Source organism: Amyelois transitella, chromosome 3, assembly GCF_032362555.1.
Source record: "Amyelois transitella isolate CPQ chromosome 3, ilAmyTran1.1, whole genome shotgun sequence".
Lineage (NCBI taxonomy): Eukaryota > Metazoa > Arthropoda > Insecta > Lepidoptera > Pyralidae > Amyelois > Amyelois transitella.
This window is the reverse complement of record NC_083506.1, coordinates 11,665,773-11,809,951: the sequence shown is the minus strand read 5'-3', so window position 1 is coordinate 11,809,951 and position 144,179 is coordinate 11,665,773. Positions and strand designations below refer to the sequence as shown.

Genomic DNA, 144,179 nt, shown 5'->3' with positions numbered 1-144,179 from the left:
GCCAAATGGCCATTCAGTCTTTTCAAGACTATTGGCTCTGTCTACCCCGCAAGGGATATAGACGTGACCATAAGTATGTATAGCACTCTAAGAGTCCAATTTCGGCTATATTGACTTCAATATTTTGTGCCGTGTGGTTCCCAGCACTAAAACAAAAAAGAATAGGACTCCATCTCTTTCTCTTTTCGGTTTTAGGCGACTGGCTAGCATTTTGTCACTATTTGAATCTGAATTTTATCATTAAGCCAAACAAATAGCCTATCCTTTTTTCAAGTCTGTTGGCTCTGTTTACCCCGTAAGGGGTATAATCGTGATTCTATGTATGTATGTTCATTAGTTTGAATACTAACCGATGCTCTTAAGGTGAGGGAAAAGATAGTGAGGAAACCTGCACATTCAGGCAACTGGATGTGTAACAAAGTTGTGTACAAAGATTCCGGAGGTCAGACGGGAGTCGCTTCGTGTAAAAACCTGTCTCACCCAATCCAGAATCCATGGTCAAAGGCACACCCCGGGCTCCACTCCAGGTTTTTTGTGAGAATGCTACCGGAACTAAAGCCAGGAGGGAGATGGCATCAATGGGAAATAAAACATACATATATACATATGGTCACGTCTATATCCATTGCGGGGTAGACAGAGCCGACAGTCTTGAAAAGACTGAATGGCCACGTTCGGCTATTTGGCTCAATGATAGAATTGAGATTCAAATAGTGACAGGTTGCTAGCCCATCGCCTAAAAAAAGAATCCCAAGTTAGTAAGCCTATCCCTTAGTCGCCTTTTACGACATCCATGGGAAAGAGATGTAGTGGTCCTATTCTTTTTTGTATTGGTGCCGGGAACCACACGGGGAGATTAAATACAGATATAATTATATTTCATTCGTGCTATGATTCAGCATTACCTACGTATAATTACTCGTTCATAAGTACCCAGTCGGCATGTTATTCTCGGGCTGATGGAATCTGGACACGCTATGTTGCCAGGATATTAGATCAGGTCCGCATCACGCTATCAAAGTTTCTATTTGTTATATAAGTTTGGTAAATGTTACATTTGCTTTACCTATTCAGCTTTTACGTTTCATATACATATGTAGATTACTATTTATGAAATATTTATATCACTAAATACCACACGACACCGGATGGCCCGAGTTCCAATCCCGGTCAGGGAATGATGAGAAACGAACTTTCTATGATTGGTCTGTGTCTTGGATGTTCATCCATATCTATATAAAAAAATCTGCAGTGTAGTTTGTTCCGCCGCTTCTTCTTTGATGCCAATAAGTGATGCCTCGTATCCAATTTTGAAAATAAATCTATTGTATTATATTCTATACTAGCTTTCCCCCGCGACTCCGTCCGCGCGGATGTCGGTCTTCGCGTAGATGGTTTATTTCTCCATTTTATTTTCAGTCCGGTCAATTTAGACCAAAAAATAGGAATGAAGCTACATTAATTCCCATCAAGCTGAAAATGAGTAGTAATTTAATATATAATATAGTATCGTTGAGTTAGTATCTCGTTACACAAGTTGCGAACAGTAGACAGAGCCAACAGTCTTGAAAAGACTGTTGGCTCTGTCTATTATATAGGCACATGTATATATATATAGGCCACCTCAAGTATTCGGCTTTAAGATATAATAGATTAAAATTATTAGAAGTGATTTATTATTTTTAAAGTCACGACAAATAAAAAAAAAACAAAATCATTGGAACAGATTTATTAAATAGAAATCGCTGTAAATTAAAACAAAATTAATAAACTCGTGACCGACCAAGGGTAAGGCTGTCCACATACTTTAAAACAATAGGGTAATTAAGGGGACCGCAGCCGACACATGGGACAAGTTAATAGTTCCACAACTAGACCTCAACTAACCAACAGCGGTGGAATTAACTTTTTTATGTTTAAACCCTTACTGAACAACAAGGCTTTAGTCCCGCGGGAATTACGTGCGGATAGTTCAAATCAATCATGGAATATGATCAATAATTTGGGATTTTTCTATTAGGCGATAAGATATCAAAACGTCATTATATCAAATCTCACTTTCATCGATTTGTAACTATTTGGCTCTGTCTAACCTTGAGAAATAAAGACGTGATGTGTATATGAGGATTTTGCAAAATAAAGTACCTAACCTACCATGAAATTTCCCTGTGGCAAATTTCATCAAAATATGTGTGTTGCTTTCCAGTTAAATAAAAAAATATACTGAAACATGCCTACATTATATGTATGATTTCTGAACTATAAACATATGAATGTTGTTAAAACTTACAAATCGATGTACCTACAATATGCACAAATTAATTAGTTTTCTATAAGGTCAGTACGTTGAAAAGTCGTATAAAAGTCTGAGCGAAATTAAAAGTCGTTTCTCTTAGTACGATTTTTAAAACCTCGTTCTGTCTAGTGTTTCATTATTTCAAAGTCGCAGAGAGGAATTGGAGCTAGTTGATCCAACCTTTTTATCTGAATCGATCGGGAAATGCATTAAATTAAATGAATTTAAGTCGACTGTGCGAAGTTCAATGGAGCGGAGTGGACCTGAATAAATATTTGGTACAGTGCATTGTATAGGTGCATACATACATATAGTCATATCTTTATCGTTTGCGGGGTAGACAGAGCCAACTGCCTTGAAGAGACTGATATAGGCCACGTTCAGCTGTTTGGCTTTATGATAGAATTGAGATTCAAGTAGTAACAGGTTGCTAGCTAATCGCCTAAAAAAAATATCCCTAAGTTTTAAGCCTATCGAATAGACCCTTTTAAGACATCCATGGGAAAGATTTGGTTTGCCCTTTTCATTTTTTTTATTGGTGCCTGAAATCCCTCTAAAATCACATTGATTACTATTTCATACAAGCGGGTTACGTCCCCAATTTGATTATTATTTATTTATTTATCAAGTTGATTAAAAATTCAGAATACCTGCTTCTTGCAATACATCTTTACTCATTACATGCGGCTGGTGGATATGCATTCAACAATGCCAGTCAGTGTGATTTACAGTTACGTATTCGGCGCTGAAAGTCAGTGTGGAAAACCAATCCGATTTATTTTAGAGATTTCCTGCGCAGGAGGTGTATTGTATTAGATTTTATTTAAGGTAACAGCTATTATATAAGATCCTAACTTTTACCCGCGGCTACGCCCGCGCTAATTTTAACACCACGTACAAAAGAATACGGGTCGCCCGCGCAAATTTAGCGCCACCTACTTTAGCTAGAACTTTAGTATTTACCGGGATAAAAAGAAACATATGTCCTTCTCCAGACTCAATTATATATAAATACTTAGAAAATAAAGAATGTTGATTCAGTAGAAAACACCTAAAGAGGTTACTAACAAACAAACTTACTTTCACACTTAAGGAAAATCGAGGATGTTCCATAGAGAAACGATATTTCAATAGAACTTACGAGCTTGCATCAAAATAATGATGAATTTGGATGAAGCGACAGCAGTATGCAGTGGCAATTGGAAGAATGCTGAAATGTAGTAAGACGTTTAGAACAAAAATGAGTAAATTTTTCATACATTCGATAACATAACAGTGATATACCTTTTTTAAATAAAACATGCCTGTATTTTATTTCGTTTTAAAGGAGTGGAACTCCGGGCGCAAACTAGTTTTGTATATTAACAAACTATAGTTATAGTTAGTTATCTGCACATAGTCAACTAACCGAAAAGTCGCCTCCCCTCTCACTGTTATGTTCCATATTAATTTTACAGTAAAGTTCCTGTTTATAATGCCTTCCTAGACGTTCTCCTGATTTCTCCGGGGACTGTAGGTACTTTGTATTTTACAAAACGCGAAACGAAGCACGCTATGAAGTTAATACACGTCCCGCTGGGTAAAGTTCTTTGTAAGGGCTTTACATAGAAAAATTACATAAACTTTCAACCCCTAGTTTAACGACTTTTGCAGACTTCTTGTCCGTCTATACTGTTACATACATACATATAATCACGTCTATATCCCTTGCGGGGTAGACAGAGCCAACAGTCCCGAAAATACTGATAGGCCATGTTCAGCTGTTTGGCTTACTGATAGAATTGAGATTCATATAAAGTGACAGGTTGCTAGCCCGTCACCTAAAAGTAGAATCTCAAATTTAAAAGACTATCCCTTAGTCGCCTTTAACGACAGACACGCCTGTTAAATGATTGAATTAGTGACAAATTTAACATACGTATAATCACGTCTATGTAGACTATAAGGGATGTCCCTTGCGGGGTTAACAGAGCTAACAGTCTTGAAAAGACTGAAAGGTGACAGGTGGCTAGCCGATTCGTCTGTATTATATTATAATTGAAAAAGAAATACACAAGCGTTACTGTTGGCAACAGTTAGTAATACAAGTATACAGAACATCTTACGGGAAGTCCCGCCTTCAAAACTGTTGAGTCCTGTGTCAATAACCCGATGAGTGAGAAGGGTCCACTTCTGACAGTCGACGACACACGATGGACGGGTTAATTTACGTACACATTTTAATCTAGAAACGACTTTAACACACCGATTCTAAGTTTGGATGATTGTGAAGTTGTTGGAGAAAATGCTGCTGTGCAGTTTGTTACCGCTTCTTCTGCACTGATATTTTGGAAGCGGCACTGAACGAAGTTTTACGTATGTAATTTATTCGATGCCAACCAATGTTGTGAAACCAGAAGATATGACAATAATTAAGTAACCTATGTTCGAAATGTCCCATATAACAATGATCAAACAATTTGAATTTTAATAAAAAACTTTAAATTACGCTATTTTCTGTAGAGGTTAAGCAGAGCCATTTGCCGTGTGGTTCCCGGCACCAATACAAAAAAGGGTAGGACCACTCCCTCTCTTTCTCATGGATGTCGTAAGGGGCGACTAAGGCATGGACTTACAAACTTGGGAATCTATTTTAGGCGATGGGCTAGCAACCTGTCACTGTTTGAATCTCAATTCTATCATTAAGCCAAGTAGCTGAACTTGGCCATTCAGTCTTTTCAAGTCTGTTGGCTCTGTCTACCCCGCAAGGGATATAGACGTGGCCATATGTATGTAATGTAAACAAGACATTATTCACGCTACTTTCTGTAGGGGTTAAGCAGAGATTACAACTTTCCACTTGCCACGATCCTTGCACACTTCTTTCGCTTCATCCACATGACCCGACCTTTCGCCTGGACATTCCTAATTCGATCCAGCCTTTGTGTCTTACGGCATAGACAGAGTCAGCAATAAAAAAACCAAAGTAAAATTTAGCTGAAAAGCCTAACGATGAGAACCCAATTTCCCGATATGCCCACGCTAATGGGAATGAAATAGGTTTTTGAGTAACGTTAGTGAAGTTACAAGTATTCCAGTTTAATGCAAAATGCTTTCATTTTTGTGTGACTCACATACACATACATATGTACATATGGTCACGTCTATATCCCTTGTGGGGTAGACAGAGCCAACAGTCTTGAAAAGACTGATGGGCCACGGTCAGCTATTTGGCTTAATGATAGAATTGAGATTCAAATAGTGACAGGTTGCTAGCCCATCGCCTAAAAAAAGAATCCCAAGTTTGTAAGCCTATCCCTTAGTCGCCTTTAACGGCATCCACGGGAAAGAGATGGAGTGGTCCTATTCTTTTTTGTAGGTACTGGTGCCGGGAACCACACGGCACTGTGTGACTCACTGACAGACAAAATACACCTTAAGAGTACCTAAAGATCATTAAAAAAAAAAAACTACAAGATTTACAGTTCGAGTGGGGGGCGGGCTACAATTTTCCAGTGATATCTCATAGAGAGAGAGAGAGATATATAAACTCACGACCGACCTAGGTCACGCAAACAAGACCACTAGACCTAGACCCTGAAGTCTTCAATTACTATCTCACAAGTTAGCGAGACCTCGGTGCATAGGTAATTAATTCATCAGGTCCCACCCCGTAATTAGGGGCACATTTGTCTTCATTAGTGGTCGGTACTTGCAATTTCATTAGTTCAGATACATCGAACCGAGGGGTAAGTACAGTGGGCCACATGAAAGTTATGCTATCTTGTTGCGAATAGATTAAACAACTGTACCTTTACCTGTACATTTTGTGTTACCTGTAGTTTTTCTAGGAAGCTCTTTTTGTAATGAGGGGGCTTTTATTAAGGTGCCACGTCGTTCCTGGACCACTACGTTATTTTCCCGTGGATGACGTAAAAGGCGGCTAAGGGAATAAGGTGCATTAATCATACGTGCTAATAAACTTGGGTTCTTTTTTTAGGTGATGGGTTAGCAACCAGTCACTATCTGAATCTTAATTCAATTACTAAGCCGTTCTGTTGAAGGTTTCTTTTCAGTTTTTCCCAGACTGTTAACTCTGCCAAAACATCAAAAAACAACCATAAATCAATAGTTCATAACAAAGACTATCTGGGAATCGTACCCGGAGACTCCGACTTAAAAACCTATCGCTTTTACCACTACACCAACAGTAAAGCGGGCCCCTGTAAGGGATAAAATGCGCGGAACATGTGATATTATTTATGTGGCCGACTGTACAAGATGTATTTCTAATATATCTTATAAAGACGCGTTAGATATGAGTTTCTCATTATAGTATATTCCAACTGCATTACCGAGCTTTGAGCTTGCTAATAATTTCGATGACATAAAAGAGAACATTAAGCTGGTATCAAAAAGCTTTACGAGGATATGGGGAGTTATACAATGATTATTGTTAATTATATTTAATGCCGTGCGGTTCCCGGCAATAGGAGCACTACATCTCTTTCCCATAGATGTCGGCAAAGGCGACTCAACTATAGGTTTACAATCTTGGAATTCTCCTTGTAGGCGATGGGCTAACAACCTGTCACTTTTTTAATCTCAATTCTATCATTAAGCTAAAACAGCCGGACGTGGCCTATCGTTATTGAAAAAACTGATAGGCCACGTTCGGCTGTGACTAACTCGACTCCACAAAAGCTCTGTCTACCTCGCAAGAGACATAGACGTGATTAAAAGTATTTCATTCATTCATTTGTATGTATATTCGATGACATTAATTGTATTGCAAAAAACCTAGATGCTAATAACCCCTTTTAAACCTAGATTAATCAGGACAAGATACAAAAGGCATTGTCTTAAACCTGCTTCAATAAGCAACAGTCTCGCAAAGACATTTCAGTTTTTTAAGAGCAAAAGAAACGAAGCCCGCTGAACGAGGCGTATCTTATTTGAATAACTCGCGGTACGAGCGCCGGGGCCAGATTCAGCTGGCTATTCTTTTGATGAACTGAAAATCCTTATTTTTAATTATTATTTGGATATAATTTGTTATTTTCTTATCATAGGTAATCTAAATTTGATATTTTATGTATGTAAATGTATTTTATGTGTCTTGTATGTATTTATGTACACACATATGGTCACGTCTATATCCCTTGCGGGGTAGACAGAACCAACAGTCTTAATGATAGAATTGAATTGATTCAAATAGTAACAGGTTGCTAGCGCATCGCCTAAAGAAGAATCCCAAATTTGTAAGCCTATCCCTTAGTCGTCTATTAGTTTATATATACGAGTATAGTATATAGATATATATATATATATAGTATTATGAGTATTTGTGTTTTTTGTTTATAATGTATGTATTTTTCAGTATGCATGTGCACTTTATCGCACCACCAACTTTAAGTTCGCTCATTTTGTGCAATAAAATCCTACTACTATTATAAAGGCGAAAGTTTGTATGGATGTTTGTTACTCTTTCACGCAAAAACTACTGAACCGATTACCATGAAATTTGGTATGTAGGTAGCTGAAGACACAGAATAACACATAGGCTACTTTTTATCCCAGAGTTCCCGCGGGATTGATAGGGTTTCCATGCGGACGAAGTCGCGGGCGGCCTCTAGTTATAAATAAATAAATAACTATGTAAATAGTCCTATATTGAAAATAAATTAAACACTTTACATAAAAACAGCCAATTATGAGAAACATGCTTCGTGAAATGTCAGCACACACACACACATCTCGTCGCAACACGGTTCGTCAAGAAAGAGACAGTATATATTATTAGGTACATGCTTCATTTAATTATTACTAGCGACCCGCTTTCGCTTCGCACTGGTAATATGTATATTAATACTAACACAACGATACGGTATTTTATAATAAATACTTATGTAGATAAACATCCAAGACCCAGGTTAATCAGAGAAAGTTCGTTTCTCATCATGCCCTGGCCGGGATTCGAACCCTGGAACTTCTGTGTCACAGACAAGCACACTACCGCTGCGCCATAGAAGCAGAGATGTTATTAAATACAAGAAGTATGACAATGATTTATTTGATCCTTAAAAAAAATCCAACCATAAATTAATGAATGCCCCGCTTTAGGAACTGGGAAGAGCCCAGTTATTATGAATTTCGTTTCACACTGACCAGTTTGCGGCTCATGCTTTAAATTGAAGTTGAAATTGCACTTACACAGAACTCTGATGTAATCCCACGGAATGTTAGGTGGAAATGAAAATACCAGGAATCCGGAGCGAAAGGTTTTCAAAATTTTCTTTTGATGTTCACTTTTCAAATTTAGAAAAAAGAAAAGGAACAAAATTACCGCTTTTTAGTGCTGTCTGAGATCGTTCCTGAAGTTGTTGCTTGCTTACTAAATCAGCTGATTATGCACACCTTGGTGTCAAATTATTACAACGTACATTGAGTAGATATTGGTATTAATAAAATGCTGCAGTGCAGTTTGTTACCGCTTCTTCTGCACTGACGCCTTTGAAGTGGCAGTAAACTTAGTTTTAAGTAATTTTTTTGACGTCAATCAATGTTGTGAAACCAAAAGATTTGACAATTATTAAGCGATATGAAGTATCCTATTATAATGAAAAAAAAAATTAAATTTTGAATTAAGTGTAGCATCCCAAAGCAACTATATTTCTCCCAGACCATCTTTATTCAAGCCCACTCAGTTGGTATCACATAAAGCAAATCTGTTCATATTTAGCTGATTATTTTAGTCTAAATGCTTATACCACTAAAGACGAAGATAAGTAAGTCATCTCCATACGAGTATCACTTACATATTTACGTTACCCTACAATTTACCCTATTATGAGAATCCGGTGTAAAATTAAACACGTACAGAATAATAAGCCCACTAATGGCAAGCCCTAGTTCACAATGGATGTGGTTATTTGCATTTTAAGGTTAGTTTCTTGGAAGCCTTATTTATTGTTCGTTACATAGATCACTTATGAAGTAGAGAACCGGCTTAATTGTTTATAATTAGTCGTTTGCGGCAACCGTAGACCTCGCAAGTATTTTAGGAGTCGAATTGATGAAATTTCATCACGTAAATTTTTTATTTATACTTTAAAATCAGTTATTTCTAATTGATTTTGATGCTCGACGGACTTGAAAATTGTATAAACATTTCTTACATGTTAAAGAAAAGTGGGATAACGCAGCGTAGTATCTTATTATTTTTTAAATCATAGTTGGATTCGAAAAAAAAGAACACACTAATCAAAAATTGTATGAGTTAATTTCACCTTGAATATCATCACTGAGCTTTACAGCCAAGCGTCACCTTTTAGTATTTGTGAGACTGTTAGCACTGTCTATCCCGTAAGGGATAAAGACGTGATCATACGTAGATACGTATATAGCAGTGCCGTGCCGTGTGGTTCCCGGCACCAATAAAAAAAAGAATGGGACCTCTCCATCTCTTTCCCATGGATGTTGTAAAAGGCGACTAAGGGATAAGCTTATAAAGTTGGGATTCTTCTTTTAGGTGATGGGCTAGCAAACTGTCACTTTGTGACTCTCAATTCTATCATCAAGCCAAACAGCTGAGCGTGGCCTATCAGTCTTTTCCAGACTGTTGGCTCTCTCTACTAATACTTCGCAAGGGAAATAAAGTTGTATGTTTGTATGTATTTGGTAGTTATATTTATTTGTCTACTTACTTTAAGCTCTATGGGTTGTTATATTTGAGCTCAGGTTTCGACCAAGTCCAGCATTACCATAATAATTTGCACTCGCCAAATAAATTGTGGTTTAAGACCCGCTCGTTTCAGTTTTTGCCGCTATTTAGCGGTGGACAATGTCTTTTTACTTTATATTTCTTTAGGAAAAATTGCAGTTCCCTCTCTGATCCTGCGGGATTAGTTGATTAACCGCGATGGAATGTACGACAGAGAAAATTGCTTTACGGCTATGCAGTTAAAGAAGAAATTATAAGGTAATAACGAGAGATTATATTTTCAAAAATTGATGGGCAAATGGAGTTGCACAAGCGAGCGAAACGCGCTATGTCAACTTTATCAACTTTGGAGTAAATATATTTTTGTATGTAAGTATGTTTGTTTATTTTGGTAACGCGATAACTTTCGAACCGCTGGTCTGATTTTGATGAAATTTTTAATGTTCCAGCATGACATAGAGTATACCATTCGCGGTAAGAAAATCAAAATTTAACCTTTATTTGTCATTAAAAGTAGGAACTGTTCCACTAAAGTCGAAGGATGTACGTGAAAGCTGCAATAAATCAGCAGCTTTATCGTGAAAAAAACTTTAAAGCATCGAATAATATACTAACCATAATTAAATTTTGTAGGTAGTACTAACTTTACCAAACTCGTTTTAAAATTATCCTACATAGAGTGCATAAACGAAGCGACAGCACAGTTCGTTAACATCACAGCTCTGAGAAGGCTGAACAATAATAAAATCTAGCAAAAACACGGCTAACGTGCAGATAACTAAATCTTGTTAGCATGCGCCCTGACACTCCATTACCTTCTCGAATTTATGGGTTTTGGCCCGATGAATAGACGAAAAGCGTTTCGTGATATACTCTTTGTTATTTAATTTATACTTATAAGACATTTCGTAGTTTTTTTTTAATATCATTGAGGGTGTACATCGTCATAAATTCAGCTGAAAATCGTTACAGTACCTGAACTTACCTATACCACATACAAACATATACATATACATACATATGGTCATATCTATATCCCTTGTGGGGTAGATAGAGCTAACAGTCTTAAAAAGACTGATTGGCGACGTTCAGCTATTTGGCTTTAAGATTGAATCGAGATTCAAATAGTGACAGGTTGCCAGCCCATCCCCTAAATTAATTTATTATAAATTTAATCCAATATTAGGCATTTGTCTCCCATCTCACCTAATGGTAAGTGACGATGAAGATGAAGATGTTACATACCTATCCAAAAGATACCCATTGCTTTATGGGCGACCAGAAAGTTTCAAAACCAGTTTTATCAGGATCTATGTAGCACCCTTTCGATTGCATTTGTATTTAAAAAAGAAAACTTTTTATTATTTAATTAATTACATTATTTTATTAACACTTATACCACGTTTTATTGAAAATTATTTTCTATCCTTTGTTTAAAATTAGGTTTTTTAATTTATACTTATAATGTCAATGATGAAAAATTAAGTTAACTAATCACTTATTATTATACCTATGCTTAAGTCCATAACTTGGACCAAACATGAGCTTTTCAGAGCATAATAGAATAGTACACGTAACATAATTCATGGCTACTGGCTGTCGAGCAAGTAATAAAACAATAATACGATTCAAATTGTAAAACTATCTACAGGATATTGCGGTCTATATAAGAATCTCTGCGTTATTCACTTATAGAGAACTCTTCGTGTACTTAGTTCGCTGCTCGTGTTACAGTATCTTTGCGTTATTTACTTATAGAGAACTCTTCGTGTACTTATCTGACTGCGTCAATCAGTTCGTAGTTACTCGTACAGGCAGACCCTGGTCTCCGCTCCAAAGAGGGGGTGACGAGGGCTGACATCAGGAGTTACTCTATGTCGCTCTCTGCAGAGAATTATGACATAATATTCGTATTGAAATCATTAATTTTATTCATAACTTCTTAGGGGTTGAAATTTAAATAATAATATTTTTAGTCTGTAATTTAGAATAGTATTTTTGTATTATTAATTAATTAATTAATATAAGTTTTTTTTTCCACAACTTCTATTATCGTCGGGATTTCTTAGTGTACACTTAGACATATATTTACACTGAAAATATGCGCAGTTTTATTTATAGATATTCCGATATATTTTACAACAGAACGTGTATCGGGTGTAGTGATGTAGGTACCTACATAAGTATATTGAACAACTAACCGAGTAGTGTTGTGACAATTTGTAAAGTTAGATTTTTTAGTACAACAAGAATCTATGGCCTAAGGCTAACCCCGGGCGCCTCTCCAGAGTGATGAGGATGCAACCGGGACTAAAGCCAGGAGGAAGAAGAATAAAAATAGAGCCGCACTTACAAGAATCAAATAAAGATGGTGGGAGCGATGATTCGGCTCGACCGCCACCAAAGGGAAGATCTTCCGCCAGGCTAAGTGTTATGCCTGGGGAACCGCGGCTCCGACGATGTTGTGTCGGAGGTTGTATATATAGCTCCAATCCGTGAAATCTTTGCTTGCGCGATTTCGGTTTTTCGCTGTTTATGACTGATAGCGTCGCGTGATTATATTTTTTATTTTTGTGACTTGTGGCGTATAGATTTCGCCACAAATATTATTATTATTAAGAATCAGCTTTCGTTCGCTCTTCTAGATAATCAAATCTATGGTTACTCTATGGGGCGGCCATATATTTTGGCTTTACGCTTCGTGCTTTATAACTCAGACAAATATTTTATTGTGCCAATAAATATCATTTAGACAAATGGTAGCTGGATACCGTCGTTGAAAATAGTTTAAATTGTTTGTGAGACTCAGAATATAACTAGGATTTCTAAATTTATTGGTGTGGTTCCCGGCACGAATATGAAAAAGAATAGGACCATTCCACGTCTTCCCAATGGATGTTGTAAAAGGCGACTAAGGGATGGGTTTATAAACTTGGGATTCCTCTTTAAGGCGATGTGTTAGCAACTTGTCACTATTTGAATCTCAAGCCTAACCTAAGCCTAAGGCCTGAGTTTTATATTACTTTTTGCCAAGCGAACTTTTTGTTTGTTTGTTTGTAATATTTTTATTTTACATACGAAAAAACACAAGAATACAGTTAATTTGTAAGACAAAATATACATAGGCTGACTTATCCCATTTAGGAATCTCTTTCAGTCAACCATTGTTGACTATTCAAATAGTTTAAGCCAGTCAACTATTTTTGTATAAAATAATATAATAAGCCAGTTTTTCTATGGTAGGTAACTTTCATTTCGTACCCAATTAAAATTCCATGTTTTACGTTATCTTCCTCCTGCCTAAAGTTCCGATTGCATCCTCACCACTCTGGAGAGGTACCCCGGGGTGAGCTCTTGACCATGGATCCTGGATTGGGTGAGTCAGGTTTTACACGAAACTACTCCCATCTGACCTACGCAAACATTGCAGGGGAACCTAACCCGTATTGGATCTATCATGGTTACACACCCAGTTGCCTGAATGTGCAGGTTTCCTCAAGATCTTTTCCGTCACTGTAAGAGCATCGGTTAGTATTCAAACTAATGTACTTACATAACTTTGAAAATAGTCATTGGCCGCGGTAGGATTTGAACCTGTGCCTTAATGCGCAACACGGGTTTTAACCGGGCACATAACCGATTCGACCTACACCGCTCCATTATACGGTATAATCAATATTTTAAAATTATAAAATTATAATTGTATTAATTAATAATGCCGTGTGGTTCCCGGCACCAATAAAAAAAAAGGGTGGGACCACTCCATCTCGTTCACATGGATGTCGTAAAAGGCGACTAAAGGATAAGCTTATAAACTTGGGATTCTTCTTTTAGGCGATGGGCTAGCAACCTGTCACTATTTGAATCTCAATTCCATCATATTCCAAATAGCTGAACGTGGCCTATCAGTCTTTTCGAGACTGTTGGCTCTGTCTACCCCGCAAGGGATATAGACGTGATTATATGTATGTTTTTAAATTAAAATCTATAAAACAAACTCATTAAAAGCGGTAACACTGGAAAAATCTCGTCTCGGTGGGAAGGGAAAATTCCACGAAGTGTAAATGAGGTTTCGTTGTTTGAATCTTAAATGTGACATTAGAATAGAATCTTTTCGTACATTGAAAACATAAGTATTGCTACGGCTTATGTACATATATTTTGAATACTCCACTATAAGTAAAATCCTAATCCTACTACTATTATAAAGGCGAAAGTTTGTATGGATGTATGGATGTTTGTTACTCTTTCACGCAAAAACTACTGAACGGATTACCATGAAATTTGGTATGTAGGTAGCTGAAGACCCAGAATAACACATAGGCTACTTTTTATCCCAGAGTTCCCGCGGGATTGATAGGGTTTCCATGCGGACGAAGTCGCGGGCGGCCTCTAGTAATATTATAAATGCGAAAATTTGTAAGTATTTCAGTATGGATGTTTGTTACTCTTTCACGTAAAAACTACTGAACCGATTACTATGAAATTTGGTATGTAGATAGCTGAAGACCCAGAATAACATATAGGCTTTTTCCTTTGGTTCCATGCGGACGAAGTCGCGGGCTGCCTCTAGTAATATTATAATCCTAAATTCTACTAAATAAAAATAATCCGTTTAGACATAAAAAATGCTACATACGTATGTATGTAGCATTTTTAAACGGTTTTATTTAGCTCACCCCGTTTGTTTTATTCTTGGGTCAAATTTAGTAATTCAAATTTCACCCTCTTCCTGTCAACCGATTAATCTGAAATTTTGTATACACTTTGGATTTTGGTGACAATATAATTATGTTTATTCATTATCATTATAAATTCAAGATGGCCGCCGTTACAAAATGGCGGATAATTTAGGTTTCATTAATCCCATCAATATGGGTATCAAATGAAAGGGCTCAACAAGCAGAATACAATATACTATAAAAAATTGAAATCCAAGATGGCGGCCTCTACAAAATGGCGGATAACTTAGGTTTTATCAATCCCATCAACATGGGTATCAAATGAAAGGTCTCAACAAGTAGAATACAATTTACTATTCAAAATTAAAATCTAAGCAGTGGGATAAAATGTGAATTAAACAGAATGCGAAATAAAAACTAAAAACTAGAAAATAAAAATAGGTAAAAAAACTTTTTAAGTTAAACGGTTTTATGTTAAACATACATTGCAATGTTTAATATAAATGTACTAAAAACCAAAAAATAATAAAATAGATACAGTCGTGGGAATTATAAACATATGCATAGACTAGACTAAAATAAAACCGTGGGGCACGTCAATTGTCTACAAATTATAGACTTAATGTGCGATAGAAGAATCGTTTAATTCGTCGTTAGGCAGTTGGCCCGCAGACGGTGCGCAAATTACTTACTATTTTGCTGGCTAGCGAGGAATCGTTTCACTGCTCGTAGTTTGTCTTTAATCGACAAAACTTATGATAAAAGTACTACTCGCTCAACATTATGAAACCCTAAAACTCGCTTAATCGAGCTTGCTAACTTGTTTCCACATTCTAGCCCTACTTATCACACGTCCATCGTTGTCGGTTGAACAACTGCCTAATTTTAGTGTAACATTACAAAACAAACATTTTAATCAACGATTGTAGACAATTGACGTGCCCCACGGTTTTATTTTAGTCTAGTCTATGCATATGTTTATAATTCCCACGACTGTATCTATTTTATTATTTTCTATATAATCACGTCTATATTCCTTGCGGGGTAGGACAGAGCCAACAGCCTTGAAAAGACTGAAAGACCACGTGCAGCTATTTGAATCTCAATTCTATCATTAAGCCGTTTAGCTTAATGATAGAATTGAGATTCAAATAGTAACATGTTGCTAGCCTGACGCCTAAAAGACGAATCCCAAGTTAAATACACAAAGACTACTTACATAGTTACACACACAAAACATATTTCTCTTAACGAGTAACAGGTTGCAAGGTACTTTCTAACAAAAAAGGAATAATTTAAGCAAGATTATTTTTCAACCTAAACCCTTAAGGTTGTGGACAAGATCGTTCAGTGAACGTCTAATGGAGGTCTTTGTTCGCTGGGAATAAAAACAAAAATGGAAGACGTCCAGTCTCATAAAACGATCGATTAATTCAACACGGCACTTTAAGTTTTTTTTTTTTATTTGAAAGGTTATCTTGTAACTTGTGTTTAAAGTGCCGTGTGGGTCCCGGCACCTACAAAAAAGAATAGGACCACTCCATCTCTTTCCCATGGATGTCGTAAAAGGCTACTAAGGGATAGGCTTATAAACTTGGGATTCTTCTTTTAGGCGATGGGCTAGCAACCTGTCCATGTATGTATGTTATCTTGTAAGTGAAAATACTCTTCTTTTTTTCGTGAAGTTCATCATTAGTGATTAAGTTATGTATGTATTTCATCGCGTCTATATCCCGTGCGGGGTAGAGAGAGCAAACAGTCTCGAAAAGACTTAAGCTCAGCGTAGCCTGAGCTATGAAATTGAGATTCAACTAGTGACAGGTTGCTAGCCCGTGCCTACAAGAAGAATCCCAAGTTAATAAGCCTTTCTCCCAGTCGCCTTTCACGACATCCATGAGAAAGATAAAAGGGATAGAAGAGCTAGCATGCTTTATATGAATATCAATTCTATCAGTAAGCCAAACAGCTGAACGTGGCTTATCAGTATTGCCTAGACTGTTGACTCTATCTACCCCGCAATAGATACAGACGTAATTATAAGTATGTATGTTTGTATCAGCTTTGTAAAATGCAGAATGTTTTTAGTGAAATAAATTTATGTTTTTATTGAATAAGCTTTGTAATGTTGTGGTTTTCTAGCAAATGAGATTTTTCCAAGAAATTGTAAAACCTGTTTTGTGTTGCTCAAAATAAATAAAATAGTTGGTAATAATATGCAACTGTGGTTGAAAGTAACTGTAAATAAACATACAATGAAAACTGTAAAGATTCTATTTTCTTCTTGACATTATGATTTTTCATTGTAAGTGTGGTTCCCGGCACCATTACAAAAAAGAATAGGACCACACCATCTCTTTCCCACGGATGTCGTAAAAGGCAACTACGGGATAGGCTTATAAACTTGGGATTCCTCTTTTAGGCGGTGGGCTAGCAACCTGTCACTATTTGAATCTCAATTCTATCACAAAGCCAAACAGCTGAGCGTGGCCTATCAGTCTTTTCAAGACTGGTGGCTCTGTCTACCCCGCTAGACGTTACATATGTATGTATGTATGTTAATTTATTTCAATTTCAATTTCAAATTCTTTATTGCATATCATAAAGTACATCAGTTAAATTACAATTCTGCTTATAAATAGGTACAATATGAACCCTGTTGGGCATCGCAATTACAAAATAATATGGAACGGCGGGCAGGTTTATGTCGACTAATGTGTTGAATATATATATGAAGATTTGCTACCATTTACTTTTATTTTCTTTTTCTTTTAACTTAATAAAACGTTTATAAAGTTAAATGGTTGACTGGTAGATAATACTTCTAGCATTAAGTCCCCGAATTTTGAAATTCATAATTGTATTTTGTTCAATTAAATTGAAAAAATAGATGGATTGATCCTATTCTTTATTCCATTGGTTCCGGGAACCACACGACACGTTTTACTACATGTACTCTATTCACCAATGAACCCCTCGCTCACCCGATACAAAATCCACTTTGCAAACAATACTTAGTCACCGTTTCTGGTACAGCAAAACGTCTAAAACTAAACCGCTCGGACGATTCCATTGTACGGGGCGTCACGTGAATAGAAATAAAAAAAAATATGTACGCCGAAAACGCTTGTCAAAAAGCGAGGAATGAGTGTGGCAGCCCTGTGGTCACAGAGCGCAGTCAGGGTTGACATTTGGCAAATATGTTCTACGTACGTAAATACCTATTTGTATGTTAAAAACGACAAGCTATTCAATAAAATAGTGATTTGAGCAAGGATTTTAACAGAACGCCGAATGTCATGTTAACGATGTGGTTGTAGTTTGTGGATTCTTTTTTTTAATACATGCATACATACAAATGGTCACGTCTATATCCCTTGTGGGGTAGACAGAGCCAACAGTCTTGAAAAAAATGATAGGCGACGTTCAGCTGTTTGGCTTAGTGATATAATTGAGATTCAAATAGTGACAGATTGCTAACCCATCGCCTAAAAGAAGAATCCCAAGTTTATAAGCCTATCCCTTAGTCGCCTTTTATGACATCCATGGGAACAAGATGGAGTGGTCCTATTCTTTTTTTTATTGGTGCCGGGAACTACACGGCAATTATTAGTACTGGGAACCACATGGCACTAAGAAAAATCGAAAAATTTCGGCAACAATAAACATTGCCGTCCAAAAATAACTATCACACTATCCAATACAAACTGTGTCTTCTGTTTACAGCCCTATCTCATCAACAGGGTTGTCACAAATAAACAAGCGATGCCACCCACGTGTGTTGATTTAGCAAAGTTTGTGTGTGTGTGTGTGTAAACGGACGAGGGACGATTATGTGTGTGTATTGGAAAATTTAGTGCAATCCCAAACGGCTGATTGAAACTTGTCTCTCTCAATGCACAAGTAAATTATGGTAACAGTTGCGCCCGTGTCAACTAAAAACCTATTACGCTTGTTATTTGATTATTCGTTAAATGCATTAATTATGTGTGTAACAGTAAGAATAAACTTATCTTTATCAATAAGAATATGCCTGAAACTGTATTATTTAAGTCGCTTTTTCTTCTTCATATGCATACATACATACATATGGTCACGTCTATACCTATCTCTAGCGGGGTAGACAGAGCCAACAGGCTTGAAAAGACCGAAAGGCCACGTTCAGCTATTTGGCTTAATGATAGAATTGAGATACTACAAATAGTGATAGGTTGCCAGCCCGTCGCCTAAAAAAGAATCCCAAGTTTGTAAGCCTATCCCTTAGTCGCCTTTTACGACATCCACGGGAAAGAGATGGAGTGGTCCTATTCTTTTTTGTATTGGTGCCGGGAACCACACGGTTCTTCATATTGTCACGGCAATTACCTCGCGGACTTTCCAACTTCTTAGTAAGTGGAATATTGCAGTGATTTACCTGGAGCAAACCATTCAGGCCGCAAAAATATAAACAGTTAAGTAAATTGTGTGTAGAAAATAGAATTGATGAATTATCTATCTATCTAAATATACAGCGACTAATTGTGTAAGAGCAGAGGGTTTGATTAACATTCTGCCTTGTGGTTCCCAGCGCTTTAGAATAAATAGGACCTCTTCATCTCCTTGCCATAAATTCTCATACCTTGCGGGGTAGACAGAACCAACAGTCTTGAAAAGACTGATAGGCCACGTTCAGTTGTTTGGCTTAATGATAGAATTGAGATAAAAATAATAAATATTAATAATTATAAAGTTTATTAATTGGGATAGCATAAATGATCACGGTATTTCACATCATCCCGATATAGCATAAATGATTAAGGTTTTCTCTCTAGGTATCCGACAAGGATCGCTCAGTCATACATCCACTGGCAAACTAGGTTTCACTGCCAAACCACATTTCTGTGCTGCAAGATCAAATATTTGAATTTAGAACTCAATAGTGGCTCCTTAAGGGGAATAACTGACGCAATATCGAAATACACGGAGTATAATATCTAATATAATCTTATATAATATATCGAATATCTAACGCAATATCGAAATACACGGAGGAATATCGAAATACACTTAATAGATTTGTGCAAAAAAATACGTCTAGTTTATTTCGTTTGCTGTGGTGAAAATTCGTTCAAATTCGTCAGTTTTAATTGGTTTTCATTTTTATTTTACAGCTGTGATTTTTTTTTTTAACGGTGCAAGTTTTACTTGCTGGAATAAATTCCAATAAAGTACTTTTCTCTGTGCATTGCTATCTAATTAATTACTATTCGTTTCATCTACAATGATCGTAGCGAGAAAAATCCATAGACACTGCCTACCCCATGTTAGGTAACCACGCATGATCACATTAGGATTTATGTATTAACGAACACAAAAGTTTCTGCCGGAAAAATAGTAAACCTTATTTTTCTGTATTACTTCAACTAAATAATAAATATATAGGTACATAATATATCACACCTTAAGTTAGCCTCGAAGTAAGTTCGAAACTTGTGTTAAGAGATACTAACTCAACGATACTTTATTTTATAATAAATACTTATAAACGAGTAGATAAACATCCAAGACTCAAGCTAAGTATTAAAAGTTTTTTTTCTCATCATGCCCTGGCCGGGATTCGAACCACACAGTTACAGACAAACGCACTACCGCTGCACCACAAATACCGTCTGACAGGTAGAACGATCTAAATAAAGGTACAAATCCGAATAATTGAGAGACACTTGACAGTAACAGCTTCCCCTTAACGTGCTTCGTTACTAATTGAAACCTACTCACTATAATAGTACTCAATAATTCTGCTCGATATCCTTCTCGAATTTCAATCGGGCGCCTCTAAACGATTGATTTCTTACGATGTAGAAGGTAGGTACCACGATGGTGTAGTAAAGTTTTTTTCCACGTGTGTTTGTGTTACTATTGCTATGATTTAGTTTAAATTTTATTCATTATTATAGAATACTTCGTATCACCTAATAATTGTCATATCTTTTGGTTTCACAACATTGGTTGACGGCAAATAAATTACTCAAAACTAAGTTTACTGCCGCTTCCCAAGCGTCAGTGCAGAAGAAGCGGTAACAAACTGCACTGCAGTATTTTTTTTTTAACAACTTCAACATTACAACTTTCTAAACTTAGAATAGAAATGTGGACGAGAGAATACATTGTTCAGATTAATTGACATAAATTTAATAATAAAAAAATATAAATGTGTACGGTAGTAGAAAATTTTAAATGTATGAACTCACACTTAAGATGTTTATTACTAAACTAGCTGTTGCCCGCGACTTCGTACGCGTGGAAGAGTCTGTCGTGGTTATTCTCCATTGTATGCTGTACAAAGTGTTATCATAAATGTATTTTTGTACAAACTTATTTTTGACGTACTGTTTTTTTTATCCAAAATTATAAAACACCCAATCAAATCTTTTCCACATCTGTTGTTGTTAAATACATAAGCAATTTAAATTTCCCTATGCTTATAAGGTCATTATTTTTTATTGGTATCTCAGATAGTTAAATAAATAGATGGGTAACATAACGCATGGTAAAAATAACGCTGATCATAATACACTGATATCCACATAAATACCAAATATACCAATTATCCAATAGGGAAAGGCAGAAACAGTATTCCTCCTTGCGAAGAACCTTTTTAAAACTACATTCATGGTTGTAGCATCACGTGAAAATCCCGCTGTAACTAATTCGCGTAGTCAGTGACCAAGACTGGAACTCATACCTATATATTGTCTGTTCTACATGCTTTTGCCGTAATTTCGCGTAATTAAAAATTATGAGAATTCCTGAAACCCATATTTTAAAAAAGCGCCACCTATTGAGAAAAAGCCGTTTAGCCCGCGCAATTTTATCGCCACCTACAAAAGACCATGGGTCTTTCGCAAATCCCACAGGAATTATAGTCCTCGCGGCATTCAGTAGAATAACTGTAACGTAAAATATAAAATATCTGAGCCGCGCGGCGTGGTAGGTACCTCGCAAGCCACACCTGTCTTCCTTGCAGCGTCATGTTTTGCACATCATGCGGTGCGGGTGAATTTTGTGTTATTTTTATATTGTTATATCTTCTAAGATGTTCATTGAAATTAAGTGATGTCAAAGACAATTTTGTTCACAATTAAGTACTCTTAATCAACAACACATTTATTTGGATAAAGATTAATATTATTACTACGTTGATACAACTCTTAACAAATACATACATAAAATCACGCCTCTTTCTTCTTTCTTAACAAATAATGCATTAATTTCGACCAAATTTGATTACCATAAAAACGGTTCTAGTGAGTTATCTTAAAAGATGGACATATACTGTCGCAGACATTTTTTTAGATTATTTCAAGAGGAATAATTCTTTCTTACATATATTTTTGGTATCTTGAACCGTTTTCGCAGCGCACGCAACGAAAGCCCTCAAGGATGAATAATTATCCCCGTTTTTTTTTCACATTTTCCATTATTTCTTCGCTCCTTATAGTTGCAGCGTGATGTTTTATAGCCTATAGCCTTACTCGATAAATGGTTGACTTGCAACGAATTTCACCATTGTGAAACAATTTTTAAAATTCCTTTCTTAGCAGACGTCTCCAAGTCATAATCTATCATTCTGCCATCTTGTATCTCCATCGATTCATAATTCACTCCGCGCATTTAGCGCCATCTATGTAAGAGAGCACAGATTTTCACAAATCCCACGGGAACGATAGGTTTTTCCAGCACGAAAGGCATAATATGTCCTTCTCCATACTCTGAACTATATATATGCAAAATTTCAAGAAGATTGATTCTAAATTCACTCCGCGCATTTAGCGCCATCTACGTAATTAGCGCCATCTACGTAAGAGTGCACAGGTTTTTCACTAATCCCACGGGAACGATAGTTGTTTTCGGAATGAAAGGTACCCTATGTCCTTCTCTATACTCTGAACTATATATATGCGAAATTTCAAGAAGATTGGTTGTGTAGATATCGCGTGAAAAGAAAACAAACAAACAAACAAACAAACTTACTTTCGCATTTATAATATTAATATATAAATATATATATATATATATTATATTATATTATATATATATATATAATAGTTAGGATATATGCATCTCATTATACTATAACCCATCATAAAAAAAACCAAAGAGGTTTTGTCTATGACGGTCTATGACGTCACCTCTGTAAAGTCATTAAAAAAAGAAGAAATAAATCTTCTCCTTAAATTTCAGAGCTTGTTTTATCGGTGGAGTTAAATTGAGCGTCCTCCATTGATGTCTTTTCTCCGTATTGTTTTTTTATATTGTTGGTATGTTATAACGTTTACTTTTTGCTTTGAGCAAAATATTTTATTCTTGGTCTTCCTCTCTCTCCATTATTTCTTCCTTCTACTATAGTTTTTAAAATTAGACTTGTCATTCATTCCTTTTTTTTCATCTCCTTTTTCGTGTTGAAAATGGTTCATGTTTCTCAATCTCTGAATGACATAATATAAAGAAATACATACCCACTTAATTTTTTTCACCTTATCTTGTTTTTACCTCTATAACCATTCGCCATTGCCTTGCGCTACTTTCTTATTTTGCCTTCATTTCATCAGGTTTATCACCAATAGCATAATGATCACATATTTTTCTGATGATCTTTCAATATTAGGTAATGCTTTCAAATTTTTTGCTTCACCTACAAGAAATGGGAAATATCTATCTGATTTATTGTGCCGACCGCTTAGAGCGTTGTTTTCTCAAATGTAGGACACATTCACTTGTGTTTATAACAACTTTTGCATTATTAGCGTTTGCCCGAGGTTTTGTCTCTGTGGGAAATTACAAACGAAGCTTTATACGAGTATCTATTTACTCCTGGGAGTTTAAGTTTAGGTGATCTCTTTATCAAACTACGTCAGTAAAAGGTGACACCTGTAACATTAAATGAATTTGTCACATTGCTAAATTATAGTCTGTCTAATCATTTAGTGCGTCAATTTAAAAGGATCACAGGAATCGAAATTATACATTATTTCTTCTCTCTGTGTGTACGACTTTTAAGTGATGTTCAATACTCTAATCTTTTTTGCCTTAAAACACGCACGCGATATATATTCAGACCAGGCTATTCATTTTATGAGGTTGGTTAGTTCCATTATGGAGTAAGAGCAGTTATATATACGCTACTACTCTACTTATTATTCCAACATATTCCTCGCAGGTCCAAACTGCTCAGTCAGGATACGAAATCTGAAATGAACAGTTAAAATTCAAGCCAAGGTTTGTATATTAAAAAGCGTATTCCCCTGAGATTCACACGTTCCTCGCAGGCGGCAGTGAGACGCCACAACGACGCTTTACAAAATTAGCCGACATTCGCCAAGGCGGATAGAGTCTGGGAGCTAGGTGGATTGTTCAAATTTTGTAAAAAAAAATTAAAGCGAAAATATTCTTATTAAAATACCACAAAAATTCAGAAACATCACATCTTAAATCAATATTAATTTCGTTATTGAGTTATATACAAATATACATACATATAATCACGTTCATATCCCTTGTAGGGAAGACAGAGCTAACAGTCTTGAAAAGACTTGATGCTGTTCGGCTTGATGACAGAATTGAGATTCAAATAGTGCTAGTTGCTAGCACATAATCTAAAACAAGAATCCCAAGTTTATAAGCCTATCCTTTAATCGCCTTTAACGACATCCATGAAAAGATGGAGTGCTCCAATTCTTTTACTATTAGTGCCGGGAACCACACAGCACTATTGTTTTTATTTGTATTTTATCTTCATAATCAAATAATTGCTGCAATGGGTTATAATACAAACAAAGAACAAGAGCAAACAAAAACGAAACATAAATAAAACAGTAACTCCAAATAAACAAAAAAATACTATCTCGTAAGGTGTAATAATACAAACTTAGAACAAGAACAAACAAAAACAAAACAAAAACTAAAATAAAAAAAAATAAAAAAAATACTAGCTCCTGTACTACTTCGTCCGTGACTATTGCGCCGAATAGGGGACTTCCAGAAGTTCCCCGTTCAACAGTTTTGTACCAGCTGTGCCCATATTGCCAGAGTGTTACATGCAGCGGTTACTTTATTTTCCTTCTTTTTTCCTCTCTTAAACTTCTTATATAACTCTCTCGTTTTAGCAAAATACATCTAATGCTACAAATTATTTATTAATTATTGATTATTTTTTTGGTAATATTTTTTAAAATGTGTATCTATTTAAAAGATCAAAATGTTTTGATGGAAAATTGAAAAAAAAAAAACTGAAGGAAGTCTAAACTTCCAAAATTGTTGATTATTTTGAATTCATACAACAAAATTAATATATGTGCACATAACTCGCTAATTTTAGTAAAACTACTCCAACACTTAGCTACAATTTGTCGTACAGACTCTTCTATTAAGTAATTAATGTGCATAGAAGTATTAAAAAAGTTGGGATTAACTTGAGAAACTGCAGATGTGGCCAGCTAATAAATTATGAGATACTTTGTACACGCGAAACACGTTTCATTATTACTGAACACTAGCTTTCGTGTCCGTTTTTGCTTGCTTCAATAAAAGACAATATAAATGTAAGATTTATATTTATATATATTTATATAGGGATAGGCTTAAAAACTTGGTATTCTTTTTTAGGCGATGGGCTAGCAACATGTCACTAGTTGAATCTCAATTCTATCGTTAATCCAAATAGCTGAACGTGGCCATTCAGTCTTTTCAAGACTTTTGGCTCTGTCTACCCACAAAAGGATAAAGACGTGACCATATGTATGTATGTATTTATATTTACTTAGCAGTTACACCTGTTTCTAAAAATAATTAAATATTATTCCATCATTCAGCTATCCATCCAGCCAAGTGTTGCCTTTAAGTATTTTATCTATCGGCTGTCTACCCCGAAAGAAGTATTTTGGTGAGTGTCTGATTAAACAATGTTAAAATTTCAGAGATAAGTAATGGCAGCTTCAAAATGTCTTTCGCTTTAAAATAAGAATCCGTACTAATATTATAAATGCGAACGTCTGTCTGTCTGTCTATCTGTCTGTCTGTCTGTTCCTCTTTCACGGCCGAACCACTGAACCGATTTTGATGAAATTTGGTATGTATATAGTTTAAGACCCGCGTTCAAACATAGGCTATTTTTTTTTTCAAAAAACGACCCCCAAAATAGTCAAATGGGGGGTTGAAAGTTTGTATGAAAATCATCGTTCCGCTTTCACGCCTGACCCGCTGAACCGATTTTGATGAAATTTGGTATGTATATAATTTAAGACCCGCGTTCAAACATAGGCTACTTATTTTTGCAAAAATCGACCCCCAGAATAGTCAAATGAGGGGGTGAAAGTTTGTATGAAAATCATCGTTCCGCTTTCACGCCTGAACCGCTGAACCGATTTTGTTGAAATTTGGTAAGTATATAGTTTAACACCCGCGTTCAAACATAGGTTACGTTTTTTTCAAACTTCGACCCCCGAAATGGTCAAATGGGAGGGTGAAAGTTTGTATGAAAATCGTCGTTCCAATTTCACGCCTGACCCGCTGAACCGATTTTGATGAAATTTGGTATGTATATAGTTTAAGACACGCGTTCAAATATAGGTAATTTTTTTTTCAAAAATCGACCCCCAAAGTAATCAAATGGGGGGTGAAAGTTTGTATGAAAATCATCTTTCCGCTTTCACGCCTGAACCGCTGAACCGATTTTAATAAAATTTGGTATGTATATAGTTTGTCTGTCTGTCTGTCTGTCTGTCTGTTCCTCTTTCACGGCCGAACCACTGAACCGATTTTGATGAAATTTGGTATGTATATAGTTTAAGACACGCGTTCAAATATAGGTAATTTTTTTTTTCAAAAATCGACCCCCAAAGTAATCAAATGGGGGTGAAAGTTTGTATGAAAATCATCTTTCTGCTTTCACGCCTGAACCGCTGAACCGATTTTGATGTAATTTGGTATGTATATAGTTTGTCTGTCTGTCTGTCTGTCTGTCTGTTCCTCTTTCACGGCCGAACCACTGAACCGATTTTGATGAAATTTGGTATGTATATAGTTTAAGACCCGCGTTCAAACATAGGCAATTTTTTTTTTCAAAAATCGACCCCCAAAATAGTCAAATGGGGGGGTGAAAGTTTGTATGAAAATCATCTTTCCGCTTTCACGCCTGAACCGCTGAACCGATTTTGATGAAATTTGGTATGTATATAATTTAAGACCCGCGTTCAAACATAGGCTACTTATTTTTTCAAAAATCGACCCCCAGAATAGTCAAATTGGGGGGTGAAAGTTTGTATGAAAATCATCGTTCCGCTTTCACGCCTGAACCGCTGAACCGATTTTGTTGAAATTTGGTATGTATATAGTTTAACACCCGCGTTCAAACATAGGTTACGTTTTTTTTCAAAATTCGACCCCCAAAATGGTCAAATGGGAGGGTGAAAGTTTGTATGAAAATCGTCGTTCCAATTTCATCCTGACCCGCTGAACCGATTTTGATGAAATTTGGTATGTATGTAGTTTAAGACACGCGTTCAAATATAGGTAATTTTTTTTTCAAAAATCGACCCCCAAAGTAATCAAATGGGGGGGTGAAAGTTTGTATAAAAATCATCTTTCCACTTTCACGCCTGAACCGCTGAACCGATTTTAATAAAATTTGGTATGTATATAGTTTAAGACCCGCGTTCAAACATAGGCTACGTTTTTTTAAAAAATCGACCCCCAAAATAATCAAATGGGTTGAAAGTTTGTATGAAAATCATCGTTCCGCTTTCACGCCTGAACCGCTGAACCGATTTTGATGTAATTTGGTATGTATATAGTTTGTCTGTCTGTCTGTCTGTCTGTCTGTTCCTCTTTCACGGCCGAACCACTGAACCGATTTTGATGAAATTTGGTATGTATATAGTTTAAGACCCGCGTTCAAACATAGGCAATTTTTTTTTTCAAAAATCGACCCCCAAAATAGTCAAATGGGGGGGTGAAAGTTTGTATGAAAATCATCTTTCCGCTTTCACGCCTGAACCGCTGAACCGATTTTGATGAAATTTGGTATGTATATAGTTTAAGACCCGCGTTCAAACATAGGCTACTTATTTTTTCAAAAATCGACCCCCAGAATAGTCAAATGGGGGGGTGAAAGTTTGTATGAAAATCATCGTTCCGCTTTCACGCCTGAACCGCTGAACCGATTTTGTTGAAATTTGGTATGTATATAGTTTAACACCCGCGTTCAAACATAGGTTACGTTTTTTTTCAAAATTCGACCCCCAAAATGGTCAAATGGGAGGGTGAAAGTTTGTATGAAAATCATCGTTCCGCTTTCACGCCTGACCCGCTGAACCGATTTTGATGAAATTTGGTATGTATATAGTTTAAGACACGCGTTCAAATATAGGTAATTTTTTTTTCAAAAATCAACCCCCAAAGTAGTCAAATGGGGGGGTGAAAGTTTGTATGAAAATCATCTTTCCGCTTTCACGCCTGAACCGATGAACCGATTTTAATAAAATTTGGTATGTATATAATTTAAGACCCGCGTTCAAACATAGCCTGCGTTTTTTTTTTCAAAAATCGACCCCCAAAATACTCAAATGGTCATCGTTCCGCTTTTACGCCTGAACCGCTGAACCGATTTTAATGAAATTTGGTATGTATATAATTTAAGACCCGCGTTCAAACATAGGCTGCGTTTTTTTTTTTCAAAAATCGACCCCCATAATACTCAAATGGTCATCGTTCCGCTTTCATGCCTGACCCGCTGAACCGATTTTGATGTAATTTGGTATGTATATAGTTTAAGACCCGCGTTCAAACATAGAAATCAAATATAAACTTAAAACAGTCCCGCACGATACGGGATTAAAAAATGGGTGTTTTATGTCGTATCCTTATAATCTAAAATACATTTGCGCGGGCGAAGCCGCGGGCAAAAGCTAGTAATACATATAAAGTCTACTTTGATTTCTATGGTCTTACCTCAAAAAAGCAAACTGTTACTGTCTAAATTTTAATTCTCATCTAAGCGTGTCCTTCCGGACCTGAAACCGTTGGTTCTAAATGTAACATTTGAACTCTTTATAAATGAATCAGTAAACGATTGTCCGGAGTGAGTAATTCAAAGAGAGAATTTTCAACGACGAATGTACCTTAATCAAATCGAGCCCGTTCCAGGTCAGGTCAAGAGTACCCAAACTCGAAGAGCATATATGAAAAGACTTTTGAATGTGGATGAAGCGACAGAAGTATGCAAGGAACGGGTCAAGTGGATAGATGTAGTCTCTGCCTACCCCTCCGGAGAAGAGCAATGTTTTTATGTATGTATAATTGGATCATAGCCTCAAGCCTATAGGATACGGTTAAATTATCATTGAGCTGTCATTTAATACCCCAATATTCAACTGAAATAACTTAACCAAGCCACATATTCCGCGTCACGCACGATCAGATAAATGCTTTACGTGTTTGCAAAACGATAAATAAATACTGTGTGATACTTTACGTTTTTTGGAACGATAAAAATAGTGAGATTGCGATAAATAAACAAACAGTGCTTTAAATGTAATCTCAATTGATATGATAAAAGTTTGTTTTTGTTACTTTTTATTTAAATCTCAGATCCAACTCTCAGGCTCTGTCTACCCCGCAACGGATAAAGACGTGATTATATGTGTTATGTATTTGAATCTTAATACCACCATTAAGCCGTACAACTTGAATGTGGCCTTTCAGTCTTTTGCGAGACTGTTGGCACTGTCTACCCCGTAATGGGGTATAGACATGACGATATAGGCGCGATTATACATATGTGTGTGTATGAGTATAAGTAAGAAAATTTCTCAGTCGAACTAAAATAATCAACTGAGTACCAGGAGTGCAGAAACATAACAGAGGTTTCTGATTGATGTTGTGCTATAAGCCGCGCCCATAACCGCTCCAAGTTACGCCATTCAACAAAACTCGACTTTTGTTTTTCTTATGAATAACCCGCCTTTGTAGACTGAGAGCCAGTATGAAGATTTTTAGATAAACTGAATCTCGTATATAAACTGTTGTTCTGTTCACCCTTGCCTCAATTTTGTATGCGATCCTCTTATTGTCAGGTTGGCTGGAAAAGATCCAAAAGATCCTACTAAGGGATAAGCCCGCATTTGTACAGTACTACTGTTTTGTATTTGTAATGTACTCCTGTGAACAATAAAGCATTTACTTACTTACTTACTAGTTTATCATTTACTTACTAACTTACTTGTTTATCATTGTACGCAGATCTACCTGCATATATAGTAGTTGTTTAACGCATATCCTGTGTGAACGATTCTTTATTTTTTGTTTGGAAATGAAATTAAACTAAGTCCATTTGAGCAATTCCTGTATGTGTGCGAAATTTCAGGGATATTACTTAGAAAAAGCAAGCAAGAATAGGTTATCTTTAAAATATACATAAATATTTTGATTTAATATTGTTTTTTTTTGTTTCAATTTGCCATGTTGGTACTCTCTAAGAGAGTACGTTCTGATCTTTTATCTATACATATAATAAAACGGTAAAAATATTTTGTCTGTACACTTAATATTTTGACTGAAACGGATAGAGATTTTATTTTATATTTTTTGTGTCTGTCTGTATCTGACTGTATGATCAAGATTTAATTCGAAATTTACGCGGACGAAGTCGCGGGCAACAGCTAGTTCGAAATAAAATTTAAGTTAATTTTCATTTTACACCAATGGAAACAGTGTACTCTAGTATTAACATAAAAAACATCAAAATGTTATTAATATTTTTTTTTAATTTAATATTTATTTAAGAAGCGGCATTTGTTCAAGCTCCCGGACTAGCGATTACCCGCAAGTATATTACTCGGTTCTTAGCACATTTTTCTTTGATGGAAATTGAAAAGTTTCGTGCTCGCAAAGAAAGTAATTTGTAGGTGGTAAGCACGTGGGAATGATATAATACCATACGTCTTGAAAAGGTTTAGTTATGTGTATAATAATATTGTTTCCGTTATTTAGATTCATACTGTTATTGAGAAAATTTAACATCTATTCTTTTATGGATTAGCAGGAGGTCATGCTTAAAACGATGGGCTAGCGACCTGTCACTATTTGAATCTCAATTCTATCATTAAGCCAAACAGATGAAAATGAACTATTGGTCTTTTCAAAAGTGTTGGCTCTGTCTACCCCACAAGGGATATAGAGGTAACTATATGTATGTATGCTAAAGGAACACATATAATATCTGTATCCCTTACGAGGTAGACAGAGCTATAGTTCCAAAACGTTAAACCCATATTTAGCTGGAAATCAAATTGAAACTGAATAGTGGCAGGTTGCGTGCCCATATTCTACATACATAAAGAAAGCCTCTTTCCCGGAGGGGTAGGTAGAAAAAGTATATTTCCACTTGCCACCATTCCCTGCATACTTCTTTCGCTTTATCCACTTTCATAACACCCTTAATTAAAGCGGGTGCTCTTGTCCCGACCTTTTGCCAGAACGTCTCCAATATTTTACGATATTATATTCTACGATATGATACGAGTATAAAAAATTTAAAGTTTATATTATAAGCATTCCCCTTGACTGCCGTGCATGAAGAGAGTTATGAATGTGGATGAAGCGAAGGAAGTATGCAGAGATCGTGGCAAGTGGAAAGATGTAGTCTCTGCATACATCTCCGGAAAAATGGCGTGATTTTATGTATTTATGTTTGTATGAAGCGGAAGAAGTACGCCTCTGCCTACCCCTCCGAGAAAGAGATGGACTTAGGTGACAATTTATCCACTAAATATCGCATCTGAAGATGAATTTCCACTGAGAGATTTTGTGTGTACTACTTACAATTTAAGATGAATCTTGATAAAGGCTCTATCTAAAACCTTCTCCAATTTACACGAGACAAGAGTACTGCATACATTGCAAGAATCGTGATAATTAACGAATATTGTTTTGATTCGCATAGTATAATCACAAATTAAAGTAACTCACAGATGTGTTTGTATTGATCAATAATACATTACAATGAAATAAAAAAAATAAAAAATACAGAAAGAATTAACTAATATTAAATCATTATTAATACATAAATTATTTATTTATTTTAAAATTCTCTTGTAGGCGATTGGCAAGCAACCTGTCACTATTTGAATATCAATTCCATCATAAGGCCATACAGCTGAACGTGGCTTTTTGTTCTTTCCAAAGTTGTTGGTTCTGTCTAACCCCAAAGGTATAGACGTGACTATATGTATGTGTGTATGTATGTAATTTTTAAATTGTTATTTTTTTCAAATAAACAGTAACACTAACATTTTAATAGTGCGTAAATTAATTTTAACATCATAAGTATTTACTTACATAAAAAGCTTATTCTTCAATATATGTATTAATACTTTATCTGTGTTATCAAAATTAGTGGCAATATTTATTCAATTAAACCCATATCTTGTTCAATAAAATTAAACTTGATTAATGATACTTAAATTATATTCCAATGCTTTTTAAATATACGGTGGGATATTTCTGTGATCTCAGTATTTTGTATTCTATCACAAATTGATAATTTATCACAATGACAATAAATTAAATACTCCAAGATTTATATAAGCGATTATAATATTATTAATCTTTCATTAAGAAATTTATTATACTACAATAAATTTTTGACTTACGTTATTTATCTTCTCTTGTAAATTATTGATAATTTTAAGGTTAATATGGAATTTTTTAAAGGGTCTTTGTACCTTAATCTCCATATTCATTAATATTAGTTTCCGCGGGACTTTCTCCTGGCGTTAGTCCAGGAATCTAGGCTCGTCTCCAGAAAGGTGAGAGACCGAGATTCCTGGATTGGAGAAGTCAGGTTTTTATACGAAGCGACTCTCATCTGACCTATGCGACTTTTACAGGGGAACCTAACTCGTATTGGATGATAGTAACATGTGCCTAAATGTGCATGTCCAGGTTTCCTCACAATGTTTTTCCACACTATAAGAGCTGCCTTAGGAAATAACGGGCCATTTATGGACTAATTACATACATTACTACATTATTCATAATTTTGTTTTATGCCAGGCATTTCGGCAATGTACAAATTGCAAAGTCTTACACATATAAATAAAATCACGTCTATATGCCTTGCGGGGTAGACAGAGCCAACAGTCTCGAAAAGACCAATAGGCCACGTTCAGGTTTGATGATTTATGAATGCTTAATGATAGATTATTCTCTTCATTTCACAAGAATGGATTCCATATTAGGTATTAATCAACATTAGGTTTGTATATTATCGTAAAATCGGGTTTAAATTAAGATTAACAATGCTATCTACTACTGGTATTAACAGCAATAAAGCGTTATCTAAACATACTAATTACAGACAGGAACAAAGATAAAATTCATATAAAAAGGTAAACAAAATCATCGAAAAACATAGTTTGTTGAACATCAAACAAACAGAGGTATGTATTTTTAATTAATTAATTTATGATGATTAATTAATTGACGGCCTTTGTGGCTCTGCGGTAGTACGCTTGTCTGTGACACCGGAGGTCCCGGGTTCGAATCCCGGCCAGGGCATGATGAGAAAAGAACTTTTTCTGATTGTCCTGGGTCTTGGATGTTTATCTATATAAGTATTTATTATAAAATATAGTATCGTTGAGTTAGTATCTCGTAACACAAGTTTCGAACTTACTTCGAGGCTAACTCAATCTGTGTAATTTGTCCCGTATATATTTATTTATTTATATTTTATTTATGCATACAATCATGTCTATACGGGTACAAACCTTAGCGGGGTAGACAGAGCCAAAAAAAATTTAACTCTCCTAATCCTCCTGGATCCTATATGGTCAAAGGCATACCCCTGCAGAGTGTTGAGGGTGCAACCGGGACTAAAGCCAGGAGGAAGAAGATTAATACTTATCTTCTATCAACTAAATATTTCCTCCATTTTCTTCCAGCAAAATGAAATCCCTGCTCATAACCGCTGTCTTAGTCGCCGTGGCCCTGGCCGGGCCCACCAACCGCGTCCTCATCGCCAGTCACCTCTTCGAGTCACCAATCGCCGTTGGCCCCGCTATAGTGGACTCGGCGCCCATCGCCGTTGGCCCCGCTATCGTGGAGTCACCTGTCGCTGTCAGCCCCGTTATTGTAGCTGAGCCTTCCCCTATTGCCGTTGGCCCCGCTATCGTCGAGAGCCCCGCTCCCATCGCTGTCGGCCCCGCTATCGTCGAGAGCCCCGCTCCCATCGCTGTCGGCCCCGCTATCGTAGAGAGCCCCGCTCCCATCGCTGTCGGCCCCGCTATCGTCGAGAGCCCCGCTCCCATCGCTGTCGGCCCCGCTATCGTCGAGAGCCCCGCTCCCATCGCTGTTGGCCCCGCTATTGTGGAGTCACCTGTCGCTGTAAGCCCCGTTATTGTAGCTGAGCCTTCCCCTATTGCCGTTGGCCCCGCTATCGTCGAGAGCCCCGCTCCCATCGCTGTCGGCCCCGCTATCGTCGAGAGCCCCGCTCCCATCGCTGTCGGCCCCGCTATCGTCGAGAGCCCCGCTCCCATCGCTGTTGGCCCCGCTATTGTGGAGTCACCTGTCGCTGTAAGCCCCGTTATTGTAGCTGAGCCTTCCCCTATTGCCGTTGGCCCCGCTATCGTCGAGAGCCCCGCTCCCATCGCTGTCGGCCCCGCTATCGTCGAGAGCCCCGCTCCCATCGCTGTTGGCCCCGCTATTGTGGAGTCACCTGTCGCTGTAAGCCCCGTTATTGTAGCTGAGCCTTCCCCTATTGCCGTTGGCCCCGCTATCGTCGAGAGCCCCGCTCCCATCGCTGTCGGCCCCGCTATCGTCGAGAGCCCCGCTCCCATCGCCGTTGGCCCCGCTATCGTCGAGAGCCCCGCTCCCATCGCCGTTGGCCCTGCTATCGTCGAATCACCTGTCGCTGTAAGCCCCGTTATCGTGGCTGAGCCTTCTCCCATCGCTGTTGGCCCCGCCATTGTGGAGTCCCCTGCTGCAGTCAGCCCCGTCATCGTTGCTGAGCCTTCCCCCATCGCCGTTGGCCCCGCTATCGTCGAATCACCTGTTGCAGTCAGCCCCGTTATCGTGGCTGAGCCTTCTCCCATCGCTGTCGGCCCCGCTATCGTCGAGAGCCCCGCTCCCATCGCCGTCGGCCCCGCTATTGTCGAATCACCTGTTGCCGTCAGCCCCGTTATCGTGGCTGAGCCTTCTCCCATCGCTGTAGGCCCCGCTATCGTCGAGACACCTGTCGCCGTCAGCCCCGTCATCGTAGCCGAGCCTTCTCCCATCGCCGTTGGCCCCGCTATCGTTGAGAGCCCCGCTCCCATTGCCGTTGGCCCCGCTATCGTGGAGTCACCTGTTGCCGTCAGCCCCGTTATCGTAGCTGAGCCTTCTCCCATCGCTGTTGGCCCCGCCATTGTGGAGTCCCCTGCTGCAGTCAGCCCCGTCATCGTTGCTGAGCCTTCCCCCATCGCCGTTGGCCCCGCTATCGTGGAGTCACCTGTTGCTGTCAGCCCCGTTATCGTAGCTGAGCCTTCTCCCATCGCCGTTGGCCCCGCTATCGTCGAGACACCTGTCGCCGTCAGCCCCGTCATCGTAGCTGAGCCATCCCCCATCGCCGTTGGCCCCGCTATCGTGGAGTCACCTGTCGCCGTCAGCCCCGTTATTGTGGCTGAGCCTTCCCCCATCGCCGTTGGCCCCGCTATCGTGGAGTCACCTGTCGCTGTAAGCCCCGTTATCGTAGCTGAGCCTTCCCCCATCGCCGTTGGCCCCGCTATCGTCGAGACACCTGTCGCCGTCAGCCCCGTCATCGTAGCTGAGCCTTCCCCCATCGCCGTTGGACCCGCTATCGTCGAGACACCTGTCGCCGTCGGCCCCGTCATCGTAGCTGAGCCTTCCCCCATCGCCGTTGGACCCGCTATCGTCGAGACACCTGTCGCCGTCGGCCCCGTCATCGTAGCTGAGCCTTCCCCTATCGCCGTTGGTCCCGCTATCGTCGAGACACCTGTCGCCGTCAGCCCCGTCATCGTAGCTGAGCCTTCCCCCATCGCCGTTGGCCCCGCTATCGTCGAGACACCTGTCGCCGTCAGCCCCGTTATCGTAGCTGAGCCTTCTCCCATCGCTGTTGGCCCCGCCATTGTGGAGTCCCCTGTTGCAGTCAGCCCCGTCATCGTAGCTGAGCCTTCCCCCATCGCCGTTGGCCCCGCCATTGTGGAGTCCCCTGTTGCAGTCAGCCCCGTCATCGTAGCTGAGCCTTCCCCCATCGCCGTTGGCCCCGCCATTGTGGAGTCCCCTGTTGCAGTCAGCCCCGTCATCGTAGCTGAGCCTTCCCCCATCGCCGTTGGCCCCGCCATTGTGGAGTCCCCTGTTGCAGTCAGCCCCGTCATCGTAGCTGAGCCTTCCCCCATCGCCGTTGGCCCCGCTATCGTCGACACCCCAGCTGTAGCCCCCGTAGCGGTCGTGGACACACCTATTGACCCCGTCGCCGTTGTAGACGGACCTAGCCCTATCGCCGTTGGGCCCGCCATCGTCGGACCTGTCGACCCCGTCGCCGTTGTCGATGGACCCTCTCCCATAGCTGTTGGACCAGCAGTCATCGGCAGCTTTGAGCCCGTCATCTCTGAGACTCCAGTCAGCACTTCCCTTATCACCCTTATCTTCAACATCTACAACCAAGCCAGTGATTTCCTCGGAAACCCAGCACCTGTGGCTCCCGAAACCGTCATATCTGAAGGTGCTGACGCAGTGAACGTAGTAGAACAAGCTGTTGACCCAGTTAATGTTGTTGATCAAGTTGTTGAACCCGTGTTGGTAGTTGAAGCACCTGCAGACCCTGAGCCAGTGGTGGTAGGCCCCGCAGTCATCCCTCAGCCTGTGGTCATTGCAAACCCAATTGCCGAGCCTGCTATTCATGCTTAAGCGAAGTATGTCGGGTAAGCGGTATGTATAATATTGTAAAATAAACATCTTATTTCTAAATATTTATGCGTCTAATTTGAATTTATTCCCTAGATGTCTCTTATTTTTCATTAGATCAAATTTTGATTACTATTCAAAACTGACTTACTAGAACCCCCTAAAGGGATACATATAATCACGTCTTTATCCCTTACGAGTAAACAGAGCCAAAAGTCGCGAAAAGAAAAGAGTAAAAGAAAAATTTTAAGTTAGCCTTTTCGATGATTGAATTTTACAATCGATACGGGAACAGAAACTTGGAAGCAATATTACACACTATTTTTACCATAACTTTAAATCAAACAGCTAATAAACATTACATATAATCACGTGTATATCCCTTGCGGGGTAGACAGTGCCAACAGTCATCAAAAGACTGAAAGGCCACGCTCCGTGGCTTGGCTCCATGATATAATTAAAATTCAAATACTGACAGGTTACTAGCACATCGCCTTAAAGAGGAATCCTTAGTATACAAGCCTATCCTTTACTCGCCTAGTACGACAGCTGAGCTAATAAACTAAACGCGAACAATAATGAGAAAGAGGTCTGTACAGATTTAAAAACCTAACATTTATCACTCAAACACAACGAGAAGCGATCTGGTCTCCCCATTACAAAGGCTTACACTAATAAATTACTCAGAGGCTATCGGTACGCAATAAATAACTGCTTGACAGAGCCTAGGTAAGCCTCTTAAGGGTGCGTTCGAAGCACATTAAATTTTAGACAATGCAACGTGATTCATTTGTAGTAGTCAAATACTGAAAGAATTAATGTTTGTTGCTCCAGAAAAAGAATAATTAATTTTGGCAGATAAGTGGTGTGAGAAAAATTGGGTTTATCTATTTACTTTTGTTATATATACATACATAAAATAATTTCTTTTTCCCGAAGGGGTAGGCAGAGACTACATCTTTCCACTTGCCACGATCCCTGCATACTTCATTCGCTACATCCGCATTCATAACTTTCTTCATGCAAGCTTGGCGGTTTCGGGAAATCTTGACCTGACCTTTTGCCATACATACATACATATAGTCACGTCTAATTCACGTCACATCCCTTGCGGGGTCGACAGAGCCGACAGTCTTAAAATGACTAATAGGCCACGTTCAGCTGCTTGGTTTAATGATAGAATTGAGATTCAAATAGTGACAGGTTGCTAGCCTGTCGCCTAAAAGAAGAATCCCAAGTGTATAAGCCTATCCCTTAGTTGCCTTTTTCGACATCCATGGGAAAGAGATGGAGTGGTCCTATTCTTATTTCCTATTTGTGCCGGGAACCACACGGCACTACACGGGACTTTGACGCTGACATTAAGTGAAGCTTATTGTTGATTTGCTAAGTAAATGTTCAACAAAAATATGCAACAAGTTGGCATGCCCTTAACGGTTTCCTCACAGGTACAAATATATTATTATGGAACCACAGGTTATATTTGTTTGAGTAACAAAACACTACTAGTCTTCCTCGATAGAATGAATAAATTATTATTTCACACTTCTTGGATCATTAACGGACTTAAATACTTCACGAAAAATTCCACTGGTACATATCATAAAAGTTACTTAATTTTGTGCTCTTTATATTTCTTTTAATATATGTGTCGCTGTATGATAGTTAAAAGCTCTAACATATAGTATGATTAATATAAAAATGTATTAAACGTACTGTGTGGTTTACGCCATTTTATAATAGAACCACTCTGTATCTTTCTTATGGATGTCGTAAAAGACGACTTAGGGATAGTCTTAGAAACTTAGGATTCCTCTTGTAGGTAATGGGCCAGCAACCTGTCACTATTTGAATCTCAATTCCATGAAGCCATACAGCTAAACGCAGCCTTTCAGTCTTTTCAAGACTGTTGGCTCTGTCTTCCCCGCAAAGGATATAATGGTGATATACACAAACATTAGGAATGAATGGCTAGTGAATTATAATTACATGTCAATTTAAGACTGTTGGCTCTGTCTACCCTGCAAGGGATATAGACGTGACCATATGTATGTATGTCAATTTAAGATTTAGCATTAAGTCCGCAAATTGTGCTATACAATTGTATTTTGTGCATTGAAGTTTTAATAAATATGTAAATAAATGACAAACAGGTAATCATTCTGAGCCATCAAAAATCGAACCACAAGAAATGAACACACACACAAACTAACATACATACTATGTCGAGAGACAGTTCAATACTTACAAAAATTGAACGTCAAAAGTTTTCAACTCCAATCAAAAAAAAAATCAGAAATGAAAATCTGATGAATAACGAAATCCTATCAGCAATATTGACCGGGGGTAACACCAGCTATGTAAATACAGCTGTTAAATGGTATACGAGATTGGATTTAGAAATGGGAATCGCACGCCGAACCTCATTCGAAGAGAATAATAGAGAGCTGTTGAGTTATTCTATCTGGATAGTCTAAGAGCTGTGAGGAGAAAATATTAAAAATTTGTAGAGGTTTTTTTTTGTTTACATGTTGACTACTACATGATGATGTTGAGTTAACAAATAGTCTAAAATCCAGTGCACCAAACTTGGTCTGCATGCAAAAGAAGGTTTACTATATTCCTGCTGCTTCTCTATTCTTTTTTGTTCAGATTGTAAAATGAAAGGGCTTGTAAACTCATATTTTCTTATTAATTCATATCTTCATAACTCCTTTCACGGAAGCGCGTCGGTTTCGTGTGGTCTCCACCTGACCTTTTGCCAGAACGTCCCTAATTTAACCAAGGTAAGTTCGTCTAGGCCATCTCAACGTGTATAAAATTAAAATTGATGTTTTGGAACTACAAAAAAGTACGTTCGTCTAGGCCAAAGTGTATTAAATTAATGTTTTAGAACTACAAAAAAGTCTCCCAACTCTTGGTCTATTTGCATTGTGGAGTCGTAGTGGCACTGCAGGTTTAATAGGCTCCAGCGAGGGTGCTCCACAGTGTATTGACCCGCCATCTACACCAGAGATGTTAAACGCTTATTGTAATACGTTAAACTTAGAGTAAATTGAAGCATTCCGATTCAATGACGCGTTAATAGTAAACGATAATTTGGATGCCTTAATTTTTTTTTGTGCCTGCGCTAAATTACCTTAATTAATAATCTATCGTTTCCACGTACAATAACGGAATTCCAATTGTTTCTAGCAAAACCAAAGATGCATAGTTATAATAAATTAAAAGTTCCCAAAAATAATTGAACTTTATTTTTAAGATCCAAAAACAAAATGATTTAACCTATTTCAGATTGAAAAATGCATAACACAAATGACATTTTTTAAAGATTTAAGCATAAATTATTAAATCATTTTCTTATTTTTTTTTTGATTAGACACACACACACACACACACACACACAATCACGTCTATATCCCTTGCGGGGTAGACAGAGCCAACAGTCTCGTAAAGACTGATAGGCCACGTTCAGCTATTTGGTATTAAAATAGAATTGAGATTCAAATTGTGGCAGGCTGCTAGCCCATCGCCTAAAATAGGAATCCCAAGTTTATAAGCCTATCCCTTAGTCGCCTTTTACGACATCCGTAGGAAAGAGATGGAGTGGTCCTATTTTATTTTGTAATGGTGCCGGGAACCACACGGCATTTTTTGATTAGATTAAATTGAATTTAGTTTCAGTTTATTTTAATTAGTTTGTTATAATATTTGATATTTATTAATAAGTACATAGGTTACATACATGCTTATTCTCAGTCATCTTTGTCATAATCTCATCTCTTTTTTAATCATCAAATCATTGTTGATCATGATCAAATCCATCAAAGCAGTGGTTTACCTAACTATAGATATTATAATGTAATAATCTTGGCATTGGTTTGCAGCTAAATACCTAAGGTAAGGTGCGAGGTTGCGGTAAGCTTACATTTTGCGGTGTGACACACAGCCCACACATATCTCATGTGTTTCATGTTGCGGGAATGCGTCAAGTAGGTATTGTATTAAACGGGATCCCTTTCATTCGACTAATTTTTTTTGTCCTATTTTTTTTGGCATAACGAGTTACGCATACTATTTTTTGTCATAATATTTTTTTGGCATAATTCGTTTTGGCATACTATTTCAATAAATATAGTTTAGACTAATTTATTTCTTGCACGGAGCAGATGTAGTGTAATGCGCTATAAGGCGAGTACTTTTTAGGTTAGGTTAGGTTATGCTAATAGTAGGTATGCTTAAAGAAATATGCCTAAAAAGTTATGCCAAATAATATTATGCGTAACAATTATTAGGCTAAACAAAGGTATGCCATGTAAAATTATGACACAATATGCTAATAGATAGAGAACCGTATTAAACTATATAATTATACAGGACTAGAGGCCGCCCGCGACTTCGTCCGCATGGAAACCCTATTAATCCCGCGGGCACTCCGGGATAAAAAGTAGCCTATATGTTGTTCTGAGTCTTCAGCTACCTGCGTACCAAATTTCATCGTAATCGGTGCAGTAGTTTTTGCGTGAAAGAGTAACAAACATCCATACTGACATACAAACTTTCGCATTTATAATATAAGTAGGATATAAACTTACCTTGATCAAATCGGATACGTCAAAAATAACACGGCCTTATCTTAATCATACAAACATACATACTTTGCAATTGCCACGATCCCTGCATACTTCTTTCGCTTCATCCACATGCCTAACTCCCTTAGTGCAAGCTCGTCGGTTTCGGGTACTCTTGACCTGACCTTTTGCCTCACAACTAACTTAACTAACAACTTTAGCCATAAAGTATCTAATGGAAATATACATGAAAGTAAGAGCCATATCTAATGGAAAGATGTATGAAAATAAGTTTTCCATCTTAAACTAGAAAATTTCCATTTCGACATAATGACTACCACATGCCGCCGCAAGCCTACAGCACCGCAAATTGTTCTGTAAAGCCTGTCGCAAGATGAACATGTAATCTTGACCGGCTAGGTACATCACACACCCTATATACCTATATGACTCTGGAATATAGTGTTGCCGGTCTATCGATAAATTGACTTTCTACATTTGACATTGGAAATTATCTATAATATCAACCCAAAGATGCACGCTTTACATACTTACACACATAAATATAATCACGTCTATATCCCTTGCGGGGTAGACAGCCAATAATCTTGAAAAGATTGATAGGCCACGTTCGTTCGTCAACGTTCCACGTAAGGCGTAATTATACAATTGAGAAAGTGTCAAGTGTAAATCAAGTGTCTTATATAAAGAAATATGTTAGTCATACCACTTTAAATATCAATATTAATGTTGCTATGATTTCCTAGCTAAGTTATTCTGAAGGTAGTAGAAGGTAGGTATGGTCTTCCCTGGATCGCGCGCGCCGCGGACTTTCTCCTTTGGTCTCCTTCAGCGCTAAGTTAAATACCTCGCTGAGCTCAGACAGCTGCTTGCTGGATCTCGTATCTACAGCTTAAACCAGGCTCTCTTAAAAATTGTAGGAAACTAGTCCAATAAAGGTTGTCGTTATTCTATAATTTTTTAAATTGTCTCCCATATCAGTCTTACCTGCGACTTTTTACCTAAACGTCACAAGATTTAACTGATTTACCTACAAAAATCCATCCTGTAGAATACATAAATCTTTTTCTAACATTAAGTTTCCTAAGATTTCAAATGCACAATTTACCTTTAAGCACTGCCGCGTCAAAGCAACTTAGAACTGCTAAACTTTATAGAGCGTTTTGATTCCAACGGTTTTAAACCCTAACATCAAGTAATAAAGTTCATTTTTAAAAAGGACATGTGCAGTGCACCCTGTAAGAGCAAATATTGCAATATCGCATGACAAATTCAACAACGTATAAAATATTTTGGTTAAGCAAACATTGATCCGACATTTTCGTTTCAAATCTGCATTTCGAAGCTAACGGAAGCTCGAACAAATTGATAGAACTTTGATTTAGAGCTTGGAATTTCTTTTTGATAGCTTTCTATTATTGACAACTTGCGAAGGGCTGTTATCCTGATGAGTCTCTCAGCATATGAGTAAAGTCAATGAACTACCTATAAGATGACAAAAGATAAAAGATAATAATGGTTCTTACTTTGATGTTTTGATGATTATATATAAAATTCTCGTATCACAATGTTCGTTTCCGTACTTCTCCGAAACGGCTTGACCGATTCTCGTGAAATTATGTGAGCATATTGAGTAGGTCTGAGAATCGGCCAACATCTATATTTCATATCCCTTAGTGATAAGAGTTGTCCACCCTTAACATTTTTTTTAACTAGAAATTAGATACTTAAAAGTTATTTATATGGCAAAACAACGTTTGCCGGGACAGCAGGTGTATTATATTATACCTACTTATATTCGATTATATACAGTAAGAGCAGGACGCAGATAGAGAATAATGAGTTAAATAGAGTGGCATGCGTTTAATAAATATATATATATATATATATATTTGCTATGGTTTTTTGACTGTGCAATTGAACTACTTCATCTCGCTTAAAGACCTCAAAAATACCCATGTCATTTTCTGTAAGTCCCCAATTCATTCAACATATAACAAAATAATAAACACCGTCCTCTCATACGTACAAACCAACAAATCAACCGAACTGTGTCACCAAAAACACTTTATGAATTGAAAAATACGTGATTCCATTACGCACTTCCCGGTACACCCGGTAAACATGACACAACTTCTGACAGATGTAAACGGTTCCAACGTTGAATGAAATGAACTGATGACATACGGGCGGTGAAACCTCTTGTTCACGCGCTAGTTTTTTTGGCCGCTCATGAAAAAAACGCTCGATTGTCGTCAGTATTCTATGGATCATTATAGCTGATAATATTTAACTTATTGCTAGGGCACTGCTCCGACTAATTGAAACACTTGTATAAGGAACCAGGGACCTTTTGTCCATATTGTATAAGCAGCCGTATGTGCCGTGTGGTTCCCGGGACCAATAAAAAAAAGGAAAATAGGACCGCTCCTTCTTTCCCATGGATGTCGTAAAAGGCGACTTAGGGATAGGCTTATAAACTTGGGATCTTCTTTTAGGCGAATGCCTAGCAACCTGTCATTATTTAAATTTCAATTCTATCATCAAGCCGTAAAGCTGAACGTGGCCTATCACTCTATCAGTCTTTTTAAGGCTTTTGGCTTTGTCAACCCCGCAATGAATATAGACGTGACTATATGCATGTATCGCGATCTTTGTATGCTAGTTTGGAAGCATGTAAGAATCGGTACGGTGGTACGCCATTTCTATATAGAGACAGGTATGTTCTGATCCATCACGAGTAGATTTGTACCGAAGATACTGGCTTTTTTATATGCCTCCAGAACTATTCGACCGCGTCGATAATACTGTTATGGACGTCATTAATTCCCAAAGCTTCTATCATATCAAATTTAATGATGATATCAGCTTCTCCAAATCTTTCTTTGAGTTGCTGAATAGCTTTCGGGTAATTCGGAGCAGATCAGCGGAGTAACTCTCTACCAGATCTCTGGCACTGTCCTGTCACGGTCGCCAATTATGTTTTTTTTTTCGTTTTGTCAGTGTAAAAGTAAAGTCCGTATTTTCAATATCTCGGTATTTAATTATTCCTGCCGCTATACCTGTATAGGGTCATTACTGGAACAATGAGAGCTGCGGGTCTACCGGGCATAACGAATCCATAACAAATACGAGACAATGGTAAGGTACGGAAAAATAAATAAATAAATATACGGGACAAATTACACTAATTTAGTTAGCCGCGAAGTAAGTTCGAGACTTGTGTTACGTGATACTTACTCAACGATACTATATTTTTATAATAAATACTTATATAGATAAACATCCAAGACCCAGGCCAATCAGAAAAAGTTCTTTTCTCATCATGCCCCGGCCAGGATTCGAACCTGGGACCTCCGGTGTCACAGACAAGCGAACTACCGCTGCGCCACAGAGGCCGTCAAAACACATGTCTGGACCCAGCGAACGACTAAATGACGAATATAAACCCGTATATTTCAATCCTTCTGAAGAAAATCAGCTTGGGGCTAATGACACAGTCTCGAGAGCGGCATTTTATGAATTCATAACTTCTGGATGGCGTTTTTTATTTTGTTCATTAAAAAGAAACTTTCAGCAGAATCCATTATCAGCTGTTTCCATTATTACTTTTTAATAATTATTTTATTGTTACGATTAAATTGAGATAAAATTATAAATATCAATGATGAATTATAATAAAATTAAACGGCCCATTGTAAACTAAATTTTTTTATTGCTCAATATTTAATGTTGAAATGTGAGTAATAAATATGCTTTTTCTTTTTCTTTAATTGTATAATTTATTTCGCTATTACGGGCGAGTTGCACAAGTGAAGGTTCTTTATTTCATAAATTCAATTTAAAATAGATTTTCATGTATTAGGAAGTGAGTTTAGTTTCGTGATTATTAGGTAGGTACGTTATTGTCTCTTTTTTTTTAAATAAAAACAATTGCCTTTCTCTTAAGATAAGATAAGAGTTAAAATACGTTTAAGTTTGTTGCGCCGCTTCTTCTACACATGCGCTTTGGAAGCGGTAGTAGTTATAATTAGATTTACATGATTTGACGTCAAAAAGTGATACCTTGTATCAAATTTTGAAAATTAATGTATTCTATTCTAATATTTATAAATCTTGTGAATATTATAGCTACTTGTTTATTCTTACTGTTTGAATTATTTTTTTTATTATAATTAATTTGTTTGATTATAATGATTGTTTAAAGTGCCCGAATAAAATAGATATCGATAAATTTCTTAAAAAAAAATAACAAAACATAAAAACAAATTGCTAAATTAAACATAGTGTCTTTAACTAAAACAGAAATCCGCAACCCAAAAAGTCCGTTTCAATTTGTAGGTATATTTCAACGAAAAACCGCTGAATGTGGCCGATTCCCCGAAAACGGCCGATTTGTCCAAATAAGAACTGATGACTTACAAACAAATCGGACTCGCAAACATTTATTATCTATCGGCAACGAGGGCGCTATGACCCCGAGTGAAAAATAAAATATCTGGGTATATATTATTTTATAGTCTAAGTTACATACCATACTTACATAAATACATATCATCACGTCTATATCCCTTACGGGGTAGACAGAGCCAACAGTCTTGAAAAGACTGAAAGTGTACGTTCAGCTATTTGGCTTAATGATAGAATTGAGATTCAAATAGTGACAGGTTGCTAGCCTGTCGCCTAAAAAAGAATCCCAAGTTTGTAAGCTTATCCCTTAGTCGTCTTTTACGACATCCGTGGGAAAGAGATGAGTGGTCCTTTTCTATTTTGTATTGCTGCCGGGAACCACACGGCTCTTAGTTCCAGAATTGAAATATGTAAATGAAAACGCTATAGATTTATCAGTCGAGACGTCATAATCACTTTTTTATTAATTTAAGTGACGGCCTTTGTGGTGCAGCGGTAGTACGCTTGTCTGTGATACCGGAGGTCCCGAGTTCGAGTCGCGGTCCGGGCATAATGAGAAAAGAACTTTTTCTAATTGGCTTGGGTCTTGGATGTTTATCTATTATAAGTATTTATTATAAAGTATAGTATCGTCGAGTTAGTATCTCGTAACACAAGTCTCGAACTTACTTCGAGGCTAACTCAATCTGTGTAATTTGTCCCGTATATATATTTTTTTTAAATGTGCATTTGACCTCAACCTGCCTGGTTGCAAGCAAGGTGAGGCCTAAGGTGGTTCTCGTAAGCTCAATTAATACTTATTCACTCTTGCCTTGAAAATCCCTAAGTTGTATGTATCGGGGAACTTAGCTTACCCCGCGCTCCTCTCCAGAGTGGTGAGGATGCAACCGAGGGACTATAGCCAGGAAGCCGATATAAAATCGTGTTTATTTAAACTTCGGTGTAATTTTTTGTATTGATGCCGTGTGGTTCCCGGCACCAATACAAAAAAGAATAGGACCACTCCACTTCTTTCCCATGGATGTTGTAAAAGGCGACTAAGGGATAGGCTTAAAAACTTGGGTTTCTTCTTTTAGGCTATGGGCTAGCAACCTGTCACTATTTGAATCTCAATTCTATCATTAAGCCAAATAGCTGAACGTGGCCATTCAGTCTTTTCAAGATTGTTGGAAATTTTTGGTTGGTAAGTTTGGTTATATTATCGAGTGTCGGCTCGCACTAATTGGCGAGAACGGCGGAAGTGATGCGCCGGAGATACAGCCGTCTGGATGTGACAAGCAACTTAATTTTTATCAACATACTACTATATAAGTAATACATACATACATAAAATCACGCCTCTTTCCCGGAGGGGTAGGCAAAAACTACATCTTTCCATTTGCCACGATCTCTGCATACTTCCTTCGCTTCATCGACATTCATAAATAATTCATCATGAAGGATGAACCGCTATATTTCATATCTAATCATTAAATATACTAAAAAAAATACATACATACATATGGTCACATCTATATCCCTTGCGGGGTAGACAGAGCCAACAGTCTTGAAAAGACTGAATGGCCACGTTCAGCTAATTGGCTTAATGATAGAATTGAGATTCAAACAGTGACAGGTTGCTAGCCCATCGCCTAAAAAAGAATCCCAAGTTTGTAAGCCTATCCCTTAGTCGCCTTTTACGACATCCATGGGAAAGAGATGGAGTGGTCCTATTCTTTTTTGTATTGGTACCGGGAACCACACGGCTATAGATAATATAATTTACATTTAATTAAACCAATGACTTTGACCAACCTCTTCCAGTCAGCTACATCCTCACCGTTAATGGCTGCACAGGCTGTCGGCAGCTTCCGCTTCAATTATTGTTCCACACTTGAACTGATGTACTATCAGCGCTTCCCATAACTCAGTCCTATCCACGGTCCGAAAATTATGATGCTTTAATCCGCGCGTCGTCTGACCAACTAGTGAAGCGACGTCAGAGTCACACGTCGTCACGCACAGTGAAACGACACGATATGAGTCTTTGTCTCGTTCTGTTTTCAATAATATTCCATTTTCCTGTTGTTTCCTGATATGGAGTTAGAAATGATGTACTATCAGCGCTTCTTATAGCACAATTTTATCCACGGTCCGAAAATTATGATGGTTTAAACCGCGCGTCGTCTGACCAACTAGTGAAGCGACGTCAGAGTCACACGTCGTCACGCACAGTGAAACGACACGATATAAGTCTATGTCTCGTTCTGTCTCCAATGATATCCGATTTTCCTGTTGTTTTCTGACATTGAGTTAGAAATGATGATGGAGTTAGACTATCAGCGCTTCTCATAACTGAATCTAATCAAACAGAGTCTAAAAATTTCCAATCTAAGTCTGATAAACTAAAAATTAGTTTAGCGACCTGAATTGGCCTTTGGTAACAGGTTTATCTTGGTCTGTCCTGTGATAGAGGTCACAAGGCCACTTTTCACTAGATGGATTATATCAAAGATAAGATAAAAGTCAAATTCAAACATAGAATAATTATGATTTATTTAAATCACCTGAAGACTTGAAAGAAGAAGTTTGCGAGTCGAAAACTTTAATGAGAAAAATGAACTCTTGAAAGTAAACTTTTAGTAGGTACAAAAGTTTATATAAATGACTAAGAAGCCTAACTACTTCGATTAAAATTTTTGTAAATTTAAATTGCCATATATAAATAAAATCAAATTAAACTTACACTTTAGTAGGAAGCATGCAGAGATCGTGGCAAATGGAAAGATGTAGTCTCTGCCTACCCCTCCAGGAAAAGGCGTGTATTTATGTATGTATGTAAACATACACTTAAATGATGCATAACTATATCAACTGTCTTATCTTTGCGCATTCCCAATTGCACCCTCCACAATAATGCTTCGGGAACTGGAGTCTGCCTATCCGTCCAGTCCGGAGATGCATAAATAAACCATCATTTCCAGGTCATCATTTTCAGCTGAACATCCTCTCAATAGCAATTTTGTACTGTGTATACATTGACAGTTCACTGCTATCCAATATTCCATTTATCGGGGCATGTTTCCACGAAACGAGCTCTTTTATGAAACTTTGGTCACGAAATATCTAGAGTACAGAAGAGAGGATATTTAAAATTGAAGGGGCAGGTCTGTACCACCATTCCTATGGCTGAGCAAGCAGATGGGGGACTTCCTCCACGTTATAAATTGCGTATACTACCATTAATGGCTCTAGCAATCTTCGGGTTATAGAAAACTTTCTAACAAGGCGCTTTCTTGACTCCCGACAAATCTGTTTAGTAACCCTTTCGTTTACGAAAGGCACATGTTTGTTTGTTTGTAAAAACTTTATTATATTAACCAGGTATCTAAAAGAGTCATCTTTAAGATCCAATTGGCCTCTTCGTTTACGAATCATATCCTATCAAATTCCGGCAAGTGGCCGGAGTTGTGGCGGTACAAATAAAAACTGTAACGGAAATGGAAATACTACGCTTTCAGGGAACAATCAAATTTTTAAAGTCTTTATGTTCATGGCATTATATCTTACCTTCACATTGAACATTCTACTAATCACAGTAATCAACTTAAGGACTTCAGGGCCTATTTGCATTACACGGATAATGTTACGGACTTCTTCTTCCACGATAGCTTTTCCCCGGGCGAATGACAGAAAAATGCAAAAGAGCAGCCTTCTATTACCCTTTTTAATTTATATCTTCACAAGCAGCTAGGTCTTGCACTAACCTACTTCACGATAATACCCGGTAAGTGTTTAAGAAGGCTTATATATTATCCCATTTGTTGTCTATGTTCCAAGGATTTATTCTTGAAGATAACATGGAACACAACGGTCGAGTATTGTGTTCTGGGTTTAAATTTCACTCAGCTGTTGAATTACCTTCTTTAGTGCTGTAAGAATTTAGAAATTAAATCTAGTGTTTCATGTTATACAAGTAGTTCGCTTTTTAGAATATTATATAACCGCCTCTGTGGTGCAGCGGTAGTACGCTTTTATGTGACACCGGAGGTCCCGGGTTCGAATCCAGGGCATGATGAGAAAAGTACTTTTTCTGATTGGCCTGGGTCTTGGATGTTTATCTATATAAGTATCGTTGAGTTAGTATCTTTTAACACAAGGCTTACTTCTAGGCTAACTCAATCTGTGTAATTTGTCACGTCTATATTTATTTATAAAATTCTAAATATATATATATATATATATACACATATGTTTAATATAGTTTATTAGTTATTAGTTGCTTATGTCAATTATCGACAGTTTTAGCACCTTTTCTAGAGGCGACTAAGGAAATAGGTTTTTTCTGAGAGAGTGTGGTTCGGATGCAATCTGGACTAAAGCCAGGAAGAAGATCACGCCTTCTTCATTTCAGACAGAGACCATACACCACTTGCTACAATCTCTGCATACTACTTTTGCTTCATCCACGTACTTGCATCTATCATTTTAATCGAGCTTATCCACTTTGGGCTCAGCATACTTTTGATCTGATCTTTCAACAGATTAATCAGATGTAGGAAGTATAATTATTATGTTATTTATACCTACAGAAGATAGAAGGAGAAAAGAGGAGAAAATAATCAGTTTAAAATGTCTATATTATGTAACGTAAAATTCAGAATCTTTGACCATACAGACAGTGCCGTGTGGTTCCCGGCACCAATACAAAAAGAATAGGACCACTCCATCTCTTTCTAATGGATGTCGTATAAAGCGACTAAGGGATAGGCTTAAAAACTTGGGTTTCCTCATTAAGGCGTTGGGCTAGCAACCTGTCACTATTTGAATCTCAAATCTATCATTAAGCCAAATAGCTGTACGTGGCCATTCAGTCTTTTCAAGACTGTTGGTTCTGTCTACCCCGCAAGGGATATGGATGTGACCATATGTATGTATGTATGTTGACCATAAAAAAATATATTTTTGACATATCTCTAACAAACAACATCATGGCAACCGTTGCTATGGCGTATACCAAGAAGGTTGCCTACACAGATATATTCGATTTTCCCCTGCCAACTTTTCTATTTACACTGGCCTTGTATACTTGTAAATAATAAATGTTCTAGTGTCAGAACAGGCTATCAACTTGAGAACTTCAAAGTTGCTTCAAGTGGGGTATACTCTTTCTGACGGCTATTGTAAAACCGTCAGTTAAACTTCTAAAGAAGGGAATAATAATTAAATTTTTATATTTACTTTGCTTATTTATTTTTAAAAAAATATGGTCCGGTAAAATCCCATAATTCAAAATTAAGACAGATGGGTGTGGTAACTGGAACGATGTTTAAGATTCGAAAACCATTAAAAACAAAAGAACGCTTGTTTGGCGTCTGAACCCAAAGGTCCCGCGTTCGATTCTCAGTCTGGTCATGTTGGAAAAAGTACATTTTCTGCTTGGAATCTAGGATGTAATTCAGTATTTTATTGTAAATTTAGCTATTTGTTCATTCAACAGTCACGTCTATATCCCTTGCGGGGAAGACAGAGGCAACAGTCTTGAAGAGACTGATAGGCGACGTTCAGCTGAGTTTGGCTTTATGATATAATTGAGATTCAAATAGTGACAGGTTGCTAACTCATCGCCTAAACCAAGAATCCCAAGTTTATAAGCCTATCCCTTAGTCGCCTCTTACGACATCCATGGGAAATGAGATGATTAGTTATTTATTTATTAAAAAAAGTATCATTGAGTCAGTATCCCATAACACAAGTCTCGAACACTCCCATAAATAAATATTCATTTTAAAAAATAAATTCTTCCGTCAGGCTGGTAAAATGCTTAATAAGTTTGTCTTATTGTATCAATTAGGTTAGCCAGCCGTAATCTAATAAAAACTTATGAGTTTCAAAAACTTTTAACTCCCAACGGCTCTCATCGAGTCGATTTGTATTCAAAAATAAATTCAATGGAAAGGAGTTTTCGGGATAAAAGTTAATTTGATCCAAACTCGGGAAAGGGTGAAAGGACATAGGAGAGTGAATTCGGAAGTAGTGTTTTAAACAAAAGTGAATTGAATACTGCCAACGGGTATCCATTGTTTGAATTTAGTATCTCTACATTCTGCTTTTGTGCCGTGTGGTTCCCGGCACCAATAAAAAAGAAGAATAGGACCACTCCATCTCGTTCCCATGGATGTCGTAAAAGGCGACTAAGGGATAGGCTTATAAACTTGGGATTCTTTTAGGCGATTGGCTAGCAACCTGTCACTATTTGAATCTTAATTCCATCATAAAGCCAAACAGCTGAACGTGTCCTATCATTCTTTTCAAAACTGTTAGCTCTGTCTACCCCGCAAGGGGTATAGACGTGATAATATGTATGTATGTATGTGCATTCTGCTTTTGATGGTAAAAAAATAAGGTTCCCGTCGTGACGTGCCGCTGCGGTCTTCCCTACTCCTCTTTACAGCCCGGGAGCCTTATAATAACATGCGCACGCGCCGTGGGCCATCGCCTTTGGACTACTACAACTCACCAAGTTAAGTAGCTCGCTATACTCTGGCGGCTACTTGCTGGGTCTCGTGTCTATAGCTCGGTAGAACGCTTGTCTGTCCCGGGTTCGAATCCCGGCCAGGGCATGGTGAGAAAAGAACTTTTTCTAATTGGCCTGGGTCTTGGATGTTTATCTATATAAGTTTTTATTATAAAATATAGTATCGTTGAGTTAGTATCTCGTAACACAAGTCTCGAACTTACTTCGAGGCTAACTCAATCTGTGTAATTTGTCCCGTATATATTTGTTTATTTGTATTTGTAAACCCACGCCCTCTTAATATTGTTAAACTAGTCCGCTAATAAAGGTTGTAGTTATTTTATGGATCTTGAAATTATCATTCTCTCTCTGATCATCTCTTACCTGCGAAGTTATACGTTAACGCCTAACATTGCAGTTTGTTACCGCTTCTTCTGCACTGACGCCTTGGAAGCGGCAAGTGAACTTAGTTTTAAGTAATTTATTTGACGTCAACCAATGTTGTGAAACCAAAAGATTTGACAATTATTAAGCGATATGAAGTATCCTATAATAATGAATTTGAATCTAAATCTAAATCTGAATTTTGAATTTATTATATTAACGTTACAAAAATTGTGCAGCAAAAAATATTTAAAACACTCATAATTGCTTTACTTAATTCTTCTGTTTGCGATGGACTACCAACCTATCACGATCTCTGACTTACCAGGTAATTGTGAAGAATTTTAAATATAATGCTGCAGTGCAGTTTGTGCTACCGTTATTTCTGCACAGACACTTGACTTAATTTTATGTAGGTAATTCATTTCGCGTCTTTTTTTACATACTAGGCTACCGATCGTAGTTTTGTACCTGCTATCGATATAAATTTGATCGAGTCTGTACAATCATTCGGCATACGGCGAGTAAGCAAAGCAATCTGGGTCAGGACATCTGTTTGCATGCCTGAGACAGCATCAGCATCGAACATTGTTTAGGCGAATCTAACATCGTCTTGGAGAATAAACGTGTGGATGAGGCATTAATGACAAGTAGGTTTAGACATGCTAGTGCCGTGTGGTTCCCGGCACCATTACAAAAATGAATAGGACCACTCCATCTCTTTCCCATGGATGTCGTAAAAGGCGACTAAGGGATAGGCTTATAAACTCGGGATTCCTCTTTTAGGCGATCGGCTAGCAACCTGTCACTATTTGAATCTCAATAGCTGAACGTGGCCATTTAGTATTTTCAAGACTGTTGGCTCTGTCTACCCCGCAAGGGATATAGACGTGACCATATGTATGTATGTAGATTTAGACATGTGTGTGTAGACGTTGAGATTATCGATGAAGCAAATGCATCCTGGAATGGCGACCAAGAGCTGGAAAGAGGAATACCGGCAGACCATTCACCAGCTGGTCCGGCGACATTAAAAACCATGCCGGGATAACCTGGGGTAGAAAAAACTTTGATAGAGCTAGGTGGTAAGATATTGGAGAGTTATATGCCCAGCAGAGTGCAAATATATGCTGAAGAAGAAGAAGATGGTTTTAGAATTCGCGTTAAATTTGAATAATATCGGTGATTTTCTGTGGAGAAGTAGACACAAACAAACAAACTGAAAACTAAAAACGTTGAACCTTTAGAAAGTGTGACTACAGATTCCGAAGTTCTACCTCGTTATTATAAAACGACACTATATTTAGTTTTTAAATAATTGAAAAACAGACAATTAAATAATTAACAAATCCATGGTGTTATTTAAAACTGTGCATCACGCTTTTTAAAACACCTTAAACGTTCGACCAATAACGACCTAATTATAATGAGCATAAATTCTGTATTTGATCAGCAACAACGGATACAATGTAGCGGGTAGTTGTACACACAGCTCAGGAGATACCTCGGCCACCTCCCATACACCAATCAAGGCGAGATGGCACAGCATCTCCTAATGCCCACCGTACCTAAATGCCACCTCCTCAATTAGTACATCGTAGCTCATCTGAATGAATAATACTCCCGCATTCCCGCCGTTCCATTTGTTTGAGATAGGATCTAAGTACACGTGAACTTCGTACAACATGCTGTCGCAGCGAGTGATTGAGTCTACTACTGCTGGATTTGATTGCCCAATCACAGACGGTTTACCTATGTTGACGAAGCGGTGCCAGGGACGTGACAATATAATTGGTTTAAATAATCGATGATAAAACATATTATGTTTTCTACACGTTCTGCAACTGGATGTTTAACTCCAATTTAATATAACGTCAAAGCGAGAAATTTTCTTATATTATCTTCCTTTTATTAATTTCGTTTATTTTGATCCTGCCTGCTCCACCCACCCTGCTCAAATATATTTACATAACATCAAATTCAAAATTTTTATTCATTATTATAGGATTCTCCATATCGCTTAATAATTGTCAAATGTTTTGGTTTCACAACATTGGTTGACGTCAAATAAATTACTTAAAACTAAGTTCACTGCCGCTTCCATCCGCTTCGCATCATGTGAAGTACATTTCAATTTCATATTGTTTTCAATCTCGATCTTTGAAGCCAATAGCTAAGAAAGCTATGAAAATAGAAGAATATGCTAACAAAGGTGATCCTCAATTTAAAAAAAACCTTATGTATCTATATTAAAATCAAGTTAAAAAGAAGTGAAAATTTCATAAACCAAAACCTACTCCTAATAAACTCGTAAAGTATAATGCAAATTCTCAATTAATGATCACATCAAAAATTAATAACTTGTTACATTATTCACCATCAATCTTGGCTGAATGATGGTCCTTCTTTCAAGTCCGAACGCCCAAACTTGAGGGTTGTTTATTATTAAAATCATCCCTTAGCGCTGCGAAAATCTTGATACTTGAAAGTTCGAGAAAACCCTTGGTCTTAATCTGTCAAGTTATTGTGCGCTAAGTTATCATTTGAGACAAGTGAGATTTTGTGTCATGTTTTGTGTTGAGGAGTTCCTGAGTTGAGGAAATATGATCTACAGGATACTAGGTTTTAACCACAGCTTCGTTTGCGCGAATTTTGCGCCACCTATTAATGAATATAGGTTTTTGATAATCCCACGGGAGTTTTAGTTTTTACCGGGACGAAAAGTCCTATGTATTTAACTAAACTCTTTAATAGGTATATATACGCAATATCAAGAAGAATGGTTCTTAGTTAACGCGTCAAGAGGCAACAAACAAATAAACTTACGTTCACATTTATAATATTAAATGAGTTTTTTTATTTTATTCATTTAGTAAAAATAGTACGGTGGTGGAGCATTGTCACTCAAAATACGTGTTTGTTTTTACAAATTCAAAATTTTTCATTATTATGGGAAATTTCAACAACACTTAATAAATGTCATAATTAAATGTCATATATTTGGTTTCACAACATTGTTTGACGTCAAATAAATAACTTAAAACTAAGTTTACTGCTGAACTGTTGTGTTATTCAATAACATCACCTTTACAATTATTCAAACTTAGAATTGTGGACGAGGGAACACATTGTTATGATAAATTGATTTTTTCGAAATTCAAATAATAAACATACATAAATGGTCACGTCTATATCCCTTGCGGGGTAGACAGAACCAATAGTCTTGAAAAGATTGAACGGCCACGTTCAGCTATTTGGCTTAATGACAGAAGTGAGATTCAAATAGTGATAGGTTGCTAGCCCATCGCCTAAAAAAAGAATCCCAAGTTTGTAAGCCTATCTCTTAGTCGCCTTTTACGACATCCATGATAAAGAGATGGAATGGTCCTATTCTTTTTTGTATTGGTGCCGGGACCACACGGCACAATAATAAAACAGATTTTATTATTCCATTAAAGTCATGTATTAATTACATATATTTTTTTTTAGTTACGCGTACAATAATTTTCAAGGAGTGAATTGTTTGCTATTTATATAAGTGAAAGTTTTTTTTTAAATAATTTTATCGTCTATGTTACGAGACTATGAGATGCACGAGGTTCGGAAAATTCTTCAGTTGAGCGACTTTAAAGCTTCATAAAAATAACATTTTAAAACTAAATTACCAAGGCACTCGGGATGAACTTAGTTTATAAAAATTCAATTTCAAATGCGCGCTAAGAAAATTTTTCATTTTTATATACATATTTTAGTAATATTATAAATGCAAGTAAGTAAGTTTATTTGTTTGTTTTCTCTTCACGCATTATCTACCGAATCAATCTTGGAATTTTGCGTTCATAATATAATTAAGATAAGAAGGAATTACGGTACTATTAATTCCGATAAAAAATACAGGTTCCGTATAATTTGAGAAAAGAATTTGCCTGTTTTTTTTTTGTAAGCGGAGCTAAATTTGTTGCTTTTTTATTAATGGCGTTAAACTCGTCGATTTTTGAAGGTGGCGCTAAATTCGTCGCTTTTGGTAGGCGGCATTAAATTCATTGCTTTTTTATTAATGGCGCTCAATTCGTCGCTTATTGTAGGCGGCGCAAATAAGAATGCTCAGTTTGAATACTATTAATTAATAATGAAACCAAGTAATATTATTACTTAGCATCTGTTATGTTGCCTTTTAATAAAATAAAAATAAAATAAACGCGGGCGAAGCTGCGCGTAAAAGCTAGTCAATCAATAAAACATCGTAAAAAGATACTTGCATTAACCCTAGCTAAGCCAGGACGAGTTAAAATACAGTACACGGAACTCAGTTAAGTCGCCTACTTCTCTATGAGACCCCTGTAATCCTTCTAAAGGGTTCTTACAATATTATTGTAAACATACGGGTGGATATTATGTTGTTTTATTACGTGAACAATTATTGACCCCGTGGTTTCGTGGTGCCACGTGGTTTTCGTCACTTAACAATCGTCGAACGAACATCGCGAGGAAACTTGCACATTGCACATCAGTTGTCAGAATGTGCAGGTCTCCTGATGGTGTTTTCTTTACTGTAAAAGCATCGGTTAGAAAAGAGTCCTTCGTACATGGCCGGTAGGATTTGTAAATGTGCGCCACACGCGCGTGCGCACGTGTATAACTAAAATTCCCGTTTACCTTAACCGTTCGCCTACCGACGCTCTGCCTGCGCAATAAAAAACCGTATGTTCCTTACAACCATAAGCAAAATAATGCCGGGATATCAAATTCCACTACAATCCAATATAAGAATAAAGGCTTTATAAAAACCTTTTTTTTCTATGAAGGTATGAAATAGAAGTTGGTATAAATCCATTTATATTGAAACTAGCTTTCACCCGCAACTTCGTCCGCGTTAATTTAGCGCAATCTACAAAAAGCGACGAATTTAGCGCCATCTACAAAAAAAATACCGACGACGCCACCTACAATACGGGACAAATTTTGCGACACCTTTAAAAGGTTACCGGTTTTCCCAAATCCCATGGGAACAATAGTGTTTTCCGGGATGCAATGAAAAGTACCCTATGTCCTTATCCAGATTCTTAATTATATATATCTACGTGATATTTCAAGAAAATTATTTAAGAAGATATCCCGTAAAATGATATACAAATATACTTACTTTCGCATCTTCAATATTAGTTGAGATTTTGATACACAATCTGACCAGCTGTTAAATCTAGTGGCATATAAAAATAAGCTATACAATGTACAGTACAGCTCACCCTATCAGTTTCAATGCAGACGTCGATAATCAGAATTCTCCGAGCCACCTCATCCCACAGGAATTCAGCGAATCCCGGCGATAGTTCCAGCAATATTGACTTTATTGGACCAAGTGACCACTAGCTACGTACTAAGTAGGTAAGTATTTATTAAGTCTCGTTCAACTTTTGTTTTAAGCAAAGTAGTTTGTGAGGGTGTTTGTCTGTACTGTAAGTACTGTTTAATATACATATTGTACTTGTGGAAATTACAATAAAAAGAAAGCCAATTATACTCCTAAAGGTTTTATCCATCTCTCTGCGCGAAACATCCATAAAATAAGTCCAGTATTTATTGAGCTTAATCGTTACAATTAAAAATTTAATTCTTATTCTCTATAAATTTGAATGTATAATTAATACTTCTACAAATGTGACTGGCTGATTGTAAAACAACAAAGAGAGTATCTTTGTCATTTTTTTTGTGAAGGTGACGCCGCGGGAAAAAGCTATATAGTTTCTAATTCCAAACTTATCATTGGAACCTCATTGAACTGCTAGACAACTAAACTGTCATAAGGCCGACAGCGTATTTACAACAACAAGAAAGTTTATACCTCGTTTATACTTTACACGAAGTTTCTAAGAAGTTAATTAACGAATTGTTTTTATAATACTTAAATCATGGCAAAACCGCCAAAACCAGGCGACAAAGCCAGAGATCTGACTTTTCATCCTTTTACAATAACTCCGGAAAATGCACACACAGCTATACTTCTTTTGGAATCAGCAGAACCGAATATATTGAGTCAGGTAAATTTTTAAAAACAGTAGCGGTAGAAGTAAAATTTAAAGAAATAAATTTAAAGTTAAGTAATATATTTTCTTTACGAATAGGAATATTATATTATATTCGCTTTATTTACTTGCTTCCATTCACCATTTAAACGGGGCTAAACTAGTAAAGCTTTTACTCCTCCTGTCACTATATCTTTTTACAGACTCTTCGAGCGATAACTAAGTTCTCCGCGCAAGAGATACAAAACAGATACGTTTTACTGAACTTGGATGCTATTAGGTTCATTTTGCCTCTAGTAGAGCACTCTGAGCTCAATATAAAGAGGTTTGCTTTGAAGGCCCTGGCCCAGCTATGCCAATTACCTGAAGGACGATCGCAAGTACTCTCAGACCCGGCAAACTTAAAGAAAATTGCTTTTATGCTTGTGAAAGTAATGTATATTTTAAACCTTTTTTTTTATTCAAGCTTTCTAAATTGAGAAAGCGGTTGTGAAAAGGATTAATAGTTGAAGCTACACAATTTCAGCTTTTGACCTCAAAGATCAGGGTTCCTCTGACGGTAGTATGGATTTTGTAACTTACATGCTTTGAAAATGTCTGCCAAAGTAAAAATATAAAGTGGAAACTTATTTGAAGCTAATTGGAGTAGTAAAAGGAATTATAAATACGAGGCGTCGTGGTGCTAATTGATATTGATACTTATTATTACAATTTTACATACATACATACATAAAATCACGCCTCTTTCCCGGAGGGGTAGGCAGAGACTACCTCTTTCCACTTGCCACGATCTCTGCATACTTCTTTCGCTTCGTCCACATTCATAACTCTCTTCATACAAGCTCGGCGGTTTCGGGTACTTTTGACCTGACCCTTTACCAGGACGTCCTTAATTTGATCAAGATACGTTCGTCTAGGTCTTCCCACTCCGACCTTTCCCTCCACACTCTCCTTGTATATCTGCTTAGTCAACCTGCTTTCATTCATCCTCTCCACATGACCGAACCATCTTAACATACCCTTTTCTATTCCTGTAACTACATCTTCTTTCACATCACAACATTCCCTTATCACGCTGTTCCTTATCCTGTCACTCAACTTCACACCCATCATACTCCTTAACGCTCTCATTTCCACTGCATTTATTCTGCTTTCATGCTTCTTTTGCCATACCCAACTTTCACTCCCATACATTAATGTCGGGACCAACACGCCCCTGTGCACAGCCAGTCGAGCCTTTTTGGATAGTTTCTGACTGCTCATAAAGGCATGCAAAGCTCCATTCACCATGTTCCCCGCGTTCACTCTCCTTTCAATATCACTATCATACTTGCCATCTGATGTAAACTTTGATCCTAGATATACAAACTCTTTCACTTGCTCCACTTTTTCTCCTCCAATCAAAATATTACATGCTGTCATTTCTTTCTCCATTTCAAAAACCAGTGTTTTAGTTTTACTTACGTTCACTTTCATTCCTTTCTCTTTTAAAGCTTCATGCATACAGTTTACCATCTCCTGTAACTCCTCCGCTGATGACGCCAGTATAACCTGATCGTCGGCATAGAGCAGACATTTGACGAGTAACTCATTCATCCTTAATCCACTTTTAGACTCTTTCAAATCTGTCAAACAGCTATCCATAAATAGGTTGAACAGCCACGGTGACGCAACACATCCTTGCCTAACGCCTTTCTCAATCTTAAACCACTCAGTGTGCGCTCCGTTTATCCTGACACAAGCACTCGAATCCTCATATAAGGATTTCAGTGCTCGTATTAAGAGACTGCTCACCCCATGCATAGAAAGTGCTGACCACAATTCATTCCTCTCAACTCTGTCATAGGCCTTTTCCAGATCTACGAATGTGCAATAGACTTTTTGACTCTTGGCCAAAAACTTTTCGGCTATGCACCGCAAGGAAAAGACCTGATCAGTACATCCCATTCCCTTTCGAAATCCCGCTTGAGCATCCCATATTTTGTCATCAGTTTCATTCCTGACTCTATTAATCAATACCTTAGCATACAATTTGCCGACGACGCTAAGCAGGCTTATACCACGATAATTTTTGCAGTCTAGCTGTGACCCTTTTCCTTTGTAAAGTGGCACGATAACAGCCTTACACCAATCTTTTGGTACTCGGCCGCTTCTCCAACACAAATTGAAAAGGCAGTACAACTGACTAGCTACTACGCCTTTTCCTGCTTTAAGCATCTCGACCGACACTCTATCACACCCAGCAGCCTTTCCCGCTTTCATACTCTTAAGTGCTTCCACAATTTCGAACATTTCAATTTCGCCCTCCATCTCATTCTCTTTTTCTTCGCTATAGCAGAAATCTTTCTTATTTCCTTCCTTTTTTTCAAATAAACTTTCAAAATAGTCCTTCCATATCTTTAGTACACATTCTTCTCCTTTCACAACGCTACCATCCTGGCATCTGATCCTAGTCAGCTCTCTGGTTATAGTATTTCCTCGGGCTGACCTTACGGATTTCCAGAATACTTTCAGATTTGACTGAAAGTCTTCTGATAGCCTTTTATCAAAATCCTCTTTATACTCTTCTTTCTTTCTAATCACAGCTTTCTTAACCAAATCTTTCATTTTCTTATATTCCTTACGTGCTTCATTCACATCTTCATCTATAACCTCTTGCATTCTTAAGTTAGCTTTTGCTGCTAACAAATCCAGCCATGCTTTCTTCTTTAATCGCACAAGTTCTTGCACATCTTTACTCATCCACGCATTTTTGTGATTTTTTCCTTTCCTTCTTCTACTTACACCACACACTTCAACAGCTACTTTCACAATTCTTTCTTTAAATTCCTTCCATCCATCTTCAATATCGCTCATTTCCTCTAAATCTTCAAATTCATCCTTCAGTCTATTAATATACTTCTTACCTACATCCATATTTATATCCATACTTGCAAATTTTCTACTTTTACTCTTTCCAAAGCGCTGGTTTGCTCCCTTACCCTGTGCCGCCAGCGATTGAAGATACCCCTTATCCGGGATATCACCAGTAAATGGTCCGAGTCAATGCCAGCACCGCGATATGCACGGGTATCCAGCACTTTGTTCTTCAATCTTTCATCTACAATCACAAAGTCTATCATACTTTTTAAAATACCTTCCACTCTTGTGTAGGTGTGGATCTCTTTATGTTGAAACATTGAGTTCGACACAAAAAGATCCCACTCTAGACAAATTTCTAATACACTTCTTCCATTATCATTCACCTTTTCGTCACCAAACGCACCAAGCACCTTTTCATATCCATCACGCTTTACAGCCACCCATCCATTAAAATCACCTAACATAATAATCTTCTCATTTGGCTTGGTAACTTTCAATACTTCTCTTACACTATTCCAGAACTCCTCGTTTTCGCTTTTTGCTGATGTTGTACCCCTCGAACCCACATCCCAAGGTGCATAAACACCTAGAACGAAGATCCGAGTGATTCCAACTTTCAGCCTAATCCATAGAAGACGAGGGCTGACACACTCATACTCATTCACGCACTCAGCCATTCGTGCAGAAAGAATTAGACCGACCCCTTGACAGCCTCGGCTGGTACTGGAAATTCCAGACCAATACGCCGTGTAAGGGCCGTGCTGCGTCGCGTCGCATCCTTTCCGCTTCGTTTCATTCACGCACAACACATCCAAACGTCTTTTATCCATCATCTGGCATACTTCCTCAATCTTATCCTTCATTCCTCCTCTTACATTCATCGTCGCAAAGCGGCTTTCAGCAGACCGCATACCGCTCCCGCCGGGAACGAGACGTGATGGGGTGCGGACACCATCGCCGCCATTTATATGCTTTTTAAGGTTCATAATGCGATTCCCACGAGACGCTAGGGAAAAATTTTGTCCGCCCCAGCAGAGCCCCGCATGCCAGGGTAAGGCTAGCCATTACCTGGGGGTCGCCCAACCCCATGGCGGAAGTGGCACGCTCGAGACTAGGCTCGCCCCTAGCCATGCATCCATCGGCGCGGCAGACCTTAGATTGGCAGGGATTTACATTAAAGAGGAATCCCAAGTCTATCCCTTAGTCGGCTCTTACGACATCCGTGGGAAAGAGATGGAGTGGTCCTATTCTTTTGTAATGGTGCCGGGAACCACACGGCAATACAATTTTAGGATTCAAAATAATCATCTATGTTTATAAACCAACAAAAGCATGTATGATTATGTTTTTATTCACCGATCTGAAACTCATTCATTCCATTAAAGATAACTTTAATAAGTAAGTCAGGTTTTTACACGACTCCAATCTGAACTCCCTAACCTTTGCAAGTAACTTGCCTGATGCACATTCAGGTTTTCTCACGATGTTTTCCCTCACTGTAAAAGCGTACATAGCCAAATTGGGATTTGCATATGTGCCTTTTAAAAGCATCACACATATTAACCGGGCACTTTACCGATTCGACCATCGACGCTCCAATTGCTTCTAAAAACTAATAGACCTATTTTCTGAATGTTGCAGATTAAATTGAGTCTGCCGTGTGGTGCCCAGCACCAATACAAAAAAGAATAGGACCACTCCATCTCTTTCCCATGGATGTTGTAAAAGGCGACTAAGGGATAGGCTTACAAACTTGGGATTCATTTTTTAGGCGATGGGCTAGCAACCTGTCACTAATTGAATCTCAAGTCTATCATTAAGCCAAATAGCTGAACGTGGCCATTCAGTCTTTTCAAGACTGTTGGCTCTGTCTACCCCGCAAGGGATATAAACGTGAGCATGTGTGTATGTGTGTGTGCAGATTGAAGATGTGTTTGTCCTGGAGTTTGCTTCGTTAGTTTTATCAGAATTGACGAGAGAGCAGAACGGGTGTGTACAGCTGGTGGCCGCTAACATTCTAAGCAGTCTCTTCTCCAGAATGAAGAATAGCTTGGATCCAGATGTTCAGAAAAACTGTTTACAAGTAAATATTTTACATTGTTTTCCTAAAAAAAAAAGAAACTTCTCCTAGACGAACGTATCTTGATCAAATTAAGGACGTCCTGGTAAAGGGTCAGGTCAAAAGTACCCGAAAGCGCCGCGCTTGCATGAAGAGAGTTATGAATGTGGATGAAGCGAAGGAAATATGCAGAGATCGTGGCAAGTGGAAAGAGGTAGTCTCTGCCTACCCCTCCGGGAAAGAGGCGTGATTTTATGTATGTATGTATGTTTTTCTTACATTTGGGAGATGCCAAGTTACGGAAAGTGGTTTCTGCCAATGATTTTTCACGTGTCTACAATATATTTTTAATTTCTAATAATGGTACTGACCTACATATACTCTCTTTATCCATCATTCTTCGGTCATCCAGACAGATAAAAGTATTGCTGTCCCGTTTCACGTCATGATAAAAAGCGAAACAACGATAGATTTTCGCGCGATAAAAACGGCGTCGCGCGTGCCTTGTTGGTCCATCGTTTTTCTTATCCTAAACCTATCTTTCATCGATGTTTATTTCTAGTTGTGCTCATAGCCTCCTATTTTTTGTTTATAAGATACATACATACATATGGTCACGTCTATATCATTTGTGGGGTAGACAGAGCCAACTTGATAAGACTGATATGCCACGTTCAGCTATTTGGCTTAATGATATAATTGAGATGCAAATAGTGACAGGTTGCCAGCCCATCGCCTAAAAAAAGGACCCAAGTTTGTAAGCCTATCCCTTAGTCGCCTTTTACGACATCCATGGGAAAGACATGGAGTGGTCCTATTCTTTTTTGTATTAATGCCGGGAACCACACGGGACTTAATTAGATACTTAATATAAATAATATATATATATATAGTTTATTAGATACTGATTATATACTACTCTGTCAAGAAAGTATCGGGAATGGATTATTTATTTATGGTTCCAAATTCAAATTTTTGTTTTTTTTTGTTGTTGTTAGATTGGCACAACTGTTTTCCATTTTGGCGCGGAGTTTGAGTTGCATCTGTTGTTTACATTAAATACAGTGCTATTTTTAGTTATATCATATCTAGTGTGTATTGCTAATTTCATAATGGATAAAAACATCGAACAAAGAGTTTGTCTTAAATTTTGCATTGCCAATGGAATATCGTGTTCGGAGTCACTGAAAATGTTACAGAAGGCTTACGGTGAATCGACTTTATCAAAAACTCGTGCTTATGAGTGGTACAAAGCGTTCATAAGCGGTCGAGATGTGATGGAAGATTTGCCTCGCTCTGGTAGGCCATCAACGTCTGCAACTGAAGTTAACATCGCAAAAGTGAAGGAAATAGTGACTGAAAATCCTCATTCAACTTTGAGAGAGATAGCCACCGAACTTTCTGTATCTTACGAGTCGATCCGTACCATTTTAACTAATAATTTGGGTATGAAACATGTTGCTGCTCGGCTAGTCCCAAAAGACCTGAATTTTTTTCAAAAACTCAATCGCATGAGAGTCGCTGAGGACATGCTAGAACGAGTCAATTCCGACCCAACATTCATGAAACGCATTGTTACTGGTGACGAGACGTGGGTTTACGAGTTTGACATGCAAACTAGTCAACAAGCTTCGGAGTGGCGCCTTCCAACTGAACCGAAACCGAAAAAACCACGCCAAAGTCGTTCAAAAGTCAAAGTCATGTTGACTGTTTTCTTTGACTATCGCGGTGTTGTGCACTCGGAATTCTTGCCGGAAGGTCAAACGGTAAATAAGGAATATTATTTGAGTGTTATGCGGCGTTTAAGAGAGCAAATCCGACGAAAAAGGCCAGATTTGTGGAAAGAAAATTCTTGGATTTTGCACCATGATAATGCACCTTCGCACAAGGCCATCATTGTCAACGAATTTTTAACCAAACACTCAACAAATACCATCGAGCAACCACCATATTCACCAGATATGGCTCCAGCCGACTTTTTTCTTTTTCCTAAACTCAAATTACCACTTCGTGGCACCCGTTTTCAATCGGTAGAAGACATAAAAGAGAACTCGCGGCGAGAACTGACCTCAATTCCGGAAACAGCGTTTAAAAAATGTTTTGATGATTGGATTATTCGTTGGCGTAAGTGTATCGTTTCTAAAGGAGCATATTTTGAAGGTGATAAAATAAATTTGGATGAATAACAAACAGTTTGTGTATTATTGATCTTTTCCTGCTACTTTCTTGACAGAGTAGTACTTAATATAAACAAAATTAATATTATATAAGTTAATGATTATTTTTATTTCCAGACATTAAGCAACCTTCTTGACGACCCGGTTTGTGCCCAAGAAGTGACAAAGAACCAGCAGTTCTCTTGGGCGTCGCTGTTAGCACTTATCCAGAGCAAGTTCTTGGCGATCCAATTCGCGGCCATCAGAACTGTCGACCAGCTCATTTGCCGTTATAGCGACCAAAACGTGCAGAAGTCCTTCAAAGCCTCTACAGGGGTGTTGGATCACTGTGATATTTTAGAGGTATTATTTGTTAGAATAGTATAGGAAGAGATTTTTGAAAACACTAGCTTTAGTAATATTAACATTTAAATAAATAAATTTTAAGTTATGGAATACTACCAGTCAGTGCCGTGTGGCGGGAACCACATGGCATATTCCACCAATATAAAAGAGAATAGGACCACTCCATCTCTTTCCCATGGATGCTGTAAAAAGCAACTAAAGTATAGAGCTTATGAACTCATCAATCTCAAGCAATCTGTCACTATTAGTCTCAATTCCATCATGGAGCCATAATGTGGTATTTCAGTCTTTTCGTGATTTTTAGCTCTGTCTGCCATGCAAGGTGTAATGTGACTCTATTTGCATATTTATGTAGTATTTGTTTTTGGTTATTATATTCTTCTTTCGCTTCATCCACATTCATAACTCTCTTGATGCGAGCTCAGCGGTTTCGGGTATTATTGACCTGACCCTTTACCAGGACGTCCTTATTTTGATCAAGATACGTTCGTCTAGGTCTTTCCACTCCGACCTTTCCCTCCACACTCTCCTTGTATACCTATCTGCTTCGTCAACCTGCTTTCATTCATCCTCTCCACATGACCGAACCATCTTAACATTTCCCTTTTCTATTCCCGTAACTACATCTTCGTTCACATCACAACATTCCCTTATCACGCTGTTCCTTATCCGGTCACTCAATTTCACACTCATCATTAGTTGTCTAACATTTATATTTTTGTAGTCTTACGAGTTCCGAGACGTGCACACACAAGTTCTTGGTGTTTTGAAGAACTACGCAGAAACAGAAGATAACTCGGCGCACCTCTACCAATCCGGCTGTATTCTGAGATTACTGGCTTATTTGGAAATGGCGCTCCCAGCAATGAAGCCACATTGCTTGGCCGTGTTGACTAAAATGTCGTTTACTTTTTCTGGCAGAGAAGTGAGTACCAATCCCAATTGCTTATGAAAAAAAAAAATTAGGAAGTGTGAAATTTAAAACACGATAATTTTGATTTCCTCCTAAATTGACTGCCGATGTCATGAAACGATTTTCTTATTTTTATTTAAAACTTAAAATATTATGTTCTTAAAACTTTGATTAGATGTGCCGTGTATTTACCGGTATGGATAGAAGAAAGAATGGGACCACTCCGTTTCCCGTGGATGTCGTAAGAGGCGACTAAAGGATAGGTTTAAAAACTTGGGATTCTTCTTTTAGGCGATGGGCTAGCAACCTGTCACTATTTGAATCTCAATTCTATCATTTAAATATTTTTTTAAGACTGTTGACTCTGTCTATCCTGCAGGGATATAGACGAGATAAAATTTAAGTATGTAACTTAGATTTAAGGCAGTTAACGGCGGTTAGGCTTTGGCAGGCTTAAGACTTTATTATATGACTGCCTATCATTAAAGAGTGCAAGGTTGGCAATCCAGATAAAGTAACTTACAAAACAAAAACCATCTACTATTTTTTTAATCTCAGTTCATCGTCCAATTTATCAACACAGGCTCTATACCAAACGGGAACAGATCTGGTCTTCTGCCATCAACTGCTCAGCTCGAACGTGGAACTCTTAGCTGATGCGGCCATGGGTGTGGCCAACATGACCAAACTCCTGCCAGCCGCTGTGCGAATGTCTGACACCAATATCATTGAAGCTCTCTGCGGTATCGAAGTATACTTTTATTATAATGTACCTACTAGCTGTGCTCGAGACTCCATCCACGCGGAATAATTTTTTCATCATGGCATTTTAGGATGATAGGTAATAGTGTGCAATGCCTACCTAGGGCTCCAGGCTTCAGTTAATGGCAAATAATAGTCCAACTGCAGTTCACTTTGTTTATTCTTGAATACACATTTATACGGTAGCACAAGCACAAATAGTTGAAGCATAGGATTGAAGGAGAATAGAGAAAGTTAACAACACACAAGGAAAAGCGAAAGAAAAGAAACAGTTATAAAGCAAACGTAAAAAACGTGGCGCGTAAGCCGAGAAAGTTCTAGACGAACAGCGGTGAAGCGCATGCGTGCGTGCGTCTTTAATTTGGTATGAATCTCGACTGGCGAGCGCGCGGACAGCGGTCGCTGACGGAGTAGGCATACAAAGCCACGCCCCGTGTATGGTTCCACTGCATTATTTTAAGGACGATACGGTAAGAGTGATATCGTATTAAGTAATAAATATATAAATATGTATTTAAGTGTGTAATTGTTTTTAATATGTTATTAGTGATATCCAGGTCTTGTTTATGAGTTGTATGTGTTAGGTATAATTTATTTAGTTTGTGTATATGTGCCTACAGCATCATTGAATCAAGAAAGGCCCTCAAGGATGAATAGTTCTCCCCGTTTTTTTTTCACATTTTCCATTATTTCTTACGACGTTATAGAGCCTTAAGCCTTCCTCGGTAAATGACCTATTCAACGCAAAATAATTTTTCAATTCGAACCAGTAATTCCTGAGATTAGCGCGTTCAAACAAACAAACAAACAAACTCTTCAGCTTTAAAATGGAAAAAAGCGGGGAAAATTATTCATCCTTGAGGGCTTCAATGATTCCCAAAATAACTATTCCACGCGGACGAAGTCGGGGGCACAGCTAGTTACATTTAAAAGCATATGGTCATGAGATAACTTTCAATTATTGACGGCCTCTGTGGCGCAGCGGTAAGCCAACCGTATACCAATGACTATTTTCAAAGTTATGTATATTAGTTTAAATACTAACCGATGCTCTTACGGTGAGGGAAAACATCGTGAAAAACATGCACATTCAGGCTACTGGGTGTGTAACCACGGATCTGATACTAATTAGGTTTACCTGCAAAGGTTGCGGAGGTCAGATGGCAGTCGCTACGCAGCAATCTAGGATCCAAGGTCAAAGGTATACCCGGGATCCTCCTCCAGAGAGGTGAGGATGCATACATTCATATACATATACATATAATCACGTCAATATCCCTTGCGGGGTAGACAGAGCCAACAGTCTTGTAAAGACTGATAGGCCACATTCAGCTATTTGGCTTTAAGATAGAATTGAGATTCAAATAGTGACAGGTTGCTAGCCCATCGCCTAAAAGAAGAATCCCAAGTTTATAAGCCTACCCCTTAGTCGCCTTTTACGACATCCATGGGAGAGAGATGGAGTGGTCCTGTTCTTTTTTCTATTGGTGCCGGGAACCACACGGCGAGGTGAAGACGCAACCGGTACTAAAGCTAAGACGAAGAACATTATTTTATCATTGCTCGTCTTAACTTTGTCCTGTGACTAGCTTACTAAGATGATATCGTCAATATCGACAGGCAGTTCAGCTTCTTACCACTGAAGTTGTCCAAACAAATTTTCAGCTATCCTAAGCGACGACCAGGCGGCTTGGTTCTACATAAGAATGAACGCTCTGAGAGCGTTGGCTGAATTGTGTCGGATCATACCGAAAGCTGCCTTCAGCCTCGTCGAACCCAAGACCTTCGCCTCTTTGAGAGCGATCAATATAAAATGTAAGTGTAATACATACATACAATCACGTCTATTTCCCTTGCGGGGTAGATAGAGCCAACAATCTTGAAAAGACTGATAGGCCACGTTCATGTGTTTGGCTTAATGATAGAATTTGGGATTCAAATAGTGACAGGTTGTTAGCCCATGGCCTAAAAGAATCCAAAGTTAATAAGCCTATACTTTAGTCGCCTTTTACGACATCTATGGAAACAAGATGGATTTATATATTGTATACGGATAGACGTCGTAAAAGGCTTATTCATGTCACGGAGTGAATACTCGTATAAGAGATGGAGTATTTTAGAGAGAACTAGCTTTTGCCCGCGGCTTCGCCCGCGCAAATGTATTTATATTATAAGGATACGCCATAAAATTTCACCCATTTTTTTATCCCGTATCGTGCGGGGCTGTTTTATGTTTATATTTGGTTTAAATTCATATGGCTTCTCCCGTCTTGTCCCGTCTCTTCTCGTTCTGTTCCGTCCCGTCCCAACCTGTTGTGTCCCGTCCTGCCCCGTCCAGTCCTATCCTGTCCCATCCCATCCTATTTAGTGCCATCCTGCTTTCCGCAACTGATACGTATTTTTTACTAACCAATATTTAAGACTTCTCGCACTTCGACACCTATCACTATCAAAAATATCAAATCTAATCAACAAATCAAAAATTAACTGAAATAGAGAGTAAAATAAGTTAAATAAGTCAAGTTAAAAGTTAATGAATCAAACGAATAATAATTTCATCAAATCAAAATATTTGTAGTGTGTAATATGTAGTTTCGCGTATGTCCGCTAGGGGCGCTGCTAAAATTACACGATAAATTAAAATATTTTACGCTACCTAGCTAAATGACGGTAACGAAACCATAGCGCGATCTATCTCGATGCCAACGCCATCTATCGAGCATCGAGACAACTCGTGATAGTTAATAGAAAATAAAATTCGGGTGTTTTATTTATGCATACCGATTACGCCGAGATTTATGGACCGATTTACGTGATTCTTTTTTTGTTCGGTAGAGTATACTTTCAAGTTGGTCCCGTTGTTACCTAGTCAGGATCTGATGATGGTATTCCAGGGAAATCAAGGGCAAACCTCAAATTTACAGGCAATTACGTTTTTGACAATTTCATAGATCTGTTTAAGTATTTGCGTCTGATAGTCATCATCCCATGTGAATGAGCTGATGATGGAAGGTACAACTCCTCAACGGTTAGGAGTTGAAAGAAAATTCTTACGAAGTTATACGTACATGTGAGGCTATTAGGTTGACCTGATAATAAAAAGTAAATCTCATTAACGTTAAGAATTTAGGTGAAAATGGATGCGGACAAATTTCGTCTCTTCACTTGTTTCCTTTTAGCTGTTTGTATGGGTAGTGTTAACACAAAATAGGGATTTAAAGGCGTGATGTTATTAATGTTATGCATGTATGTACATAATTATGTACATATGTTATTATGTATGTTAAAGAGACGACTGAAAGTTGTCATACAAAGTCTTTTTTTTTTAAGGATGGGAAATCATCAAATGACCTCTCCCGCTCTGGGTGGAACAGAAGGGAGTGTCAGACTTTTACTGACTAAAACCCACCTCGTTCCTTCAGTTGCCCTTTGCGTTCCGGGGCCACGGTATCTCGTTAGAACTTTCCCGCAGCCCCGGCTCAGTTTATCCCGTTTCCCCCCCTTGGGGGTTGACATTTCAAAAATCCCTTCTTAGTGCTCACTTATGTTACTAAAGGAACCTCTGTTCAAAATCTCAGACTCCTATACCGAGCGGTTTCGGCTGTGCGTTAATAAATCAGTCACCCAATCGCACCCCCTAAATCACGATTGGAGGGTAGTTTGAAAAAACTTATAATGTCAAACATATTAACTTGCCTATGTACGTGTTCATGCCAAGTTTCAAGTTTATAAACCCAAGGAATAAGATTTTTCATAGAAACGTTTTTACCCCTTTTCCCCCCCTTGGGGGTTGAATTTCCAAAAATCCTTTCTTAGTGCTCCCCTACATATCCCAAGGAACCTACATTCCAAATTTCAGCTGTCTACGACCAGTAGTTTCGACTGTGCGTTGTCTGTCAGTCAGTCACTCAGTAACGGAAGAGTTTTATATATATAGATTATTGAAGAATTCGTAACAGTAGAATTAACCACATGATCAAATAATTCGTTACGGATTTAATGAAAAAAATAGACTTGCACAAAAATTATTAATTTATTATCTAGATATATTTTACTTTTATAGATATGTTTATCTATATAAGTATTTATTATAAAATATAGTATCGTTGAGTTAGTATCTCTTACACAAGTTTCGAACTTACTTCGAGGCTAACTCAATCAGTGTAAATTGTCCCGTATATATTTATTTATTATTTTTATAAAATCAGCTAATAATGAACTAAATTCAACGTTTCCTCACGATTCAGACAAAGAAACGCCTATAGAAGCCCAGAGGCTGGCCGTTCAGTGCTACCTCAACCTTCAGAGCTACCATGTCAGCACTAATGCGATGCTCAACCCTGAGTTTATGCAAGAGCTGGTCAACATACTATTGGTCAGTATATTTATGGCGAAATCTGTACGCCACAAGTCACAAAAACAAAATCGCGCGACGCTATCAGTCGAACACAGCGTAAAGTCTAAATCGCTTAAGCAATGTATTCTCTCGTCCACATGCTATTCTAAGTTTGGATAATTGTGAAGTTGACGTTGTTGAAGAAAATGCTGCAGTGCAGTTTGTTACCGCTTTTTCTACACTGACGCCTTAGAAGCGGCAGTAAACTTAGTTTTAAGTAATTTATTTGACGTCAACCAATGTTGTTAAACCATACGTTTTGACAATTATTAAGCGATATGAAGTATCCTATAATAATGAATATAAATTTTGAATTTGAATTCAAAGATTTTACGGATTGGAGCGTATATACCTACAACCTTCGAATTAAACATCGTCTGTCGTGCGGTTCCCCAGGCATAACACCTAGCCTGGCGGAAGGTCTTACCTTTGGTGGCGGTCGAGCCGAATCATCGCAGCCGCTACATACTCATCATTCTCTTTTTCTTACATATCTACATATAGTCACGTTTAAATCCCTTGCGGGGTAGACAGAGCCCAGTCTTGAAAGGACTGATAGGCCACGTTCAGCTGTATGGCTTTATGATGGAATCGAGATTCAAATAGTGACAGATTGCTAGCCCGTCGCATACTAGAGGAATCCAAAGTTTGCAAAGTTTGCAATATCCCTTAGTCGCCTTTTATGACATCCATAAATCCATCTGTATATAGGATTATTCACAATCAAATCGATAAAGTCGTTATTGTCATATATACATTCATATAAACATGTCTTTGTACCTTGCGGGGTAGACAGAGCCAACAGTCATGACAGGACTGATAGGCCAGGTTCAGCTGTTTAGCTTAATTAAGATTGATATAGTGACAGGTTACTAACCCGTCGCCTAAAATAAGAATCCCAAGTTTATAAGCCTACCCCTTAGTTGGCTTTTACGACATCCATCAGAAAGAGATGGAGTTGTCTATTCTTTTTTTACCAGGTGCCAGGAACCACACGGCACCGCACGGTACGCTAGTCATATTTTATTTTATTTTTATTTTATTTTTATTTTATCTTTATTAGGGAAACAAACAGTTACATGGTTGCCTATTAATATTATCTTATACTATAGTACATAAACCAATAAAGTTTCCTCTGTTTACTAATACATAGTATCGAAAAGACAAAGAAATTAATATATAGAAATTATTATAGAACCTAAGTGTGTTAAACATAAACATATTTATTATTAATTTCGTGAAAAATTAAAAATCTGAAAAATTAAATATCTGAAGCATACATATCAGTAGATATCCGTGGTGAATTGTTACAATGAAGTAAGCCTGTCACCATCCATTAACACCTCACATACTTGATTTATGTGTGTGTTCATGCCCGAAGCGGTAATGCATTGCAAATCGCTGTCATTAACAGATAGTTTATCTAACAATAATTCCACACGAATTGTTAAGGGAGTTTGTTACCACTTCATTGCGAATCTATACTAATATTACAAAGCTGAAGAGTTTGTTTGCCTGTTTGTTTGTTTGAACACGCTAATCTCAGGAACTACTGGTTCGAATTGAAAAATTCTTTTTGTGTTGAATAGACTATTTATCGAGGATGGCTTTAGGCTATATAAAATCACGCTGCAACTATTAGGAGCCAAGAAATAATGGAAAATGTGAAAAAAAAACGGCGAAAATTATTCATCCTTGAGGGCTTCAATGATGCCCGAAATAACTATTCCACGCCGACGAAGTCGCAGCTCACAGCTAGTTGAATATAAGGTGAGAAATGATGCCCTTTAATGAAGGACGTCCTGGCAAGGGGTCAGGTCAAGATTACCAGAAACCGCCGAGCTTGCATGAAGAGAGTTATGAATGTGGATGAAGCGAAGGAAGTATGCAGAGATCGTGGCAAGTGCAAAGATGTAGTCTCTGCCTACCCCTCCGGGAAAGAGGCGTGATTTTATGTATGTATGTATGTAGATGATGCTTTCCAAATAGTGCTGCGATAACTTTTGTAAAACTTCTAAGTGCTTGAGCGTCGATGGTCGAATCGTTAAGGTTAAAATGCGTGTGGCGCAAAAAGGCACAGGTTCGAATCCCACCACGATCATGTACCAATGACTATTTTCTAAAGTTATGTACATAGGTTTGAATACTTACCGATATTTTTACACGAAGCGACCCTCGTACGGGAAGAGACGTTTTATTCAAATAAAAAACAAAACAACAAAATAACATTGTCTCATACATACATATGTACATACATATGGTCACGTCTATATCCCTTGCGGGGTAGACAGAGCCAACAGTCTTGAAAAGACTGAATGGCCACATTCAGCTATTTGGCTTAATGATAGACTTGAGATTCCAATAGTGACAGGTTGCTAGCCCATCGCCTAAAAAAGAATCCCAAGTTTGTTAGCCTATCCCTTAGTCGCCTTTTACGACATCCACGGGAAAGAGATGCAGTGGTCCTATTCTTTTTTGTATTGGTGCCGGGAACCACACGGCACATTGTCTCATTACGCCTCTTTTCTTACCACCAGCGTATCGACACAAGCCTGAAGATCATGACGTGCGACGTACTCACCGGTCTCATGACGCATGATACGGCTAGGGATCTGTTCTCTCTGAAACATGGGGAGGAGGTCAGTGTCCATTACCTATATATGACCCACTTTGCAAGTAAGTATCTATACCTAAAGGACATTACATATGACCAACTTTGCAAGTAAGTATCTATACCTAAAGGACATGACATATGACCAACTTTTCAAGTAAGTATCTATACCTAAAGGACATTACATATGACCAACTTTGCAAGTAAGTATCTATACCTAAAGGACATTACATATGACCAACTTTGCAAGTAAGTATCTATACCTAAAGGACATTACATATGACCAACTTTGCAAGTAAGTATCCATCCTAAAGGACATTACATATGACCAACTTTGCAAGTAAGTATCCATACCTAAAGGACATTATATATGACCAACTTTGCAAGTAAGTATCTATACCTGAAGGACATTACATATGACCAACTTTGCAAGTAAGTATCTATACCTAAAGGCCATTACATATGACCAACTTTGCAAGTAAGTATCCATACCTGAAGGACATTACATATGACCTACTTTGCAAGTAAGTATCTATACCTAAAGGACATTACATATGACAAACTTTGCAAGTAAGTATCCATACCTAAAGGACATTACATATGACCAACTTTGCAAGTAAGTATCTATACCTGAAGGACATTACATATGACCAACTTTGCAAATAAGTATCTATACCTGAAGAACATTACATATGACCAACTTTGCAATTAAGTATCTATACCAGAAGAACTCGCCGTTCTGCCCTTCTGGATAATCGGTGTCTAGATTTTCTCAAAACTAAACCCTAGGACAACAGGAACGACAAAAGAATAAAAAAATTGTACACCAAGGTACAAATTTGTATACCAATACAAGGCCTTCCTAGCGAAGAACTTATTGTAGATTTATTAAATGAAATAATGAATATAAATATAATATAATGGGCCGTGTGGTTCCCAGCACCAATAGAAAAAGAATAGGACCACTCCATCTCTCTTCAATGGATGTCGTAAAGGGCGATTGAGGGGTAAGCTTATAAACTTGGGATTCTTCTTTTAGGCGATGGGCTAGCAACCTATTTATAGTCACTATTTTAATCTCAATTCTATCTTAAAGCCAAATAGCTGAACGCGGACTATCAATTTTTTCAAGACTATTGGCTATGTCTACCCCGCAAGGGATATAGACGTGATTTTATGTATGTATGTAGGTAAATATAATATGTTTGACTGAGCATTAAGTCCTGGACGGTGAGCTGATGCAAAAAATGCCAAAATAAATTATACCTACAAATGTTTAAAAGACAATTTTTTCTATAGGTGGTGTCGCAAAACCTTAGGATCGAACACGTAGGACTTCGGAACGCGCTCTGCAAATTGATATCCCACAGCGTGACTGATGACGGGGCCGATATCTACTTAGAACTTGGCACTATACATTAGTAAGTTAAACTCTCATTTCATCACCTCATTTTTCTGACACCTGTTAATATTTTAAGCCTACGATGGACTCTTTGAATTTATATATGGAAAAATACATTTGTTATTTGACGTTGTCGTAAAAATAAACTGTGCCGTAATATGTGCCGTGTGGTTCTCGGCACCAATACAAAAAAGAATAGGACTACTTCATCTCTTTCCCATGGGTGTCGTAAAAGGCGACTAAGGGATAGGCTTACAAACTTGAGACTCTTTTTATAATAAAACAGAATTTACACCAAAAATTTTGTTTCATTTTTGTGTTTTTTCCGCCTCTTTTACTACACCTTTCGCTTTAGAAGCGGTATTATATTAATTAATAGGTATACCTATTGACGTAGACGTCATTAAGGCATACCTTGTTTCCTATTTCTTTTTTGAATGGACGTATTTCTACTCGTATTACTACCAGCAGCTCGACCAAATAAGCAATCGAGAATCCATTCAATAAATTTCTTTGTTATGTTGTTAAACATACCCATTTTTTCAAAAACCTTGGCGTGTTACAGTATTACATTCTAGTATAAAGTCTGGTCAAGAGTACCCGAAACCGACGAGCTTGCATGAAGAAAGTAATGAATGTGGAGGAAGCGAAAGAAGTATGCAGGGATCGTGGCAAGCGGAAAGATGTGGTCTCAGCCTTCCACTCTGGGAAAGAGGCGTGATACATACCTACATACATAAAATCACGCCTCTTTCCCGGAGGGGTAGGCAGAGACTACCTCTTTCCACTTGCCACGATCTCTGCATACTTCCTTCGCTTCATCCAAATTCATAACTCTCTTCATGCAAATTCGGCGGTTTCGGGTACTCTTGACCTGACCCTTTACCTGGACGTCCTTAATTTGATCAAGATACTTACGTTCGTATAGGTCTTCCCACTCGGACCTTTCCCTCCACACTCTCCTTGTATATCTGTTTAGTCAACCTGCTTTCATTCATCCTCTCTACACGACCGAACCATCTTAACATTTCCCTTTTCTATTCCCTGATAACTCTCTTCATGCAAGCTCGGCGGTTTCGGGTACTTTTGACCAGACCCTTTACCAGGACGTCCTTAATTTGATCAAGAGGCGCGATTTATGTATGTATGTATGTATTACAGCATGGTGGAGAACAAACTGGCCCGGTATGTGGTCAGGGCGTGGGACCCCGCGTTGGAGACGATATTCCGGCACCACACCTCCGCCAAGCTCGCGTATCTCGGTAAACTGGATATCAATGATTTCACACAGGTACCTACATACTACTTAATATGCCAATCTTTTTTTGTACCTTTCATCACATCAGATTTTTTATTTATTTGTGTAAATTTCTATGCAATAAAGATATTACAAACAAACAAACAAACAGATTTCCTATTTCAAGTCAGTTTAGATATTTCTAGGACTTGAAATTATTTTCTTATGTGCATTCAAGGATTTATTCTTCATTCATCTGAACATGGCATTGTAATCAACACTAATCACAAAACTTTGATTCATATTTTGTTTATGATTTTGAAAGAAAAGGGAAGAGTAGGTAATGCCATTGTATTTACCCATGGGTAATTTTTGTGGGTCATATTTTGACGATTTTTCAATGTACTCGTATTAGATAAATAAATAAATAAATATATACAGGACAAATTACACAGATTGAGTTAGCCTCGAAGTAAGTTCGAGACTTGTGTTACGAGATACTAACTCAACGATACTTTATTTTATAATAAATACTTATATAGATAAACATCCAAGACCCAGGCCAATCAGAGAAAGTTCTTTTCTCATCATGCCCTGACCGGGATTCGAACCCGGGACCTCCGGTGACACAGACAAGCGTAGGTACTACCGCTGCGCCACAGAGGCCGTCATTGATATTGTTACCTCACTTGCAGGAAGGTTTCTACGTCCAAAAGCGGTTGGACGACGAGTTCTTCACGATCCAGAAGCTGATAGAACAGAAGGCGCCGTTCCGGTATCCCGTGTACATCAGCATGTTCCATCAGCCCTACGACGCCTGCTCCACGTTGGATATCAGGTCACCTTGTTAGTACTGATTTCTTTTTTCTCAAATCACATCTATTTGCTTTGAAGCAGGCCGTGACTGCCTGAGAAATCATGTAGGGAATCTCAAGTTTTGTAGTTTTAGTCACACGTATTTTTAATAGAATTTTCATAGGATCTAGTTGGATGTAACTATAATTTCGTTTTCATTACAAAAACTTTATTCTCTGCATTGTATTACCTGGGAATTCTACTTAATTTTATCAGTTATAACAGCATACATCACCTTTTTTGTGACAGTTCCCACAAAATCTATTACGACAACAGCAAAAATAAAATGAACCTTTAATAGAAAAAATATTTTTTTCGGTACATCGGAATGATTTTACTTCCAGATCAGAACTTTACTAGAAATTAATAAAGAATTTTGTCGGTACATCTAAATGATTTTACTTCCAGATCAGACCTTTACTAGAAATTAATAAAGATTTTTTTCGGTACATCGAAATGATTTTACTTCCAGATCAGAACTTTACTAGAAATTAATAAAGATGTTTTGTCGGTACATCGAAATTATTTTACTTCCAGATCAGACCTTTAATAGAAATTAATAAAGAATTTTTTCGGCACATCGAAATGATTTTACTTCCAGATCAGACCTTTAATAGAAATTAAGAAATAATTTTTTCGGTACATCGAAATTATTTTACTTCCAGATCAGGAGTCGTTGTCCAAAATCAACCTGTCCACGTCACGAATGAGGTTCCCCACGTTGCCTGATGACGCGAACCTTCGCTCCTATCTCCTGAAACTGCGCATGTGGTTCGGGGACCCGTTAGTGTGTTTGTCTTTTATGCGATTCTTCAGGAACCTATTTATGTGATTGAAATCTGTTTTGTATGTTATTAGTAACTAATAAAAAATAAGGTTTTGTTAGGTAAGTATACTCTCAATAGGGAGTTTTTATTGTACGTATTATAATAAAAATACGTACAATAAGTAACCTAAGTTATTGTACGTATTTTAATAAGATATATTTTTCTACATTTAATTTTTTACAATTGTTTTTTATATCCATCCGGACCAAAAGCAGGAAAAATATTGAAATTTATTTGAAGTTTAGTTTGTGACTAATTAAATTAACCATCTCACTTTAACGTATCCCAATTCTTACTCGTAGTAAGTACTTATATGATTTATTCTGAGTGAAATAGAGAGAATTTCTGAACTTCATTTTAATATGATCTACCATTTTTTTCCAGGGCAAAATCCGTACATTATTTCGAAATAGAGGATTCGCACTTTGAAGTAAGGTAAGAAATAAATTTACACAAGATTAATCAGTAAATCTAAGTATATATAAACATCTTCGGGTACCAAGTGACTGACTGACAGACAACGCACAACCCAAACCTCTGGGTCCAGAGTAATAATAAACTAATCATAAAATCACGCCTCTTTCCCGGAGGGGTAGGCAGAGACTACCTCTTTCCACTTGCCACGATCTCTGCATACTTCCTTCGCTTCATCCACATTCATAACTCTTGACGAACGTATCTTGATCAAATTAAGGACGTCCTGGTAAAGGATCAGGTCAAAAGTACCCGAAACCGCCGAGCTTGCATGAAGAGAGTCCAGAGTAATTTGGCAAGTAAGTTCCTTATGTGGTGATGAGGATTTTTCGAAATTCCCGCGGGATCGGGAATTATTTCGTTATACGCGGACGTCCTGTAGTACATAATAAAAATTGCAAAAAAAAGTATAGCAACAATAAAGTCGCAGATAACTTGTGACATCAACTTGTCCCTCTGCAGTGTAGTTTGTTCCGCCGCCTCTTCTTCGCCGTAGTAGTGATAATTAGAATTAAGTGATGTGACGTCAATAAGTGATACCTTGTATCCAATTTTGAAAATAAATCAATTCTATTCCGTATACCTATACTTGTATTCTGACGCCATCTTTGTAGGTACCGGGACAAATGTCAAGAAGTGACGTCATCGCTGAAGCACCGAGCTCAACTGCTGGGCGAGCTGGTGGGCGAGGTGATGTCTGGAGGGGACCAGGAGAGGGACTGCTCCATGCCCAGTGTGGAACTACATCTGTCCGATTTGATGGTAAACAACTTGTATATTCTCGTTATATTATAATAACTATTGCGCGCGACTTCCATCCGCTGGGAATTTCAAAAATATGTTACTACTAAGGTGTTCTATCTTTGTGCCAAATTTCGTTAGTCTGTCTAGTACTTTTTGAGTTTATTAATTACAAACAAATATACAAATATTTTACAAGTATGTGTTGTGTGGTTCCCGGCACCAATAAAAAAAAAGAATAGGACCACTCCATCTCTTTCCCATGGATGTCGTATAAGCCAACTAAGGGGTTGGCTTATAAACTTGGGATTCTTCTTTTAGGCGATGGGCTAGCAACCTGTCACTATTTGAATCTCAATTGTATCATTAAGCCAAATAGCTGAACGTGGCCATTCAGTCTTTTCAAGACTGTTGGCTCTGTCTACCCCGCAAGGGATATAGATGTGACCATATGTATGTATACAAATATTTTCTCTTTATTAAATTAGCATGGAACCAATGTGAAGTCGTACCGCGCGGCTCTACGGGGTTATTCACGTTAAGAAGTTATATGTGAGAAAGGAAGGAGTTATAACTCTATGGTTTACGAAAAAGATAAGACACATGTCTTCTCTACTTTCGTAAATAGATCCTCTAGCGGTTGGCGTTGACTAAGTAAGTTCGGGACTAAAGAAAACTTAATGGTATATACCTAATTGAATTCTCAATTCATAAACATACGATACAATGGTGCATAGAAATGCGCGTTGTCACACAAGACGCTAGCAGACTAGAGTAGATTGATTTATCGTGTGCGTTAGTTAGTTAACGAGTGCCAAAGTTTAGGTCCAAGAGCCCTAACGTAAATTAAAGAACTTATTTCATGACTGAAATGTACGTTTCAGACTGCAGCAGACTCAATAGTTATCGGCATAGGCCTCGTACAATATGGCGGTGCGTTAGAACGTGCGTTGTTGTACAAAGTTCTAGCGGACAGAGTGGGGGTGCCATGCGCGTTGTACCGGACGAGCTTCGCGCATGCGTGGTGCGAAGTGGCCGTGCCTGCGCCTGATACGGTGAGAGACGATTTTTGTTCATAATTTATAGTTAATTGCATCGTTAGAAGACCTCGGTCTTAATTTCAGTGTTGATTTCTTGTATTAATTATAATTTTCTTTTCTTTTTTTTGCAAATTCGATACTGTTTGAAGGCCTCTGTGGCGCAGCGGTAGGTAATACACTTGTCTGTGACACCGGAGGTCCCGGGTTCGAATCCTGGTCAGGGTATGATGAGAAACGAACTTTCTCTGATTGGTCTGGGTCTTGGATGTTTATCTATCTAAGTATTTATGTACCTATCGTTGAGTTTGGTATCTCGTAACACAAGTTCGAACTTACTTCAAGGCTAACTCAATCTGTGTAATTTGTCCAGTATATAAAAATTGATTTTAAGTATCCAAAACCGATGAGCTTGCATGAAGAGAGCTTACATGGATGAAGCGAGAGATGAAAAGAGAGAAGAGAAAAGATGTAGACTAGTCTCTGCCTCTCTAGAAAGAGCCGTGACTTTATGTATGTATGTATGTAGTTTTTGCAATGGAATTTATAAGGCAGACCTGACGGTAAAAGTGGTACCAGGCCAGCTTTGCCTACCCCGATGGAAGACAGCTGACATGAATGTGAATGAATGTAGTTGTGTATGAATGTAGTTTTTGAGCATTCTCCACACAAACAAAAATCGATAATTTCTCTTTGCGTGTATTGAAATAAATTAAGAAAAATTACCGTGTGTTTCCCGGCACCAATACAAAAAAGAATAGGGTCACTCCATCTCTTTCCCATGGATGTCGTAAAAGGCGACTAAGGGATAGGCTTACAAACTTGGAATTCTTTTTTTAGGCGATGGGATAGCGGGCAGTGACAGGTTTGTCACTATTTGAATGTCAAGTCTATCATTAAGCCTATCTGAAAAGCTGAACGTGACCTATCAGTCTTTTAAAGACTGTCGGCTCTGTCTACCCCACAAGGGATATAGACGTGACCATATGTAAGTATGTATGTACTCTTTAAATATAATTTTACAGGACACAAAACCGGATAAAGAAGAGAACTACCCAGCGGGTCTACTCCGGGCTAACTATGTCGTCGATCTGATAGAGAACCCCGGCCGTCTCCTTCCGTCCGGTAGTGTTGAGGCGAGACGGATAACCGGCCCGCCGGGCGTGCCGCCGTACGTCGCCGGAAGGCGTCCGGATATGTGCCGTTGCGAGAAAACCGGATAAATGTGACTTTATACATATGTACATACATATCATCACGTCTATATCCCTTGCGGGGAACACAGAGCCAATAGTCTTGAAAAGTCTGAAAGCCCACGTTCAGCTGTTTGGCTTAATGATAGAATTGAGATTCAAATAGTGATAGGTTGCTAGACCATCGCCTAAAAGAAGATTCCCACGTTTATAAGCCAATCCCTTAGTGGCCTTTTACGACATCCATGGGAAAGAGATGGAGTAGTCTTATTCCTTTTTCTATTAGAGCCGGGAACCACACGGCACTTATATACTTTATGGATATTAAATTAGATGCTACGTCAAAGGTTCGCATTTTGACTGAAAATGTCTATCATTATTTATAGTTAACATAGTATGTGAAATAGTAACAGGTAATATATTCATGTTACCTGTCACTATTTGAATCTTAATTCTACCATTAATCCTAACAGCTGAACGTGGCCAATCAGACTTTACAAGACTGTTGGCTCTGTCTACCCCACAAGGGATATAGACATGAATATATGTTTGTTACATGACAGTTAAAAGTTTCACTGTGACAATTTACAAACGCTATTTATTAATAATATTTATAAATAATACAGGTATTAAACGCAATTATTATTTATAAATAGTATAAGGCGACGATATATATATATATGATATATATACAGTATCAATCATAGAACTTTGTTTCGTTTAATATTTTTTAATCAGTATCAATAATTGGCCAATCATTTGTTTTTGTTTGTATGATGATGATACTTTATTAACATTCGTTAGTCTGTTACTCTGTATCACAGAAAAATGTCGTCTGATTTTTTTTTCTGAGAAAAATTCCCTTTCACTACATTTTTAACTTTCAAGTATTTTTTAACGAAAAAACAAAACGTTACCAAATAAAAAAAAACAAAAACAACACATTTTACGAATAAAAAGTTTATTCATCTTAATTAATAAATATACTACATTACACAAAAAGGCAGTTCTCGTTACGTTCGTCACAATATTGACAATAAATAAATTCCTTACATCCCACCTCAAAAGGCACGTCTAAGACACGATTGCACAATGTACGGACGGAAACACGATCACAAACAATTATAATGCAGACGATTGGTCAGTATTACAGTTAAATAGAATTAGAGGAGAGTAAGAGAAGATTACTCCATCTCTTGTGAATATCGTAGTAAGCAACAAGAGGTATTACAAAGACAGGCGATTTCATCAAAAATAAAAATGACTTTTAGAGTCTTATTGAGACTATTGGACGCGTCTACCCCGTAAGGGATAAAGACGTGATATTTATATAAAGTAAGAATTTTGCGTGATTCTCTAGGGAAAGGGGAATACATGATGTTTTAACAAAGTCACAGACAGAAGGTGATTAGATTATTTTAAAGACTATTTTCTGAATAAAATATTGATTTATAAGATTTTTTTACGTCCTATATAATTCAATAATGACTTGACAATCTCTATTTGTTTATATTTTTAGATTTGCGACAATTTTTAAAACCATCGTCTGCACATATACCTTTAACCTATATTAAATATATCTTAAGTGTAAATACTTCTATTGTTACTACATAATAAAAGAAAGTTGCGACGGTAAAAAAATTCTTAAAAAAAAATAATAATTATGTCTTACAAAATTGGAATAATACTACAAAACATGAGCCTACATAGTTGCAAATTGTTTTAATATATACCTGTCCTTTTGATAGTAAAACATTTGACATAGCCTTTTTTTTAATAATTCTACGTTCAGGCACAGATTGTTACCATACACGTCACAGAAAGGCTTCAAATATGCTGATTACGAAATCAGCCTGTTACATATTTAGTTACAAAAAATACAGCTATCTCTTATACTATATAATGTGTAACAAGTAACATTCCCCTCGCAATAAACAGGTTAACATCGCGCGCTCATTGGCTTAAGATCATTGTTCTCAACCATTTTTTCCCTGGGAGGTTATCACGAAAAAAATAAAATACTATCATAATCATAGTAAACTTTCTAAAACACTGGCTGATATGAGACATTGTACATTAATTTTTATTTTTAATATTTTTTTTTAAGTTTGTCAAAATTTTTTTTTATATTATTATAGCTGACTGGATAAGTTTTTATTATAAAGCGCGCTTACATTATAAATTGCACTAAACAGAAAGAAAAGGTGTTACACTTAAAATTGTAAAATAGTTAAAGCAAAAAAATATAATTACTTACTTACAAAACATATATAAAAAAATTGTTCATACCTTTAAGGTAACTTTTCCGAATAAACTTATTTCCGTTTCGTATATTTAATTATTACATACATACACATAGTCACGTCTATGTCCCTTGCGGGGTGGACAGAGCCAACACTCTTGAAAAGACTGATATGCCACGTTCAGCTGTATGGCTTAGTAATAGAATTGAGATATTTATTATTAATTTCATTATTGCCAGAATAAGTCTAATTTAAACTAATAAGTCAGTCTATAATTGTATGGTACTTAATGGCATCTTACTTGTACGAAATGTATAAAGCTTACATAGAAGAAATAGTTATGTCACTTTTATACAAGGTTCAGGCGTGTACCACACCTAATACATTCTAATGCCATGATATTGATGGAATTGTTAAATGCATAAAGTTTTTTTTTATTTATAAAATTATGTTTTAGAACCACTGGTGACTGGACCTCGAAACAAGGTTTACACATCAATGCCAATTTCATTTTTATAATTTTTAAATTTATATAAAAGACAAGACCAAAAAAGTATGCATGAATCGTTTCAAGTGGAAAAAGGTATCTCTCATCTCGTCTGGAACGAAGCGTGACAGTGATTCCCGTGACATTGAATTACAAATGAGAACCTTCTTTTTTTAAAGTCGCTTGAAACTACCGTACCCGCGTGTTCTTAAGTTAAAACTCACATTTATACAGTTGTCTGGGGTATGCCGTGTACGATTTGAGTGCGGCTTTTTGCACGTGGAAGCGGTTCCGGAACACGTGACACCTGAGAATCTTTAAGGGACAATGCCGACCCTGTAGAGGCTTGAGACGGGGGGCGGGAAGATTGTAGCGTCGCCGGGTGACTAGTCTGAAATTTTAATCAAAATCGTCATAGTAATAATCGTTAACTCATGATTAACACTAGTAAATTCGCTTCAAAACACGCGTGATTCTAATGTGAACAGAGTCAGCTTTTTTCTGAGTCACATACATTAGTTTGATTACCAACCGACGCTATTACGGTAAACCATCGGTAGAGAAACCGACGCATCCAGGGAACTGGATGTGTGACCAAATTCCTCTTTCTAAGGTTGGGAAGGTCAAACGTCTTTGTGTTAAAACCTGACTTCTTCTAAGTCATAGTCATAGCCTGATCCAGGGAGCAATGTTTAATCATGATAGACACGAGAATTGTGTTAATTTTATATATATATATATAAAGTTAATCAGCTTTTAACAACTCTGCGCAGGATTATTTGTTTGTTTGTAATATTGCACAGAAATTAACACATTTACAAGAAATAGTACCTACATTGTTATAAAATAAATAAATCACTTGCAATAGCCGACTTATCCCATGAACGGATCTATTCCAGTCAACCGGCAAACAATAAAGGAACTAAATAATTAAGTAAAAAAGCGGCAAGACACTGTACGATTCCTTATCATTTCACTTCTAACCGATTTCAAATCGTATATAGTCCATATAAGAAAGTTACGAATGTGGATGAAGCGAAGGAGGTATGCAGAAATCGTGGCAAGTGGAAAGAGGTAGTCTCTGCCTACCCCTCCGGGAAAGAGGCGTGATTTTATGTATGTATATATGTATAGTCCATAAATTTCGCATAAACAGAGTTAAAAACATGAAGAAATGGCCATAAAATTTGCTTCACATAACTCACCGCTCTGCTGATAGTCGGAGTCTGAGGTCTGGTTTTAATAGGCACGTCCCTATATTCGTAAATATTCTCACGAGACCTCGTGGCGTTCTCAATTCCACTCTCTTCTATCTCCGGCACCATGAAGATGTCACCGCTGTAGTACCTGTCTGTTTCTCTGTGGGATAAATATGGTTTAAGTTTAGTTTTAATATTAATAAGCTTTATTGTGACATAAAACTCGATCATTTAGCCCATTCGGCTAAACATGGCGTTGGAGTTTTGAGAATGTTGGCTCTGTCTGCTCCGTAAGCAAATAAAGGACAACGATGTTTGTGTCTTGGTACATAAAAAGACTAAGGCAATAAAAGGATTACATTCATACTGGCAGGATTCCCACGTAGCGAGTAATGAGGTGACAATAAGACGACGATTTATGCTAGACCCTTTTTCTGTTATAAAATTGCCTAATACTCCATACGAGTGCCGTGTGGTTCCCGGCACCAAATAGAAAAAAAGAATAGGATCACTCCATCACTCTCCCATGGATGTCTTAAAAGGCGACTATGGGGTAGGCTTATAAACTTGAAATTCTTCCTTTAGGCGATGGGCTAGCAACCCGTCACTATTAGAATCTCAATTCTATCTTAAAGCCAAATAGCTGAACGTGGCCTATCAGTCTCTACAAGACTGTTAGCTCTGTCTACCCCGCAAGGGATATAGACGTGATTATATGTATGTATGTATGTACTCCATACGACAGGTCGGGAATCGAACCCGGGACCAAGTGACACACAGGCCATTCATAATCTATTTGCAAAGCATAAAAGGAATGATGAAATCTCAACTGACTAAATATAACGGAATAAATAAAACATGAGTGCTGTCGTTATTAAAACGAAATTTAAATGCAAACAAAAATAAATTATAAGGCAATTGAATCTAATATATAATTCACCTACATTTCCGGTATTAATTTCCATTTGGGAGGCAAAGCCCTGTTGTAAATAAAACACAAAATTATGACATTTATTTGTTTGAATTCAGAATACATACTGATGCGGATGACACCTAAGTCTTTAAGAATAAGAGATAATTTGGCATTTGCTTACTATCGCCTGGAGACTGGTTCTTCGTCAAGTTTTGAGTCAATGAATTAAATATTGGAATATAGACATATTTGTGAACACAAATATAAAAACTTCCTATAGAATTTTACAGGCGTGGTAAAACCTTTTCAATATTACATCAGCTAATTGCTAAATTTTTATGTGATGAGAATAATTATTTTTAAACTATTTCAAAGTTTGATCCATTTTCTATGTTCAAATTAGCTCAGACTATTTGGTTGGATAATTTTTTTGACGAAGTTTTTATAATCTAAATATATAAGAGAAGAAGTGTGGTTCCCGGCACCAATAAAAAAAAAGAATAGGACCACTCCATCTCTTTCCCCCATGGATGTCTTAAAAGGCGACTAATGGATAAGCTTATATACTGGGGATTCCTCTTTTAGGCGATAGACTAGCAACCTGTCACTATTTTAATCTCAATTCCATCACAAAGCCAAGCAGCTGAACGTGGCCTTTCAGTCTTTTGATGACTGTTGGCTCTGTCCACTCAGCAAAGGTGATTATGTACTGTATGTTAGTATGTATATACATACATAAATGTTAGATTCTTTATATGGTCTAGGTCTCTTGCACTGAGAGAGGATTTCCCAAAATTCCCGCGGGAACGAAAATTATGGTGATTGTGTGAGTAAAATCTTACCTCTTAGCATTCCTCCAGAGCATGCAGCACACTACTACAAGCACTATCAGCAGGAGACAGGCGCTGGAGACAGTCCAGAATGCTATTTGCAGAGGCTGCTTCGGCTCCCACCAATACTGAAATTGTAATGACAATAAATCTATCTCCTCAGTCGTTCGCTCTTGACGAGAGTTGGTCGTGGTTTTATGACGATGCGTCTTCTTTGGATAATGCAGCCACAGCGATGCGCCTTCATTTGTTGCGGTCTTCAGCGTTACGGGAACATTGGACAATAAATGGCCGTACAGAAATATTGTAAAGCCTTATTCATACAAACTTTGACGACCTCTGTGGCGTAGCGGTAGTGCGCTTGTCTGTGACACCGGAGATCCCGGGTTCGAAAAAGTTCTTTTCTCATCATGCCCTGGCCGGGATTCGAACCCGGGACCTCCGGTGTCACACACAAGCGTACTACCGCTAATCCTGGGCAAACATAATGATAAATAATGATGATTTTTTACTGCCGTGGGGTTTCCGGCACCAATACAAAAAAGAATAGGACCACTTCATCTCTTTCCCATGGATGTCGTAAAAGGCGACTAAGGGATAGGCTTACAAACTTGGGATTCTTTTTTAGGCGATGGACTAGCAACCTGTCACTATTTGAATCTCAATCCTATCTTAAAGCCAAATAGCTGAACGTGGCCTTTCAGTCTTTTCAAGACTGTCGGCTCTGTCCACCCCGCAAGGGATATAAACGTGATTATATGTTTATATGTGCCTCTATAATCATATAGAGCAGACGTTTGGATATTATACAATACGTAAACTTACTTCAGTAATAGGCGGATAAGTGGGCACGAATCTTCCTATAACGGTTGGCAGATACATCGTCCAGAATGCCAGTTCAGTTTGTCTGTAGTTGAGCTGTATAGTCGAGTTGTATGTCGTGTTCAAGTTCAAATATCTGAGTTGTCCGGCTTTGGCCACTTCGAAGTGGACTCCTAAGATGCGAGATCTTGTTGGGTTCCTGGAAAAAAATATTTTTTTTTCATACTGTTACATCAGAAAATTCCATATTCAGTGCACCATGTACAACATACATACATATAATCACGTCTATATACCTTGCGGGGTAGACAGAGCTAACAATCTTGAAAAGACTGGTAGGCCCCGTTCAGCTGTTTGGCTTGCTTCTCTATATACAAGTGTGGACATTATCTCAGTGAATTGGTTATAAAATGTCGTGTAGTTAGTTACCGGCACTTTGGAATGTCCACTCTATAGCTTTTCCGTGGATGTCGTAAAAGGCGAATAAGGCATATGGCTTATAAACTTGGGATGCCTTTTGTAGGCGATGGGCTAACAACCTGTCACTATTTGAATCTCAATTCCGTCATAAAGGCATGACATTTCAGTCTTCCCATAAGTCAATAAATATAGGTATCTTATGTTATACTAGAGGCCGCCCGCGACTTCGTCCGCATGGAAACCCTATCAATCCCGCGGGAACTCTGGGATAAAAAGTAGCCTATGTGTTATTCTGGGTCTTCAGCTACCTACATACCAAATTTCATGGTAATCGGTTCAGTAGTTTTTGCGTGAAAGAGTAACAAACATCCATACATCCATACAAACTTTCGCCTTTATAATAGTAGTAGGATAATGTCTTTTTTTTTATCGATTATTATTAATTTGTTAAACAATTAATTGGTTTTAATTTTTAATTGAACAATGTTTGCAACTGTCACCTTGCGTTATTGAATCTCAAACTAGTTAAAAACAATAAATGTATTTAAGAATAAGTTTTAACGATTATAACCTATCTTGTGTTAATAAATAAATAAATATATTAATCAAAATAAAATTCTTACCCCGACCCTACATAAAAAAAAGCGAGATAATAAATAATCAAATCACTCACCCAAATCTAGCGAAATCCGAATAAGCCTTCATGAAAAAGTGACTCATGTTTCTGTCATTCGGCGTCCACGCCTGCCTCTCGATCCTCTGTTTCACCGGGAAGAACTCCTGGTCCATAAAAGGTGCCCCGGTCAAGAAATAATGTTCGGTGTCGTGCGCATACAACCGCCATTCCGGCCATTTGAAAGCTTCCACGGTCGTGTTGAGAACGTACATGTAAACCGGCACGTTTTGTTCTAGAAGCAGTTTCACCATTTTGTCGGTGGGAGCTCGGTACAGGAAATCGGATAGCATCTGTTGACATAAAGAAAATAAATATTTCATGATGTGATAGTAAATTTAAAAAAGCTGATGATATTAAATAAATTTAAATATATAAGGGACAAATTACACTAATTGAGTTAGCCTCGAAGAAATTTCGAGACTTGTGTTACGAGATACTAACTCAACGATACTATATTTTATAATAAAAACATATATAGATAAACATCCAAGACCCAGGCCAATCAGAGAAAGTTCATTTCTCATCATGCCCTGGCCGGGATTCGAACCCGGGACCTCCGGTGTAACAGACAAGCGCACTACCGCTGCGCCACAGAGGCCGTCTGATGATGGAATGATACATGTAATACGAGATAGGTATCGTAAAATGTATTCAAATAATAATTTATTTGATGTCAACCAATGTTGTGAAAGCAAAAGATTTGACAATTATTAAGCGATATGAAGTATCCTATGATAATGAATAAAAATTTTGAATATAGAAATTTTGAATAAAAGACAAAAAAAAAGAAAAAGTTATCTACCAGACCTAATAGTTGACTGGTAGATAATGCTTCTAGCATTTAGTCCGTCAATTGTGCTAAACGCTTGTATTTTGTGCTATAAGGTTTAAATAAATAATTAAAAGAACCCATGTAGGTAAAAGATGCGCCATGACCAAATCATTAAATCTATGTGTCTTCCACAAGCTTCACTTCAGACAGTTCACTTCAGTTCAGAGTGTAGTTGTAGCGAAGGACCAACTTTATCGCTTTACATCTTCATATAAATAGTGACAGACAAACACACAACACTCACATGTATATATTGATCACTGATGGCGCTAACATTGTGCGGCTCCGGATGATAAGTGTACATGTACCGGATGGCTTCGTACACGCCGCGCGGGTTCAGAGTGTAGTTGTAGCGAAGGACCAACTTTATCGCTTTACATCTTCATATAAATAGTGACAGACAAACACACAACACTCACATGTATATATTGATCCCTGATGGCGCTAACATTGTGCGGCTCCGGGTGATAAGTGTACATGTACCGGATGGCTTCGTACACGCCGCGCGGGTTCAGAGTGTAGTTGTAGCGAAGGACCAACTTTATCGCTTTACATCTTCATATAAACAGTGACAGACAAACACACAACACTCACATGTATATATTGATCCCTGATGGCGCTAACATTGTGCGGCTCAAGGTGATAAGTGTACATGTACCGGATGGCTTCGTACACGCCGCGCGGGTTCAGAGTGTAGTTGTAGCGAAGGACCAACTTTATCGCTTTACATCATATAAATAGTGACAGACAAACACACAACACTCACATGTATATATTGATCCCTGATGGCGCTAACATTGTGCGGCTCCGGGTGATAAGTGTACATGTACCGGATGGCTTCGTACACGCCGCGCGGGTTCAGAGTGTAGTTGTCGCGAAGGACCAACTTTATCGCTTTACATCTTCATATAAATAGTGACAGACAAACACACAACACTCACATGTATATATTGATCACTGATGGCGCTAACATTGTGCGGCTCCGGATGATAAGTGTACATGTACCGGATGGCTTCGTACACGCCGCGCGGGTTCAGAGTGTAGTTGTAGCGAAGGACCAACTTTATCGCTTTACATCTTCATATAAATAGTGACAGACAAACACACAACACTCACATGTATATATTGATCCCTGATGGCGCTAACATTGTGCGGCTCCGGGTGATAAGTGTACATGTACCGGATGGCTTCGTACACGCCGCGCGGGTTCAGAGTGTAGTTGTGGCGAAGGACCAACTTTATCGCTTTACATATTCATATAAATAGTGACAGACAAACACACAACACTCACATGTATATATTGATCCCTGATGGCGCTAACATTGTGCGGCTCCGGGTGATAAGTGTACATGTACCGGATGGCTTCGTACACGCCGCGCGGGTTCAGAGTGTAGTTGTCGCGAAGGACCAACTTTATCGCTTTACATCTTCATATAAATAGTGACAGACAAACACACAACACTCACATGTATATATTGATCACTGATGGCGCTAACATTGTGCGGCTCCGGATGATAAGTGTACATGTACCGGATGGCTTCGTACACGCCGCGCGGGTTCAGAGTGTAGTTGTAGCGAAGGACCAACTTTATCGCTTTACATCTTCATATAAATAGTGACAGACAAACACACAACACTCACATGTATATATTGATCCCTGATGGCGCTAACATTGTGCGGCTCCGGGTGATAAGTGTACATGTACCGGATGGCTTCGTACACGCCGCGCGGGTTCAGAGTGTAGTTGTGGCGAAGGACCAACTTTATCGCTTTACATATTCATATAAATAGTGACAGACAAACACACAACACTCACATGTATATATTGATCCCTGATGGCGCTAACATTGTGCGGCTCCGGGTGATAAGTGTACATGTACCGGATGGCTTCGTACACGCCGCGCGGGTTCAGAGTGTAGTTGTCGCGAAGGACCAACTTTATCGCTTTACATCTTCATATAAATAGTGACAGACAAACACACAACACTCACATGTATATATTGATCCCTGATGGCGCTGACATTGTGCGGCTCCGGGTGATAAGTGTACATGTACCGGATGGCTTCGTACACGCCGCGCGGGTTCAGAGTGTAGTTGTAGCGAAGGACCAACTTTATCGCTTTACATCTTCATATAAATAGTGACAGACAAACACACAACACTCACATGTATATATTGATCCCTGATGGCGCTAACATTGTGCGGCTCCGGATGATAAGTGTACATGTACCGGATGGCTTCGTACACGCCGCGCGGGTTCAGAGTGTAGTTGTAGCGAAGGACCAACTTTATCGCTTTACATCTTCATATAAATAGTGACAGACAAACACACAACACTCACATGTATATATTGATCCCTGATGGCGCTAACATTGTGCGGCTCCGGGTGATAAGTGTACATGTACCGGATGGCTTCGTACACGCCGCGCGGGTTCAGAGTGTAGTTGTGGCGAAGGACCAACTTTATCGCTTTACATATTCATATAAATAGTGACAGACAAACACACAACACTCACATGTATATATTGATCCCTGATGGCGCTAACATTGTGCGGCTCCGGGTGATAAGTGTACATGTACCGGATGGCTTCGTACACGCCGCGCGGGTTCAGAGTGTAGTTGTAGCGAAGGACCAATTCTGCCACTTTCTGGTTAAACCAACCTTCGTTGATCTGATAGTTAGGCGCTAGTGACTCGTTGTTGTCTGTGAAGAAGAAATATTTTACAAATAAACATACATAATGTGTGTGGTTCCAGGCACCATTACAAAAAAGAATAGGACCACTCCATCTCTTTCCCACGGATGTCGTAAAAGGCGACTAAGGGATAGGCTTATAAACTTGGGATTCCTCTTTTAGGCGATGGGCTAGCAACCTGTCACTATTTGAATCACAATTCTATCACTAAGCCAAACAGCTGAGCGTGGCCTATCAGTCTTTTCAAGACTGGTGGCTCTGTCTATCCCGCTAGGGATATAGACGTGATCATATGTATGTATGTAACATACATAACAACAAAAAGTACGGGTTAAAATTTTTGTAACTCTAAACATACATACATATCATCACGTCTATGTTACTTGCGGGATCGACAGAGCCAACAGTCTTGAAAAGACTAAGAGGCCACGTTCAGGTGACCGGGTTAGATTTACCTGCAAAGGTTGCCGAGGTCAGACGGGAGTCGCTCCGTGTAAAAACCTGACTCACCCAATCCAGGATCCATGGTCAAAGGCATAGGTACCTCGGACTCCTCTCCAGAGTGGTGAGGATGCAACCGGGACTAAAACCAAGAGGAGGAAGATTCCGAAACTGTGCTGACTCCGTCCACACTGTGAATACTAAAGACGTGTCATATAAAATAAACCTCCTATAAAAACTATAGTTGTCTATTTACGGCATCAACAACAAGATCATTTTGCGGCAGTAAACTTAGTTTTTAAGTAATTTATTTGACGTCAACCAAGTTGTTAAACCATACGACAATTATTAAGCGATATAATAATATCCTATAATAATGAATAAAAATTTTGAATTTGAATTTTGAATTTTTACGTCCTGGTAAAGGGTCAGGTCAAAAGTACCCGAAACCGCCGAGCTTGCATGAAGAGTTATGAATGTGGCTGAAGCGAAAAAAGTACGCAGAGATCGTGGCAAGTGGAAAGAGGTAGTCTCTGCCTACCCCTCCGGGAAAGAGGCGTGTTTTTATGTATGTATGTATGTGTCATATAAATTCACTCACATATAACATAAGCGGCCTCCTGCGTAGTGACCCCGGTCATGTACTGCAAGCCTGGATTGAAGTCCCTCCTCGCGATCAGCTCCTCGGGCTTCATGGACAAGAAGTGCCAATCCCTCTCCCGCCAGCCCTCGTACCACTGATCCCCGGGGAACGTGAAGTTGTTCTCCAGAACTGGACCCCAGGGTATGAAACCCACTTGAGGCTGAAAATAAGAAACAATTAGGTACATACATACATACGGTCACGTCTTTATCCCTAGCGAGGTGGACAGTCTTGAAAAAACTGAATGGCCACGTTCAGCTATTTGAGATTTAAATAGTGACAGGTTGCTAGCCCATCGCCTAAAAAGAATCCCAAGTTGGTAATGCTATCCCTTAGTCGCCGTTTACGACATCCATGGGAAAGAGATGGATGGTCCTATTCTTTTTTGCATAAATATAATGAAACTAGAAGCCGTTCCTGACTTCATCCGCGTGGAATCTATCCCGCGGGATCTCAGAGAGAAAGAGAAGCCTACGTGTATCCTGGGTCTTCAGCTGTCTACATACCAAAATGTGATTTATGAATTTTTGTGTGTATGTTTATATTTGCATCACGCGAAACTTATTGCTCCTATATGAATACGGTATTCTCAGATGTTTTAGGCTTGATCGAACTTAAAAACTGATAAACCAAAATTTTTGCCACCACCCCTGCAAGGTGCAAAACAGTCAGCTTTTTCAGTGAACTTTTATATTTAAGCTTTAATCTGAAGAAACATTGCTTTCGCGGTTTAGAATCTTCGTTGCTACTGGCTGATGGTGTAGTATACTTCGCTGTGTTTGGCTGATGATGTAGCATACTTCGCTGTGATTGGCTGAAGGTGTAGCACACTTCGCTGTGATTGGCTGATGGCGTGTGACGTATAAATGTCGCTACAAAACTATTGGTCATAGATTCTCACCTGAAACTCAGCGTTCCCCAGCTCGTAAAAGCTCCTTCCTTGTCGGAGACAGTTGACCAGTTTCCAAGAAGAGTCGATGGGGCATCCCAATAGCCGGCCGAACACTAGAGACGTGTTTTGTACGCGATACTTGTCTTCTATTAACGCCCAGTCGGCTAGGGCTGATCCGCTCTGGAAACAAAAAAATAATTTTGGACCTTTTATTCCATGACATGAAGTAATATTAAAAAAGAATAAGGATAGTTAATACTATTTTCTTATTTACAAATGTATATATATGCCGCTACAAAACTATTGGTCATAGATTTTCACCTGAAACTCAGCGTTCCCCAGCTCGTAAAAACTCCTCTCTGCTCTGTCTACCCCGGAAGGGATATAGACGTGACCATATGTATGTATGTATATATATATATATGCATTGAAAATTTAATTTTAGATATCATCTCATATTTTTTTTTATTTAAACCTTTATTGGTCTCAAAGGTACAATAGGAGGACTTAATGCTAACCAACCTTTTGTCACCTTTGTCACCAACCAACCGATTTCAATTAAAAAGTAAAAAACATTGCACGAATGTTTTATTCATAGACGTACATATATAAATAAGAATAAAGATAAACATACATAAATATTATACATATAGGTAATAGATGGTGAATCATTCCACTGGTTGGCTTTCTGAGGCAGAATGTACTTTTCAATTAAAATTATGTTTTTTGGATATCCGCCATAGAAAAGAGGAGTGGTCCTATTCTCTTTTTATTGGTGCCGGGAACCACACGGCGCAATATCAATGTTCCTAAAAATAAACATCGTTATGTACTTGTCAACCTTCTCATTATATAAACGCCATTATCGATAGTGCGCTATCGCAGCGGTAGTGTGTTTGTCTGTAACACCGGAGATCCCGGGTTCGAATCCCGGCCTGGGCAAAAGAACTTTGTCTGATTGGCCTGGGTCTTGGACAAGTAGGTATTTATTATAAAATATAGTATCGTTGAGTTACTATCTTGTTATACAAGTTTCGAACTTACTTCGAGGCCAACTCAATCTGTGTAATCTACCCCGTATATAATAATATTTATATTATCCTTCCAACAGTAGTCGCTTACTAGTAGCCTCACCTGCGCAATGACCCTGGTGACCATTCCCCTGGCCTGCGGCGCTAACGCCAGCAGGCCGGCGGAGGCGGCGCCCGCGCCCGCGCCGAACAGCGTGACGGCCGCGGGGTCCCCGTTGAAGGGCGCGATGTTGTCCCGCACCCAGCGCAGCGCCATCACCTGGTCCAGGACGCCGTAGTTCCCTGGGGAGTTCTCGTCGGCGGTGGACAGGAAACCTGGATAATGGAGACGTACATTCAAAAAATTAAACCTATATTTTCTACTTAAGCTGAATATGTGTCTGCATACATACATATGTATATTCACGTCTATATCCCTTGCGGGGTAGACAGAACCAGCAGTCTTGAGTCTAGGTCCTATTATTTTTTTATTGGTACCGGGAACGACACGGCACAATATATGTCTAAGTTCTCATTCTAAATTCTCAGAGTTCACTCAATCTCGTTCCCAAAGACATCGTAAAAGGCCATTAAGGGATAAGCTTATAAACTTGGGATTATTTTAGGCAATATGCTAGCAGCCTGTCACTAATTGAATCTCAATTGTATCATTAAGCCAAACAGCTGAACCTGGTCTATCAGTCTTTTAAGACTGCTGACTCTGTCTACATCACAAGGGATATAGACGTTATCATATGAGTGCAAAAAAATCACAGAACACACTGTCTACTGTCCGTCCCCAGTCTTCACATGAACTTAACCCAATAGAAACTTACCCAAAGCACCCAGCCTGTAGTTGAACGAGACGACGACAACATTATAGAAGGCGGCCAACATGTGTCCCGGGAACAGATTGGACGCCCCCGAGGTGAACTGGCCGCCGTGTATGTACACCATCACTGGGTACTTCTGAGCGGTCGCGCCGGCTTCCGTCTGGAGTAGAACAGAACAGTACAGAACAGAATAGAATAGAATAGAATACATACATACATATGGTCACGTCTATATCCCTTGCGGGGTAGACAGAGCCAACAGTCTCGAATAGACTGAATGGCCACGTTCAGCTATTTGGCTTAATGATAGAATTGAGATTCAAATAGTGACAGGTTGCTAGCCCATCGCCTAAAAATGGAATCCCAAGTTTATAAGCCTATCCCTTAGTCGCCTTTTACGGCATCCATGGGAAAGAGATGGAGTGGTCCTATTCTTTTTTGTATTGGTGCCGGGAACTACACGGCACCTTTAGAATAGAATTATTTTCAAAATTGGATACAAAGGTATCACTTATTAACGTCACATCACTGAAATCTAATTATAACTATTATAATAAGAGAAAAATTTACATACAGATCTGATTCACACTTACAATAATTCTAACTTACGCCCGCGTTCTCCACTTTCGCGTCAAGTATATCAGTGTTACTTATAAATGTTTATTCAAATAAAACACTGTTTAACAGTGTATAAAAATTAACTTCACTTATAAACGCATAATAGTCTTAAATTACTGTCAAATAAATCACTGTGGGATCCTTGTTTAATACAAATTTTAAGCTTACTTACACATATACATATTTAAAAAAGGGAAGTTCATGAAAAGAAGTTATAGTTAATTCGTGAGAACCACTTTTTATTTATTAGTGCATATTATAGATATCAACACCAGCCTATCACTTATGCAAGCCATTACTTAGCGTAACTCCGTGGGGACAGACCATTAAGTGACTATAATTATAAGTAGAGAAAATAAGTTTCTTTCTAGAAATGAATTACAATTATATTAGCTCTCCCTGCTTGACGGGTGTCGATCCCCGCAGTGAAAAATCTTGAAGAATAAGAAAAAGCGTAAAATGAATAAAGTGCCCTGTGCTTCCCGCCACCAATAGAAAAAAGAATAGGACCTACTTATAACTTATAACGGAAATACTTATAACTTGGGATTCTTTTTTTAGGCGATAGGCTAGCAACCTGTCACTATTTGAATTTCAATTCTATCATTAAGTCCAACAGCTGAACGTGGCTTATCAGTCTTTACAAGACTGCTGGCTCTGCCTACCCCGCAAGGGGTATAGGCGTGATAATATGTATGTTTCGTTCGTAATGTTACTATCATGACATTTACAGTAAATTGTTCATTAACACAGGTAATGTATCATCCAATGATGGCAAGCATCCCTGAGTACCTAATATTTACCTAGGTATAGGAACAATCTATTGACTTTATAACGAATAAGTCTTAAAAAGCATTGATGTTTAAGACAATAAGCTGCAATAATTACTCCTCATTCCATAATTGGTTTAATCAGCAGAAATGACCGCCGGGCCTTGCGATTCAATGAGTCACATGAAGGTAATTACTTAACTCCTAAATAATACAATGGATTTTTATACAACTTCATAAATTCGATAACTTTGTTCTATAAAACTAAATTATTATTATTCAATTCAAATCATGTTAAAAAAATAAGATTACTTGTGGACTCATTTCATGAAAAAATGTTAAAAGAAATAATAATGCAATAACTTCAACAGGCACAGGAAACCTTTACAAGAGTCAAACAAAAGTCAAGTCACTTACATTAGGCGAGAATATGTTCAAATACAGGCAGTCCTCGTCCATGTCCCTTATTCCTTTTGTCGCCCCTGTAAACCTCACCGGCTGAGGGCACGCTGGACCCCAGTCCACCGCCTGCAGCAGTTGCCAGCCGGGGTGGGGGCGAGGAGGCTGAAATAATAATGAGGTTGTAGAACTGAGTCTGTCAAACATTTGATCAATCTAAATCCTATTATAATTCTACCACATTGTTCAAAAATTAATTGTTAATTTAATTTACACACTGGCCGCTTACAGAAAAGTTATATTATTATGTATTCTGAAATCAAATGAGGTTGTAGAACCGAGTCTGTCAAACTAAAACATCTGATCAATCAAAATCCTATTATAATTCCACCACATTGTTTAAAAATGTATTGTTCATTTACACACTGGCCGCATATATAATTCTTATTTTATAAGCTTATATATTTCTTATTTAATATTTAATAATTTATATAATTCTTATTCTGGTTTCAATTTTATTTAAATTTTTATGTTGACTTTATTTTATATAAATGTATGTAATAAATTATTGTGCGTCTGTAAAGACAGGACTCAGTGGTACTCTATACAATTATATTATCTTTTTACCTGTGCTCCACAATAAATAGATTTGATTTGATTTGATCTTACAGAAAAGTTATATTATTATGAATTCAGAAATTCTCTTCAAAATGGTTAAGAAATGTCTTGAAAGACGACTAAGGAATTAGGCTTATAAACTAAAAATTTTTCTTGTAGGTTATGGGCTAGCAACATGTCACTATTTGAATTTTGGTTGTCTGTTCCAGACTGTTGGCTCTGTCTACCGCAGGGGATATAGACGTGATAATATGTATGTACGTGTACAAATTTATGCATTACCTTGAACCTGCCTTCCAAAACCGGAGGCCTAGCATACGGAATGCCCAAGAAAACTGACACTTCACCCTGTATCCTCTCCACGGGTGTGAGCCACGGTCGGTAACCAGAATCCGGGTCGGGATTGTCATACAGGTATACCTGTTAATATACATACATATAAAAAATTAAATGAAATATATGAATCAATAGAAAAATAGAAATAAAAGCATTTAAACATATTTGATGCTACATGATGAACAATAACTACATCCCCCTGTCTATTAGGTCCAGACAGAACTTTCACTATGTTATTACCAACTCCTGCTACCAGCATGGCAGTCTGGAGAACTATTGCTGTCCTATTTCACGTAACAATAAAAAGTGAAACAGCAATGGTTTTAAGTGTGATAAAACATCCATGCTACGGGAGCTGAGGTTTGGTCTAAGATCCAGGGCACATGTACAGGAGGATTGCCAAGAAACCAACACTTACATGATGTTGATCATGTAATAGCTTTGAGTTTGTTTATGAAAGGAACAGAGAGATATATTCTTCATTAAAAACTCTTGACAATAGTGAGTACTAAGTAGAAAATTACCTTAAAACCTTGAACTTGACCAAAATTGGTCATAACAAATATGTCCCGTTTAAGCTGCCTTGAATTTTGTCTCTCCCGGCCCTGCAAGTCCTCTCTCCATCCTCCAAGAACACCAGGAAACAGGGAATCTGGGTTATTTGGGTCACGATTCTGAAAAACATTATCATCATCTCTGCCATAAAATTCATTGTAGGATATTGGAGATTATACACCTTGGTTGAAAGTGGCCTTCATCTAGACATATTTACATTTAGAGGCAACTTTGTACAGGAATGTCAGTTTTCTTTATATTCTTTGTAACTTTATTTTACGTTGTTGGAGTGTGGTAAGGTTCCTGGTTCACATTAAGAAAAGGGCCAATAAATGTCTTTCCCAAGGATGTTGTGAAAGGTGAAAGGCGAAGGAAGGCTAATAAACTTGGGATTCTACTTTAGGCAAGGGGCTACAACCTGCCACTATTTGCATCTCACATAATTAAACCATACAGCTAAAACCTTTAAGTCTTTGTAAGATTTTTGGCTCTATCTAACCCCTAAAGGGATAAAGACGTATGTATTTATATTAATTTCATAAATAAAATTTTTTAAGATAAAGCTTGTAAATCAATAAATATTGGTGTATTTATATCTTTCAACATTTCACACAGTATAATTTGATGCAGCCTGAATATAGAACATTGTTTTTATTAATAACATAATACTCACTGTGTTATATTTGAATGACTCATCCAATGGATTTGTATTCAGTGGATTATATGGGAAGCCTCCAGGCTGGTTAATGTTAGGATTGTAGGGGTTATACCGGGTAGGATCCGTGCCATACCGCCTGTTATTATAAACGTAAGTCCTGTAGTCACTATCACCAGGGTTTGGAAGTCTTGTTGGTCTTTTGGAGTCATACTCCGAATTGTAAAACTCACTATTGTATTGCCCATTATAAAGGTCTTTGTTCGATTGGCTGTGAACACCAGCGCATAATAAAATAGTTATAACACATTTCTTGATCATTTTCACCCGTTACGCTTCGATTAATTATCAAAATGATTCACCACAATTTAAACATATTTCAACCGGGTTCTGACACCGATTTTCTACATTGATGAATGAAAGCGTGGTAGAAATATAATTAAATTTATCAGAATGATATCATTTGTTTAATTTTCATTGCATTTCACCTGAAAATCGTATACTTTGATGGGAACAATGACAGTAAAACACGCACTATAAAAATGATATCAAGAGTAAACCAGTTATCACAATAGCCCTTTTTCATATCTAGTACAATGTCGCGGTATTTGCGAGGGCTTATCTCTTGTAATCAATGATTTATCAGAACTGTAATGTGTGGCAACGCCCACGAAATTTATCGCATTTGTTTATAATTTTTTTTAACAAGCTTTGTTGGTGTTTGACATAAAATTATCATGACATTGACAGAAAATACGATAATGTTGCCAGCAATTAAAAACCTACATTGTAATATAAAAACGAACAAATTCAAATTATGTGGGAACAAATTCAAATTCAAAATATGATAAATTTATGTTCGCACAAGTAGGTAACAAAACAAAGCATCGTTGCGAACCTCTTTTTTTTGGGAGCCTGTTAAAAGCAATGTATAGTTAAATAGGAGAATTCAAGAAATACACAGGGATAGCGGCATGTCGAAACTTTCGTAATATTTAAAAAAAAAAGAGGCTGCTTATTTGTAACTAAATTTATTGCGAGTCAAAAAAGTGATTGCTTTTTAATTATCACATTTGCAGATTTCAGGTAGCTTGCCGACACAATACGGAGGGCTACACGTAGGCCCGCAAACCAGCCTCGTTTCCACACTGTAAAAAGAAAAAAAAAAAAAAAATATTATTCATTTATTAACTTTACACTGAGATGATGAGATACGAGTACTCGTAGCTACACGTTTCGTGGCACAGCAGAAAGTATATCTTTTCAAGAAAGTAAATACCTACCTGCCGCGTTTTATCAGCCGACCTGGTCGCTCCATGAGATCCACCACATAGTTAACTCGAATCAGACCAGCCGGAAAGGTCTCCTCTTTGTCGGGTTCATGTCCGTCCTATAAAAGATGAAAAACTTTAAAACGGAGAATCTGATATAAATATTATATAAGTGTGTAACTTGGAGATAATGATTAAATAATTTTTCATTAGTAAGTGCACCGATTTATATGTTCACTAACAATAAATTCTTACTATACTACGCTATATGCTAAACGTAACGCTTACACGGTAGATAGAGGTCTGTTGTGGGCCGACCGCCGCGTCGAGGCCGCAGCCCAATAAGAAATTGGATACTTAAAACTGTCTAAGCAAATCTCAAAAACTAAAATGAACTGTGTAAAGTTTTTACGGGTTCCAACTCTGGCACAGCGACTTCATTTCTACATACATAGTTACCTACATATTATCATGTCTATATCCTTTGCGGGGTAGACAGAGCCAACAGTTTTGAAAGGACTGATAAGTAGGCCACGTTCAGCTGTTTGGCTTAATGATAGAATTGAGTTCAAATATTGACAAGTTGCAAGCAATCGCCTAAAATAATTCCAAGTTTATAAGCTTATCCCTGAGTCGCCTTTTACTACATCCACGGGAACGAGACGGAGTGTTCGTATTCTTTTTTTATATAAGGTTGACTGGAAGAGATTGCATTAGCAATAAGTCCGCCTTTGTACCATCTCTATCGGTTTTATGTTGTTTTACTCTTATGGTGCAATAAAGAGTTTTATCTATCTATCTATATTGGTGCCGGGCGGGAACCACACGGCACATCATTCCTTAATAGATATAAGATATATTGGAAAATTCAGTTATAACTAGTACAATAGTCACTAGCGTATATTCCTACCTAGATTTCCCATTGCTAGGTACCTCGAAGCGAAATGCACGGGATGCCAACACAGCCTGCGAGCACCTTACATAGCAGGGCTACCTCTTACGTCTGTCCAAAACCGTCAACCCATCGTCTATCTCTTTAGAGCGCAATTGTATATGGGTATGGAAATTGACAGCCTATGTGGCTCAGCGGTAGTACCTACGCTTGTCTGTGACACCAGAGGTCCCGGGTTCGAATCCCGGCCAGGGCATGATGAGAAAAGAACATTTTCTGATTGTCCTGGGTCTTGGATGTTTATCTATATAAGTATTATATTATCAAATATAGTATCGTTGAGTTAGTATCTCGTAACACAAGTTTCGAACTTACTTCGAGGCTAACTCAATCAGTGTATTTATATTTAAATAAATTGTTAAGTCCTTACGGATTCCAACTCAGGCACAGCAACTTCGCACCAAGCTTTGGCACTGCTGCGGCGAATCAAGGCGCATGGTATGCCCACCCTGTCTGCTAGCACCTTGTATAGCAGGGCGCGCTCCAAGGCGCCTCCACAGCGCACCCAGCCCAAGCCTATCACTGAAGACTCCAATTCTGTCTTGAAATTATAAAAATGATAGACATGTGGTTCCGCCAAGCTGCCCTGGTATAACTAAAATGCCGTTATCTGCCAAATCCTTGTTTTAAGTAAAACGTCAAAAATGCGGTAAAAATTTAAACCGATGCCACTCATTAATGAGAACGCCTATTTATGACTTAAAGGTACCAAAAAGTCGTATATACAGATCTAAAGAGATTTTTTTCTTATTCCACTGGTAAAAAGTAGAAAATCGCCCTGATGTCAGATAGGTAACGGCATTTTAGTTATACCACGGCAGCAAGACGAACGAATCTTGATCAAATTAAGGACGTCCTGGTAAAGCCGCCGAGCTTGCATGAAGAGAGTTATGAATGTTGATGAAGCGAAGGAAGTCTCTGCAAGATCGTGGCAAGTGGAAAGTTTGTAGTCTCTGCCTACCCCTCCGGGAAAGAGGCGTGATTTTATGTATGTATGTGGTTCCGTGTGTTATCCATAATTTGTCTTCTTCCTCCTGGCGTTAGTCCCGTTCTATCCTCACCTATCTGAACAGGACGCCTCTTTGACCATGATCCAGAATTGGGTGGGTCGATTTTTACACGAACTAACTCCCATCTGACCAGCAGGTGCCCAGCAGCGGCGCAACTTGTGCTTACAACAAATCTTGAAAACCCAATCTTGGAAAAATATTGCCAACATAATGCTTAAGCATATTAAAAAAAAAAGTGGTATATCCACAATTTTTTACATACCTCACTTATCTGAGCAGGGCGCCTTTTTGACCATGATCCAGGATTTGATGAGTCGTTTTTTACACGAACTTACTCCCATCTGACCTTCGCAACTCTATGGTATATCCACAATTTCTTACGTTGGTACAAGTGATTTTTTTTTTCATAATAAATTTGTGTGCGCTTGGTTGACCTCAATCTGGCTGGTTATAAGCAAAATGAGGGCAAAGGTGGTGCACGCGATATCAAATACTTAGTGCCTATTTACTTTGCCTCGAAAATCCCCAAATTATTTGTACCTATCGGCGAAGAGAGAAGCGCGAAGGGATTCTTTCTAGAAGACGGAACCGTAACTAACGCTAGGATAATGATGAAAAAGAGTTATCAGGAATACCTACCATCAGCTCCGTCAGATGCATAGTGACTGTAGGCTTGCTGCAGTCCCTCTCTACGGTCAGGCCAGACATCTGTTCCGCCACAAACGCCGCTAACAACTGGGCTTTCTTCTTGAGCAATGACGAGACTTGCTTAATTCTCTCTCGACGTCTACGATATAATTGTTAAAGACTTGTAATGCCATGCCACCGTAGCGCGTAAACTATATCGCTGTTTCGCTTTTTATTATGACAGGAAAGAGGATAGCCATAGTTTTTCGCGCAATATTAAAATTAGGGCGTTAGCAGTGAAGCCCTTTGAAGATGGAACGAGAAGACTGTTCCTTAAACGTCGCACGGGAGAAAAGGTATGTTATCAAATCAGCTCATCTGTTTAAAAACAACAAATGGGATTTCCTCTTAATAAAGACGACACTTGTTTGAAGTTCTCTCGGCTTAATTACTAATAACCAGTAATAAGTTTGTGGAAAACATGCCAAACAGCTTCAAATTATTTTGACGATAGATATAAGTCAAAGGGGTTTGCTAGTAATCAAAGGTATTAATAAAGGACGAAATAAAAAAAAAATGTTATAAAATACCTATTTTCAAATATCCCAGCTCGCGTGTCCTTAGATCTGGTGAAAAAAATATATATAGTACTAGCTGTGCCCGCGACTTCGTCCGCGTGGAATAGTTATTTTGGGCATCATATTTATTTTTGCAAACATCCTCCTCGGCTTTATCAATTATAGCTGCTAATTGTTATGCGACTTGGCGACGACTTGGCCCACATCATAACCCGCGACCGAACGGAGACCGTATATATGCGTTTAGGGTGAGAGGTTGTGCGTTTGTGTGTTTGTTTGTGCAAACCAATGTTAGCATATATCTCCAAAACTACTGGTCCGATTTTAATAAATAAAAGGTCAGGCGGTCACGCGTATTAGAAAGAACGCTGGTTCGCCGTATTAAATGTTTCGCTGCAAATTGCTTATAACGACTATATCTCAAAACCTATTCGTCTGATTTATATACTGTAAATGGCAATTTTAGTCTACATGAAAAGCCGAAAGTAATAAACATATTTATTTGGATAAGGATTAATACTGAATTAAAGAAAATTGGTTTCAAAATAACTCATGTTTATAATGAAAAAATAATCTTAAAAAATGAACATAAAAGTGGTTATTGTAAGTAAACCTTAAGAGCAAAAGCAAAAAATGAGTACTTCACATCTTTAGTACATTGTTTTACTATATCTTTGTTGGTTTGCGCAGCGTTCGCGTGGAAAGCTCGCAGATGGCCGACTCATTCAACTTTCACCTGCATTTTCGACGTTTCCCGTAGGAAATCCGGGATAAAATGTAGCCTATAGCCTTCCTCGATAAATAGACTATCTAACAGTGAAAGAATTATTCAAATCGGTTCAGTAGTTTCTGAGATTAGCGCGTTTAAACAAACAAACAAACAAACAAACAAACAAACAAACAAAACAAACTCTTCAGCTTTATAATATTAGTATAGATTTTATATAGGTTTTTATATATAATGTTTTTTCTTCCAACTCATTGCCTAGCAGTGCGAATTTTACTTGATCAAAAGAGTCGAGCAGGTAAACGCGAATTTGTGTGTGATTTAATCAGCGCCATCTAGTGGTTACGCGTTGGCACTAATGCAATTCTATACAAATCCTTAATTTACTCAACGTATCACAACGAATAAATTCTCAATTAACCCTCAGGCCATTTGCACGATTAAAAAATTACCAATGGCCTGTGTATAAGTTATATAGATTCATTTTTCTGGGCCGGGCCAAAGGTTTCCATTCCTCTTGTTCCTCCTGGCTTTTAGTCACGCTTGCATCCTCATCACTCTGGAGAGGAGCCCGGGGTAAGCCCTTGACCATGGATCCTGGATTCGGTGAGTCAGGTTTTTACACGAAGCGATTCCCTTTGCAGGAGAACCTAACCCGTAGGTATTAGACCGATTATAGTTACAAATCCAGTTGCCTAAATGTGCAGGTTTCCTCTCCAGGCTTTCCCTCACCATTAGAGCATGGGTCAGTTATCAAACTAATGGGCAAAGGTTACCTAGTATTTAAATTGAACCTTGAAGAAAATAACGGTATTATTTACACTATGGATCATTGAGATCAAAAATTTAAAAACACTTACAGATCCGGGAACCAACTGCGCACTTTATCTACGTAAGAACGTAGGTTGTAATCATCAGGTAATACCGCTGGCCGCAGATTCTCACTGGACCCAACCATCTTTGATTCTGATTGGGGATCTGGTTAAAGAGTCGTAAAAAGCCATCTTAGGTAATTTACGATTAGGTAGATACCTATTTAAACCCTTAAATAACTTAGGTTTTAAATAACTAAACTTCAAAAGGAGATTCTAGAAACATTTTCATAAGATTACTTTCATATAAACTCAAATTGCACATAAATTTTGAGATCAAAATTCTAACAGACTTCAAGGCTTTTTTTATTTTTATAATAATTTTGAACAAACACAAAACTGAGTCATAGTGTTGTTTTGTATGTTTTACTCTTATGTTGCAATAAATAATTTATTATCCATCTATCTATCTTCTGCTTCTCGAGATGCAGCGTTCAAACATTTACAAAGAAATTAAACTCACAAGCGGAGGTAACTTCTGTACTGGACGCAATTTCCTCAGGTTTTTGAAAAACGCAGATGAAGACGGGATCATGGGGATGAACTATATGGCTCATCAGATTTTGAAGGGTCGGGAACGTACCACTCAGACGTTTCGGCACGTAGAACCCATCCTATTAGATATAGTAAGGTTTAAATTATATTGATGATGCTCAATTAGGCCTCTTCAGTCTAGAAATCTTCATAAAAACTGCAACGCAACTCAATTTATAGGTACTAGCTGTCCCGGCAAACGTATAGCTCTTGTAATTTCTAGTTAAAAAAAATGTTAAGGGTTGACAACCCGGCTTATCACTGAGGCGCATGAAAAATAGATGTTGGCCGATTCTCAGACCTACTCACAAAATTTCATGAGAATCGGTCGGAAGGCGTTTCAGAGGAGTACGGGAACGAACATTGTGACACGAGAATTTTATATATAAGATTACATAATCAATTTTGGTTTGGTGAGGAAAATAGTGATTTTAATAACCAGTCATTTATATTTACACAACCACAATTAAAAATCTATAAAAACGAACCTGTGTGAAATCATTGATGTCGAGTTTTCCACAAAAAGCGAATTTCGCTGAGGCGTGGTGACGAAAGATAGCCTCTAGTGCCGGCTCCCATGCGCTTACGCAGTATCGCGCTTGTTTATTCTCCACCATACTGCAATTGAGCAAATTTAGTAAAAAAAAGTCAAAATCTAAATCTAAATATTGACATAAAAAGATCACGTATTTATTTCTTCTGGGTATATAGAGTCAACAATCTTGAAAGGACCAAGGCCAAGTTCAGCTGTAGGTTTCATGATGGAATTAGTCATACACTGAATAAGGTCCCGTTTCAATAAATAAATAAATAAATATAGGTATACGGAACAGATAACACAGATTGTGTTAGCCTCGAAGCAAGTTCAAAACTTGTGTTACGCGATACTAACCCAAGGATACGATATATTATATAAAAAAAAAAATCCTACCTTCTTATATAAACAAATATCCAAGACCCAGGACAATCAGATAAAGTTCCCGAAAAGAGAAAGTGAATCCCGATTATTGGGAAGAATTTATAAAACTTGATCCTACACAGATAAGTATTTACTTGTACCTATTCAAACAAAATTACCGATATAATATAGGTATCTATTCTGCTGAATTTCCGCGGCTGTTTCTTAAAATTAATCTACCACCTTCGTAGAGTCTACCTAGTATGTATTGGAGGTAGTATTTTCTTTGTGGCCCACTGTATACTTACTATTGGACGGTGCCTAACTCCAAATAGACCTCGGCTCCTTCATCGTTCACGCTGCAAATTATCAAAGTGCAGAGAGCCGTCCGAAAGCCTATGTGTTCTGTTCTAAGATTATTTGACACGACCTGTAAATTGAACTGTTCCTATCAATTCAACAAAGTAATTCCCAGCTTACAAGAACGCCAAGAAAACTGATAAATTGGCCCATAATTTGAACCGTAAATATGCGAACAGACCAAGAACAAAAAGGTTAACTGGTAGACAATTAGCATTAATTTTAACTTTTTGTCTTAAGATTGTGGGTAATCAGCGTAAAGAAATAAATAAAAGACGGTATAAAGCAATACTTATCTCTTCCCCGTTCTTCAAAGTGAAGAGTTCCCGGGCCACATCCTCACGCATAAGACCACAAAGAACTGTACACGTCATCATCTTTAGAAACACGTCAGTGCGCTGAAAATAAATGTTTAACATACATACATAAAATCACGCCTCTTTCCCGGAGGGGCAGGCAGAGACTACATCTTTCCACTTGCCATGATCTCTGCATACTTCCTTCGCTTCATCCACATTCATAACTCTCTTCATGCAAGCTCAGCGGTTTCGGGTATTCTTGACCTGACCCTTTGCCAGGACGTCCTTAATTTGATCAAGAATGAAATGTTTAATAAAAGATATACTGGCGAAAATCTCAAAAAATTAAATTTGAATAAATTAATTGCTTCTCATATCATGGTAGTTCATTATCACCATCTCAACTAGATCCCGAAAGGGCATGTATGGGTATACACTTGGTTATAGGACTTCGTACGGTCTCCCCTGCACACCCCGGGAACCCTATACGGCCTTTGGACTTTTGCCTCTTAAAGTCTTAATTAAGGCTGTAGTTGTTCTATGGGCTTTTTTCATTATCTCTCGTCGTCTCTCTTACCTGTAACGTTTACTTAAACGTCACAACCAATATCTCGACTTTTTTCTCCTATCACCGTAAGGAGACTCCGACTTGACAGAAATAATAATGAGGCGTTTAGGTAAAACTTCGAAGATGAGAGACGAGATTTAAAGATCCATACAATAACTACAACCTTTATAATCGGACTAGTTAAACAATATATAAGAGGTCGTGGGTTTAGCTATAGACACGACACCCAGCAAGTAGCCGACAGAGGATAGCGAGCTACTTAACTTGGTGAGCGCTGTAGTAGTCCAAAGGGGAAGTCCCGGGGCGCGTGGGCCCGTTTATTATATACTAGCTGTGCCCGCGACTTCGTCCGCGTGGAATAGTTATACTGGACGCCCTCAAGGGTGAATAATTTACCCCGTTTTTTTTTCACATTTTCCATTATTTCTTCGCTCTTAATAGTTGCAGCGTGATGTTATATAGCCTAAAACCTTCCTCGATAAATGGTCGATTCAACACAAAAATAATTTTCAATTCGAACCAGTAGTTCCTGAGATTAGCGCGTTCAAACAAATAAACAAACAAACTTTTCAGCTTTATAATATTAGTATAGATATTGCGGCTCCCGGGCTGTGAAAAGGTGCGCAGGAGACACCGAAGCGGCAAGACATCGCAACTTATCTTGGTAAAACGACTCTCAAGTACTAACCAAAAGTATATTGATCAACTCCTGAATAAAATCCATGGTGAGCATCGCACTGATTGTATGTTCATAGCTCTGAAGGTTGATGTAACATTGTACCGCCATGCGCTGGGCCTCCACGGGCACATCTTTAGCTGTTCAGTAGAAAATATAGTGTTTGAAAAGAACCACACCATATATGGATGTTGTAAAAGGCGACTAAGGGATAGGCTTATAAACTTGGGATTCCTGTTTCAGGCGACGGGTTAGAAACCTGCCATTATTTGACTCTAAATTCTATCATTAAGAACAACATACTTGTGTGTTAGGTACTATTTGAATCTCTATCATGAAGCCATACAGCTGAACGTGGCCTTTCAGTCTTTTTAACACTATAGGCTCTGTCTACCCCGCAATGGATATAGACGTGACGTGACGTATATATGTTTGTGTGTTAGTATCTATTGGGATTCGCTCTTTTGAGAACCAATATTATCTCATCTGACTTCCGCAACGTTTGCACCTAACAAATATTGAATCATGGTAAAAGTTGTACTAGATAAATGTGCTTATTCCCTAAGTCGCCTTTTACGAAATCCATGGAAATGTTTGTTTGCTGTGTGTTTGGTTCCCGGCACTAATATAAAAAAGAATAGGACCATTCCATTTCTTTCCCATGGATGTCAGAAAAGGCGGCTAAGTGATAGGCTTATAAACATGTGATACTTCTTTTAGGCGATGGGCTAGCAACCTGTCACTATTTGAATCTCAATTGTATCATCAAGCCAAAAAGTTGAACTTGGCCTATCAGTAAGAGTAGGTATAGGTTTCACGTAAGCTATCAGAAAGATGAAAATTAATGACTCACCTTTCTTGTTGATGTTCCTCAAAGTTGCGAACGTCTTGGGCTCTACCAACGCGAATGCGGCCTTCGGAACGCTACCGTTTGTAGGACTGCATAGTGCACACAGCGCTTTCAAAGCGTTCAGGCGGACGTAGAACCAAGGCATGTTTTCGTCGCTTAGGATAGCTGTTAATGAATAGAATCGATTTATTTTCAAAATTGGATACAAGGTATCACTTATTGACGTCACATAACTTAATTCTAATTATAACTAATACCGCTTCCAAAGCGCATGTGTAGAAGAAGCGGCGGAACAAACTACACTGCAGCATTTTCATCGGACGTCAATTTACAAATATGGATCTCTTAAATCTAAATCGCGGACGAATGCACATTGTCTACATTAAAAAACATGAATGAATGTAGACAGAATGAAGATGATGTCCTAATATATCATTTATAATATTCATAACACTAATTCAAATTCAAATTCAAATTCAAACTTTTATTTGCATAATATGAGTACAACAAGGTCTTAAATATTATGTATAACAGATCTTCATATTTACCCTTTCGGGTGTTGCAAACATTTTTATGTATTAGTAGACATACAAACTTATACATACTTAGTATCACATTATAATTTTAAATCTAATTAGAATTGTTTAAACCTAGTATTGCACAATTTATATTTATCTGTTAATAGGTGCTTATTTATTATTATTGTAAATATTTATAATGTTCTAATGTTTTCAAGTTTACAATGTAAAAATATTATAATCCTACTACTTATTTAAATTAAGGTACTCATCTATAGAATAAAAATTGTTTTGAAGAAGCATAGACTAAATTTTTTTATTAAAGTGAGTTAATTTATTTTCATTTTTTATAGAATTTGGTAGTTTATTATAAATTTTTATTCCCATATGAAATGGGCTTTGGTGGAGCATTTTTATTCTTGCAGGTTGAATGCATAAGTTATTTTTATTTCTTGTGTGATATGTATGCACTGTTGCCATATCTACCAACTTTTAGGTAGATCTACCAACTTTGCCCTCAGTCTACCTGTCTACCAACCTAAGCCTCAAATCTACCTATTTTTCAAGCTATTTTAGAGATATTTTAAAGCCGCGGGAAATTTAAAATATTGTCACGTGTCTCAATTTGTCGCTGAGAACGAGCATGAGGCCGCACCTTACGATTGACAGTTGACATTGATACAACAATACCGCGTAAACCGCGTTTGAAGCATTCAAGCTGTTTGTTAGCATTACATCAAATCAAAATATTGAGTTGAATTTGATGTAGTAATTGTGATATTGTTTGTTTTTGTCTAATTTTGTTAGTTACTACAGAGTTGTGAGTGAGTTGTTGTTATCTACTTCTGAATCTAGCAACCTAGAGTCTATCTCAAAGAGTAATGGATTCTAATAGCAGCGATGCCCATGATAGTGGGGGAGAAGGTGTACGGAGTCAAAGGTCAGACCCTCCACCACGAAAGGCCAGAAAAAGGCACTATGATCAAAAATATATCAAGTAGAGATATACAAGGAGAGTGTGGAGGGAAAGGTCGGAGTGGGAAGACCTAGACGAACGTATCTTGATCAAATTAAGGACGTCTTGGTAAAGGGTCAGTTTAAAAGTACCCGAAACCGCCGAGCTTGCATGAAGAGAGTTATGAATGTGGATGAAGCGAATGAAATATGCAGAGATCGTGGCAAGTGGAAAGAGGTAGTCTCTGCCTACCCCTCCGGGAAAGAGGCGTGATTTTATGTATATATCAAGTCATCAGGGAAAAAAAGGAATATGCAGGTTGGCCACAAGGTAGTAGGAAGGGGGATGAATATTTTTATTGTAAAGCATGCAAGTGTGATCTTAAATGCGCTGGTGGAAGATGTATTATATAAAATTATTATTATTTATGTGTTTTTAATTAAAAAACCTATTAAATTAAGAGGCGTGATTTTATGTATGTATTAAATTAAGGTGGTAGATCTACCTATTTTTAATCTTGGATTCAACCAACTTCTACCGGTTTTCGGCACATATTCTACTAATTTTCTAAAATTAGGGTTGGCAACACTGTATGTATGTGTATCTTTTATTTGAGTATATAAATGCTTATTTTTGTGTACAAATTGACTATTGACTATGTAATTACACGAAGTTACACAAGTCTAGCGCTCTTACTTGGAGAACTAAATATGGATTGGATCATAGTTGTGGTATTTTTTGTATGAAAGTACTTAGTCCCTTAGTGGTACACACATACATATAAATAATCACGCCTATATCCCTTGCGGGGTAAACAGGGGCAACAGTTTTCAAAAGACTGATATGAAGAAGAGAAGAAGAGAGAACTCCCCAGAAGAGTTACCTGAAAGAGAGTCGATCACATTGGTTTCAGCTATTCTATTGGCAGATGTAAACAACTTGGTCATATTGGCGACACCCAGAGCAGCATCGGCTATCAGATCCAAGTTGTTGCCCATCAGTTGATTGCAGAAGACCAAGTCTGTGTTCGTTTGATGCAAGGCCTGAAGGATGGTTTAAAGTGGACAGGTTGAGGAATAGCAATTAAAAAGCTAAAGTTTCCAGTACCGATTCTTGTGAAAATTCAACTGTACCTACTCCAAGCAAAAATGTGGAAAAGAATACCTATATTTGAATTAAAAAGAGTTTACTGCCTTCAAGTTTCCAATAGATTCAGGACACGTTTAGAAGCATGACTTGATTACTTTGCTCTAATTTTACCTCTGCAATTGTATGTTAAACACTTTACCCAACATATCCTAAAGAAAAATTAAACACTTGAACAACATCATTTTCCTTTTAATTTGCTAAATTATTTAGTTTCTACCACAAGTACTCACGTCTCTCCCGTTAGATGTAAAAGACATTTTCGTAAGGACAGCAAAACAGTTAGGCTTCATGGTAGGCACAGCAGAATCCAGATAAGCCAACAATCTGAGAATACACCCAGACTGGTACAGATGTGCCGAATTCTCTTCTGTTTCAGCGTAATTCCTTAGAACGCTGAGAACTTGGGCGTGAACGTCGCGGAAGTCATATGTCTAGAAGAAAGGAATACCTAATGGTAAGTGGAGAATTGGCATATCGGCATGTATACAATGCCTAATATCTATCTTTGATATATGATGTTAGCGTGAATCTGTGACAGACAAAGTTTAGTGCCAGCCCCGTGTTTAATCGGTACTGTAAAATAGTACTATACTAAACCACTAACATATCTACCAGTACACCTATTTGTTTTCTTTGAATGTCGTTAGCGGCGTCAAAGTGGAAATAAACATCAACTAAATTGAAATTTTCCCTTTAACAGGATCATGCAGGTTACACGAGTTCCAACATGACGGACTATATGTCGGTTGTGACATAGAGTCAGTCGCGTTAAATGCAGGCCTTTAGAACATGATGATATGACTCTCTGAAAGATAGAGAGTGCAAAGCCGGTATAAATAACAGAAACATAATGAACAGAGGCAAAAGAGACAGAGTACCAATTCTCACCTCCAACACATCACAAAGATCCAGCACCCCCGTAGACAATCTAAAGGTTTGTTGCACTGCATTGTCTTTATAGCGGCAGATCAGCTGGTCCACCGTTCTGAGGGCCGACTGCTGAATAGCCAAGTATTTACTTCGCATCAACTTAAGCAGTGGCGGCCAGGTGAACTGCTGGTTTTTAGTCACTTCAGCGGCGCAGACTGGGTCGTTCAACAGATTGCTAAGTATCTGTGATAAGTAAGATTTACTTCTAAGTAAGATTGTCGGGAATACCTCGCCAATTGTGGATACCTCTGATACTGTCTTTATGAGTCCAGCTATACTTTGAAGCTAACTAAGGAGAATATAATCTCAAATCACGCATTGATGATAAGGGAAACCTTTACTCGGGACCATATCACAAAAAAAAACTGTTACTTAACTTATGTACACGGTACAGTATAAAACAGATCCTAGGTCTCGAATTTCGGTCATGAGAATATGACAAGAAGAATTTGAATTACAAACTAATAAAGAACTAAGTCCACTAACTTGTAAGCAATTCCTTTGGACGTCCGGATCGTGGTTCTTCATTCTGCCGAACAGAGCAGCCAGGACATTAGCAGAGACCAACTGCTCACATCCCAGTGGTTCTCTCGTCAGCTCTGCTAAGACCAGGGATGAGAATTCCAAAACGAACACATCTTCCATCTGAAAATGAGATCAGTCATACTTCCTACTATTTATGTAGTAAGTAACAATAATTATTAGGTCAATTGCGGTCTAAATCCAGCGACTGCTTACGGCTAAGATAATGAACAAAAGCACCTACTAAAGAAACTTAAGGGAATTAGATAAAATTGAATTCGGAAATAATTTGAAATCTGTGGAAGATAATATTCCGTTTTTAGGGCATGACGATGAGCGTGCATAAATAATTTAATCTAATTTATATCAAACGTCTTTTAACCTTGAAGAAAAGTATCTGTATCTGTCAGATATTAAATCGAAACCTTTAAAAGAAGCCGTAACAAAGTTGACCCACCTACGTGAGCTTTACCTCTTACAATGTTATTTTAATCGATTAGTACCTTGGCCATCATAAAAGCAATCTTCCTCAAATTCTGAGGGTTCTTCAAGACCTGTTCTGGCCCTCTCGGCAACTGGCACAGCTGAGCTAAGGCCTTCAGAGCAAACCTCTTTATATTCAACTCGTTATGCTCCACATGGGGAAGGATGAACCCGATTGCATTCAAGTTGAATAATACGAAGCGGTTTTGCGTATCTTGCGCAGAGAATTTCGTTATTGCCCGAAGTGTCTGGAATAAACAAAATAGAAAAATATGCTATAAGCCTTTTCCTCTCTCTATGTCTATTCAATACCAAGATAATGGATTAAACATAACGGTCTCACTCAAGATTGGATTGACGCACCTAACGATCGGACGTAAACGGACTAAAAATCGAAACTAAACCTTAACGAGCAGTATTGATACCTAAGTTAAAAAGTTAACTACGCCATATGCTACGTCAACGAACTTGCTACGATGCTCGTGCTACGAAATTCATACAAACTACGAAATGCCTATCTGCACCTACAAACGAATTTGAAGTAGGTACCTAGTTACTTAGTTGATAATTTTTTACCAATCGCTTATTATTTATTTAAACTTCATTGCACAAAATACAAATGTATAGCACATTAACGGCCTCTGTGGCGCATCAGTAGTACGCTTGTCTGTGACACCGAAGGTCCCCGGGTTCGAATCCCGGTCAGGGCATGATAAGAAAAGAACTTTTTCTGATTGGCCTGGGTCTTGGATGTTTATCTATATAAGTATTTATTATAAAATATAGTACCTATCGTTGAGTTAGTATCTCGTACCACAAGTCTCGAACTTACTTCGAGTCTAACTCAATCTGTGTAATTTGTCCTGTATATATTTATTATTTATTTATTATTGTCGGACTTAATGCTAGAAGCATTATCTATTCTTATTACCTACATACATAAACAAAAAAAAAAGTAATACCTGACATAGTATTTCAGGTTCTGTTGACTCTAAAAGAAGTACTGAAGTGTGAGCACTCTCCGGAGTGATGGTGTAAGGATGGAAAGTGAAGTCTTTCTTCTCGGCTGACCGGTTCTCTCTCTCTTTTTGCAGTGGTTTTGCCATTATTGTATCGTATTATGAGTTAATACTGGATAAACGTATAAAATCTACAATATTTATTTAAGTTCTATTCTATCAATGTTTTTGATACTTTGACAAAATGACACTTTGAATTTAAACTTAATTTTGCTATAATAAAACAAGACTTTGTTATCTATGACAATGCAAACCTCATTGAATTCTCGGGGAAATTCAAAATACTCATTTGTCAATTTGCACTGCATTTGCCAGTGACATTTCAAACTATGCGTGCGTTTTTATGATAATTTTATCTTTATGCCTGTAAAAAGCATTTTTACTCGTTCCATAGGGAACTTGGCTAGGAGATTTAGGGCTGCGCAGGAGGTGTGGATACTGCCCTGGTGGGGTAGTGGGGGGTTGGCCAATGTACCCCTTTGGGCTTTGGATACTTTGGTATTGGTGGCCAAGTTGATTTCCACGTGTGCTGTGGCGGTTATAAGGGTAGTGATCCCGCCTGTTAAGAAGAGCCTTTATGGAGAAACTATTTTAGTAAGTACTGTACAATTTTCTATGTCCGTTAAGTAAAAATTTTACGAAAAAGTGGTCGTGATACTTACGACGCTACGCTTATCTTCGGTTAGATTAAAATTAAGGTAACTAGGTAGTAAATCTGTCCTCGCATTAAGAACACGATTTCTAGTAAATAAGTGTAGGTGCAGTGTTATTCCGTTCCTTTGGGAATTTCGGGGAATGACGGAATTCACCGAATTTCAGCCTTCCAAGGTGTTCTCCTAGTCATAATAACACAAATAATATTGCTGTGTCTCCTACACAGTGGTTCAAAGTAAGACAAACAAAAGCAGGTATGAGAGGCATTAAACCTTTATAACAAAGATGTGTGATATCTGACCTGTTTAACAGATAACTGGTGCAGGCAATGGTATCGGTCGGGAGCTGGCGATTCAGTTAGCCGAGCTCGGCGCTACCGTGATCTGCTGGGACAGCGACTCGAGGCGGAACAACGCTGTCATGGACGAGATCAGAAGGAAAGATGGAGAGGTAATTGTTTTGATTCTACTTACTAGATTGCTAAAAACGATACAAAAACACGACGAAAAAGTTTTACGATATCGTTAAAAGTTCGCGAAGCTAGGATACGAGTGAGCTGCACTTGAGCGAATAATGCTACATGTGGTGAAAGCAAAACTACGAGCTAGCTAAGCTGGAGCTACAAAAGGTACGAGTCTCGATTGCAAGCTACGCTGATTGTAATGTTTCGAACGAATCATACAATTACTACCATCATTTCACTAGCCCATTAAAATTCATCATAAATATCAAAACCACAATAAAACTTTATTTACTTACTTATTATATTATAGTTAATTACAATAATTATATTTGGGTCTGCCCTGTAAAACAATATAATGGACTAACTATGTTGCCCGGGACTCCGTTCACTATATAAATTCACTAACAATTTTCATACATAGGTACCTACTAGAAGCTGACCCCATTTAAATGGGTGTGTGAAGGATTTTTTTTATACTTACCAGTTTTTAAGTCGGACCAAGCCGAATCCGAGAAAGCCGCATCTAAATCGCGGCAAGTTTTCGCGTGATGCGAGAAGGTACAGATAGAAATTCTAAAGATCACATTTTTGGCTTCTGTTGGTCTTGTATAGATCCTTTCCTTTCAATTTCGGTACGGTTGCAACAATTTCATAAAATTTTGGGATTGTTTACTCAGTGCCTTGGCTACACGGTAGACGTGACGGCTAGGGAGCAAGTCTGCGCTATGGCGGCCGCCATGCGCAGGAGAGTCACCGACGTCACCATGCTCATATCCAACGCCGGGGCCCTCAAGTGCGCCCCGCTGATGAGCCTCAAGCCGGAGTCTATCGTGAAGTTGGTCGAGATCAACTTGCTTGCACATTTTTGGGTAAGTTCTTCTATTATCTATCTTCTTATATCTTAAAATTTTAATATAGCCACTTCGACACAGATTCTCTCTCTTTTTCTTGCTGCCCGTCTCACAAAGTCTAGAAGACCTTTTTGGACGACTTTGTACGCATAACGGGCGTCCTGCTTGTCTTGTCCGTAACGGCAAATTCGTTTACGAGAGTAAGAAGGTACTCATTTTCTCCAATCGTGGTGATAGGTCGACCCTGGGCTCCTTGCCCGAGATTGCAACTAGGATAATGCCCGGAATATTATAATAATCTTTTTTTACTTACAGCTGATCCAAGCATTCCTCCCAAGCATGGTGGAGAGGAGACATGGACACATAGTGGCCATAAACTCCAGTGCGGGGTTGATACCATGCGCTGATATGATACCGTACAGCGCTGCTAAATATGGACTAAGAGGTAAGAATTAATACGATAATGACTTATACGCCATCGCTAGCGTAGTAATGAATTATGGAAAATTCCACGGGGACAAAATTTTATTCGAGATAAAAGCAGAGACCTTGCAAACACCACTCTCGAACTTTCTTTGAGCATATGTGTGCTAACAAGTACTTTTGTAACTGCTTTTAATTCTTGACCACTTTTAAACGTGAACGAGCTGCTGTAACTGAGCTTAACATGTGGCTACCCGTCACCGCGTTGCAGAACAATCGAAGCTTCGACGACTATGCTGCTCAACATCTCCGTCACTTTTCCGCGTATTCCATTGCAACGATGGAATTGTGCGACGCGTGTTTTTTTAAATTTTTTACCTACTCAAAAATGGCTCCATATTTCACTGATAAAAGTTGCCAAACCGAGGCTTTTACTCCTGGCGTATCGGTTACATCCTCACCTTTAGAGGTGCGATTTTTACGTGAAGCTTTTACATCTGCAACCATTGCAGGATAAATTAACTAAATTCACACCTATTTATGTTTCCAGGCTTAATGGAATCTATCAGCGAGGAACTGCGCCTGGATACGTGGACTAAGAACATTAACACGACGTCGGTATACATGTCCGCGGTGTCCACGGGGATCTGCCCCACCACACACCGGTTCACGTCCTGGCACAAGGAGGTGACGGCCCAAGAAGCAGCTAAGATTATTATAGATGGTAAGATGTTTTTAGGACTATAAAAAAATTTGCAGCGTGACTATGAAAGAAACTAAAAGCACCCTTTCTTGACCCCTGCAAAATCTTAAGCCTTCAACAGTCCAAATGAGTAAACCACTTAAGTGTCCCTTTAGTTTATACACTAGGAAGTCTGAAGATACTGTTGCAGTACCGTGTCGATTAAGTATTTATTAACCCCAACCTTGATAACGGATACCTAACCTAAGCTTAATGTCCGAGAGAGACGAAAAGGAGAGGCAGGAGTAGTTGATAATTCGCCCGAATGACGTCACTAGAAAGAAATTTATATAATTTTTGTTGTCCATTTAAGTCTGCCGCGCTTTCTTAATTCACCTGTTTTAATTTTATTTATTCTTTTACAGGAATCCGCAAGAACCACAAAACAATCTGTATACCTTGGTTCATGAAATTTCTCATGGACTTTTTGAACCTTCTCCCGTACCGCATAAGGATCATTTTCACCGATTTCTTCAACTTCAGTCACAGAGGCTGGTTTTGTTACTGTTAAATGATGTTTCTTAGATTAATTTGTATTTTTATGCTTATGTTTAACTATATAAATGAAGGCTTATTGTTTAGGTGTTGTTGGAATAAACTAATTAAAACAAAAACTATTTTTAATTAAAAGCATTTATGTTTTATCAAGTCAAGACTGCTATAACTGCAGCCACATCTATCACATATAGTTATATCATTATGATCAGTCATATGGTTATCTAAAGCTTTGGAATTATTAAAATTTCTACTACAGATACAACACTTATAAGTCTTAGTTTCATGCTGACTCATATGTCTTATAAGTGATGCGTGGGTTGCAAAACAGCGGCCACAAGATTCGCAAAGGTGTTTTGTTGGTTCCGGCATTGAAGTATGACCTTTAACATGGCGGTACATCTCATTATGATCAGCAGACGTGAACTTGCATACTTTGCATCTGAAAAGAGAACATGTATATTTTATAGAACTATTAACTTGGCTTCGCACAGGTACATCATGTATAAATAGAGTGACACCTTTAAGATTAAGAGCATCAGTGGTTGAATCGAATTGGTAAGGTGCCCAATTAAAATGCATGATTCATATAGAGCCACAAGTACAAACCCCAACTGAAGCATGTTGCAAATGACAATTTTTGTTATCAATTATGTACATTAAATTGAATACTCTTTTGTAACCTTTACTCTTAATAAACTTTAACCAATATCTACTTATGCAACCAACATGCTTAAATTTAATAGTAAAAGTAGCAAACTTAAAGATGAATTATTTATATGATTGAAAATTTTAATATTTCAGACAAAAAATTTAAAATTGATAATATGTTTAATCTTTTGTCATAAGAAATTGCATTGATAAGATAAATCAGAAATTAAAATAATGGTTAGACAATGTTTTTATTAGATCATAAAAATTTATAATCCACTCACTACATTTCATGATTTAACTTAAAAGATATTCAATGAAAGACAAAATTAAATTAAATTACATTGCGAATATTTCTTACCTATACATGACATCTTTTGTCTGGTCATGTTTCTTCCTATGCTCAGACAAAGCGTTGTCACCCCTGAATGTATGACCACATACATCACACATCCTCTCTTCAGCCTTTGTTACGTGTTGTTTAGCGTGCCTATAAAGTTCTAACCTTTGTTTATACAACCCACCGCATTGCTTACATCGATATACACAGCCCATTGCGGGCCCACAGTCAACGACACATGTCCTTTGATGCTGCACGTATTTCTCTATACATGTAAATTGCTTACCACAATTACAGGTTAAAGATGTGTTATGAACCACACTGTGTTGAAGCATTTGCTGCCTCGAATCAAATAGAATATGACAGTTTGTACAAGTTCTAGAAGCATTATCACAGGAACTCACATGCTGCGACAGTTTATGAACACTATCAAACTTCATAGCACAAGCAAAACAAACTAGCTTTTCAACGTTCTTTAGTTTAATTTTCGGTTCTGTTTCCTTCATCAAAATCTCATTAACAACGTCTGCTTCAGAATCTAATACGTCTATTTCCATGTTGATATGCTTTTCCAGCTTGCAAGACTCTTTTTTCTTAGGTGTTACTGGCTTGGAAACTTTCGACTTAGATTCCAATGCGTTCTCGTTCCTGTCTAACAAATTCACTATAGACGGTATATCTTCTTTGCCTAAATTATTTAAATATTCTTCTATATTTGCAGTGTTATTTAAAAATTCAAGTAACGAATCTGAATTGTACTCTGAATCTGGTAATGGTTGAATCGGAGTTTTCTCTGAGGGTTTTTTAGTCTTTTCTTCGATCGTAGACTCCAGCCAGTCTTGAGAACATCTAGCATTGAGTTGGAAATTGTAGAAATCACTTAGTTTGGATACACAGGCTGAGCAAATTACTTTGGGTAACTCATCGTCTGGAGTAATCGAAATTGCAAGGCATGATTTCAGGTGAAGGTGTATAGTGGGGTCTCCAAGAATATTAACGTGATCTGATTCCACGTCTAAGCAAATTCGGCAACAGTTATGAACATCGTCACACATTGTGTTTCAAGTATTTGTAAATTAAAAGAACAACAAAGAGGAAAGAGGCGTGATTTTATGTAAAAGAACAACATTCAAATAAGAAAAACAACAAACAAGTCAACCGGCGAAAACTTTTGCAACTTGTTTGACACTGAGTGACAGGACTGGTTATTCCCTTGATGACAGTTTTCGTCGAAAAACAATCGATTTTGTATTCAATACCGTAGTGGTAAGAAATTATTGGTTTTGATATTTTTGACTTTTTTTAATTGACCGTTTTGACAACTTCACTGTAGTGTTGCCAGACTATCGATAGTAGACTATCGATAGCTTACCCTTGAAAATCATTTTATAATATCGTCAGCAATGTTGAATCAAAATTATGGATAAAATGCATAGGTACTATCTTTTAATCTCGAAACAAAAACAGAGCAGATAAGCTAGCACACACTTTGTTTTTCTTCGTTACCAGACCTTGTGGTTCCCAGCACCAACTTAAAAAATAATAGGAACACTCCATCTCTTTCCCGTGGATGTCGAACAAGGTGACTAAGGAATAGGCTTACAACTTGGGACTCTTCCTATAGGGGAATGGGCCAACAACCTGTCACTACTTAAATCTCAATTCAATCATTAAGACTAACAGCTGAACGTGGCTTGTCAGTCTTTCAAGACTGTTGGCTCTGTCTAAGCCGCAAGGGATATGATTATATGTATGAATGAATGAATGAACCAGACTTTGTTTTCAAATGTTCAAAATTCTGCTTATTTACAATGGACAGAGTTTCATACCTCTAATAAGGTTTGTATATTGTATTGCAATAAATAAAGATCTGTAGCGGGAGCGATGATTCGGCTCGACCGCCACCAAAGGGAAGATCTTCCGCCAGGCTAGGTGTTATGCCTGGGGAACCGCGGCTCCGACGGTGTTGTGTCGGAGGTTGTATATATAGCTCCAATCCGTGAAATCGCTGAAATCGCGTCTTAGATTCTTCGCTGCTATTGGTTGAGCGCGTCATTTTCTTCGCGATGATTGACAGTAGTTGTTTGATTTGATGTTTGTGGCGAGTGGCGTAGAGATGTCGCCACAGTACTCCCCCCCAAGACCGGAGGTCTGAAGTCTTGATCTTGCTGTGCAATCTGTGCTTCGGTAGCTTGCAAGTGCCAGTTGTCTTCCAGTGAGTCGGAAGTTGCTCGAAGTCCTAGTGAGTCAGGAGTGAGCCGTAGCGTTGCTCGTAGTCTGCGGTGAGTCGAGACAGTAGAGAGCGAAGTCGACTTGTTGGCGCCGGTAGATATCGTGCAGAGCTGCCACGCTGGAGAGTAGAGCGGCCGTCGAAGAGATCCAGGTGTGGGCTGCGGTAGATACGTTGGTCGCTGAAGTCGAAGAGAGTGAGTGCGGGTGGAGACAGGACCAGGAAGCTCGGTGAGTCGGCTGCGATGGACCTGCTGCGATACCCAGTTGCTGGCTTGCTGTGAGACTGCTTGCAGAGTGAGAGGAGTGATGATGGTACGGATTGGAGTTGATGAAGAAGGTTGCTTCCAATCACGTCGGGGTCACCAATGTAGCGGGAGCGATGATTCGGCTCGACCGCCACCAAAGGGAAGATCTTCCGCCAGGCTAGGTGTTATGCCTGGGGAACCGCGGCTCCGACGGTGTTGTGTCGGAGGTTGTATATATAGCTCCAATCCGTGAAATCGCCGAAATCGCGTCTTAGATTCTTCGCTGCTATTGGTTGAGCGCGTCATTTTCTTCGCGATGATTGACAGTAGTTGTTTGATTTGATGTTTGTGGCGAGTGGCGTAGAGATGTCGCCACAGATCTATTTTGAATGTTTTAAAAGTATAATTTAAAAAAAGGTAGAATATAAATGCAGACACATATATATGTTTACCATCAACACTGTTTTTCCTCAAGCTATCGATAGAGCTATCACCACACCACTATAGCTACACACACTACTTGCTTGACAGTTTTGAACTTTTGACAGCACAAGATTTTGTTTTGCTATAAATTTGCTTTTTACACTGACATTAGACTGTATTAATCGGCAAGCGATGTATATAAAATAAATGAACGATGAACCGGTTCATCGCGCAGTCGACCAAGCAGAATTAATTTAATACGACAAGTGATATTAAATATCCAACCCAAGTAATCGGCGACGCCCAAACAGAGAATAAATAAACTTCGCAATATCACAATGTCTCGGGAAGATTCAGACAGCCCTGCCTTGGAGGCACAGGACTCCTTGCTGTATTCTTCAAGGCACGGGGAACTTTCGGTTGTGAAAGCCCTTCTAGAAGCCAAGGCTCAAGGGAGGTTGACATTGGATATAAATTGCAAGGGTAAGTTCAACTGCTAAAAGTTAGGCATTAAAAATTATTACGTGGTCTGATGATTCTCTGCAGTAATAAGACTGTGACGAAAGTATACAAAAATATTTCACCTTGATGCTTATCTGGACATACTTTGGAAGAAAGAAAGAAATAATTTTATTAACAATTGTTAATTCTACAAGTTAGTGTATGACTTGAAAATCTTTTTTGTTTTATAATTAGTTACCTTTGAAATCTTATATATTAATTGCTAAAAAGTTCAATTAATTTAGCAGCATTCTTTAACAGATGCTAACAATGTTTGACCTAGAATTTCATTTTCACATGTTAGTAACTACAGAATAAAACTAACCAACATATTTGGAATAGTTATTTAATCAGTTGTTTTGACTGTTGTACAAAATAAAAGGAAAATAGATAGGCTACCTTAACAAAAAAAGTCTTTGTTTTCACCGTCACTTACCATCAGGTGGAAGACAAATGCATAATCCAGTATTGATAAAAAAATAGTAAGAAGTTATAAGGGCTTCCAAAAATAAAATAAAACTTGAAATAAAAAAGAGAGGCCCCGAATTATGACTCATTCTCTTTCAAATGTATGTACCTTCAATACTACTCCTGAAAAAGCTATAATCCCCACATAATTAACTTATAATGACTGAATTGAGATTCAAATAGTGACAGGTTGCTAGACCATCACCTGAAAGAAGCATCTCAACTTCCTCCTAATTGACTTCTACAATGTACACAGAAAGAGAAGTGCTGGCATGCAATATGTTTTTTTTATCCTTTTTGTTCTTTAAATCAACTTAAAAAAAAATCAAAAACTAATATTTTTCAGGCAAATCAAAAAGCAACTTAGGATGGACTCCTCTGCATCTAGCTTCATACTTTGGTCATGTGGATGTTGTAGAGGCGCTCTTGGAGGCCGGAGCGAATATAGACGAGGTCAATGACACTGGCGACACAGCGTTGCATAAAGCATCTTTTGTTGGGAATGAGGTAATCAATGAATAAGTATATAAAAATTATTGCTTTACCGAGTTACTGACTGACTGACAGATAATGTACAGCTGTAACTAATGGGCCTAGATACCTGGAACTTGTCAGTTATTGTAGGTTCTCAAGGTAGTGTGAGTACCACAAGAGGATTTCCTGATGTTCCCAGAGGAACAGAGGTTAAACAATAGGTTGGTGTTACAGTATGTCTCGCAATTCAGAGTGCCTTGTGGTGTAGGCCTCCTTTAAACAGTAACACTTGATTCTGTCTCGTGCCACTCCAGAGCCCCCGATATGAGCTTTATGTCATCTTCCCAACTACTTTGCTGCGTTTTCTTTCTTTGTGGTACCACTCTGTGACTGTTTTGCTCTATTTCTCTAAGTAGTCTCGAATCATGTGGGCATTCAATGTTCATTCCTGCAGTATAAAAACCTCTTTTTAAAAAGCAAATATAAAGGACAGCATTGATAACATTGCCAGTGTTTCAGAGAATTATATTTTATGTGTATTGTGGGCAGCTGATACAATGTATGTACATTGTATAGCGACCCTTGACCTTTTTAGTGATAACTTAATGGATGTTTCCTTTCAATTATCAATCAATAATTTTTTTTGCGGTCTGCGGGCGCATGGCACCCGCGACTTTGTTTAATCGCGCGATAAACTATCGCTGTCCCATTTCACGTCATTATAAAAAACGAAACAGCGATAGTTTATCGAGCGTCAGTAGCGTTGCGCGCGTGCATGCTAACCCCGCTGATGATTCATCCCTAAAATGATGCCTCTTTTCCGTCCAGGTGTGGGAGTAGACAGAGACTACATCTTACTATTTGCCACGATCTCTGCATACTTCTTTCACTTCATCTACATTCATAAGCTTGTCTGTTGATAATATGTATACGTATAGTCACGTCCATATTCCCTATGGGGTAGACAAAGTCAACAGTCTTGAAAAGCTGTATGGCTATAAGTTGGAATTGAGATCCAAATAGTGAAAGGTTACAGCCCATTGGTTACCAGAGGAATCCCAAGTTCATAAACCTATCCCCTAATAACATATAGTAAAATTAATTGCAGGAGTTAGTGATCCTACTTCTCAAAAACAATGCGGACGTGAACATAATGAACGGAGAAGGGAAGACAGCTGGTGACGTGTGCAAGACAAGAGATGTGCAAAGATTGCTGGAAGCGGCACAGAGAGTGGAACGACAAGAGAGGGAGAGGAGATTGTTGACTGCTGCCAAGGAGGGGAAGGTTGACGAAATACAGGAGTTGGTAAGTCTTAATAAAAATGATAATGGTCTTGTTACAAATTTGAGAATTGAATTTTAGATTTGCTCAACTGTTTTTGTTATCCCTAAAAGTAAAATAGACTAATTTGTTTATCCAAATCAAGAAAGTGTGTCTTTAAGTGGATTTTTTAATGTTAGATTTCATTAAAATTAATCTATTCAATTAATCCATTATTTTGATATCATGTGTTTATTGTGTGTGTGTGGTTCCCGGCACCAATAAAAAATAGAATAGGACCAATCCATCTCGTTCTCATGGACGTTGTAAAAGGCGACTAAGGGATGGGCTAATAAACTTGGGATTCTTCTCTTAGGCGATGGGCTAGCAACCTGTCACTATTTGAATCTCAATACTATCATTAAGCCAAATAGCTGAAGGTGGCCATTCAGTCTTTTCAAGACTGTTGGCTCTGTCTACCCCGCAAGGGATTTAGACGTGACCATATGTATGTATGTATGTATACATACATATATAAAATCACGCCTCTTTCCCGGAGGGGTAGGCAGAGACTACCTCTTTCCACTTGCCACGATCTCTGCATACTTCCTTCGCTTCATCCACATTCATAACTCTCTTCATACAAGCTCGGCGGTTGTATGTATGTATTTATTGGGGCTTTATTAATTTTTAACTGTTATTACAGCTAAGCAGTCCCAACCCGCCGAACATAAACTGCGCGGACGCACAGGGCAACACATGTCTGCACTGCGCCGCTTACAGGGGTCACGCAAGACTAGCGGTGTTGTTACTGCAGAACGGGGTGGACACTACACTGAAAAACAATAACGGTGAGCGGCGACGGTAACTAATAATATTATAAAAAGTAGGTATCTAAGATCTTACTACTAGTGCCGTGTGGTTCCCGGCACCAGTACAAAAATAAATAGGAAGGACCACTCCATCTCTTTCCCATGGATGTCGTAAAAGGCGACTAAGGGATAGGCTAACAAACTTGGGGTTCTTTTTGGGCGATGGGCTAGCAACCTGTCACTATTTAAATCTCACTTCTATCATACACCCAAACAACTGATCATTGCCTATTAGTCTCTTCAAAACTGTTGGCTCTGTCTACCCCGCAAGGGATATAGGCGTGACTATATGTATTATGTATGTATGAACATATACAAAATAGGTTACAATCGATTACACCATTTGAATGAATATAAACTTAACACTATGATTGCTCTATCAAACTTTCTCACATTCTCCAAGCCATAAGTACGGCTGTGTCTCTCTCTCTATGTAAATAAATAGTTTTTTCTTCGAAGTAGCACAGTCACATGTCAAAACATGTTTCTTTTCTAGGCCAGTTCGCAATAGATTTAGCGAAAGACAACGAGATGCGTGAAGTGTTGAGCGTTAGGCCCGTACAAAGGTTGCAGAGGACCGCTTCGAGGTTCGAAGGACCACTGCTGAAGAGGTCCCGCTTTTTGGGATGGAGACCTGTTTGGGTGAGTTATTTATAATGTGTTTGTTGCATGAGACAATAGTTATTAAGTCTAAGGTGGGAAGTATTCACAACTAAATTATATGATGCGTGGTCAATTGTTACATTACAAATGAAATGTTAAAGGTTCGACTTATAATTCTTTATGGCATTAAGTCCACCTATTGTACATTTTACGTTTAAGTTTATATTAATCTATATCTGTCTATACGTATGATAAAATAGTAACTGACCGATGTCTGAATTTGAAAGCCAAAAATGTGATTTTTATAATTTCTGTCTGACTGTACGTTTACTCGTATCATGCGAAAACTATTGCTATTAGTTAGGTCCAACTTAAAAACTGGTTTACAAAAATTTCTTCATCCCTACCCTCCTAAGGGGCAGCTTTTATATGAACTTTTACAGATAACAAAATTCTGGGCAACAGATAGTAATAAATAAATAAAAATTCAAGAGGGGCATTGAAAGACTTGTATCCATGACTGTAAATTTCTTTAAAAAAATAATAATTATCTATGAGAAAGTGTCATCAAATTGAGTTGTCTATACTGCCAGTCACTTCAAATTTTATAAAGTCAAACCACAAAATTAATTCCAGGCAGTCCTCCAAAGGGGGGTGCTTCTGTACTACGGTTCCCGTGCGGAGGCCGCCCGCGTGGGCGGACGGTGGCGCGCCCGCAGCTACCTAGATGGCGCCACTGTCGCCGCGCCCGACACAGAGCCGGCGTTGATCGTGATCGCCTTCAGTGACGGGGATTCCCATAGACTGGCCGTTCCTCACACGGAGAACGATGTGGTAGCTTGTAGACAGGTCAGTGATAAATATTTTTTTTTATAAGTTTTGCACAGAAAAAAAATACAGAGATTGAACAGGCCTCAAAGTAAGTTCGAGATTTAGGTTATGGATCACTAACTCAACTAAAGCATGTAAGTACTTGTATGCCAATCAGTAAAAGATCGTTTTCCATCATGATCTGACAGTGAGACGTATCAAGGATCAGTAATATAGTGATATAAAACGTAACCACTTAGGCAAAACAAATCGTGAAGTTACCTAGATGGCGCCACTGTCACCGCGCCCGATACAGAACCAGCATTGATCGTTATCGGCTTCAGTGACGGGGATTCTCATAGACTGGCCGTTCCTCACACGGAGAACGATGTGGTGGGCTGTAGACAGGTCAGTGATAAATATTATTTTTTTTATAAGTTTTGCACAGAAAAAAGTACACAAAATGAACTAGCCCCAAAGTAAGTTCGAGATTTAGGTTATGGGCCACTAACTCAACTATACCATGTAAGAACTAATTATAGTATGCCAATCAGTAAAAGATCGTTTTGGATCATGACCTGCCCACAGTTCGAACCCAGAACCCGTGGTTTAGAGGCAAAAATACAACCACTTCGTCAATTAAGTCGTGAAGTTACCTAGATGGCGCCACCGTGCTCGATACTGCGCCTGCTTTGATTATGATCGGTTTCAATGACGGGGATTCCCAAAGATTGGCTGTTCCTCACATATGCATAAAATCACGTCTGTATTCCTTACGGGGTAAATAGATCCAACAGTCTCATAAAGCCTAAATGGCCACTTTCAGCTGCATAGCTCAAATATGGTATTGAGATTCAAATAGGTCGCAAGTCTAAAAGATGAATCCCAAGTTTATAAGCCTATACCTTAGTCGGCTTTTGCGACATCCATGGGAAAGATTTGGATTGGTTCTATTCTGAGTCGGAAACCGCACGGCACAGATATAGATTTATTGCCGCTATACTTGTTCTTATGGGAATTTCTAGAAGTAGCTCATGTTTCATCTAGCTATAATGAACGCATAAAGTCTATTTCTTTTAAGTAGGTACTGCAAAAGACTTTCCTATATTAAAAAATCACCTTGCTACAACTAAACGTCGGGTAGGCAGAAGACAGTTGCGTTTGCAGTTCGAATCCAGGTCAGGGGTGGAATAGTTATTTTGGGCATCATTGAAGCCCTCAAGTATGAATAATTTTCCCCGTTTTTTTTTTCACATTTTTCATTATTTCTTCGCTCCTAATAGTTTCAGCGTGATGTTATATAGCCTTAAGCCTTCCTCTATAAATGGTCTATTCAACGCAAAAAGAATTTTTCAATTAAAACCAGCAGTTTCTGAGATTAGCGCTTTCAAACAAACAGACAAACAAACTCTTCAGCTTTATAATATTAGTAAGTATAGATTAAAAAAGACAATTGTGTTTCAGAGCTGGATAACTGCCCTGAATGAGCATATAGCGTACTCCGGCCACTATCTCTGGGCCGGGGCTTCCCCGGACACGGCGAGGGAGGCCACGGAAGACCTCGACGATGAGTGCAAACCTTTAGGTCAGTTCCAATATTGGTCTTTTACAAACCTTTAGGTTCAGTCATTAGTTCCAATATTGATCTTTAACAAACCTTTAGGTTCAGTCATTAGTTCCAATATTGATCTTTAACAAACCATTAGGTCAGTCATCAGTTCCAATATTGATCTTTAACAAACCTTTAGGTTCAGTCATTAGTTTCAATATTGGTCTTTTACAAACCTTTAGGTTCAGTCATCAGTTCCAATATTGATCTTTAACAAACCTTTAGGTTCAGTCATTAGTTCCAATATTGATCTTTAACAAACCTTTAGGTTCAGTCATTAGTTCCAATATTGGTCTTTTACTCCTTAAAGAAAAACATGTGTTTATTTATGACGGTGTGGTTCCCGGCACCAATGTAACGTGATAAATTTTTAAATGTCACACTCGACGCCATTTTTGTATAACGAAAGACTATATCGCCGTCCCGTTTCACGTCATAATAATGCGTTGTTGACACGCGTAACATTGGAAAGAGGTAGTCTCTGCCTACCCCTCCGGGAAAGTGAGGCGTGATTTTATGTATGTATGTATGTTGACACGCGTCTTCGAAAATGTTCATACATACGTCACATACATCACGTCTATATCCCTTGCGGGGTAGACAGAGCAAGAAGTCTTGAAAGACTGACAGGTGACGTTCAGCTGTTTGACTATATAATAGAATTGAGATTCAAATAGTAACATGTTGTTAGCCCATCGCCTTTAAGAAGTAGGTATCCCAAGTTTATAAGCCTATCCCTTAGTCGCCTTTAAACGATATCCATGGAAAAGAGATGGAGTGGCCCTAATCCTTTTTTTTATTTCGAACCATACGGCACATATCATATTTATGTTAATTAAGTTTAGAATATTTTTTTTTTTAAATAGGATCCATGCAAGACGCGCTGACAGCGGCTACGAACAGCCTAGCGTTGTTGGACACTCAGCTGCGTGAATGTTCCGCCATTGTTGCGGCTTTGGACAAGAGTGTGAACGTGGGGAACTCTTTGCATCACTCCGCTTATATGGTATGTAACGTTCTTGCAAAAAAATCCATATATTTTTAAGGATCTTTATATGACCGTTATTAAATAACAATAAAGTTATTATTGAAGGAGGACTCCCATACGTACGATCAATATTTGCAAATTGACGTCCGGTGAAAATGCTGCAGTGTAGTTTGTTCCGTCGCTATTTCTACACATGCGCTTTAGGAGCGCTAGTCGATATAATTAAATTTAAGTTATGTTGACGTCAAAATGATACCTTGTATCCAATTTTGAAAATGAATCTATTATATTCTATCATAGATGTAGAAAGTAAAGGCAGAGGGAGTTTTACTATACGGCAAAATTAATCACCAATAGTATGCGGGCGCACTATGTATACACATACCGCAAGCACACACTCTTACCAATAGCGTGACAGCAATTATGTCATAGATGCGACATAGATTATCTCACCAATTGGCAAGTTTTCTGTCATTCACATGCTTCACTTTATTTTCAAGCCACACATCGTCCGTCTTTTTTTCTACATGTATATAATAATAGGCTATTTGACTGTATTAAAAATATACATACATACATACATGTAAAGCCGTGTGGTTCCCGGCACCATTACAAAAGAATAGGACCACTCCATCTCTTTCCCACGGATGTCGTAAGAGCCGACTAAGGGATAGACTTGGGATTCCTCTTTAATGTAAATCCCTGCCAATCTAAGGTCTGCCGCGCCGATGGATGCATGGCTAGGGGCGAGCCTAGTCTCGAGCGTGCCACTTCCGCCATGGGGTTGGGCGACCCCCAGGTAATGGCTAGCCTTACCCTGGCATGCGGGGCTCTGCTGGGGCGGACAAAATTTTTCCCTAGCGTCTCGTGGGAATCGCATTATGAACCTTAAAAAGCATATAAATGGCGGCGATGGTGTCCGCACCCCATCACGTCTCGTTCCCGGCGGGAGCGGTATGCGGTCTGCTGAAAGCCGCTTTGCGACGATGAATGTAAGAGGAGGAATGAAGGATAAGATTGAGGAAGTATGCCAGATGATGGATGAAAGACGTTTGGATGTGTTGTGCGTGAATGAAACGAAGCGGAAAGGATGCGACGCGACGCAGCACGGCCCTTACACGGCGTATTGGTCTGGAATTTCCAGTACCAGCCGAGGCTGTCAAGGGGTCGGTCTAATTCTTTCTGCACGAATGGCTGAGTGCGTGAATGAGTATGAGTGTGTCAGCCCTCGTCTTCTATGGATTAGGCTGAAAGTTGGAATCACTCGGATCTTCGTTCTAGGTGTTTATGCACCTTGGGATGTGGGTTCGAGGGGTACAACATCAGGAAAAAGCGAAAACGAGGAGTTCTGGAATAGTGTAAGAGAAGTATTGAAAGTTACCAAGCCAAATGAGAAGATTATTATGTTAGGTGATTTTAATGGATGGGTGGGTGTAAAGCGTGATGGATATGAAAAGGTGCTTGGTGCGTTTGGTGACGAAAAGGTGAATGATAATGGAAGAAGTGTATTAGAAATTTGTCTAGAGTGGGATCTTTTTGTGTCGAACTCAATGTTTCAACATAAAGAGATCCACACCTACACAAGAGTGGAAGGTATTTTAAAAAGTATGATAGACTTTGTGATTGTAGATGAAAGATTGAAGAACAAAGTGCTGGATACCCGTGCATATCGCGGTGCTGGCATTGACTCGGACCATTTACTGGTGATATCCCGGATAAGGGGTATCTTCAATCGCTGGCGGCACAGGGTAAGGGAGCAAACCAGCGCTTTGGAAAGAGTAAAAGTAGAAAATTTGCAAGATATGGATGTAGGGAAGAAGTATATTAATAGACTGAAGGATGAATTTGAAGATTTAGAGGAAATGAGCGATATTGAAGATGGATGGAAGGAATTTAAAGAAAGAATTGTGAAAGTAGCTGTTGAAGTGTGTGGTGTAAGTAGAAGAAGGAAAGGAAAAAATCACAAAAATGCGTGGATGAGTAAAGATGTGCAAGAACTTGTGCGATTAAAGAAGAAAGCATGGCTGGATTTGTTAGCAGCAAAAGCTAACTTAAGAATGCAAGAGGTTATAGATGAAAATGTGAATGAAGCACGTAAGGAATATAAGAAAATGAAAGATTTGGTTAAGAAAGCTGTGATTAGAAAGAAAGAAGAGTATAAAGAGGATTTTGATAAAAGGCTATTAGAAGACTTTCAGTCAAATCTGAAAGTATTCTGGAAATCCGTAAGGTCAGCCCGAGGAAATACTATAACCAAAGAGCTGACTAGGATCAGATGCCAGGATGGTAGCGTTGTGAAAGGAGAAGAATGTGTACTAAAGATATGGAAGGACTATTTTGAAAGTTTATTTGAAAAAAAGGAAGGAAATAAGAAAGATTTCTGCTATAGCGAAGAAAAAGAGAATGAGATGGAAGGCGAAATTGAAATGTTCGAAATTGTGGAAGCACTTAAGAGTATGAAAGCGGGAAAGGCTGCTGGGTGTGATAGAGTGTCGGTCGAGATGCTTAAAGCAGGAAAAGGCGTAGTAGCTAGTCAGTTGTACTGCCTTTTCAATTTGTGTTGGAGAAGCGGCCGAGTACCAAAAGATTGGTGTAAGGCTGTTATCGTGCCACTTTACAAAGGAAAAGGGTCACAGCTGGACTGCAAAAATTATCGTGGTATAAGCCTGCTTAGCGTCGTCGGCAAATTGTATGCTAAGGTATTGATTAATAGAGTCAGGAATGAAACTGATGACAAAATATGGGATGCTCAAGCGGGATTTCGAAAGGGAATGGGATGTACTGATCAGGTCTTTTCCTTGCGGTGCATAGCCGAAAAGTTTTTGGCCAAGAGTCAAAAAGTCTATTGCACATTCGTAGATCTGGAAAAGGCCTATGACAGAGTTGAGAGGAATGAATTGTGGTCAGCACTTTCTTTGCATGGGGTGAGCAGTCTCTTAATACGAGCACTGAAATCCTTATATGAGGATTCGAGTGCTTGTGTCAGGATAAACGGAGCGCACACTGAGTGGTTTAAGATTGAGAAAGGCGTTAGGCAAGGATGTGTTGCGTCACCGTGGCTGTTCAACCTATTTATGGATAGCTGTTTGACAGATTTGAAAGAGTCTAAAAGTGGATTAAGGATGAATGAGTTACTCGTCAAATGTCTGCTCTATGCCGACGATCAGGTTATACTGGCGTCATCAGCGGAGGAGTTACAGGAGATGGTAAACTGTATGCATGAAGCTTTAAAAGAGAAAGGAATGAAAGTGAACGTAAGTAAAACTAAAACACTGGTTTTTGAAATGGAGAAAGAAATGACAGCATGTAATATTTTGATTGGAGGAGAAAAAGTGGAGCAAGTGAAAGAGTTCGTATATCTAGGATCAAAGTTTACATCAGATGGCAAGTATGATAGTGATATTGAAAGGAGAGTGAACGCGGGGAACATGGTGAATGGAGCTTTGCATGCCTTTATGAGCAGTCAGAAACTATCCAAAAAGGCTCGACTGGCTGTGCACAGGGGCGTGTTGGTCCCGACATTAATGTATGGGAGTGAAAGTTGGGTATGGCAAAAGAAGCATGAAAGCAGAATAAATGCAGTGGAAATGAGAGCGTTAAGGAGTATGATGGGTGTGAAATTGAGTGACAGGATAAGGAACAGCGTGATAAGGGAATGTTGTGATGTGAAAGAAGATGTAGTTACAGGAATAGAAAAGGGTATGTTAAGATGGTTCGGTCATGTGGAGAGGATGAATGAAAGCAGGTTGACTAAGCAGATATACAAGGAGAGTGTGGAGGGAAAGGTCGGAGTGGGAAGACCTAGACGAACGTATCTTGATCAAATTAAGGACGTCCTGGTAAAGGGTCAGGTCAAAAGTACCCGAAACCGCCGAGCTTGTATGAAGAGAGTTATGAATGTGGACGAAGCGAAAGAAGTATGCAGAGATCGTGGCAAGTGGAAAGAGGTAGTCTCTGCCTACCCCTCCGGGAAAGAGGCGTGATGTTAAAAATATACATTTCTTTTATGTCATCAGTCTTAATATTATTTTTTTGGAGCGATTTGTAATAACGCGAGATAAAAATATTGCATTATTTAAACAAAATCCGTCTCAGAAAATTAGGTTTTTATATGCAGCTGTCACGTGACTAAAAACGAACGTGATTGGCTATTTCTATTATGACGTCAATTATCCATAAACAGACTGTCGATCGTACCGTTCCTCAGTGTTCGCTATTATTTTTCAAGATTTTATAAGTGTTTGATCGCTCGGGATTAGATACTCAGATAACATAGGTATTTAATAATGGAAACCAATTCCGCAAAAGCTGACAGTCGAAACCTACCAAAAGTGGATGCAATAATGGTTGGAAGAAGATATCTGGATTGTCTTCTTTAAAGACAATCCAGATTTCTATGCTGCCGAACTGAGGAATGTGAAAGATCTTAGATCATATCTGAAACCACTTCTTGCGAATATTCAAATCCATCGGCATAGAAAAAAACAGTTTCGTAGGAGATTTTATTGTTGTATTAGTGCATTGAGGCACTGCACAACATTTATAGGAACTCATTTTAATAATTTTCACACATATGACGTGGCACAAGTTAAATAAAACAAGAGAAAATCAAAAGCTTTGTATGATATTTACACGAAATTTACGTCACTGCATGCTATGGCCGCCATATTGCTAAAAGTCGCGTTTTGGCGGCATATTTGAATATTTCATTTTCTTTTTCGATTTTTTAATAAAATAGCTGTCATAAAGGCAGAAAAGTATTTTTGTAGGGCTCCTTATAAACAAATAAATACCCTAAGATAGTTTTTAGAACTTTGTCAAATAGCCTATTCGGCGGCCTCTGTGGCGCAGCGGTAGTGCGCTTGTCTGTGACACCGGAGGTCCAGGGTTCGAATCCCGGCCAGGGCATGATGAGAAACGAACTTTCTCTGATTGGCCGGGGTCTTGGATGTTTATCTTTATAAGTATTTATTATAAAATATAGTACCGTTGAGTTAGTATCTCGTAACACAAGTTTCGAACTTACTTCGAGGCTAACTCAATATGTGTAATTGGTCCCGTTTATATTTATTTATTAATTATTAATAATAAAATGAGTATCCGCAGCGTTTCCAGCACGCGTGCGGCTCGGGCGCGGGCGCGCTGGCGGCGCTGCGGCACTGCGCCGCGCTCGTGGCGCAGGCGCGCGACCGCGACGCCGCCAGGCTCGCCAAAGAGGTACACGTACATACATACATATAGTCACGTCTATTTTCCTTGCGGGGTAGACAGAGCCTACAGTCTTGGAAAGACTGTAGGCCACGTTCAGCTGTTTGGCTTTAAAGATAGGATTGAGATTCAAATAGTGACAGGTTGCTAGCCCATCGCCTAAAATAAGAATCCCAAGTTTATAAGCCTACCGCCTAGTCGCCTTTTACGACATCCATGGGAAAGAGATGAAGTGGTCCTATTCTTTTTTGTATTGTGCCGGGAACCACACGGCATAAAGCTGAACATTTTGTTTCTTTGTTTGTTAGAACGCGCTAATCTCAGGAACTACTGGTTCGAATTGAAAAATTATTTTTGTGTTGAATAGACCATTTATCGAGGAAGGCTTTAGGCTATAAATATATATACTTATATTATAAAGCTGAATAGTTTGTTTGTTTGTTTGTTCGAACGCGCTCATCTCAGGAACTACTGGTTCGAATTGAAAAATAATTTTTGCGTTGAATAGACCATTTATCGAGGAACGCTTTAGGCTATATAACATCACGCTGCAACTATTAGGAACGAAGGGGTAATGGAAAATGTGAAAAAAAACGGGGAAAATCATTCATCCTTGAGGGCTTCAATAATAACTATTCCACGCGGACGAAGTTGCGGGCACTGCTAGTACATACATATAACACGTCTATTTCACTTGCAGGGTAGACAGAGACAGCAGTCTTGAAAACGCTGAAAGGCCATGTTCAGCTGTATGGAATTTAGATTAAAATAGTGACAGGTTGATAGTTAGCATCGCCTAAAAAAGAATCCCAATGGGAAGAGTTGCAAAAGATATAGATGTTTACACAATAATAATTTGATCTGCTCAAAATAGAAATTTGTATCCTAACTTTTAAGTGATAGGTGTTATTTTAAATGCAATAAACACAAGTTTTAAAATTCGCAGGTAGAGAGAAATCGTGTACTGGAAGAGGCGTTGGCAGCGCTTGCGCGGACGCATCACGCATTAGAGATGTCCGTAGCTGAAGAACTCACTAAGGTTAGTAATAATTATAGTCAATCCTAGTTTCTACTTATCCTATTAATATATAAAGCGAAAGTTTGTTAGGATGTGTGTTTGTTAGTCTTTCTTGCAAAAACTACGTAACGGATTTTCAAGAAACTTTTCGGTAACGTTTCTTGGTCTATGGAATTACATTAAGTTAAAATTTATAGAGCTTCAAGACGGACGAAGTTGCGAGCAACAGCTAATAATAATGTTAACACAATTTTGGGATTAAATACTTGTATGTCTAAAAGTTTAAAGCGAGAAAGTTATAACCATACTTTCAATTGTAAATCACTTAATTAGAACAAATTAAAATATTTTAATGTACAAACGGGTTTCTCGCATACCAGTAAGAATTCCGAGAAATCTTTGAGTGACAAATGAGAAATTAGTAATTAGTACCGAATTTTATAATTTTAATTTACAAACTAAATGAGGAATTAGTACTGAATTTTATAATTTTAATTTACAAACTGGTTTCTCGCCATTCATGTGACAAATCCGAGAAAGGATTGCCAAATGAAAAATATGTAGAAAATTTCGTCATTTTTCGACTTATATAGTTAGGTAGAAAAATAACAAAAATATTTCAGGTATTATTTCCGTCTTATTGTTTCAGAGCAAGCGAAAGAAGAAATCGTCGCATAATGAGTCGAAAGAAAACTTCTTTGATGTTTACAATGGTATGCATTTTTATTTTTCTAAGACAACGATATATCTTTTATTAATTAGTTATGCCATACAAGATGAATCCTAAGTTTATAGTATATCCCTTAGTAGCATTTTACGACATCCATGTGAAAGAGATGCCGTATTTTATATTGGTGCCGGGTACGGCATGAATAACAAACAAATTAACTTTGTTTCGCACTTGTAATATTAGTCTAATTTGTTAAATTGTAATATTAATTAATATTACTGTCTGTGTGGTTCCCGGCATGTCCGTGTGGTTCCCGGCACCAATACAAAAAAGAATGGGACCACTCCATCTCTTTCGTCGTCGTCGTAAACGTCGTCGTAAAATAAAAAAAAAATCTCTTTCGATCTGTATATACGACTTTTTGGTAACTTTAAGTCATAAATAGGCAATAGTTCTCATTGATGAATGGCATCAGTTTAAATTTTTACCGCAGTTTTTGACGTTTTACTTAAAACAAGTATTTGGCAGATGACGGCATTTTAGTTATACCAGGGCAGTATTAGTGAGAATTCTTTTAATTTATTTCAGAGTCTGAAGACGAGGATGATACGTTGGTGACGGCGGGCCTGTCGAGTCCTTTGGGCGCGCTGAGCCCCTGGGGAAGCTCGCCGGATCTCACCAGGCGGACGCCCGTCGGCAGTCGAGATGGTAACTCGTTCATACGTATATGATCACGTCTATTTCTCATGCGGGGTGAACGGAGACAGCAGCCTTGAGAAACTGACAGGCCACGTTCAGCTGTTTGGCTTAACTAACAAAGCTCGCCGGATCTCACCAGGCGGACGCCCGTCGGCAGTCGAAATGGTAACTCGTTCATGCGTATACAATCACGTCTATTTCTCATGCGGGGTGGACAGAGACAGCAGCCGTGAGAAACTGACAGGCCACGTTCAGCTGTTTGGCTTGATGTTAGAATTGAGATTCATTGCAGGTTGCTAGCCTATTGCCTAAAAGAAGAATGCCAAGTTTATAAGCCTATCCCTTAGTCGCCTTTTACGAAATCCATAGGAAAGAGATGGAGTGATCCTATTTATATTGGTGCCAGAACTACACGGCACATGTCAGACATAGGCAAATATACATAAGGGACAGATTACACAGATTGAGTTAACCTCGAAGAAAGTTCGAGACATGTATTACAAGAAACTAACTCAACGATACGATATTTTGTAATAAAAACTTATATAGATATACATTTACTACCCAGGCTAATTAGAGAATGTTCGTTTCTCATCCTGCCCTGGCCGAGATTCGAACCTGGGACCACCGGTGTCACAGACAAGCGCACTACCGCTGCACAACAGAAGCCGTCAAACTTGACGCCATAAATGTTTTTTATTCATTTGAAATGTGATGGGAAACTCCATTTTAAATTCATAATTATTTAAATATTACTCTATCAGTGAACAAAATCTGCAGTCTGGATAGTATACACTGCTCCCAGGCTTTTGACTAGTAAGAAGAGGCGTAGCGGAATCTTTAATTGAATGTATCTTTTCATTTATAAGATAAGCTATAGATAATCTTGTTTAGGACAGAAACCGTCTTAATTTTTTTAACTATTAAGAGTCACGTCATACAAGTAACGTAGGTAGTCAATGATACAGAGTAAGAGTATGAAGTGTCAACCGCTGAAAATTCATATGCAAACCGTTACATCCACACTAATAATAAAGAGGAAAGATTTGTATTTTTGTATGTTTGTGTGGAATAAATCAATCATAACTTTGTTTAGGTGACGAAACCCCCACTAACGAGGAGGTAGAATCCCGTATCCGGCGGTTATCCGGCTCGTCCGGGTCACCTCAGTCACTCCACACGGCCATCAGCCCGGCCAGTTCCCGAGGGACGCTAGTATCGCAAGGGGGGAACGTGTACAGAAACGCGAGACCGTATAAGAAGACTACAAACCTCAGGTAATGATGATTGTTTAATTAATTCGGAACTAGATGGCGCTGTTCTTAAAATTGAAACTCGCAAGTAAAGTTTTTTCTCAAACTACAATGTAGAAAAAAGAATACAAAAAAGGATAGGAACACTTCATGTTTTTCCCATGGACGTCGTAAAAGGCGACTAGGGATACGCTTGCAAACTTGGGATTCTTTTTTGGGCGATGGGCTAGCAACCTGTCACTATTTGAATTTCAATTCTATCATTAGGCCAAATAACTGAACGTGGCCATTCAGTCTTTTCAAGACTGTTAGCTCTGTCTACCCCGCAAGGGATATAGACGTGACCATGTGTATGTATGAACAATGTAGAGGACAATAGCCTGCCCAGTTCCCGCAGGACGCTAGTATCGCAAGGAGGTAAACAGGTATAGATTGTTTAAATAATTTGTAACCAGATGTCAGTAATGTAAAGTTAAAACTCGCAAGCACAATTTTTGGAAGTCTCCAAACCCAATTAGTCTATCCTACTCTCGAAGGACTACCAACCTAAAGTAACAATTGTCATTACAATTTTGTTACTAGATGGCGCTATTGTAAAGTTAAAACTCGCAAGCAAAGTCTTACGGAACGTAACAATTGATACTAGGAAGTTCTCGTATCTTACGGGAGAAAATGTATGTATAGAAAAACCAGACCGTTTATGAAGATGGCTCACATCGATAACTAAATAGCGCTTGTTAATTACAGCCTATCATAAAACTTAAACTCGTTTAAGTGAAAAGAAATAATACATTAAACCTTTACAATTTACTCATTAAATTTTGTTTCTTTTTTTACATATTAGTTCCTTTTTAATTTTAATTTTATTTTTGTTTCAGTTCAGAATGGTCCCTCTAGTAATCTAGGGTTAGTACTTAAAAACACAAAATGTGGTTGAAATATAAAAATCGAGCACAAAGTAGCGCACATATTATAGAATAGTGTCACTGTAGGCACATTATATGTATGTAAGTTTGTGCATATTCACATGATAGACTTTAACCTAACCTAGAAACTTTGATTTGACCTGAGTTTTACAAAAATAACAGACAGTGTGGCAACATCACTTATGTCACACACCAACTGTCAATAGCGAAGAGAATGACGCGCTCAGCCAATATCAGCGAAGGGTCTAAATCGCGCAAACAAAGATTTCACGGATTGGAGCATAAATACCACCTCCGACTCAACATCGTCGGAGCCGCGGTTCCCCAGGCATAACACCTAGCCTAGGAAGATCTTCCCTTTGTGGCTTCAGACAATGTTTTAGCGTTATGAAGAAAAAAATATTATCATTAGCTTTACCAATATGAAAGAATGTAAAAACTAAAGAAAATGTGAAATAATCTCTTTAATAGATTTCGTATGGAACAAGAAATGAATAAGTTTTGGAACTCTAATGTTGCGTTCGCAAGACTAATTTCGCTTTACGCGGTATTCCAAAGTGTCACGTTATTTTACCGCAAAAGAACGAACCGATGTAGTTCGATTGTCTAAATACAGGTGTTGCATAATATTCTAAACAAATAGGTTTTATTTAAAGTCTATCATCTGAATACACCTTTACCAACTACATATCGAATACAATTTCATATAGAAACAAAGGCCGTGCTTTATTTATATAATTATATTATACATTATTATTGTTAAATACGCAACGATTGATTACGCTGCATTTATTATTAATTTTTTTTTTATTGTTTCAAAATCAGTTACAGATTCATCGTTTAATTTAAAGTTTAATACAATACACAATTTATGCAAACTATGATTAAATTTACTGTGTTCTTTTGCAAAGAATAATGTGAATAATAAGTCATCTTACTTTGTGTTTACCTTAAAATGTTTTTTATTTTTTAATTGCTTTATTTCTCATTTAGTTTTTAGTCATCTTTAATGTACTAATTATCAGTTTTAATATAATCCAATGACGTGAATAACACCCTGACATGTAATTATACATATTCTAATTATTAATTTTATAATTCCAAAACTACATTTATTTTGAAATGTACCTGAAACGCGAGAAGAGCGTAATGTGATAACAATTATATTGTTAAGTTGAATTGTAATTGTATAAATATCATATTGTATCGATATTATATTATTTTCATTTCATAGTTTTTTGTTTTATTTATACATCCTTAGTTTATTTATGTTTCTTTTTTTTTCTACAATTATCACAGAATCTGAGTTATTGTTTGACTGAATCTACTTCCAAAAATTTCCTTAGCCGATGTCTTCATCGTAATATAGTTTTGACTGTGCTGTATAAACTATTTTGAGTATAATGAAAAGTATTATGCCTACTGTTAATTACTCGATCTTTTTAAAATATGAACCTACAAAAAAGTTTAATCTTCGTGTATAAAAACGTTTTTCGCCTCTAGGTATAAACAGAATATGACGTATACATTTTTGTGAAACCCATTATTTAATTAAATCAATACATATTATATATAATCACGTCTATATCTATTGCGGGGTAGACAGAGCCAACAGTCTTGAAAAGAATAGGTCAAGTTCAGCTGTTTGGCTTAACGATAGAATTGAGATCTAAATAGTGACAGGTTGCTAGTCCACCGCCTAAAAAAAGAATCCCAACTTAATAACCGTATACTTTAGTCGCCATTTATGACATCTATGGGTAGTCTAGTGGTGAATTCTCGTAAATTTCAGAAATAACTGTCTAACAAGTAACATTAAGGTGAAAGGAGTTTTTAACGTTTGATAAAGTGATGCTCTTTCTTTGCTATGACTTTTTACTTAGTTTTTTTTTTACGTAGTTCGGAGATGTCCTGTCATGTAGGCATGGATCGCTTAATCTCCCAGACCTCAGTAAATACCAATAATGTTTGTTACTTTTATTGTAAACTGTGTTCTATTGGCAAGTAAAGATATTTTTTTATGCATTACATAAAGCTATACTAAAGTTTATTTCAAATGAAAAGAAGTCATAATTAGACCTAAATAAAAAAGTAAAGAGAGATTTCAATAGTTGGACAAAACTCGTAATCAATGGACAGGGGTGAAGAGAAAGACCAACAATTAAGTATTTTTATCAAATTAAAGAAAAAGTAAACGTATAA

General features: G+C 38.1%; 7 protein-coding genes and 1 long non-coding RNA gene across 18 annotated transcripts; 4 read left to right on the top strand and 4 right to left on the bottom strand.

The window, feature by feature from the left end:
* Positions 1-19,389: 19,389 nt before the first annotated feature.
* LOC132902616 (uncharacterized) lies at positions 19,390-31,697 on the bottom strand. The gene is made up of 2 exons (XR_009657188.1): positions 31,535-31,697; positions 19,390-23,905 (listed from the first exon to the last, which is right to left on the bottom strand). It is a non-coding gene; the product is annotated as an uncharacterized LOC132902616 (long non-coding RNA).
* Positions 31,698-33,022: 1,325 nt separating this feature from the next.
* Positions 33,023-36,681, top strand: LOC106141094 (calphotin-like). Of its 11 annotated transcripts, XM_060951564.1 has the most exons (5): positions 33,023-33,153; positions 33,658-33,762; positions 34,516-34,763; positions 35,058-35,129; positions 35,274-36,681. In XM_060951564.1, exons 2-5 carry the CDS (start codon positions 33,662-33,664, stop codon positions 36,617-36,619), a joined length of 1,767 nt encoding a protein of 588 aa, XP_060807547.1. In that variant the 5' UTR covers positions 33,023-33,153; positions 33,658-33,661; the 3' UTR covers positions 36,620-36,681. The 11 variants fall into 11 exon arrangements, with proteins under 11 accessions (XP_060807547.1, XP_060807540.1, XP_060807528.1 ...); XM_060951557.1 differs by having other exon boundaries at positions 34,516-34,619; positions 35,058-36,681; XM_060951545.1 differs by having other exon boundaries at positions 34,516-34,619; positions 34,875-36,681.
* A 21,726-nt stretch (positions 36,682-58,407) lies between these two features.
* Positions 58,408-83,070, top strand: LOC106140523 (uncharacterized). The gene is made up of 17 exons (XM_060948956.1): positions 58,408-58,536; positions 58,725-58,952; positions 63,305-63,466; positions 65,737-65,961; positions 66,689-66,889; positions 67,461-67,620; positions 69,305-69,454; positions 71,887-72,014; positions 74,573-74,674; positions 75,946-76,067; positions 77,210-77,339; positions 77,981-78,131; positions 78,806-78,923; positions 79,352-79,402; positions 80,056-80,203; positions 81,067-81,237; positions 82,245-83,070. Exons 1-17 carry the CDS (start codon positions 58,408-58,410, stop codon positions 82,440-82,442), a joined length of 2,574 nt encoding a protein of 857 aa, XP_060804939.1. The 3' UTR covers positions 82,443-83,070.
* Positions 83,071-83,358: 288 nt separating this feature from the next.
* On the bottom strand, positions 83,359-102,007 carry LOC106129778 (acetylcholinesterase). Its single transcript, XM_060949651.1, has 14 exons — positions 101,319-102,007; positions 100,615-100,764; positions 100,037-100,174; positions 99,155-99,301; positions 97,353-97,509; positions 96,641-96,852; positions 95,516-95,686; positions 94,573-94,774; positions 93,351-93,538; positions 90,000-90,292; positions 88,910-89,105; positions 88,097-88,212; positions 86,348-86,501; positions 83,359-85,533 (listed from the first exon to the last, which is right to left on the bottom strand). Exons 1-14 carry the CDS (start codon positions 101,619-101,621, stop codon positions 85,369-85,371), a joined length of 2,592 nt encoding a protein of 863 aa, XP_060805634.1. The 5' UTR covers positions 101,622-102,007; the 3' UTR covers positions 83,359-85,368.
* Positions 102,008-102,324: 317 nt separating this feature from the next.
* LOC106129776 (uncharacterized) lies at positions 102,325-117,185 on the bottom strand. The gene is made up of 17 exons (XM_060950947.1): positions 117,042-117,185; positions 116,100-116,327; positions 115,561-115,719; positions 115,033-115,257; positions 114,375-114,575; positions 113,879-114,038; positions 111,526-111,687; positions 110,685-110,812; positions 109,430-109,527; positions 109,078-109,203; positions 108,360-108,489; positions 107,801-107,951; positions 107,326-107,443; positions 105,173-105,320; positions 103,894-104,064; positions 102,584-102,690; positions 102,325-102,448 (listed from the first exon to the last, which is right to left on the bottom strand). The coding sequence occupies exons 1-17, from the start codon at positions 117,183-117,185 to the stop codon at positions 102,361-102,363; spliced, it is 2,544 nt and encodes an 847-aa protein (XP_060806930.1). The 3' UTR covers positions 102,325-102,360.
* A 727-nt stretch (positions 117,186-117,912) lies between these two features.
* Positions 117,913-120,810, top strand: LOC106129792 (17-beta-hydroxysteroid dehydrogenase 13). The gene is made up of 6 exons (XM_060950345.1): positions 117,913-117,987; positions 118,065-118,202; positions 118,893-119,084; positions 119,382-119,511; positions 120,040-120,213; positions 120,597-120,810. Exons 2-6 carry the CDS (start codon positions 118,173-118,175, stop codon positions 120,740-120,742), a joined length of 672 nt encoding a protein of 223 aa, XP_060806328.1. The 5' UTR covers positions 117,913-117,987; positions 118,065-118,172; the 3' UTR covers positions 120,743-120,810.
* A 218-nt stretch (positions 120,811-121,028) lies between these two features.
* Positions 121,029-122,835, bottom strand: LOC106140117 (uncharacterized). The gene is made up of 2 exons (XM_060948950.1): positions 122,004-122,835; positions 121,029-121,168 (listed from the first exon to the last, which is right to left on the bottom strand). The coding sequence occupies exons 1-2, from the start codon at positions 122,770-122,772 to the stop codon at positions 121,029-121,031; spliced, it is 909 nt and encodes a 302-aa protein (XP_060804933.1). The 5' UTR covers positions 122,773-122,835.
* Positions 122,836-124,731: 1,896 nt separating this feature from the next.
* Positions 124,732-142,066, top strand: LOC106129840 (oxysterol-binding protein-related protein 1). The gene is made up of 14 exons (XM_060951655.1): positions 124,732-125,100; positions 125,933-126,093; positions 127,169-127,366; positions 128,028-128,172; positions 128,690-128,835; positions 129,433-129,645; positions 131,071-131,191; positions 132,082-132,221; positions 137,310-137,420; positions 138,358-138,450; positions 139,079-139,142; positions 139,688-139,807; positions 140,895-141,075; positions 141,930-142,066. The coding sequence occupies exons 1-14, from the start codon at positions 124,956-124,958 to the stop codon at positions 141,946-141,948; spliced, it is 1,857 nt and encodes a 618-aa protein (XP_060807638.1). The 5' UTR covers positions 124,732-124,955; the 3' UTR covers positions 141,949-142,066.
* The last annotated feature ends 2,113 nt before the right edge of the window (positions 142,067-144,179 follow it).

Excerpts from the sequence above, each read along its gene's own strand:
- LOC106141094 (XM_060951500.1), top strand. The coding sequence starts at position 33,662 with ATGAAATCCCTGCTCATAACCGCTGTCTTAGTCGCCGTGGCCCTGGCC. Across the intron at positions 33,763-34,515 it reads CTCTTCGAGTCACCAATCGC|TGTCGGCCCCGCTATCGTCG; the intron begins CGTTGGCCCCGC and ends CGCTCCCATCGC.
- LOC106140523 (XM_060948956.1), top strand. The coding sequence starts at position 58,408 with ATGGCAAAACCGCCAAAACCAGGCGACAAAGCCAGAGATCTGACTTTT. Across the intron at positions 58,537-58,724 it reads AACCGAATATATTGAGTCAG|ACTCTTCGAGCGATAACTAA; the intron begins GTAAATTTTTAA and ends ATCTTTTTACAG. Across the intron at positions 67,621-69,304 it reads TATCATTGAAGCTCTCTGCG|CTATCCTAAGCGACGACCAG; the intron begins GTATCGAAGTAT and ends ACAAATTTTCAG.
- LOC106129778 (XM_060949651.1), bottom strand. The coding sequence starts at position 101,621 with ATGATCAAGAAATGTGTTATAACTATTTTATTATGCGCTGGTGTTCAC. Across the intron at positions 96,853-97,352 it reads CTACAGGCTGGGTGCTTTGG|GTTTCCTGTCCACCGCCGAC; the intron begins GTAAGTTTCTAT and ends TCCATTATCCAG. Across the intron at positions 85,534-86,347 it reads CTCCGACTATCAGCAGAGCG|ACTAGTCACCCGGCGACGCT; the intron begins GTGAGTTATGTG and ends TTAAAATTTCAG.
- LOC106129776 (XM_060950947.1), bottom strand. The coding sequence starts at position 117,185 with ATGGCAAAACCACTGCAAAAAGAGAGAGAGAACCGGTCAGCCGAGAAG. Across the intron at positions 116,328-117,041 it reads AACCTGAAATACTATGTCAG|ACACTTCGGGCAATAACGAA; the intron begins GTATTACTTTTT and ends TGTTTATTCCAG. Across the intron at positions 114,039-114,374 it reads TTACATCTAACGGGAGAGAC|GCCTTGCATCAAACGAACAC; the intron begins GTGAGTACTTGT and ends ACCATCCTTCAG.
- LOC106129792 (XM_060950345.1), top strand. The coding sequence starts at position 118,173 with ATGGACGAGATCAGAAGGAAAGATGGAGAG. Across the intron at positions 119,085-119,381 it reads ACTTGCTTGCACATTTTTGG|CTGATCCAAGCATTCCTCCC; the intron begins GTAAGTTCTTCT and ends TTTTACTTACAG. Across the intron at positions 119,512-120,039 it reads TGCTAAATATGGACTAAGAG|GCTTAATGGAATCTATCAGC; the intron begins GTAAGAATTAAT and ends TTATGTTTCCAG.
- LOC106140117 (XM_060948950.1), bottom strand. The coding sequence starts at position 122,772 with ATGTGTGACGATGTTCATAACTGTTGCCGAATTTGCTTAGACGTGGAA. Across the intron at positions 121,169-122,003 it reads ATCTTTAACCTGTAATTGTG|ATGCAAAGTATGCAAGTTCA; the intron begins GTAAGCAATTTA and ends TTCTCTTTTCAG.
- LOC106129840 (XM_060951655.1), top strand. The coding sequence starts at position 124,956 with ATGTCTCGGGAAGATTCAGACAGCCCTGCCTTGGAGGCACAGGACTCC. Across the intron at positions 125,101-125,932 it reads ATTGGATATAAATTGCAAGG|GCAAATCAAAAAGCAACTTA; the intron begins GTAAGTTCAACT and ends AATATTTTTCAG. Across the intron at positions 129,646-131,070 it reads ATGTGGTAGCTTGTAGACAG|AGCTGGATAACTGCCCTGAA; the intron begins GTCAGTGATAAA and ends ATTGTGTTTCAG.